Genomic DNA, 144,179 nt, shown 5'->3' on the forward strand with positions numbered 1-144,179 from the left:
ATGGAGAGAGTGGACATTGTAGCCTCATAAAGAGTTTGACAATGTTCCTCTTGTTTCTATTGTGTGGAATAGTTTTAGGAGTATTGGTATTAGTTCTTCTTTGAAAATCTCGTAGAATTCTGAGCTGAAAACATCTGGCCCTGGGCTTTTTCTGTTTGGGAGACTTTTGATGACTGTTACTATTTCTTCAGCAGTTAAAAGTCTGTATAATTTGCTTATCTGGTCTTGATTTAATTTTGGTAAGTGATATTTATCCAGAAAGTTTTCCATTTCCTTTACGTTTTTCAGTTTGTGGAGTAGAGGTTTTCAAAATATGACCTGATGATTCTCTGTATTTCCTTCATGACTGTTGTTATGTCCCCTTTTTCATTTCTGATTTTGTTAATTTGGATATTCTCTTTCATTTGGTTAGTTTGGCAAAGGTTTGTGTATTTTGTTGATTTTCTTGGAGAACCAACTCTTTTTCTCATTGATTCTTTGTATTGTTTTCTTTGTTTCTATTTTGTTGATTTCATCTCTCAATTTGGTTATTTCCTGCCGTCTAGTTCTTTTGGTTGAGTTTGCTTTTTTTGTTCTAAAGTTTTCAAATGTTCTGTTAATTCACCACTGTAGGATCTTTCCAGCTTCTTTATATAGGCATTTAGTGTTATGAATTTTCCTCTTAAAACTGTTTTTATTGTGTACCATAAATTTAGATATGATATGTGGTCATTTTCACTGAATTTTAGGAAGTCTTCAATTTCTCCCTTTATTTCTTTCTTGACCCATTGATTATGCAGGTGAGGATTGTTTAATTTTTATGTATTTGTGGGCTTTCTGGAATTAGTTGCTGTTAACTTCTAGTTTTAAACCATGGTGATCTGATAAGATACATGGAGTTATTTCAATTTTTTTTTTGTTTTTGTTGAGGTTTGTATAGCTACTGAGTATGTGGTAAATTTTGGAGAAGGTTCCGTGAGATGCTGAGAAGGTATATTCTTTTCTTTGTGGATGGAATATGCTATATATGTCTGTTAAGTCCATTTGACTCATAACACCTGTAAGTTCTCTTATTTCTCTGTTCCTTTTTTGTCTGACTGGCCTGTTCAGTGGTGAGAGGGGAGTATTGAAGTTTCCCACTATTATTGTGTGGGGTTTAATGTATGATTTAAGCTTTAGAAGTATTTCTTTTACAAATGAGGGTGCCCTTGTATTTGGGGCATAGATGTTCAGTACTGAGATTTCCTCTTGATGGATTTTTACTGTGACTAATATGAAATGTACTTCTTTGTCTCTATTGATTTTAGTTTGAAGTCTATTTTGTTATATATTAGGATAGCTACACTGACATGTTTCTTATGTCCATTTGATTGGAATATTTTTTCCGAACCCTTACTCTGAGACAATGTCTGTCTTTGAGGTCGAGGTGTGTTTCTTGTATGCAGAAGGATGGATTCTGTTTTTGTATCCAACCTGTCAGTCTCTGCCTTTTTATAGCTGAGTTGAGTCCATTTATATTAAGGGATATTAATGACTAGTGATTGCTCTCTCCTGTTAGTTTTATTGTTGGTGATGTTAATTTGTGCATTTTTCCCTTCTTTGGGATTTGCTGCTATGAGATTATCAATTGATGGTCTGTGTTTTTGTTGCTGTAGCCAACTTCCTTGGGTTAAAGTTTTCCTTCTGTTATTTTGTGTAGACCTGGGTTTGTGGCTAGGTATTGGTTAAATCTGGTTTCTTCATGGAATATCCAGTTTTGTTCTTTTATGGTGATTGAAAGTTTTGCTGGGTTTAATAGTCTGGACTGGCATCCATGGTCTTTTAGTATCTGCATAATGCTTGATCATGACCTTCTGGCTTTCATTGGCTCCAATGAGAAGTCAGGTGTAATTCTGATAGGTCTGCCTTTATATGTTACTTGGCCTTTTTCCTTTGCAGCTCATAATATTCTTACCTTACTTTGTATGTTTAGTGTTTTGATTATTATGTGGCGAGGGGACTTTTTTTTAACCCAGTCTATTTGGTATTCTGTAAGCTTCTTGTATTTTCATAGGTATATCTTTTTTTAGGTTGGGAAAGTTTTCTACTATAATTTTGTTAAAAATATTTTCTGTGCTTTTGAGTTGAACTTTTTCTCTTTCTTCTATACCACTATTTTTAGGTTTGGCCTTTTCATCATGTCCCATAGTTCTTGGATATTTTGGGTTTAGCTTTGTTAGATTTAATGTTTTCTTTGACTGATGAGTCTATTTCCTCTATTGTATGTTCAGTGCTTGAGATTCTCTCTTCACGCTTTTATATTCTGCCTGTTTGTGCTTGCATTTGTGGTTCCTGATCATTTTCTCATGATTTCTGTTTCTATAATTAACTCTGCTTGTGTTTTCTTTATTGTCTCTATTTCAGTTATCAAGTCTTGAATAGTTTCATATATTTGTTTGCTTTTTATTGGTTTTCTTTAAGGGATCTGCTGATGTCTTCCAATTTTTTGTTTGTCTTTTCCTCCATTTCTTTGAGGGAATTTCCTTATTTCCTCTTTTAAGAGTTTCAAACATTCTCCTGAAGTTAAATTCTTAGGTTATTTTTTTCTGCTTCATCTATATTTGGTTATTCAAGTCTTGTTCTCTTAGGGTCTTTAGGTTTTACTGGTGTCGTTTTGCTCTTTGTGGTGTTGCGTGTGTTCTTAACTTTTCTACTCATCTTTTCCTGTAATAAGGTGTGGTTGGGGCTGTCTGTGATTCTGTTGAATAATCTTCTAGGTGCCAGTGTATCCAAAGCTCAGGTGGTTGTTCCTTGTGGTAAAGTCAGTGCCATGGGTCTAGTTACCCTGTTGGTCACTCCATTTTCCTGAAGATCACTCATTGCTCCTGATCTTTGCTCAGCTTCCTTGGAGTTTACTGTCTTAGTCCTACTTTGGTCTAAGTTACCAGCTTTGACCTGTTTCTGTAAATCCTGGTCTGGATCCCCTCCTGCAAAGGTCTCTGGCTCTTGTCTACTCCCTTGGAGAACCCAGACTCGGATGCACCCAAATTCGTGGAGGGCCTGATTCAGGCTTTCTGCCTTGATGGTTCCAGACTCACACTCAAACCCACAGAGGTTTCTGGTTCCTGCCTATTCCCGTTGATGTCCCAGACCAATGCTTGGACCCACAGTGGTCCTGGCTTAGGCTTACTCCATCTGAGGTTCCAGACTTATGCCTGGACCCACAGAGATCTCTGGTTCCTCCCTACTCCCTCAAAGGTCCCAGATTCATACCCAAATGGGCAGAAGTTCCGGTTTAAGCCTAGTTCCTCAGAGGTCCTACACTCATATCCAGACCCACAGAGGTCTGGCTTAGGTCTATTTCTTTAAAGGTCCCAGATTCACATCTGGTCCCTCAGCAGTCTCTGGCTCTGGCTTTCTTGCTTAGCGGTTACTCCCCTGTACCTGTTCCAGTGGAGTTCGCTGTCTTAGGTCTGCTCTGGACAAGGTTGCTGGCTCAGTCCTGATCCACCAATGTCCTGGGACTGGATTAGCTCTCACTCCCATAGAGCTTGTTTTCTCAGGCCCACTACAGCCTAGGTAGCTGGTTCAGTCCCACTCCTGTGGAATTTGTTGTCTCAATCCGGCTCCAGCCCAAAGTGGAGTTCCTTGCCTCAGGCCTTGATTTATACCCTCTTAATTCTAAATGTTAGGAATCTACTGATGATCCATATGGAGCTTGATGTTTGTAGTGATATATCCTATTTTATCCACAGAGAGCAATATAGGTGAATTTCTAAAATAAACAAATAAATGGATAAAGAAGAGACTTTGAACTTTGGACTTTTAAATACTGCTGAAACTCTTTATAGACTATGAAGACTTTTGAAGTTGTACTGAATGCAGTTTTGAATTATGATATGGCTACAAGCCTTAGGGGGGCAGGGAGTGTGATGTGGTAGTTTGAATAGAAAATGGCTCCTCTAAACTCATAAGGAGTAGCATATTTGACAGGATTAAGATATGTGGCCTTGTTGGAGTAGGTGTGGCCTTATTAGAGGAAGTATGTCACTGGTGGTGGACTGTGAAATTTCAAGGGCCCAAGCCCTTGAAAAGCCTCTCTTTTTCTTCTGCTTGTCGATCCAGATGTAGCTACCTCTTCAACACCATGTCTGCCTGTGTGCCAGCATGCTTCCTGCCATGATGATAATGGACTAAATCTCTGAACCTGTAATCTGTTGCCAATTAAATGTTTTCCTTTAAAAGAGTTTCCATGATCATGTTGTCTCTGTACAACAATAGAATATTGACTAAGATAGTACCTAATGTGTAACAATCTGTGACATTTAATCATAGTATATAGAATGGTACTTCGAGGCTCCTATTCTTTCCCCCATAATGTTCTCTGTTCCTCTTCTAGTAGTCTCACTTAGACTCCTGATTAATATGAGGGTCCTTCCCACTCTAGATAATTGGTAAACACTTGTAAGAGAAGATAGTTTTTTTTCTCTAAAGCAATGCATATCCTCAGTTATGCTAGAGCCCAATTCCATTTAATATGTTAGAGAAATGAATACAGGAAATACCAGTGAATACCTAGCTAAGTAGGTAGGTACCTATAGTTCTATTTTGGAGCTAGAGAATTACTGAGAATTAAGTTGGGAACATTTATACTTTTTCCATTTATACTTCCATTCAATTCAACACTCTCCTCCTCCTTCTTCCGCTATTACTCATTTCCCCTGGAGAACTTTTTTCTGTCAAGCCTGTGATAAAGTAGAAATACTACCAAAATAAGAGAAAATGTCACAGAATTGAAACAAATTTGAGCACATGCTTGTAGCACAACTGTGCTCTCAGTAAAATCAGATAAAACTGTCCATACCTTATGGTCTGCTGCTCCCAATTCCCAGTCTTTATGGAGTGAGTTTTAAATGTTGGAAGTCACTGGAACCATGTAGAGAGCTTCTGAATGCATATTTCTTGGCCCCATTTCTAGAGTTTTTAATGCAGAAAATTTGGGCTAGTGTGGTGGTTTAAGTAAGAATGGTACCCATAAGCTCATATATGTGAATGCTTGGTCATTAAGGAATGACTCGACTTGAGATGAATTAGGAAGTATGGCCTTGTTGGAGTAGGTGTGGCTTTGTTAAAGTGGAAGTGTACCACTGAGATGGACTTTGTGTTTGTCTCTCCAGCACCTTGTCTGCTCTATGGTTCCCACTGTGACTATAATGGACTAAACCTATGAACTGTAAGCCAGGCCCAGTTAATTGTTTTCATTTATAAGAGTAGCCAGACTTTTTACAGCAATAGAACACTGACTGAGACAGCTAGATACCAAAATTTGCCTTGTCAGCATGGTTTCCTACTGATGGCTACTACTGGCTCAAGCGCTCATCTGTGAAAGCCAGGGGCTCATAGACAACAATGCATTTAATATCAAAAAATATTGACAAATTAAGAATTTTTCTTAAGTGGGTTATTCTCATTATTTTAGTGGTGTTTACAGTGAATTTTATAATCATAACAATATTATAGCATGTAATATTTTTTTAAAAACCTAGTAAAGAAAGAATTTCCCTCTTACCAGTCTGGTCTGAGAGCTTGTCTGACTAAGACCAGAAGTCTGAATGGCACTGGGCCCTAGTGCATGAACTTCAGTGTGCTGCAGGGGATACAGAGCAGAACACAGGTGCCATCTGCTTTTCTCATGCAATGCATAATGGCCCATAAATATGGCCACAATATTAATGCTAAAACACATATTGCTGCTCTTTCAATTAGATTTATTTTATGAATCATTGAAAGAATGATCATTGACATGGTTTTAAAATTTCCTGCTTTAGTTTGGTCTGGCCAAATATTTTGATAATGTGAGAATTTAGTCTACAAGTCAAGGCCTGGCAAAAATAATGTGGCTTGTGAAACCAGTCTGGGAGTTTGATCCAGTTTGGACAGATGCCAGAAGTAACTATTGAGCCTGGCATTAGAATTCTCTTGGAATAACTTTTATCGCTTAGATCAAGTCAGTTCCCAAGCTGCCTTGAGATTCTCTAGGCAGAAGCCAATAGTCTCTCTTTGTACTTTTATTTGGATCTTTACTTTCTCATGGATAAATTCTGTGCTCTTTTTCATGGACTGTACTTTGACGTAGATTGAAATGGCCACCATTAGATCATATCTCAATTCACCCAAACCTTCCCAATATGAATGTTTCTCTCTGGTTTCTTTTCATTTTTGTTAAAAATGGACAAGTCTTTCCTATTTAAAAGAAAATGTTTTCCCCTGAAATCTGAGGTTAACAATGCTTGATATTTGCTATCTTATCCTGTTTATTCTTTCCTTGATTAACATGATTATGGCAAACTTATGAATAGAACACAGTTTGTCTCTTAAGCAGCATTTTAGACTGGGAGTAATACAGGTCAGCCAGTAATGTGTTTTTCCTGCAAACATGAGGATCTGAGTTCAACTCCCAAAATGCAACTTAAGGAAAAGTTGATGTGGTTCCATGCACTGTATAAGCCCCAGACTGGGGAGGTAGACATAGGAACATCCCAGAGGCTTGCCTACCTAGCTGATACAATGAGTTTGGTGAGTTCCAGGCCAGTGCAAGGCCCTGTCTCAAAAGGTAAATGACACGTAAAACATCCGAAGTTGTCCTCTGGTCTTCATACATGCATGTGTGCACACATGTGCACACACCAGCAAAAACTACCCCAAATTTAGGTTTAAATCTTTACACACAAAATATTTGATATATTTTTGAAGAAAAATGTGTTTCTTAATACACAAAATCCCAGGAAGAACAATAATCACTTAGTATTTATCCTGTGTTTTTTAGCTACAGATGTGAATTTTTCTGAAATAAAAAGGGCAATAATCAACTGTGTGGTTGGTTCAGAAAATTTATTTTCATGCTTGCATAATAATAATTATCAATCACATAGAAAATAAAACAAAAATATAAATATGCTTATATATGAAAGTGAGTGCCACTCAGAGGTCAGAATTTGAATTCTTTTTTTATCTTGTATGCTTTTTTAAACATTAAATACCATTTGAATTTAATAACAAAAAGAATTCACTAAATACTTGATAGTACCGAATAATAAGTATTTACATTTAGTATTTGAGAGTATAAAATTAATGTTTAGAAGTAGAGTTTATGGAGTTATATTCCAACCATGTTTCTTCTAGTAATACCACTAGAATACCAATAGGATAGCATGCCTGTCCTTGACTCCAAGTTCTTTAGGTTACTGCCTTTCATTATCCTATGCCATCTCTGAATGCAGTTATCACTCCCTCTTCCTTGTGGTCATGCTTTAAAATTTCCTAGGACCCCCCTGATGCTCTCTTTTTCCATGGCCACACATACTTTTCCTGTGAGGCCAATGCTAATTTCTGAGTCTTGAGGCATCTTAACGTACAGAGCATTTCAGTTGCCATTTATTTCCATGTAGCATTTGTGCACATGTATCAGCTCCTCTATTTCTTCACTGCACACATTATTCCATGTCCTGTGTCGGAGACAGCATGTCACTGTTGCCACATTCTCTCCTCTGTCAGTGTTGTTTCCCGAGGGTTAGAGGGTTGTGAACTGGGGCTTGGGGACCCAGTAGACTCTGGTAACTGAACTGGTTTAATTATCCTCAAAATACATGTGTTTGGTTGATGTGGGATTCCGCTCTGTTTGCTGTGAATACCATTGGTTAATAAATAATCTGTGACAGGGTAGAATAGAGCTAGGTAGGGAAAACTAAACTGAATGCTGGGAGAAAGAAATACAGTGAGAAGCCATGTAGCTCCTCCAGAGACAGACACTGGAACTTCACCCAGTAAGCCACAGCCTCGTGGTAATACACAGATTAATGGACATGGGTTAATTTAAAATATGAGTTAGCCAGAAATATGTTTAAGCTATTGGCCCAACAGTATTGCAAATAATATGGTTTCTGTGTGATTATTTTGGGGATGAGCAGTCAGGAACAAACAAGCGGGTTCACACAACAGTTGGTCATTTGTGAAAAGAAAAGTGGACACATGCCTGGCCATTTATTGGTTTAATACATTTTTGTTAGTTCCTCAACCTCTCTGTAACTCATTTACCTTCTCTGAACAATTAGGGAAAAGGGTATTTATGTTGGTGAATATTCATTGAGACAATTATATAATGAGTCAGAATTAGTAGAATGCAGGTTATCTGCTGCTGTGTCAAATGGTGCGACTACACTGTTTACATGCTTGGGACCAGTTTTGAGTTGAGCTCTATTCCGTGAAGATGAAGCTATCTACGGGTCTCGGAACAGAGTTTCCTATGCTAACGCATTTTCTCTAGTTGTCACAGACAATGGTAAAAGGAAAAGGGAAAGTGAAGCCAGATTTGAATGCATCCTCTTTCCTTCCACTGCAATGGAGTCTAGAAATTGTAGTGTACTTTATGGAAACTCAGAAAGAAGATTCCATGATTAGAACAGGGTAGAAGAACTCTGATCCTCAAAGACTGGGTGTAGTCCAAAATCAACTGGGGTGAGTTTTCAAAATGAAGTTCTGTGAGATCGACTTTTTAATAACTTTCCTATGAACTTTCCAGTGTGTCTTCTATCTAATGGTGCATTGTATGTACAACCTCTTCAAATCAAGAGCTTTTTAAAGATAGTCTGTCTTATTCAGTGTTTAGGACATCCTCCACCATGTTATTTTATTCTTTCTTTTAGGTTAAATGAAAGAAGCCTCTAAAACCTTTTAACAAATATCCATTGCTTAGTGGTGACATTCTGAAATGGACAATTGAATATTAATAATGTTTGTATAAAATAGTTCTTTATCTGATGGTTGAAATCTCTTAAAGGTAGCGAATATCAGTTTTAAAATGGACTAATGTTTTTAATACTCTGTCATTAGGATATAGTTTCTGTTTCCATAATTAGGCACCACCTAAAGGGGCAAGAGAAGTTTAGGATATAACAGCTCTTTTTCATAGCCTAAAAATAGTAGCTTTTAAAAATTATTCCATGTCCTGTGTCGGAGACAGCATGTCACTGTTGCCACATTCTCTCCTCTGTCAGTGTTGTTTCCCGAGGGTTAGAGGGTTGTGAAGCACATGGAAAATGAAGCACAATATACTTTATATTTTTATTAGAGCCTTGAAGTTTTATTTTAAAACTTAAAATTTCATGTTGATTAACACCTACATTTAAACAGATTGGTTTATCAATTCAATGCCTAGTCATAACTCTTATAAGCTCTGTTAGAAAAATAAACATCTCACAACAATCTACAGTGTCAGCTTTTAATAAATACATAAAAGAGAAATTAGTAGTCAACCAGTTATGTGAAGAGATTCATAGTATAGTACGTGAAATTGTCATATTTATCAATCTTCTGTATCAATTAAGGCAATTTCACCTTTCATATAATTCAAAGCCAAAAACAATACAAAATGTGTTCATGAAGAATTTGTTTTTCTTTGATCTTTGAATTATTTTATATTCAAATATTTTGATTTAAAAATACAGTCTATATTAAATATCTTTTTACAAAGGCAGTATTTGTTAAGTGAAACAAAGTAAGATTACATTATTGATAATTTAAAAATGTCTAATCATTTTTGCAGAGATTTACAAACCTTAATAAAGTAGCTAGTACATGTAAAATAGCTTTAAATGTATGTTAAATATACACAAAATGAATTTCTATATTAATGTGCAAATTTATACTTTCTTATAATTTAGAATGAAAATAATTTTATTCAATATTTCAAAAAAAATCTATGTACCATAGTTGTCATTGTGCAGACTTGCTATAAAATCACATTTGTCAGTGTAAAGTTAGTAAAAGTTCTTTACACAAATCATATGATCCCATCCTTGATGATGCAGTGTTCTTCTCTTTTATGGCGTTGTGTTTGACAATTGTACTAAAATTGGTTGTGAAGAACAGACACCTGGTTGAAAGTGTTAGCATACAAGGATACATTTTATTCAGGAGGGTACTTCAGGTAGACACAGAGTAGTGTTGTTACTCTCACATATTTGATTAAAAGCTGCCCAGAGAGTGGAACAATTGCTTCTCATAAGTACTATATTTTAACTATACAGTTTTGTAATAGTCATCACATGGGTTGGAGAGGCAAGCTATTAGAGGCAAAGAAAGCAGAGAATGAACGGAAGGGATAAGGAAAAATAAGAAAGTTAGGAAACCTGAGAGGAAATCTTTTCCACAAGACCACTGGTTGCATCATTTATTCTCTTGCAGCTGACATCAAGCATACAATTGCCATTAAATCTAACTACGATATTTTCATATAATCTTTTTTCCAGTTAACTTATTTAAAAGTGAGATGATCATTTCAAACAATTCCTTCAAAAAAGTGGAAAGACTGAAGATCCTTACAGGAAGCTTGAGAAGCCTCTGTATTTTTATAGTTAACTTAGGTTTGCCTAGATCACTGCTATTATCATAACACATAAATGTGAGCCTAAAAGAGCTTTTGTAACTTGGAGATGCAAGGATATGAGCTGACAGCCAGTTAGGTCAGTGTTGAGTGGTATGTGGTTCAGTTGTATTGAACACTGGCTTTACATGTTATCACAAATGAATTCATAAGCATGTATAAGGAAAGGAATAACTGTGTACCCATGAATATTAAATTAAATTGAAGTAGTGTAGTGTTTATTCCTACACAACTTCAAACACTGCATTGCAGATGATAATTTCAAAAGACATCACAATTTTGGAGATTCTAAATTGAAAAAGTGTGTGTCCTAGAATCAGCAACACACACAGTAGATATGTTTAATCAGTTATCATAACTAATTTGCCATGCAGGGATTATGGATTGGGAAAAATGAAGGATTTGAGGGAATATTAATCAGTTCTATATTCTTTTGAAGATTTTTCACCACATGAAATGAAATGATGTTTTTAAGGACATAAGGATAACTGTAAACTAAGTATTAAGAGTAAACAAAGAGAATACAGTATTCATATGGTTGAAATTCCTAGTGAGTTGCTACCTTTATAAAAACGTAAATTACTAGTTGTGAAAATTTTAAATTCTTTGTTTTCATTGGGGCTGTCTTTGTTCAAATGAGTGTTTAAATTCATAGATCTTTTGAAATGGAAAACTTAGTCATATTATTAGACAGTTATTTTTTACAATTGAACATAATAGTTTGAAGCTTATGGCCAACTTCTAGAGAAGTGTGAATGGGACAAACAGGAGCCAGGAAAGTAAGGAAAATCCATTGGGTATAATTTATTCAACCAAGTACCAGAAGAAATATTCTATGGAGAAAAATATTCATAATCTAACAATATTAAATGATTTCAGTGTCTCAGGGATGTCTGTTGATATATACAAGAACATATTCAATAGAGAGTAAGGAAATATTAAAATACTTGAAATTTATTCTTTGGTAAAGTTTTGCATTTAATGTATAAACAATTTTAATTTTTTAAGTTTTGAAAGGTTTGCCTATAGAGACATGTATTTTTAGTTCTTTTTATAAACTAAAATAAATTGAACTTTGGGGACATAACTGGATTTTCAGCGAATTTTTACGTCTTTTAGAGCATTCATTCTATGGCTTAATAAATAATAGTAGAAAATGTTTAAAAATTGTATCAAATGTCTATAAATAAATGTATACTGCAGTGTAAAAATATTTCAGAAGATACAACTTGTATATGGAGTGGATGTATGGAACATTTCTGAATAATTACACACCAGGGCACAAAATGCTGCCATGCCAAAAAAAAAAAAATCATTCAAGTTACTAATTTTTCTAACAATTTAAAATTCAATTAATTGCATCACTGTCAGCAACTCTCAAAAGACTCTTGCAGTTATTTAGCATCAGAAAATAGTCTCTAAGTACATAAATTATTTAATCTAAGACTACTATTTCCCCTTCCCTATTAATTAATTCTATTTAATAAAATATTAATTCCCCTTTCACAAACTATTAAACAGAAGAACATCAATTATTCAAGTAAAATATGAGCCCTACAATCTTTAAGAATTAGCTCTTAAGTTAACACAAAAGAAGAGAAAGAGAAACCATAAGACATCCCATGTGTTAAGTACATATTATCATCTGGCACTGAATTCCCGGTAAGAAAGTTTGTGTTTCCTGTGGTAACAACCTTGCTCCATCTTAAAATTAGTGCAAACTAGTGAAGGGCTAAAAGAGTACAAATCCTTGCTTTTCATGGATTCCCGTTATGTATATACTCCTTTGCCCATTCATCGTTCACTTTTAAACACCGCTCACTTTTAAGTTGTCAGCATTTAATTAGTGGATATCTTCCATTTTTGGGGGGGGGGAGGACTGCAAAGCATCCAGTAATTTATATATTTATAAACGGATACTGTATGTCATGAGCAACATAGTATGCTTTTCACACCAGCTTTTAGTGACCACAGTTTCCTGACACACAGTCACAGTATGCAGTGTTTTGATGATGCCCATCCCCCCCTGGAGAAAGAAGAGACAGTTCAAGTTAGCAGCATCACCACTACACTTCTAAAGGACTTGTCATGTCTGCTGAAGGCTTTCCAGGCCCTAGAGTGCAATATCTAATGGAAGTTAGTCTTCATCAAAATGAAAATATCTAAAACTTTCAAGTGCTGGGAAACAGCGAATCTGGGAGAGACATTTCTTTAGATTTTTCTGTTGTCACAGGTAAAACACGTATTACAAATAGGATAGTTAGAAGTTAGAATTTAAGTACCAAGCCTCTACAAGAAGGCTTAAACTGAGCCATGAACAGGTCCAGGTTTGTTCTTTCAGCCATTGTGTGTAGGGAAGGACACCAAAGCCTTATCAGAAGGTGGCTAATGAGAAAAACAAGAAGCTGCTTCTACACAAATCTATTTCTACTTTGCTTAGAAATAGTGTCACGGAAATATACTCAGGACACCAATAAATCAAATTTTAACTCTTACCCAGGGTGTTTTGCAGATTCGAGAGGTAGTGTGCTATTGTGCAATGCTGACGTGCAATTGCAAGGCAGATCTCTAACACTGCCCCTTCATTGCTTTGTGTTTTTGTGAAATCATTTAAATTTTCCGAGCCTCAGTTTCTTGACTAACAAAAGGGGGCAGGATTAGCTTATTTCCAAAATGTCACCCACCCTTCTCCAATTTCATGCTGTTGTGGATCTCATGAGTAGGGTTGGGATGACTCAGAGAATGCCCTTAGATGGCACAGGAGGGCAGAAACAGTACAGCTTTCCATTTGTAAAATATTGATATGCAACTGGAGTGAAAATCAGAAAAGAGGGCCGTCCACTTGAGGCAGTTCTGTAGACTCCTTGTGGATTTTAGGTACTGAGATCAGTGAGAGAGTGAACCAGCACATCCAGTTTGACAGGTAAGAAAATACAAAATTCTGTGTCTTCGGACAAAGAAGCTGTGGACTTAGAAGACACTTTACAGTGATCCTTATTAACATTCAGCTTTAAAAACCAGTTCTAATAAAGTGACATTGTCATATAGATTTTTATGGCAGTAGTAACTTAGCACTTATGTAATCCAGTCATCTATGACATTATAAACTTATTCCAGAAGGAAGAAAAAAACAGAATATAAATGTAAAAAAGAGAAGACAACAGCAATGCACATGCAGCAAACCACAGTTTTACAAGCAACACCTTAGGGTTAAAGTTTTCTCTGTTCACCTCCAACTGAAGTGAAATACTGACCATTATTCAGCTGGCGGTGCACATCTACGCAATGCCAAGTGCTGTGAGTGACTGCTTTCAGTGACTCCTGGATCTTTTCCATCAGCAGATTATGTACAAGAATCACTGCACCGTGGTAGCAACATCATTCCAACCTGTTTCCCAGCACTGTGTCTGGGAAGTGCAGGAATGGCGGGAACCTGTAAAGTGTAATCAGTGCTTTCCAGATGACCTACATTCTATGCTGATCTAAATAAGTTATATATTACAGTAAAGTGCTACAACACTAGTATCCAACAGTAGTAAAACACATCGTTCTCTGAAAAGTTCAGCAGCTGGGAGAGCCGCATGGTTGGGAAGACACTTGCCAGTCTTCATAGCACACTCTTCAATAATTTGTCTCCTCCTGTGACATTTTATATTGTACTTTTTTTGGAGCAGTTGTGCGAAAAATCATCCAGTTTCCAGCAGCATTGTTTTGATTGTTACTGCTTTTTAAATCTTTTTTTAGAAGCTGCACCTGAAAGCCTCATGAGCATCAAGTTTGCTGATATCCATTTTTATTTCCTCGGGCTTTTCTCGTCGGTAGGTTACAGCTCTTGTGCAAACACTTTGCAGAATCAGTTTATCCTTGGTGGAGAAGAAATATTAGTGTTAGTGAAGAAGCTGAGTGTTAGAAGAGGAAGCGACACTCTGACAGCTATTCTCTGAATTCACCAACCTTTGTGGAAGTAGACAGCCTGTAATCTGAGGAAGACTTTATCCTGTTACTACTCCATTGCAGAACCACCTGTCTGATGATGAGGACCTTAAGCAACCCAATCAAGAATGTGACTATGAATATGATGAAAAATATTCGCAGGTAGCTTGGGCCAGGTAAACATTCTGCAAGAAAGATAACAAATTGATAGGTTAAAAAAAAGTTTAGAAAAGTAAACCAAAATTTCCTGTCAAATAAATGTTTACATTCCTATTTATTTACAAATCTGTATTTTCAAACCAGGAGGCTGGTATTAGTGCCTACTCAAAAAAGTAAACCCCTCTTGGAGAATATCTACAGTTAAAGATATATACATACATACACACACATACACATACACATATATACATATATATAAATATTTGTAGTTTGCTATGCACAAATCTCTTACCTGCATGTAAGAGACTTTGTCTCTTTACTATAGTCACAGAAAGAACTGTAGCGGTGTGTAATGCTCCACACTATGTGGAAAACATAATTAAAAAAATATTGAGCAGCCCTAAGCATTTAGCATGTGTTTCTCTTTTTATGCTTTCTCCAACTTTGTTGTTCAGCATGATGGAAAGTAAAGTAAACATCTGCAGAAGCTAGACTCAGGACGTCTCTAATAGGCAAGTAAATACTTCCTCTAAATCCTGGTATAAGATTTCAGTGCTATTACACATCATGACTCCGAGAAGTGGGAGTGTCAAATCTCGGATAAAACCCAAATATCGTGTCTCACTCTTTGCTAGTTAACTAATCTAGTCTGTTTGCTTGCACTAATTCATTAAGTGTTCCTCCAAGAACAAATAATCACTAGCTAAAGAAAGAAAAGCTGTACTAGGAGAGGGAGCATGCTCGACCTTTGTTTTAGCAAGGTCTGGCAAACTGTCCTTGGAAAAGTTGCAGGCTCTATGCTTACCCGAAGTCTACTCTCATCTCTGAGGAACATGGTTTCGCAATAATGGGTATTCCACAGAGCTCACAAACTGCCCCAGATTCATAAAATCACTTCCTGGACTGAAGCATATGTTTCTCCACCCATTCGGCAGGCTTCAGGGATGGGGTAGCAGTTGCCTCTGAAAAAGCCTCTAGGAAGAGGATGTACCAAGGCCATAAGCAGAGCAGCTAGCATGCAAGTAGTATTGATTCTGGCCCGAATGTCCAGTTATTACTTAGTATGCCTCTTGAACAAGGCAAAGATTCAGTAATGGGGACAAGAGGTCTTTTCTAACTAGGTGGACTTAATAGAGACCATTGCTTACAATTAGTGACAAAAGACCTTGAGGAGGTCAAAGACACACCCACTCCTATGCATCCGAATGGAAACAACAGAAGCCAGTGCAGCATAATGTTTCCTTGTTATCAATGTCATGGGGACAGAATACAAAATATGTGTACAAAGGTAGTGCTATTTGATCTTCTATAGCTCCCTTCAGGTTATTGACCCTCATGGCTTATGTCCTGACAGACTGATGTCCCTTAGTTGACCTAGTCTACTCTATAGGCTGAACCCATCCTCAGAGGGACACATGGCTTGATCCCTCCCACTCCTGGCTTTTTGCCTGCTGGGAGCTTAGTTGCGAGACTGAGAGGAGACCCTGTAAGTGTGATTGAGTGTGATTAAGTGTAATTGAGGTGCCTAACAAATGCCCTTTTCCTCTCCTTGCAAAATAGTTGTAAAGGGGAGGGAAGCCCTCAAATGACCCTCTGAGGGTTCAAATCTGCATGCATTTTCCCCATGTTGTTATGGATGGTCCAACATTTGCCCCTGGTTATGCTTTTCATAGCCAAGGTCAGGCTGGGCCTTTTTCTAAAGAGATTTAAGGAAATACTGTGTATAATAACCCTTAAGTCAGAGTAGTGTTACATAATTAATGACATGTAGGGCCCTTCTTTATTAGAAGGCACTAGGCTTTCTGGTGAGATTGCTGCAGCCTCAGCTGGCAGCACATGGGACTCTTTTCAAATTTACTGTGGGCTAAGATCAGCATGACAGGAATGAAATATAGGAAACTCAGATGTGCAGGATATTGCTACTCTGCTGTTCCTCTGAAGAACTGGCTTTTCATTTCTTGAAATAGTGGATGCAAAAGGTTGGTTTCTAAAGACCTGACTGCAAGTATAACTTCTATCTACACCTTGGACCTGTGCAAAAGGGACTTTGGTGATTTTTTTTTGGGGGGGGGGTACCAAAATAAACTTTTTTCAAAGCAATTTTTTTTGTTTTTCTGTTTTTTAATTGTTTTCTCATTGTTACTTTTTTATTTTTATATTATTATTACAAATTTTCACTTCCTCCCATTTTCCTCCTTCTTCCTCCCATTCCCCCTCCCCCTCCCTCTCCAGTCCAAAGAGCAGTCAGGGTTTTCTGCCCTGTAGGAAGTCCAAGGTCCTCCCCGCTCCATCCAGGTCTAGGAAGGTGAGGATCCAAACAGACTAAATTCCCACAAAGCAAGTACCTGCAGTAGGATCAAAACCCAGTGCCATTGTCCTTGGCTTCTCAGTCAGCCCTCCTTGTCAGCCACGTTCAGAGTTCGGTTTTATCACATGCTCCATCAGTCCCAGTCTAGCTGGCCTTGGTGAGTTCCCATGAGATCAGTCCCACTGTCTCAGTGGGTGGGCACTCAAAGCAGTTTATGAAAGTAACTCTTCCCCATTTATACTTCACCTTTGACTGGAGGTAACTCTTATTTTACTTTTATTATGTATATAAAATTCTACCTCCATGTATGCTTGCATACCAGAAGAAGGCATCAGATCTCACTATCAATGATTGTGAACCACTATGTGGTTGCTGGGAATTGAACTCAAGACCTCTGAAAGAACAGCCAATGCTCTTAACCTCCGAGCCATCTCTCAGTCCCTGACTTGAGATATTTCTTTGATGTTCATTGGCTTATTGTCATTTAATTTTTAAATGCTGTTCTGACCCTGTGTTTTATAGATGAGGTGTTGTCTCAGGAAGCTTTACAAATGAGCTGATGTTTTTCACTTACTATGCTTTAGGCTAAGGTCTTGAGCCTAAAACTAACACATTCTATTTTGTCAGATTTAGATCATTCACCTTGAAGTTTTATCTTTTTTTCTTTCATTTTTCTTTTTCTTTTCTTTTTAAGGTAACAGGCAGGTATCATGTGGCCTAGGCTGGCCTTGATTTCCCTATGTATCTGAGGCTGACCTTGAACTTATAATCCTCTGGACTCCACATTCCAAGTTCTGTTATGTGCCATGATGCCCAGTTTTATGTGGTACTGGGCCTTGAACATGGGGTTTTACCCATGCCAGGCAAGTGCTCTCCCAACAGACTACATGTCCAGCCTCATAACCTTTGGAAGTTAGGTATGTTACAACAGCAGATTATCACTTCCAAGAGGGTTTGACTTGAAACAGGAGAATAAAGTGTTGATAGATATGAGGAGGGTCAGCAGGGTCAGCAGCAAATGTAGGTTATAAGGAAAAATCATGGCTCCAGATCTCCTAGAGAAATTATTCTCCACGGGGCACCTATGCTTTGGCTTCTGCATGGTTGTCTGGATAATTCGCCTGCTCCTTGGTGAAGGCAGGCGGCACAGGAAGAGAGCTGTGAGGATGAGAGGTGACTCTGGCCACTCTGCTATTCCATCTATGGGAGATTAAAAAAAATGGAGCACCATCAAAGAAATAGTGTGTATACAAAGAAGTACACTTTTTAAAACGTATCTGAGGCAGAATGGTAAAAGTTGCTTTCAAAGTGTTTATAAGGGAATAGTAAGAAGTCATCGCTCCTTCCTTTAGGAAGGAAGTAGTGCTTGGCAGACCCTTCAGCCCCAGGAACCTCCCCACACTCACCTGAAGCTTGGTCCACGCGATGCTGTTCCATGACAGCACAGGAGGTTTTACATTGATCAAGTAGAGCCTGAGACAGATTGTGAGAGTGGAGACACTGCATACAGCTCCTGTGCAGGAAGGCTAAAGTGTTACTACTACAAAAAGGCAACACACTTATACTTCCTGTGAAAAATACAACAACAAAACAGCAACTAATAGACACATTTGGATTAGGTCCAATTGGAACTTATCCCAGGAGACAGGCCTGGTGGTCCAGGAATCCCAGCTACATGAAAGGCTGAGGCAGGAAGATTTATGTGTTCTAGGGCTGCTTGAGCTATAGAGTGAAACCAGCCAGGGTGAAACACTGTCTCAAAAATTAAAAAAGAAAAAAGACAGGATATGTTGCTTAGTAGAGTACTTGCCCAACATATGTAAGACCTGCATTAAATACCCAGTAGCAAATGAATAAACTCCATTATAGTAAAACATTACAGTTCTGAATGATTTAAATAAATTACTATGCTTATTTCTAAAATTCTTATTTGCATTACTGATGTGGGAAAGTACATGTTTTAAAAACTCAAACAAGCAAACCATAGACACAGTGACATTTACACAGGTTTTTTTTTTTTTTTTTTTTAGTAGGTCTCAGATTGTCATTGGAAAATATGTTCATCGCACCAAACGGTCATGTAACACAGGGCTTTCCACCTGTGCATCCTGAGTGCTTCGTAGCAACTTCAATTCTTCTTATATCTTGTAAGTGGAGACTGATCATTCATTTCCAGGGTACCCAGACCCTAAATCCCACATCAATTTTTAACCAAAGACACAGAGTTTTAACAGCTTATTGTACACCACACAGCTAAATTGCCATTAGTAGGCTAGCTGGCAGCCTCTATTTTCAGAAAACTATTTTAAAAAACCAAACAAAATATTTTATGCAAATTTGTTCTAATTTTTCCAAAGCAACTTACTAGCCAAAGATGGGAACTTCAGTATCCTAATTCTTTGAATGTCCCACACAGTTTTTTAAATCATCATCATTATTTTAGAATAACGAAGGATCCAGCAACTAAGATTTAAAAAGGCAGAACAGAGAATGAAAACAGCTTTCAGCAAGGGCTGCTTTGCTCCTGCTGGAGACAGAACATACCAGTTTTCGTTGCAGGAGAGATGGCAGGTTGGGCAGTGCTCGCAGAGGCGGCCGATGCTCCTGGGGTCACTGCACACACACCTGCCGCACACACAGGCGCCTCTTCCGCTGCACACTTGACCCTTGGAATTGACACAGTGTTGTGCTAAGGCTGATGGACACTGGCACCGATCTCCTTCCCAGCCACTGAAGCACTGGCATCTGCCACCTTCGCACTCCCCATGCCCTACAACAGAGAAACAGCAGGATCAGGGTCAGCAGGCCTACTAACTTTGTAAGCTGCCTTCATTTCCATGGGAACATTTAATAGTCCTATGAATGGAAACAGCACCAGTTTCAATTTGTTTTGATAAAGCAGTGCCAATATTTAGGAGTGTTTGTTTTCGAAGCTGTTCTATTGGAGATAATTTTCTTCTACCAATATATTATGCTAACATACATGAAGAAAGCCCCTACTTGGTGGCTGCCTAACTTCTTAAATGCCATTATGCTTTCAAATTTTAAATTAAAAGCACATAAACATAATGAAGCCATAAAAGCTGACTTAAAATCAGCAAGAAAGTATTTGGTCAGTGGATTCCAGATTCCCCTCGTCACAGATACTAGGCCCCAGGAAAGCTTTGCAGAATGACAGGGCATCCATGCTACTGCTTCTGTGGATTCAGGTGTGGTTAAAGATAGGTCTTCTGAGAAGCCGAAATCATCTCCTTTATCCTCAGAATGAATGCAGGGGATTAGCAGGACAGGCTGAATCTGTGCTATGAGCTTTTACTAGGTGATATAATGAGAAAGAAAAAAGGGGTGTGTGTGTGTGTGTGTGTGTGTCTGGAAGCATGTAGGCAGACAATTAACTTTTTGAGAAAATCTTGGCTACACATTATTAAATGGATTTTAGACTACAGAAAGTGTCCAAAATTTAATATGTTAATGTGAAATAGAAGTCTCCAAAGGTGGTATATTTTATGTTTTATATAGTATTTCTCAAGCCTATTTTACTATAAATCTATAGTAAATCTTTACTATAAGCACCCTTCCTTTTTACCCTTTTTGTCTCCTTGTCCTTCCTCTCTTTCTTCCCTCTATTCTCTGCCTTCTTTTCTCCTCTCTCTTTCCCTATCTTATTGCTAAATACCTCACAGGCTAATTGTTCCTAAAGCCTACTGCTGAACCAGCTCAATTTGCTAAGTGTGAAACAAATGAAGGCTGGGCAAACGAACACCCACTCTACCTCATTCCCTGCTATAGCTAGCATGCCAAGTCCTAGCCAGCTGACCTGTGAACATGAGTTTTCATCCCCAAGGGAATGTGGTAGGGAAAATGCATGTGAGCCTTGGAGCTTGTGCTCACACAAGCAATTCAAAGCAGATTTTCAGTTGCCTCTGTGTGTGTGAGGTGTGTGGTCACAGTGATATAGACAGGGTCAATACATTGATTTTTGAGATTATACAGCAGAACCTTAGGTTCTCATTGTATATGAAATTGCTTAGAGAGACAGTTCTGTTGACTGATGCTAGAAATTTCATTCTCTTCGTCGCTGTAAAATATTTCTTTTCCCTATAAAATATAATAGACAACTGCTGGTTTATTCTGAAGTTATCCTCCTTCCTATCCACAGTTCTAGTCACAGCTGAAGAAATGTCTAGAGTACAGAGCATTTTGTGTATATGATAGAATAAAAAGACGGCTTGTAATAGTGTGTTTCTGTACTTTACAAGATTTCTGTCTATACAAGAATAGATAATTAAATTTTATAGTTTTTTATTTTTATTTTCCAATAATTTAACACATATTTCCTTACTAACATGCTCATACAAAAGAGGGATTTTTATGATAAGTAAACTTACCTTTTCACAGAAAACCAATCAAGGAATTAAAATAACAGCTGGTTTATTTTAAAATATATTTTATTTTAATTTTCAGATGCTGCATAGGTTTTTCTGGACTTTTACCAGTAGGTGGAGTGAACTGAATTAGTCAAAAAATAATCTTGATATTTTTATCTTATCGCATTTCACTGCCAAAACTGGTCTGTGTGTGGCCAGAGGAAACTCTTGGATTACTGAACAATCAAGTGCGTTCTGAAGAGTACGTCCAGAGGAAACTCTGGATCACTGAACAATCAAGTGCGTTCTGAGGAGTACGTCCTTTGCTCGCTCTCACTCTGTCGGCGGTGCCTCTCCAAAAATCAACTGGCGAGGTGGGAGTGGCAGCAGACTTACAATATCATAGACAGTGATGCTTTAAGGATTTTCCAGTGAATGGATTTATATTTTTGTAGCTCACTTCCCCTCATCCTGACAGAAATAAAAACCCTCTGAGCAAGCAGGAGGGGTACTGCTGGTCGGAATGAGTCAGACCTTTAGAGAAGAATACCCCCCATTCTTCTAGGAAATGTGTCAGCCATCAACCGTAACTTCCTTTGCTGGCGTAAATCTTTCCAAGATCAAGGGATACATGAAATTCGCATTTAATTTGGCCGGGCCGTGGTGGCGCACGCCTTTAATCCCAGCACTCGGGAGGCAGAGGCAGGAGGATCTTTGTGAGTTCGAGACCAGCCTGGTCTACAAGAGCTAGTTCCAGGACAGGCTCCAAAACCACAGAGAAACCCTGTCTCGAAAAACCAAAAAAAAAAAAAAAAAAAAATTAGCTTTTGATTTTAAGCTTTTGATTTTAAAAAATAGTTGCTGTACTCAGACTAAAAATATAAATATGATCTTGCCTTGAACTAATTTCGTAGACTATGAGGTTTTGAACTTTAATTTAGGGTTGAGTGACAACATTTCATCACATCAGATTTAAAGATACACACGTGTATACGGCAATATAGTTGTAATTAATTCCAACTGCCTGTTTGTATCAACTCACCAGCACACACGTTTCCATGGTGATATGGACAGGAAAAGTCGTCCTTTTCACAGTATCTGCCATACACTCTTCCAAGCTTGGTTTTGTCACATAAACATTTCCCACAGACACAGACTCCTCGGCCACTACAGACAGGTTGATCCTCCTGCAACTTGCAAGTTTCAGAGGGAAGCTGATCTTCATCAAAGTGACATCTGCTGTCATGACACTGTGGACACTTGGGATCCAGGGCAGATTCAGCACACTGTCCTTCGCACCCTTTGCAGTGCTCACACTGGCAGTTGCAGCTTTTGTGTATGTGGACTGTAGTGCTTTCATTGAAACCAATAGGTTTAATAATTGCATAGTTTTTTCCTCCCGTGACATCACATATTGTCATCACAACTGTTACATTGAAAAGAACCTAAATTTCAAAGGAAAAATTCACATATATTCACATCTTTAGAACACTATATTCAGTAATAATTGAATCAACAATGAATATCTTAGAGAAACAATATTTACAAATCACACATTTAATCTCTTTCACATGTAGGTGCAGAACGAACCTTTAATTCCATTTTTACTTCACTGATCAATTAGAATTAAAGGAAGCAACGATTGCTAAATGGCCTGTAAATCACCATATGCCCGCTTGTCCTCAAGTGTCTGTGCCCCTTAGATAACTGGTTTCACAGAGAACTGTGGAACTATGGTTTATTTTCTGAATTGAAAATTTGGGGTTAGTAAACATTTGGTATTAGGAGCCAGCGAACCAAAGTAACATGTCTCTGCTCTTCTGGCTCAGAACCCTGAGGTATTCTTATGGACAATAGTATCTGTTTATATTCTATTTTCTCGAGGCCAAAGTAAAGGCCCAGAGTTGATCTTTAGCGTATACAGGTTGTCCATGAAGGAGAACGCAATACTGTCTCTGATGTGACTCAGGAGAAAGAGGCTTAGGACTTTTTCTCCAATTTCAAGATCTTAATACAGAACCACTTTGTTGTCACCCTGCAGAAGCCATTCCAGAACTAACAATGTACTGGCAAGAATTAAGAGGTTTTTTTCTCCTAGAACTACAGATGATTTTTCTGACAGTTTTCTTCCTTGTTCTCTAATTCCTTGTTTTTCCATAACATGATTGATTTAATATCTATATTTTCTTCAGGTGCTTTCGCAAATCAGAAAGTTTATACACACAGTGTATATGTGTGTATGTGTATTGAACTGACATTCATTGCAATAATTAAATTCCAAGATTAAAATAAAGTATTCTGGGCTTTTCAATTGGAAATTATGTAGCAGGAAATAAAAGGCCTACACTTCGGCTTTTCTGTGCAAGCATTTGCATTGGATTTATCAAATCAAAATCAGTGCGGTTGGTGTTGCTTTGTACTCAGGTTGTCTCTACCTCTAAGAATTTTAAGGATTCACAGATGTGTAAAATGATGTGGTCACTGCTATTATGACTAGTAGAATAAACTGCTCCTGGGAGTCAAACTGTTTCTACAACTTAGTTGAAGAGGATATATTCAAAGCAAAAAGGCCATAGAAGAAAGAAGGCAAATCACTGTTGTAAATTCAAGAGTCTTGGATTTGTTTTCAGCAGTTAACTTAGTGTTACATTGCTACAAAAAGCTTTTCTCTAGCAGAAATCAAATGTGTATTATTCAAACTAGTATATGATGTCTTTTGAACAATATCCAAGTGATAAATATAGAGGAAACTACAGAATTAGAAGCTTGGAATAATTAATTAAAGATAAATGGCTTATGGCACAGTCACACTACCCACAGCTTATAATGTTCCCAGGAGGAAAAATATATTCTGACTGAAGAGGAAAATGTGCTCTCTTTGACTTAATCTTAGATCTTTAGGACTTTGAAAAGTCCTCCTTCCCAACCAGGATGTAATTAAAGTAATAAAATTACAGAACCTTAGAGTGAGAAGTAAGAAAAATCTGAAATTTTCTCACCTAGGTCATTCCGATGCAGCAGAAGTAAATGATGCTGGAGAGCTGACACCCCAACCCCAGGACCCCACCGAGAGTACACTCTGCCTGCTGTGCCCTGCTGTGCACTTCTCATTTGCTCCTGCCTCTTGATAACGCTGGCACTGGAGTTCTCCCTTGGCTTCCCACACCCTTTCTAGTTATTGGATAAATGGTGTCATCCTTCCGATTTGACTGCTTTTAACCAATTTCTTTTATCTTATTCTTGAGGCCATCAAAAAGTGAAAGGTTTTGGAATTCTTCGCTTTTATCAACTGTCCCATTCTTTTCTATGGCAACTTTCAATCCCATACTCTGAGAATGAGCAGATTTGAAATTAAAATCACTTTGTCACTAGTATAACTACAAATACTGCTTGTTAGAAAGGATGTGATTTCCTCATTAGACCAATTGTGCCACAAAATATATTGCTACTAATATTTAATAAGTACTTAACACAATACATACTTATGTTAACTTGGACATTTGAGAGAATAGTCATTTACATTAAGAAGAAACTTTGAGAAGAGACAAGAAGGCTACTTTAAAGTTCAAACAAGACTCTTGTAGTTAGTAGCAATTTTTAAAGAGTAGATTGATCTTTTTCATGAGAAAGCACACCAAACAATTTTTCTTAAACAAGAAAAACACACAGCACATACTTCATCATTGCTTGTCACATTTCCACATCCAATTGCACCTGGCTTCCTGGTCCCATCCGGACAGATGGCAGTGATGTTAAAATAGACACCATGTACGTGGTTTTCCATTTGCACTTTTACTTCTGAAATGAGTTTCTGCAGAAACATTGGTTTTTAATTACATATAGCAGTAGTTAATAGTATAAGCAACAAACAGACTCATGCATATTATGTCATTCTAGATTTAATATTTAACCTAATCAAAGCATATCTCTGAAAAAATGAATAAAATGATGGTTCCTTTTAATAACCCAATTATATTTAAAACATGTAGGAAATCCTGAATGATCAGCTTGTTGAAATGGCTTGATTTTCCACATGTCTATGATTACACATTTTAACTACTTTAGAAATATTTCTTATCAAATGTTAAAATGATTATCTTTCAAAATCATACTGCTGATATTTAATAATGAAATTTAAAGAAACATTCTCATAAGTGAATTTTAACAATTTACAACAGGAAACATGATTTTGACAAAAAAGAAACTTGAATTTTAAGCACTTTTAATTATTATGAAAAGCTAGTGTTTTATAAATATAAAGTTGAAACATATAGTTTTGTGGGGATGGCATTTCTAAACTGTGGCTATGAACAGGAGTCCCAAGTGAAACACCGTCATACAAGGTTCTTGAAGAAGGGATTAGGGTTTTACCAAATCTCCATGTCCTTGATCCATAATGCTTTTCTCCAAGCCTTAATTCTAAAGCAGGACTTCTCAGGGGGTAAAAAAACCATGCATGCATTTACACCATCATTCATAGACTCAGTCAGCAAATGCCTACTGCATGCTGTCATGTATTGGGCATACACTAATTTCTTCCATCACAATCATTCAGTTCCAAAGGATACAGCTACTATTTAAATATATCATTTAGATGTGCATGCATGTGGTCACATAAATCTGAGCCTGGTAGATGCAAAAATGCTGATGAATATGCAGCTATGTAAGGAGAATGGGTTGTAGCATGTGAAGGAAAAAGCTTCCAATGGCTTCTAATTCTTTAGTGAAATAATTTTACTTCTTCAACAGTATCTCTGATCATGGAATTTTGATAACATATCCTTTATTTGTTTTTCTCAAGTTCATGAATATTATTTGTGTAGACAAGACTACTTCAGACACATACACACAAACATGCACAATTTTCTCCTGCCAAGATCTCCATATCCAGAGAATTCTGGTAAACCAGAAGAAGCTTTCAATGGTGTGAAACAATGCAGATATGTATTGGCTGTTGGGTCAAGACATGCCTCCCATGTCATGCTTTCTGTTCCTATAAGATCTCAAACCACTTGAGCCAATGTCTTTGAAGTATCATGTGAAGACAAATTTCTACGATGTATTTTCATCCTTGTGCTTTGGAAATCAAGGTTCTGGTGAAATGTTAAACTTCATCATTCTTGTCTAAAAGATCTTTTAGAAGCCTACAAAATGCTGTTTGACAGCTAAGAGGTGTTAGGAGAGACACTATTTATTTTCTGATTCCTAACACTTCGACGAATAGTGAATTGTTTCTCTCTTTAGCTTTAAAAACAAAGTTCTAACATATGAAGATATACGCACTTAAAACTAATAGATTTTTTTTTTTTTATTTTTCGAGACAGGGTTTCTCCATAGCTTTTGGTTCCTGTCCTCTTGTAGACCAGGCTGGCCTCAAACTCACAGAGATCCGCCTGCCTCTGCCTCCCGAGTGCTGGGATTAAAGGTGTGCGCCACCGCCACCCGGCTCAAATAATAGACTCTTAAAGAAGTCCTTGTTTTTTACTGCTGAGTAATACTCTAATATGGAATATATACACCGGGTGGCGGTGGCGCACACCTTTAACTGAGTGAGGTAAGCCAGACACAAAAAGAGGAACATGGGATGTACTCACTCATATTTGGTTTCTAGCCATAAATAAAGGACATTGAGCCTATAATTCATGTTCCTAGAGAAGCTAAATAAGGTGAATCCAAAGACAAACACATAGGCATCCTCAGGAATATTAACCTTCATCAGGCGATGAAAGGAGACAGAGACAGAGACCCACACAGGAGCACCGGACAGAAATCTCAAGGTCCAAATCAGGAGCAGAAGGAGACGGAGCACGAGCAAGGAACTCAGGACCACGAGGGGTGCACCCACACACTAAGACAATGGGGATGTTCTATTGGGATCTCACCAAGGCCAGCTGGCCTAGGTCTGAAAAAGCATGGGATAAATCCGGACTAGCTGAACATAGCGGACAATGAGGAATACTGAGAATTCAAGAACAATTGCAGTGGGTTTTTGATCCTACTGCACGTACTGGCTTTGTGGGAGCCTAGGCAGTTTGAATGCTCACCTTACAAGACCTGGATAGAGGTGGGCAGTCCTTGGGCTTCCCACAGGTCAGGGAACCCTGATTGCTCTTTGAGCAGATGAGGGAGGGGGACTTGATCGGGGGAGGGGGAGGGAAATGGGAAGCGGTTGTGGGGACGAGGCAGAAATCCTTAATAAATAAATAAATTAAAAAAAAAAAAGACTCTTAAAGAGTAGTCAAAGTCAGTTTTTGTTAAGTTCACTAATATTCTTCCACAGCAAGATTATACAGAAGCACAGCGGGATAAGGTAGTCACACATCTGCACAAGGCAAAGAATGTAAGTTCAAACAGTGCTGTCTGCTTTTACTGCTTGAGACAATGTCTCACTCCTAGTTTCCTCTCTCATTTTTCCTAAGTCTGATACAAAGGTTTAAAACAGTTAGATGTGGTAGTATGTGCTTATAACCTTGGGGACTCAGGAGGAGGCTGAGGCAGCCGGATCAGGAGCCCAAGGCTATACTGTGCTTACCAAACAAAGAAACAGAAAAGAAACCAGCTTATGTATGTTGGGATAATATAATGGAGATACACTGTAGTAACTGAGAGGACTGATTGCATAAACTCCCTTTTCATTTGGATGACTTCTTAGAAACAAACTATTCATAGGAATGATATGTTTTGCTTTTCTTAATTCAAAATTCCATGGATCTAACATTTTGAGAAATGTGTAAGAATGTTTTGCCTGCATGTATGTAAGCATGTGCAGTGCTGATGGAGGCCAGAAAGGGGTAATGATGGATATCCTGGAACTGTAGTTAGAAACTGTTGTGAGCTACCATGTGGGTGCCGGGAACCGAACCTTTATCCTTTGGAAGAGAAGCAAGTGTTCTTAACCACTAAGTCGTCTCTTCAGCTCCAAGATCTAACATTTTTTATATGATAGTGAGAAATGTAATTCAAGATATCTAAGTTCATTTCATTCTGTGCAGTTTTCAGACAGTAAAGAAATCATCTGCAAAAACGAACCTAGCAAAATTTATTTCTTTAAAGAAGAATATGTTTAAACAGTTTCTTCATTTTCTGCCCTGTGTCTGCTTTCTGCCTCCGCCTCCCTGCTTTAAACCCAAGTTGCAAGCAGGTGCTGCCTGAAGACAATTAGCAAAGCAGCCGGAGTGATTTTCACAGCTCTGTGGCTCTCTTGATACTTTAATTCTCCGTGGCAGGCAAGCAGGCAGGCAGAAAATCTGGAAAAGTAAGACTTTATAACTGGCCCATAAATCCATGGAAGAATAAACCATAGTTTTTGATACCCTGTTTAAAAAAATCAAAGAAAGATAAACAAACCATATCACACAGCTGGAAGCAGTTGAGAAAAGGAGTAACACCTGGAATTTCATCCTGTTACCTCTGTTTATTGGCTATGTGCACTATGGTTAATTTGCTTACTTCTTTGTTCCTACAAATATACAATGGGACTACAGATTGTTGCCTGATAGGTCAGGTGTGTGGATTAAGTGAAGTCATGTATAGAATGTGATGGACATGAAAAGAAAAGTTAGTGGTAGCAGTTTTATAGAGCTTTCTAATGAGAAATTATCCAGTTGGAGAGACCAGATGTTTCCTTAAAACTTCATGCATCTCTTCTTCCCAGGACTAATGACAACACACAGCTAATGACCCAGAAGGACAACTGCGAAAGGAACTCTTGCCTGTTTCAAAGAAAATGATAATTGACTGAACCCTACAATGACTGATCATGGAGACCCTTCCAGAGCCTTCTCAGTGATCTCTGTATCTTACCATTTACCCCTAAATATTGTTCTTTAAACAACAGCATGGTTTTTGTTTTATTTTGTTGCTAAATTTATGATGTAGGAAACTATCCAAATTTTTGTGACAAGCTGGTGACTCAGTGAACTTTCAATTTGGAAGGAAACTTAAATGGCTGGACCAATCTTGGTTCACCTGTCCTTGGGACAAGTGAGGCACAGAGAAAAGAACTGACTCTTCCAAGCATCAGACACCACTGCTGGTTTGTGGTCCATTTAGGGATAACCCCGGCTCTAAATTCCCAGTTTAATATTCTTTCTGTCACTCCTTGCAAGATGCAGCATTATTGCTTTGTACCTTGTCACAAAAATGGTAGTAAAAGTTGACTTGGAGAAAACTGCATGGGCAGTACATACCTTGTAGGCTTCTACTACTAAATTGTTGAGATTTGCAGCTTTGGATTCTATCTCTCCAGCAATGGCACCAGGCAAAAGGGGCAGAAGGTCCTGTCAAACATGTGAGTCACAGGTACATGATATGATAGTAGCATGGGAACAGTGAACAATCAAGACATTAAACATTTTGTAGCTCTCTGAAAGGCAAGTCGTTTTGTGAATGAAAAAAAATGACAAAAACCACAAGCAAGCTAAGAGGGTTGCCAATTCAGAGAACCTAGAAATATCAGTGTGTGTGGTCTTGTGTGTGAGTATTTGCTATATGTCCTGAATTACATGACCTCAAACCCAATTAAAGTTAGCTCAGCGTTTCCTAAACTATTTTTAACATGAACAGAGCTCTGTGGGCAAATAAGTTGATAAAGCTCTGTGGTTGCTTTCTCCACTTAGAGATTCAAAATGTACACCTGAAAATGATTTACTCTAGAACTGCAATTTGCAAATACTTTAATATTTATAATTGGTATTCCCAGTTCTCTTTTAGTTCCTAAACTCTGTTCCCATGTGACATAGGAACATATTTAATATAAATACTCTTCTGTGAAATGACACTTTGGGACAACCTGGGCCAGATGGAAGGTCATAGTTAAGGGCCGAGCTTCATGGAGCTGATGAGTAAAACTCTGGGTGTCTCTTGAGAGGATATGAGAATGAGCAACAGCTTCACAGTCTACCATGCAGAGTTATGACGAGGAAAGCAGATTATGAAGGCATCAGAGTTCACTTTTCTTATTCTTTTTTTTTTTTTTTTTTTTTTTACTTATAAGCATCACCAAGTTATGTGTGCCAGCCAGGCTTAGACAGAATGGATTTGTAATCTCAAGTCATGGGGAAATATATCACTTAGTAATTTTAATGTCCCAGCAAAGAACTCTCACTGAACACTATAATAAACTGTTCTGAGACAGTTTCAATCCTTAGGGAGCAATTTCACAAGGCACCATACACGTGACACAATGGAGATGTGCCCGGGTACTGTGAGGAAAGACACCAGCCAGCATTTCAATCTGAGGAATATTGTCATGGACCATTTCCCCGAGAAAGTGATTTTAAAGTATTGTCCAAAGGATAAGTGAGAGCTAAGCAAGGAGGGAGAATGGGTTCTATGGGATGGGAAGAGAGCAAGAACCACGCACCCAGCAAGGGCACAGCCTGATGAGAGTATGTGCACACACAGTTAAAAGCAGAAAAAATTGAAGTTAATTATAACTTTATGAAGATGATAGAGAACACTAAAAAGGAAATTAAAAATTCCCTTAAAGAAATGGAAGAAAAGACAAACAAAAAGTTGGAAGAAGTCACTGAATCTCTTAAAGAAATGCAAAAAAAAGCAATCAAACAGGTGAAACAAACAGTTCAAGACTTGAAAAATGAAATAAAGGCAATAAAAAAAACACAAACTGAGGGAATTCTGGAAATGGAAAATCTGGGTAAACAAATAGGAACTATAGAATACAAGAGATGAATAAGACAATCTCAGGCATTGAAGATACCATAGAAGAAATAGATTTGTTTGTCAAAGAATATGTTAAATCCAACAAATTATTAACACAAAACATCCAGGAAATCTGGGACACCATGGAAAGACCAAACCTAATAATAATATGAATAGAGGAAGGAGAAGAACTCCAGCTCAAAGGCACAGAAAATATATTCAACAAAATCATAGAAGAAACATTCCCAAGCTAAAGAAGGATATGCCTATGAATGAAGCTTACAGAACACCAAATAGATGGAACAAAAAAAAGTCCATTTGCCATATAATAATCAAAACACTAAATATGCAGAATAAAGAAAGAATATTAAGAGCTACAAAGGAAAAAGTCCAAGTAATACATAAAGGCAGACTTAATAAAATTATACCCAACTTCTCAATAGAAACCCTGAAATCCAGAAGTTCCTGGAGAGATTGTTGCAGACAATAAGAAACCACAGCTTCACCCTAGAGATGCAGGGATGGTTCTACATGTGAAAATCTATCCATGTAATTCACCATATAAATAAACTTAAAAAAATTATCATCTCACTGGATGCTGAAAAAGCATTTGACAAAATCCAATACCCCTTTATGATAAAAGTCTTGGAGAGATCATAGATACAGGGAACATATTTAAGCATAATAAAAGCAAGATACAGCAAACTGACATTCAACATCAAAATAAATGGAGAGAAGCTTAAAGTGATTCCACCAAAATCAGGAACAAGACAAGGCTGTCCATTCTCTTCATATCTATTCCACATAGTACTCAAAGTTCTAGCTACAGCAATAAGACTACAAAAGGAGAACAAAGGGATACAAATCAGAAAGGAAAAGTCAAATTTTGACTATTTGCAGATGATATTATGTTATACATAAGTGACCCCAAAAATTCTATCAGGGAACTTTTTACAGGGAAGATAAACACCTTCAGTAATGTGGCAGGATAAAAATTCAACTAAAAAACAATCAATAGCCCTCCTATATACATATATCATATATATATATATGATAAACTGATTGAGAAAGTAATTAGAGAACCATCACCATTAACAATAACATCAAATAACATAAAATATCTTGGGGTAATACTAGCCAAAGGAGTGAGAGACTGTAGTCGGGGCCTGTTCATTTGTTCCTGACTGCCCAGACATGAAATAATTGCACAGAAACTATATTATTTTAAACACGGTTTGGCCAATAGCTTAAGCATATTGCTAGCTAGCTCTTATACATTAAATTAACCCGTTTCCATTATTTTATATTTTACTATGAGGCTTGAGGTTTACCGATAAAGTTCCCAGGTGTCTGTTTCCTTCAGCAGTGTCTACATGGCGTCTCCCCAACTCCACCTACTCTTTCTCTACATCTCTGTAATGCATGGCTTTACTCTGCTAAGCCATTAGCTGAAAGCAACTTTATTCATTAACCGACAAAAGCAAAATATATACAGAAGGACTTCCCGTACCAAAAGACCTATATGACAAGAACTTTAAGTCTTTGAAGAAAGAAACTGAAGAAGATCATAAAATGGAAAGATCTCCCATGCTCTTGGATAGGTAGTATCAACATAATAAAATGGCAATCCTACCAAATGCAATCTGCATATTCAATACAATCCCCATCAAAATACCAGCACAATTCTTTACAGACCTCAAAATAACAATATTCAACTTCATATGGAAAAACAGAAAATCCAGGATAGCCAAAACAATCCTGTACAATAAAGGGACTTCTGGAAGCATTTCCATCCCTGAAATCAAGCTTTATAGAGCTACAGAAAACTGCTTGGTATTGACATAAGAACAGACAGGCAGACCAATGGAATCAAATAGAAGACCCGGATATTAATCCACACACCTACGAACACCTGATTTTTGACAAAGAAACTAAAATTATACAATGAAAAAAAGAAAGTATCTTCAAAAACTGATCCTGGCATAATTGGATGTCAGCATATAGAAAAATGAAAATAGATCCATATCTCTCCGCATGCACAAATCTCAAGTCCAAATGGATCAAAGACCTCAATATAAATCCAGCCACACTTAACCTCATAGAAAAAACAGTGGGAATTAGCCTTCAGTGCATAGGCACAGGAGACCACTTCCTGAAGAGAACCCCAGTAGCACAGACACTGAGAGCAATAATAAATAAATGGGACCTCTTGAAACTGAGAGGCTTCTATAAAGCAAAAGACACAGTAAACAAAACAAAACAGCAGCCTACAGAATGGGAAAAGATCTTCACTAACCCCACATCAGACAGATGACTGATCTCCAAAATACGTAATGAGCTCAAGAAACTAGACATCAAAATATAAATAATCCAATCGAAAATGGGGTACAGATATAAACAGAGAATTCTCAGCACAAGAATCTCAAATTCTTGTCAAAAAAGACACTTAAGGAAATGTACAACATCCTTAGCCATCAGGGAAATACAAATCAAAATGACTCTGGGATACCATTCTATACCAGTCACAATGGCTAAGATCAAAACCACCTAGGATAGCTTATGGTGGAGAGAGAAGATGTGGATTAAGGGGAACACTCCTCCATTGCTGGTGGGAGTGTAATCTTGTATAGCCACTTGGAAATCAGTTATGGTGGTTTCTCAGAAAATTGGGAATCAACCTACCTCAAACCCAGCAATACCACTCTTGGGCATATACCCAAATGATCCTCAATCATTCCACAAAGACATTTGCTCAGCTATGTTCATAGCAGCATTCTTCGTAAGAGCCAGAACCTGGAAACAACCTAGAACCCCTCAACCAAAAAATGAATAAAGAAAATGTAGAACATTTACACAATAGAGGACTACTCAGTGGTAAAAAACGACATCTTGACATTTACATGTAAATGGATGGAACTAGAGAAAAACATCCTGAGTGAGGTCACCCAGACCCAGAAAGGAGAACATGGTGTGTACTCACTCATAAGTGAATATTATATGTAAAGCAAAGGGTAACAAGCCTATAGTCCACAACCCCAGAGAAGCTAGGTAACAAGGACAACCCTAAGAGACACATACATCGATTCCCCCATGGGAAGGAGAAATAGACAAGATCTCCTGAGAAAATTAGAATTCTGGGGGTCGGGGGATAAAGGAGGGCAGAGGGAAAGGAGGAAGGGAGAAGAAGAGGAGGGGAGATAACTTAATGAAACAGGATGGTTGAGATGGGGGAAGGACAGAGGAAGAACAAGGAAAAAGGTAACTTGACTGAGGGAGCTATTATGGGGCTAGATGTAGGGGAAGCCCAGCCAATCACCTTGCTTGTAGGGCAGGGTCCCCTGAGGATATTATTTACTTATAAATATTGCGGGTGTGCTCCCGGCCTCCCATTCTGTTTTCCTGTTCTCCGTGGGAACCTTGGCTTTGTAAGTCCTTCCCTTATTAAAGCTGAATATTTTATTATAATTTCTGTCTGCCGTTCATTTACGATGTAACATCTAGCAAAAAACCTAGCACTAGAGAAATTCCCAGAAATCCACAAGAATGAACCCTATGCAATTATGGAGACTGTGCATGAACTGCCTTGCCCTGTAGACAGATTGATGACTACCTTAATTGTTATCATAGAAACTTCATCCAGCAACTGATGGAAGCAGATGCAGAGATCCACAGCAGAACACAGGGCTAAGCTCCCCAAGTCCACTTGAAGAAAGAGAAGAGTGATAATATGAGCAAAGGAGTCAGGACCATGATGGGAATTGCCATTGAAACAGCTTACTGGAGTTAATGGAAGCTCACCCACTCAGGCCCAACAATGGGGAAAGCAGCATAGGATCAAGCTAGTCCCTTGGAATGTGGTGACTGTTGTATGGTTGGTGTAGTCTGTGGGGCCACTGACAGTGATATCAGGATTTATTCCTACTGCTTGTACCTACTTTTTGGAACCCATTGTCCCTGGAGGGATACCTTGCTCAGCCTAGATAAAGTGTGGAGAGCCTTGGTTCTGCCTCAAAGCAATGTGTTAGACTTTGTTGACTTCCCATGAGAAGCCTTACCCCTCTCTGAGAAGTGGATGGGGGTGTGGTTCGGGGGAAGGTGTAAGGAGTGGGAGCTAGGATTGTTATGTGTTTCCTTAAAGAAGAATTAATTAAAAATGGCACCTGTCAGAATACCAACAGTAGGGGTACTTGGAATTCTGCACAGGGCTCATCGGGGTTGGAGAGCACAGTAATTCTTACTGTGCACAATTCAGTTGATCAGAAACTTGATTTTGTATCTTATCAGTCAATGGGATGTTTACAAAGAGAGGGAAACCCTGGTGTCAGTAACCAATAACACATGACGAAACAATCAACAGTAGAGATACATGAGACAAAAAAAATACAAAAGACTGCATAGAAATTAAAGGTCAGCTGTTAAAGGTTAACAGCGCAGGATTTGACTCGTTAGAAAAGCAGGCAAGTTTTTAACCTCTCTAAATGTTTGCTCTTCTTGAAATGAGCATGTTCACAATGCTGTGCTTGTTCGGTGTAGCTAAGAGAACTGCAAGAATGGCTGTCTCTACGCTCCATATCTGAAAGTTGATAGGGACTCAGCAAACAGAAGCTGTTTGTGGTTTGCACCATTCAGCTTGGGCCAAATCCAACTCTTGTGAATTTTGATTTGCTATGATGTTAAAAGGTGATTTCATGGTGTGCATATACATTTGGGGAATCAAGGTATTAAAGTCTCATCATAAATTTCAAAGAGAACTAGCAATACACATAAAGCTGCATTATCAGGCAGTGGCATGGTCATTAGGAATGAGGTTAACTAGTGAAGGGAAACACAAGCTTTGTGGAAGATGAAAATGAGTTTCAGCATTTTTTTAAAAAGTTTTTTAAAGTTTAAAGAAAATGTGGCCACTCAAAGGTTGAAAAATAAATAAATAAATAAATAAATAGGTAAATAAATAAAGGCAAAGCAAATGGGACACTGCAAGAGGTTTAGAATAGAGAACAGAAGGAAAAAGCAAAACTTGTGAAGGAGATGAAGGCTGAGTGAGGAGAGGACAACTGAGCGAGGTATAATGGTCTCATGGAAACAAGTAACAGAATGTCTTGGAAGAGCCACCCTAAGAAGACTGGGAAAGAAAAGTAGTGCTACAGGTACATCCCATTTATCTTTGGGAAGGTACGTGGCACTTCAGATTAGTATTGCTGTACAATGTTTGCTTTGCTTGTGAGTCTCACATACACCGAAGGGCTCTGGGAATCACAGAGATAATTGTTATGTACAAGCTATTGCCTAGTTTAGCCACTTCCATAGCTTCTGCTGGTTCTTTGCTTCATCATCTAGACCAAAGCTAGGTGCTGTTGAAAAATCAGTACAACTAAATACAATTCTTACACCCATGGCTCCTCTGGAAAGTCATAGAAGAAGGGACAAAGAGATTACAAGGAATGGGGACCTGGATGCCTGCTTCAATCATGCTAGGTATGACTTTGAAGCTTTACCCATGAAATCTCAACTGTCTGACTGCCTCAACAAGATCTGTATAATGATGATACCAGTCAACATAACAGCATGGATGGAAGCATTTTCACAAGGCCCCACCCTTAGATAAAAAGTTACAAGGCAATCAAAAGCTACAGAAAGAAAAATCATTTTTCTAGGGATGAATCCCTGACAGATTTTAGTAAATTATCTAATCCCACGTCAGACCTGAACACCTGTACATAAAAGTAATGCTAAAACAGAATATATATAAGTATATATTCACATACATGAATATATTTAGCAATAATAAAATACTATTAATTTGAGGAGGAGTTAGGGGCATATAGGGTGTTGAAGAGGGAAAGAAATGATATAAATACAGTGATTATGTATGAAGTTCTCCCCAAAAAAATTATAAAAAGCAGAGAGTTGGTGTCCTGTAGTAGTCTTAGCCTATTTTAAAGATGTGGCTATGAGCCATGGTACAAACAGGAATTCAGCCACGAAAGGGACAGAGTTGGAGAATGAAATACTTCTCATGTGATGGAGGTTTGCCATTATCGTTAAACTCAGTACCAGCTTAGTTGTCTGGCCATGTCCTTGTGTATTGACTATAGTTTACATACAGCTCTCAATGCCTACATGTCATGGTCCTAGAGTGTCACAGACTTAGATGTAATTTGCCCCTGAATGCTAAGATAAGATATTATAAAGTTTACTTTGAGACATTATTAAATTTACAGAGTGTATCGGAATTCCAGAACCTCCATCCCTGCTTCTGAAAACTGCCTCACTACAACCACCAACCCAAACATTTTAACTTTGATGTTATAGGCATGAACATACCTTGTACCAATGAAATTGCTTTCCTTGAACTGCAAAAATGACATTTATGTTGTTGTCTATTAACTTTTCAGAAAGTTGGCCCAGTGACGGATGTTCCTGTAATGAACAATGAAACAAGGGAGTGAAGTTCAGCAACAAAGCCTCTCATATCTCTAGACTTTTAGTACAGAGAAAGCAAGTGACTTAGAATAACAACAGCATATGTTCTTGCTTATGTCAATCAAGGAACATTTAAACTCTTTGTAAATGCAAAACCAATATTCATGAAGTCAGGGTGTCTTACAAGCAAAGCTCCATCAAAATCTACAACTTCAAAAAAGTAAAGATGGTCAAATTCACAGAATAAATTGAGAATCAGAACCTTGTTAAGTTAATGTTGAAATGAAAATGATGTAGCTGAAAGAGTACAGTACTCACAAGTAGAGACATGCAAGTGACAGTGAATTCCGAGGTGAAACTCAAAGTTTTGAAGTGCAAAACAATAAAAATATATATATTTCTTTATATAGATCCATTGTGTATGCACATATACGTGTATGCACACATTTGTGTATGTATGTGTGTGCATGCAAACATTTGATTTGACTTGTGACATAGAATATATAAACTCTTTAGATGCTGAAAACCCTGTGGCTTTCACTTGGATAACAGAAGCTCTCAGTTCTATCTGCTAACATATGCGTGATATTAGAAGATGTATTCTATAGGAATTCAAAGCACTGTAGGATTTCTACTTTTACTTCTTATGTACAATGAATATTAATGACTTTTGAATTTATTGTTATGCTTTTTTTTTGGTTGTACAATATACTAGGAGCCATTTTACCTTGGCAAATAGAATGTGGAAAGCTAAATGTAACATTTTGTGTGTGGTGGTTGTTAGAAAGCTAGGAATGCTGGGCAGGGGTGGCGCACGCCTTTAATCCCAGCATTCGGGAGGCAGAGGCAGGCAGATCTCTGTGAGTTCGAGGCCAGCCTGGTCTACAAGAGAGAGTTCTAGGACAGGCTCCAAAGCTACAGAGAAACCCTGTTTTGAAAAACCAAAAAAAAAAAAAAGAAAGAAAGAAAGGAAGGAAGGAAGAAGGAAAGAAAAGAAAGAAAGAAAGAAAGAAAGAAAGAAAGAAAGAAAAAGAAAAAAACCAGAAAGGTAGGGATGAGTTATAAAAGGAAATACAGTTTAGTGCAAGGATGAGAATGCAGTGCTGCAGTGCAGTGGTTGGGTTCTTGCCTAGAGCACAAAAGATCCTGGCTTCAATTCTCAGCAGTGCCCTCCCACCTCATCCTCCTGGTTGACAGCTACAAAAACTGCTATTCACTGTTACATAGTAAGGCACAGTGCTGGGGTTATTTCTTTCCATAAATGTTCATCTAGGAGTTAAATTGATGGTTTCAAGCAACAGAATCATAATTAAACATCCTCAGAGGGATGATGTCAGACTCTACTTGTTGTGGCTTCTGACTATTCATTGGTGCCTAATTGTAGGAGTAAAAGGGCTGTGTGACTGAGCCTACCTAGCTTCATGTTGGTCAAGATCAAGTTGTTCTATAGTTTACCAAGTGTCTTTTTTTTTTCTTGTTAATTAGCCTTTTTATTGTTTTTTTTTTTTTTTTTTTTTTTTTTTAAATTGAAGGTCCCTTACTGGTCCTGCTTTCATGAGTGGCTGAGAACAAGGGGAAGGGGAGGGCAACCAGCTGGCAAGGGAGGGTCATTTCCACATTTCATTTACACACAGAACTAAACAGACTTAATTAGGGTTTTTATTTCTGTGAAGAGACACCTTGACTACAGCAACTCTAATAAAGGAAAAACATTCAATTGGGGTGACTAACATTTTCAAAGGTGTGTGACAAGGCATCCAGGCAGACACTGGTGCTGGAGAAGTAGCTGAGTGTCCTACATCTTGACTTGCAGGCTAAAGGAAGTGGGCTGTCACACTGGGCATAGTTTGAGCATATGTGAGACCTCAAAAGGAAGTGGACTGTCACAATGGGCATAGTTTGAGCATATGTGAGACCTCAAAGCCCATTTTCATAGTGACACACTTCTTCCACCAAAACAACACCTACTACAACAAGGCAACACCTCCTAACAGTGCCATTCCTTTTGCAGGCCATTTCCTTCAAATCACCATACAAAGTTTCACCTAACAGTGTTAATCTCACTTCGTTAACTTCTCTATAATATGAAAACTATGTGAATCTAGTAATAAACCCGAGTTAATTAGTCTTATTTACAGCCAATGTTCTGCAGCCTGCATTTTAAATTTATGCATCTGGACAGATACAACCTTGTTCTTAAAAATTCTGCTAGGCAGTAGGTGTGCTCAGGGTTAGAGCATATGCATATGAGGGCCTGGGCTCAACCTGCAGGAGACAGCACAGCAAAACTTTGTCTGGTTTGTATTTATTATTTGCATTAAGTGTGATATGAGCCCAATTCATGAAAACACCTGAAAAGTATTAATACATGAGTTTGCATGTAAAACATTCTGCCCAGAGCAATTTTTAGAAATGTAATTTTGAAGTAATAAAAGACTATTCCTTAAGTATAAATTCTTCAAGCCAAATCCCAATTCTTGTTCCTTAAATAAAATACATGACCTTAAAATATATTTGTGGCAGTTTGTGTAATACCAGTTAAGTTACAGGGAGTAAGTAAGAAGTAAAGAAAACCCAGATATATTGGGAATATTATTTTAATAGCAACAGTTACTTTTAAAATATTTTTTCTTTCACAAAAATAGTAACAGCTTGCCAAGCACTCACTCTTCTTACTTTTAAAACATTTCATTTAAAATGAGAGAAAAATAGCCCATATGTTTTTAACCAGCTTATACTTAATCCACACAAAGTCAATATTTAAAGAACAGTCGAAAATATGAGCCACTTTAAAAGCCTTTGAAATTTTTCTCGTCTACAAAGAGGAAGTCATGTTAGCCAAAATTAAACAAAATTCAAGTCTAGAACATTCACTCTAGCTGGTCAGACGATCACTGAGAACTTTCATCGGACTCCTATGTTTAAAAGAACATTTTTTTTGCCTCTAGAGAGAAATCCGTTTTAAAAGAAAAATCCCAAGTACCTTGAGGCAGATTTTTTTTTAGATTATAAATTTCTAACACATGTTTAAATAAAGCACTGTTGACAAGTGGCTGTGGACTAATGGCCATTTCTGAAGCTTTCTCACCTCTCTTCCATGAAGAGAGAGCATTTTATTTTCTATGTTCATTTTCCTGCTAGCAGGAGAATGCACTCCCTCTCTAGCCAGATGCCCTGTCTTGGTGATGTCATGACTCCTCAGCTCTAGCACATATCCCTCCTCCCTTCAACTAACCCATTATTATATTGCTTCTCTAAACTCTGAAAATAATTAATGGAGATAAGATGTAGTTCAGAGGCAAAAGGGAGAAGGGAAGGAACATGCCAGGAGCACCACTAAGTGATTCAGTTTGTGGGAAGTGATTTATAAAGGTCAGGAGAGAAGAGAGGTTGATGGGAACACTTTCAGTCAAAGATTACTATTTAGGAAGTACAGTTGAATTATAAAAATATGCACATCTAGGGGGACAAAGAAACTGCTAACGAGTCTCTTCTTCTAAGTAAAATTAAGAGGTTATGATAAGTTAGAGTTTGTAGTATTTAGAACTTTAATAAGATATTGAAAACTTTATTTTTTTAGTGAGTTTATGTTTGAGAGGAATGAAGCAGAAACAGGGTGAAAGTGAAAACGTAATTGGATAAACACTTGAAAGATATGTTTGTCTGCTTCTGTCTCAACACCCTGGCTTTGAAGAACTTGGTAGATCCTAGTAATGGCCAAGGGCAGGTTGGGCAGCAGTGGGGCTGCCAACATTTGGAGCTGGATATAAGATTGTTTTTAGATTGTTATATGTGCAATATAGTCTGTACAGAGTGTCCTATGCAATAGAAGATGTGAGCATAGTGTCTGACTACCCTCTAAAAGGTGACACTCCTTTCCCCTGCCATGATAGCTAAAATGTCTTTGGCATGGAAATGTTCTCTTAAAAGTGAAATATCCCAAAAAGAATCCAGGACTGATGGTCTAGACAGAGCAATTGTACTGGGGCTACACTCCCAACTCTGTACTCAGTGTGGACCTTTAATGGACCTCAGCAGCCCACACGGTGGAAGCCTGGTCCACACATTGTGAATCTAGGAGGTGACAGTGGAACAATTGACTGGTGGGGGTTATTCGAAGTATTCATGCCACTGGGGCATGCCCTGGGAGGAGACTCTTGCCCCTTGCCTCTTTCCCTCTTTTGCTCCCTGGCCACAAGGTAAGCAGCTTTACCTCCACAGTCGCAATGCAATGGGAACAGAGCTTCAAAACAACTTTCCAAACTGTGATTCAAATCAAATCCTACCTTTTCACAAGCTGATCATCTCAGATAGATGTCATAGAGAGGGGATGGTGATTAGCACACTAGGTGACCAGGACACAATTTTATGCTATCTGGGGTCCTGTTTCTATGTGATTAAGGCATATAGAAGCACTAGTTAATATTTCTGAGAATTACATTCATACCCTTTTATATAAATGGACTACTGAAAAAGAAGGTTTTCTTCAGGATCCTGTAATTACTAAGCCCATGCCAATGTGAGAAGTCGCCTAGGTCTTGATGCCTCACTGACTGACATCTACTGCAGGATCTTCCTTGGAGTAGAGTGGGATTATGTTCAGCTTCTGACTGTGACCTTATTTACCCAAGTGAAGAAAAGCATTAGTCCTAGTTCTAGGCTTTGAGATTGTGCTCCCAAAAAGTAAAGGGTCATGTACAAAAGGACTACTTAGTAAAAGACATTTTAAATAAAAGACTGCTATCAGCCATCTGTGGGCATGCTCTCCCTGTGCTTTGGTGGGTCTGCCTCACTCACTAACCCTGTTTCTCTGGCTCCTGGGGTGCTTGAATCTGTCTCCTCTGCCCTAGATGGTGTAGACTGTAGTCACTAAGCTCTACTTGGTGAAGAAGGGCAAGCACTCACAATCTTTGTACGCTTTCCAAAGAGAATGGAAGCAGACGTGTTCATGCTTAAATGTTTTAACACAATATTTAATTTAAACAATATAGTTTGTTTCATAAAATTGTAAATGAAATTGAAATGTTCTTGAGCTGAGTTTTTATACATTAGTTGAATTCCTTTCCAGAGGTTCTACAGAAAGAGCACCAGGGGTAGGTGATTTCTGCATGTGGCATTTGCTTTCAATTAAGAGTAAGTTCCGTTAGGTATTATTTGCAGAGATTATTTCCTGAATACTTTTCTCAGAACATGTAGAACATTCTAAATAGCTTTCATCAAATAACTGCCTATGTATTCTCAGCATGCTTGCAGTTTCAAGCAAATAATATAGTCAACTGCTACCAAGTGTTTTGTTAATTAAAAAAAAAACCAAGACTCAACAATATTTGTTAAAACTACACACAGGCTCCCAGCCTTCGAGAAGTATTTAAGAGTGCTAAAGAATAAGTATTTTTATGAGTGCATCCAGGGCACAGAATGATCAGTGAAAGGATGCTTAACGCCTTCTGACATTGAAGAGCCCATTTCTTAATCCAGAGCAGAAAAAATAATTAACAAATGTCTTTACTGAAAGATTACAAGTCAGTGCTTAAATGGAATTGTCTGATGTCAATAAACATCTTTGTCAACTTTGAAACTGCTAGAGAAAATCTATTTCAATAAAAAAGAGCACTGAAGTAAATGTAGTAATTTGTTGTTGAAGGCTGTTTGTTCATTCCTGGCTGTCTTGACACGAAACAGTCACACAGAAACTGTATTAATTACAACACTGCTTGGCCAATGACTTTAGCATAATTCTAGCAAGCTCTTACATCTTAAATTAACCCACTTCTATTAATCTGTGTATCACCATGTGACTGTGACTTACTGGCAAGGTTCTGGTGAGTCTGTCTCTTCAAGCCTGGCTATATTCTGTTAAGCCACTGACAGAAGCAGCTTTTTAATTAACCAAAAGCAGTATAACATATTCACAGCATACATCACCTTCCACATCAGTAATTCATAAAATCCTGGTAACTCATGTAGCTAAGCTATGGAATTAAAATAATCAAGTATGTTCTTACCCTTGCTTTCATCAATGGCAATTATAAAACAACCTTAAATGTACTTCCTGAACAGCAGAAAGCTTCACAGATAGCAGACTAAAAGTGCAATACATGTTAAGCAAAGTTGAGTGAGAGGAAGAACAGAGAGTTGACTATACTTCCAGGAAGAGAAGCGTAAGTCTGCAGTAAACGTGAATGGCTGTCAGCAGTTCTACATCAGCCATCTTATATTCTGACCCAGTCAGCAGCTACTCTCCCGCTGTGCGTTCAACAAGAGGAATGGCTGCTGGAACCAGTGGGAAAAAGTTCCGAGGAGGCATGTGGAAGTGAAGAATCACTGGCTAGTGACAGGGCACATGAAAACTGTGCAGAGCGTGGAACCCCAAGTGTGCACAGGAGACACTAGTGAATTTATTTGCATTTGTGTGTTCAGGGCTGAAAGTTACACCAGCATCTGAACTGGGCATTGGCCAGGTTCACTCAGTGTCTCCACATATGTGCTCCTTGGTCTCCTCTCATTTTGCTGGAAGATCTTTGTATAATGCTTGGCCCTTGCAAAGGGTGGGATGATTGGGAAGGCTCTGAATGAAGTCCAGTAATTTGGAAAAGCTGGGTGGGGAAACAGAATGGACTTCTATGCCTTAAGTATTAATTATCTTTTCCATTATCAACAATGTATGAACCTCTGTCCTTTTGGAGAGAATGGCATACTTAAGTTGACATTATTGTTGGACAGATGGAAACATTAGGTTACTACTCAGGTTTTATTATGGCACTTAGTGTAAAGGGAAAAAAAACATTAGAAAGTACATTTACTTAAGAGTGTACCATCAGTGCCAACAGCCTAGAGAGAAATTACCTAAATCTTCTTTTATAATTCAGATTAAACGAAGGTATCTAGGTTTATTCTGTAGGTGAAGACCACAGTGTAAACACCAAGAAAACTATTTCCCTATTTCTTTGCTTTTTGGTTGAGATACATTGATTGAAATGTAGTGGGTGCCAGATCCACAGTCCTTTACTTTAGTAGCTTCCAGCCATGAAGACTTAACCCATTCAGATTTAATTTAGCTTTTCTAACTGGGGCATTTTTGCTAGTAAAAAGACAATAATGGTTACTATTGTCCAGACTTGTTATAATGACAAATTCCATGCTGTGTGCAAAGTGTTTGCAAAGGTTTTCAGTCAATGAATTGTTATCAAATGCACTTCTCTTTGATATACCCACTAAGTCACAGGAATGACATGTATAAAGGTCATTCCTCTACACAACTTGAATAATGGCCAGGAACACAAAAGAAGGGCATGATGCATTGCCTGTTTCCCCATATCACAACAACTTAATTGGGGCTTAAAATCCTACAAAAATTATAGCTGAAATTATAACTTATCCCTACAAGTTTTTAAAAATATAACCTAGGTCTAATATCGTGACAGCATTTTATTTTGCTCAAAGAGTCATCCTCAGCATCCTTTCAAATTTACTAATGAAGAGATGATGTCAGTTACTTGGCAAGACTTCAAAAGAATAACAGGACTTGGGAATCATACCATCCACATTTCTCCTTTAAAAAACTTCCCTCTGTCTCAAAATAGAGTAGCTCCTTCTGTCTCCTCTTCCATTTCCAAGAGCACATGAGACCTCTACCCTAGATTAAATGAGGCCAAGTAGAAAGAAAGCTAGATAAGAAATGAGTAACTAGAAGTGAATAGAGCTGCATGGGATAGGATTAGCAAAGAGAAAGACACCCAAAGCCTGAATTTCAAATGTGCTGAAGATTGAATTTATTTATTATAGTTTATTATTTCATTTTATTATATTATTTGAAACAGAGTCTGATGTGCCCAGGTTGGTCTTGAACTTGCTGTATTGGTGAGGATAATATTGAATTTCTGATCCTCTTGTCCCCACCTCATGAATGCTGGACTTTCAAGTACCATGTCTAATTTATGTGGTATTAGGCAATGAGAAATTTGCCAGTTTTGTTCAAAATATTTGAAAGTAAATAGCTGTCAACATCAGACACAAATGATACTTTGTTGTTCATTTTTTAAAATATCTACAATTAGCTAATGCCTCGGAAGATGTGGTAATGACAGTGTGTATTTAAATACATGATTCAAATATGACGGTAACCTCTAGGAAGCAATTCCGACAGGCTTCGCCTAAGGAGCAGTCCTACACAAAGATGCACTGCGGAGGGAGGATGAGGGGGGTGAGTACACCAAGCCTGCCTTGTTTACGCTTTCCCTGTGACCTTTGTTTAGCTTATTTAGTATTGTATTCTGAAGATTCCTTAGACCAATTCCGTTTTTAACACTTCTTATTCTATTTATAGATACTAACATCAAAGATCTAGCTTATTTTTACAAAACAAAGCCATGTTTTTCTTTCTTTTCAAGTCTTTGAATCACATGAAAATAACCTCTTGTATCACCTTATTTCAAAATTCTACCATTCCTGAGCAACTAGACAATGGAAATATCTTTTAGTCATCAACTTTCTTGAGCAGTAATTGTACTTTACTGCTCCATAGGTCTTGATTCCTGGTCCATCTTGGTTCTATATCTTGGTCTGTTTTGGTTCTATATCCTGGTCCGTCTTGGTTCTATATCTATATCTATATCAGGTAACTTCCTGGAACTAGAATGTCTGAATTGGAAATTTAAACTTGGATTTTAGCCCAAGGAGTCAACATAGCTAGGAAGAAGCTGTTGCTACATTACCATGGTTGTCGATTTGACGTAGACATTGTTTTTCAGATGGCAGTTTCCGTCATTTGGCACCACTATGCCTGCCAATTTGCTATCAAGAGCAAGATGTGATGTCTGGTCTGTCATCACTAGCAGCAATCTTTTAGCTTCTTTTCGCCATCCAATATGACTCTTAAAATAAACATGTAATTAGACCTTGTACAGTGACATGGATCTCACTGTGCTCTTGCCAGTTGACAAACATTAGTAAGGCTTTAAAATAGCATGCCCATGTATTTGTTTACCTTTTACTCCCTCACTAGAGGAAGAATAAACCACATAACATGATGGGAATGGGATAACAGGCTCTTTCTGGCTTTTTCTTGAGGTTTATAGAAGCAAAGAACATCTCCTGCTTGGCCCCCTCTACCCAAGCATATACCAAAATGAATCCTAATAGTGATGGGAAATGAGATTAGCTGGACTGGGACTGAAAAAGCATGGGATAAAACCGGACTCTCTGAACATGGCGAACAATGAGGGCTGATGAGAAGCCAAGGACAATGGCACTGGGTTTTGATCCTACTTCATGTTCTGGCTTTGTGGGAGCCTAGCCAGTTTGGATGTTCACCTTCCTAGACCTGGATGGAGCGGGGAGGACCTTGGACTTTCTACAGGGCAGGGAACCCTGACTGCTCTTCGGACTGGAGAGGGAGGAGGAAAGGAGTGCGGGAGAGGGGGAGAGGAGTGGGAGGAGGGGGAGGGAAATGGGAGGCTGGGAGGAGGCGGAAATTTTTTTTTCAATTAAAAAAAATGTATTTGTCCACGCTGTTTCTACTTCATGAACCAACCGGAACATAAAACTCTTACAGCTTCTGCTACATTTCAGCATGCAAAACTTCTTACCTCACAGACAGCAGCTTGAAGCATGGCATCGAAACCTCCTTCTGGAGTATCTATGTTTCCAGAGATCTTTTGTCTGTGGACTGCTTTTTCAAATTCAGTGATGTTTTCTGTCAGGGACAGCACATGGATGTATCCATGGGGAGGCATACAATCTAAATTGTAGTCACTGTGTGGGTAAAAAAGTGCAAAATCTAATTTTCTGTGCTTCCTTAAATTTTTCAAAGTGCTACTCACAGTCTGATTATGTTGCTATATAAAAGGAAGAGATTTTCTTGGAGGTGCAGAGAAATTATTACAACATAAAAAAATTTTTAAGGTTAAGGAGTTCAATATTGGTGAAACATGTTTGGGAACAGAAAATAGAATTGTAAATTTGATGTTCAAAAATAAAGAAGATTCATGTGTTTCATAATTAAAGGACAATGAAGCACTTCAGTATTCTAGTAAACCCTGAATTTTTGAAAGGAACTTAAGGATTTGTAGTAATTTCCTGTCACAATTGGCCCTGGAGCAGATGAGAAACACATCCAGGAAGATAGTTTGTGAATTCAGCTGAAATAACATTTTAATTTTTTTATTTCTAAAAAGATACCACACTAATTTTTGAAAATGATACTTGTTGTGTAATTATTAGTGAGCAGTAAAGTGTATGAGAATGACTTTGATAATCCCTCCTGTATCTCAGAAAGAGTCCCAGTTCTCAGGCAAGCTCTCCTTCAAGATTGTTTAAACTGGGCATAATGTAACCCAAGTACTCAGGAGGCAGAGGCAGTAGGATTCATGATTTCAGGGTCAGTCTGAGAAACAAAGTAACTCCTGAACTCAGAAAACCGCAATGGATGATAAATAGCAATTCGAAGATTTTTCAAAGTCTTGTAAAAGATAAACCAATCCTACATTGTGTGATTAATAGTAACTGCTTTTGTTGGAACATGTAGAGTGAAATGATTGGAACAGTTTATAGAAGCAGAGAATATCTTGAAAGAAAATGATTTATGGAACAAGAGATTTACAAAATTATTTCTCTGAAAACTTATCAGGTGACACTAAATAAAAACTTGCATGCTTAAAGTCAGTTTTCTTTCCTTAAGGAGGCAAGTGCTGTTTAGAAATAAATTCTTATTTGTTATCCCTGGTCTTTGAGGCAGTTGGTTATATCATTAACAACGTAAATATATACCATCTCAATACAGTAAGGTGTCAGTGTAGCTATGCAGTAATAATACTCTAAAATGTGTCAAATCCAAATTCAATAAATTTGGAGCAATTACAAAAGAGGCATATTGAGTTTCCAGAGGTATTTATATGCACGTCAGCCTCATTGTTGGAAATTCATCCAGGGTTACTAATAATAGGAAAGGGTTTTGTTTGTTGTTGTTGTTTGATAAAAAGTGAATAAACAATATTTGAAGGACTATAACTAAAAACCAAAGCTACAAGCAAACATTTCCATAAAGGAACAGGATCCTCCTCTAATACTTTGAACTTTTATTTAATAAGACAATATTTTGAAACATGGTTAAGTCTATAAGAATAATCAGCATGAGATTTTTATACAAAAGATTCTTTTAGTATTCTCCACAGGAAACATCAGCTACCTGCACTGATTGTGGATCCTCTCTGGGTGGATGCTAATGTAAGGTGAGACAGTTTTATCCACATAGGAGCCAAAACCAAGACGGAAGTCACGGGAGAAAAAAGCCATCTTTCTAGATAAATCATTTCCAACGGAATTCAATTTTTCTATATTATTGTGCATTGATGCTGACACATCAACCAGATAATAAAGATCCACTGGATATTTCTTCAGAGGACGAATTTTTAGCATGAAATTAGCTTCAGCTCCTAATTCAAAGAAAGAAAAACATCATATAGTCTTCATTTACACCTTAGAAGTCAGTAAGTAAGTGACATTTTCAATTGCATTTGGCATGTGAATGTATGCGTGTGTGTGTGTGTGTGTGTGTGTGTGTGTGTGTGTATGTATAGATGTGCGTGTTTGTGTGTATGTATGAGCACACTTACGACAACATATGTGTTGAGGTCAGACGATGACTTGCAGAAATCAGAATCAGTTCTGTGCTTTTCTTCTGTGGACCCCAGAGATTGAACTCTAGGATGGTCAGGTGTGACAAACCCCTGTAGCCACTGAGCCATCTTGGTGACTTGCAATGATACTTCAGTTTGCAGCACAGTTATCCTAAGTTTACACATTATCAAGTTACTTATCTTACCGCTATAATCCAGTACTGGATAGACTCAACGTAAGCAAAATAGAATTGCCTCGGCTCACAGATCAGAGGATACAGCATGGTGGTTGGGATGGCAGTAGCTTGATGACTCACTTTTTCTCATCTTTCTAGATCAGTGTTTTAAGAGATTCTTCTGTCTATGTCCTGATTTCATTGGTTGAATAAAGAAACTGCCTTTGCCTTTTGCTAGGGCAGAAATTAGGTAGGTGGAGTAGACAGAACTGAATGCTAAGAAGAAGGACAGAAAGGCAGACGCCATGAAGCTCTGGCCTGAGACTGATGCTGGTTAGAATCTTTCCCGGTAAATCACAACCTCGTGGTATTACAAAGTTTGGTAGAAATGGGTTAAATCAAGATGTGAGAGTTAGCCAATAAGAGGCTAGAGATGATGCGCCAGGCAGTAATTTAATGAATACAGTTTCTGTGTGATTATTTCAGGTGTAAACTAGCCAGGTGGCCGGGTCAAAAAAAGGGTACCGCTCCTTGTAACCAAAAGCAGGCCCTCTCTTCCTTCAACAGATCAGGAAGCAGAGTGCTACAGCAATAAACAAGGTTGTATGCAGCTCTCAAAGGCCTATCACTGTGAACAATTCCCCCAGCCATATCCTTCCCAAACAATGTCAGAAGTTGGGAACCAAGAGTTCAAACACAGGACCCATGAGGGACATTTCAGAGCTAAGCTATAACAATGCATTTCTGTTAATTCTAGAGACTATATACAAATAAAAATATAGGCCAGCTCAATACAAATGTAGGAGGAATCACTTATATAACATGAATTGTCCATCACCTCAGAGACAGAAAAGCACACTGCAAAACAATAAGTATCATTCTATCTGAAAAAAGATTCAGGTGGCTGTGTTCAGGGAATGGTCTGAGGCAAATGTGAAAGATGTCTTTTAAAAATGTTTTATTAAATATAGATGTTAATTCGCTCTTTTGATGTACGGTGCCTTGACCAATGAGATGTGAATGCCTTGGTAGTTGACAGTACATGAAGCTCTTTGAGATGATGAGTGCACATTGTAAACCAGCTACAGTACATGAAGTTCTTTGAGATGATGAGTGCACATTGTAAACCAGCTACAGTACATGAAGCTCTTTGAGATGATGAGTGCACATTGTGAATCAGCTAATGAACACCTCCCTTTTGGTTAGTGGGGGCAACAGTGGGTTAGAACAGAGAACCGTGCTGTGTTGAAGGTGTGCAGATTATTAGTTCAACACATGGAGGGGTTCAGTATATGTATAAATGTATAAAATCACAGAGGCCAGGTTTTGGCCTTGAGCAAAATAACAGTATTGGAAGAGACAGTCACCTGCATAACAAAGAGTATTCCAAAGGCCCCTTTACTGTCTACAGTTCAGGTTATTTAGTTCTTGGCCACATTATGATTTGATACAGAACTTGGGTCATTCACCTAGACCCTTCAGCTTTTAGGAGTGCATTAAGATATCCTGGGAAAAGTCACCCACTTAAAATTTGTGAATTTCTCTGTTTAAAGTAAGTCAAATGTTTCCAATTCATTAACTGTTCATTCATGGGGAATGTTTCAACTGGGAAATATTTTATAAAAATAAATTACAATTTGTATATCCACATAGTCAGTAGAATGATATACTTATTAAAATATTTACCTAATCAGTGAATTACTCCTAATTATCCTTTAAATTCTTTTACAATTCCAATGTTATTCAAGCTGAACTATCCATCCTATCAAAATGTTTTTCTGGCAGATAAGAACAAATATAGAAAAGAAAAGGTGTTCATTCATTTCTGATTTCCTGCCTGAGTAGGGAGCCCTGTGAGTAAAATGCTCTGTGTTCTGCATCCTAGAAGTTTGGAAGGAAAAGTGGAGTAAGCAATTCCCAGCCTAACCCATTCTCTGCTCCTCTTTAGGAGCTGGGCTGCCTCCAGAGAGCATTTACTCTGTTCATCTTTTGGCTCTGTACTGACAAGTATCAATAGTAATTTAAGTGGAGAATTAAATGTAGAAGAAAATAGTACACAGGGCTATATAAGAGAGAAAAAGAGCACAGTTGAAGAGTGTGCTTCATACAGAAGGGCTTGACACATGGGTCACCAGTTAAGAAATATATAAATTGTGTAGTTGGGTTTTTTCTGACAACTGACTTGGGCATATTGCTAAAGGTCCTATGCATTAGTCACAAGATGTTTTTCTCTTGGTGAATCATTGCAGTTTATGGTGACTCCATCTGACATTGAATGACTGTGTTTTTACAGATGACGCAAGATGGAGCAGTTATTTAGCAGATTGTGCAAGGAACTCAGCAAAAGTGTGGGGTGCTGACCTCAGTGAAAGACACAGTTTTTGCAGCATCTGCAAAGGTATCATTGAGGGCCTAAACTACTGAAGGCACTCCAGACAAATGTCAGCCACACAGGGGACATGTGCCAACAACACTTGTTCAGAGCCTAGCCAGCAAAATCTTTTACTGCCTCAGCAGAAGAGAGGTGATGAGAAAGCCCTGGAGTCTACTATGACAGGATCCTGGATTACCTAGATGCTGGCCTTAGCACAGGTCACGGGTGCGTCCTCAGCATGGGTTAAGACCTCAATAGCACAAGTTGTTGCTTAAAAATAAATATTTCCATACTTGGGCATTTTAGTCATTGCACAAGAGAACAGTAATAGTTATTTTTACATTTCAAGATTCCTGAATTTCCAGTGATGTTTTGCCAGTTCAGGGTAGATAGCCCTAGACAGGCTGATCCCAAATCTCACTTTGCTTGATAAGATAGAATCAAGTTTGATTTTTCATGCCTTCCTTGCCTGTGAGCTTGAGATATTATCAATAATGTACTCTCAGGTTGTCTTTGGATTAGATAATTATATGAGTGGGAAAAAAGAATTAGATATGGGTTTTGTAATATTCCATAGGTAAAGGCAGTAGAGACACTGTCTCGTGGCTATGTAAACACTGTGTTCCTCTCTAGAAGCTCCTTTTTGTTTATGTTAGAGTGTAGTCAACACAGACCAATAACCAGATGACGTTTAAAAGGGCTTGGTTAAGCTGGCTCAGAGAGAAGTATATAGAGATACATGACTTAAGACCTGGTTGTTAACATAAGCAGCAATGTCTTGATGTTAGAGGAACTATGATGATGAGCTATGATGAGATAGATATACTGCATCTTCAAAAAGTTGAGAGACCTCAGATGTCTAAAAGCTTAAAGAAAAAAAGATAACTATCCAGAAAGAATCACCAAGCAAAGAGAATATTCTCTGCAAGGTAAAATTTAACTACCTAAACCTACATCTCTCTCTACATCTCAGTATGATGATAATTATGGCTCACCTCAAAATCAAAGCTGGCTTTGGAGCTGGACAATGGCTCTGTCCTTCTCTAAATCCAAGCATGTTGTTAAAAGAAAAATTTAGAGTTTCTGTCTCATATCAGGAGCCACTTGATATGGGACAGAAGCAAGATAAAATTTAGGAACAACTATTAATCAAAACTCTGCTTTCAAATAATTTTATTTCTCCCCATAACTATTTTTGTCTCTACGGTACCTTTCATTGAATATATGTCTATACGAATATTAATATATGAACATTTAAGTTTTCCCCAATGAACAATACATTTTTCTGCAATAATCTTTGAAGTTTCCAGGAAGAAGATGAGGTCCTGCCACAATTCCACCTGGTTGATATGACATCATGATGCTGATAGCATCACTTTAAGATCAGTTTCGTGTTACAAACTGCTCTAGATAATTCCAACTTGGTTAGCTGAGATGGTTCACATTCTTACAACATTCTGGCCAGAACTTCAAATAAGAACTTCAGGAAAACCCTACCAATTACTCAGAGACTATTTGGAATTATACAAGACATGAATCTTGGAACTTAACCATCATTTTTAGTTTTTACAGCATCCTATAGAAATAACATTGCCCCCATGACAACTTGAAGTAATTCTAGAAGATGATGCCCTCTCTCCCAACAAAGTTTGTCCTCAGAGTTAAAGACATATATTAGGCATTGGTTATAAATTGTATAGGGTTGGGGTGGAAGTTAAGCAGACACAGGAATCTTTTTTGAAAAGAAAGGGGACAGGATGGAATAATATGTAGGCTAGTGTGAGCTTCTTCACACTAATAATAATAGTGATTAATAGTGAGAATACTTGTGAGCTATTATTTATAGACAGTTTACATTGGTACAGACTCTTGTATATTGATACAAAATTCAAGTTGTATTTGTTATAGTGAATATGCTCCTATTTCTGTGTACAATATTTGTGTGCACTTATTCAAAGTTATTTTCTCATATTATATGCAAGCATGTTTCTATCTCTGCTTAGGATATTTTGTATATTAATACAACTTTAGGATATATTTATCATATTACACTATATGTTTCTACCTCTGATCAAGATACTTATACATTGTTTATATTTTGAGGTCATTGTCCTCTTTTGCTGCACATTTGTTTAAAGATTGTTTAATATTTTATTGTGAAACCTTATTCTTTAAGCTATATAGGTTTTAAGAATTACAGGTCAATAATCATCCATGTTTATAATGTTTATAGTTAGATTAACAAGGTTCTTTTGACGCATAGCAACTGTATTTTTCATAGATAGATAATCTTCAGACACTTCAAAGAGCTGTAGAATATGACATTTAAATAACTTAGGGTTATGTTGAAGTGAGACACAATTGCTCCTGGCAGCACTGATCTATTCCCAAGAGACTGTTGGGCACCAAAGATACTTCACTTGGAGCTTGTTTTCTTCTTGGCAAAACAGTTCTTTAGGCAAAGAACTGCTCTGCCTTGACCACTAACAAAAATGCATGATGTTCAGAATGGACAAGCAGGATACAGGTTTAAAAAAACTTCCAAACCTTGGCAAGACAGGAGAAGATGGTTTTGAAAATTTTCCTGCTTTTGAAAAATGGTCTGTCAGTTACTCTAGGCCTTAGCCAAAGTTGGTTGTCCCAAAGCTGTAAATGAGACTTTGAGTGTTTGCCCAGGTAGCCAGTTGTCTCTGTCATTTCTTGCACCTTTTGAAAGTTGCTTGATTGCACTTCCTTTTTACTCAAGTAATATTATTTCTTTTCTCAGGTCTCCGATAGAGTTGAAGACTAGATGGTCATTGTTACTTTCCTCTCATGACTTAGCCAAGTCATTTTTAATATAAGATTTAGACACCTTAGGATAGGATAACTATTGAAACATTTAGCATATGCTTCTTCCTTGATGTTGTTCATGGTGATTGTAATTCTAACTTTTAAACTTTATATTTGTTCTTGCTGAATATAGTTTTGTATTAGGCTTAGAACTCTCTTATTTAAACAAAAGGGTGTGGTGCTCTAGGAACTTCTTCAGTTAATAGCCTGTAAATATACTGGCCCACTTTGGGTGTGGTCTCATGTACCACAAATGCAGACAAAAGGTGTGCACAGACTCCCTTTGATGCTGGATTCCGTTCCAGTTCCCTACACATGCAAAATGGCTGTGGATCACTATTCTTTCTATGAGTCTACCACCTAATAAATAAACTTCTGTTATTCTCCATTCTGGGCTAGTATGGAACTCTTGTGTATGGCAACACATTTCTAATTAGTGACAAAATAATTTGCAAGGTAATTGTATCTAAATAATATTATCCTTCCAGGGGTAGAGTGATTTGAATTAGAATAACCACCATAGCTCATATGTTTGAATATGTCTAGTCAGTAGAACTGTTTGGGAAGGATTGGCCTTGCTGGAGAAGATACATCCCTGGGGGTGGGCTTTGTAGTTAATCATAGGCACTAAAGTCACTCTGCTTTGAGTGTTGAGGATAAAGAACAATGACTGATTATGTTGCTGGTGTCTTTCTTTACCAGTCTCACAAAAAAGAAATCTTAGACAATGAGAAGTGAATTTCTGACTGTGCTCACTTTTGTTCAAGTCCCTGGGGCCATGGCATATACTTTTGCTTGTCTTCATCAGCTTCTTTTTGTGGAGGGCAGGTGAATATGAAGACTATCCTGGGGTGGGTGTTTATGTAAGTATCCTTAAAATATTGTCAGATGGAGCTCCCCTTGTGTGTGTGTGTGTGTGTGTGTGTGTGTGATTTAAATCACATTTTCTAGCTAATTTTAGATCCCATCTCCCACATTAAACAATCAAACCACTAAATAGAGTTGATAGTCAAGGTCAATTGTGGAAAATGTTTGTAACTGATTGCAATCTGGGGTTGACCATAACATTTCTCCTTGGTATTTTCTTTCCTTTATGAATCTCTCCCCTCATCTCCTGTCTTATCTCCTTTTCTACCAGCTTTTCCTTTTAACAGACAGCTCACTCTGTAGCTCAGGTTGGCCTCAAGCTCAACTCTTCCTGACTCTCCCCTCCCTTTCTTGGCTTTTGCCTGTATTTTGCTTTCTCAGGTCACTGTCCTTTGCTGTGCTGCTTCTCCATAGTCACTATACCATGAACACTCTCTTTTTTATTTCTTTTTTATTGATTTATTTTATTGATTTATTTTATTGATTTTTATTGAGCTCTACATTTTTCTCTGCTCTCTTCCCTGCCTCTCCCCTCCTCACTTCAACCCTCCCACAAGGTCCCCATGCTCCCAATTTACTCAGGAGATCTTGTCTTTTTATACTTCCCATGTAGATTAGATCTATGTATATGTCTCTCTTAGGGTTCTCATTGTTGTCTAGGTTCTCTGGGATTGTGAATTGTGGGCTGGTTTTCTTTGATTTATGTTTAAAAACCACCTATGAGTGAGTACATGTGATAATTATCTTTCTGTGTCTGGGTTACCTCACTCAAAATAGTGTTTTCTAGCTCCATCTATTTTCCTGCAAAAGTCAAGATGTCATTATTTTTTTTTCGCTGTGTAGTATTCCGTTGTGTAAATGTACCACATTTTCATTATTCAGTCTTTGGTGTAGGGGCATTTAGGTTGTTTCCAGGTTCTGGCTATGACAAACAAAGCTGTTATGAACATAGTTGAGCCCATGGCCTTGTGGCATGATTGAGCTTCCTAGAATGGCCAAGATCAAAAACACCGATGACAACTTATGCTGGAGAGGTTGTGGGGAAAAGGGAATACTTCTGCATTGCTGGTAAGAATGCAAGCTGGTACAACCCCTTTGGATGTCAGTGTGGCGATTTCTCAAAAAATTAGGAAACAACCTTCCTCAAGACCCAGTAATACCACTTTTGGGTATATATCCAAAGGAGATGCTGTCTTTTTCAAACTCAAACTGGTATATGTCACTGCCGGCTTAATGTACTCAAGTAGCTAATCAAGTGGCAGATTGAAGCGTCTCATCGTCTTCATTCCATCTGCATCTTAACGTCTAACAAGACAAAACTGCTTGCAAGTCTCTAGAAGTCCTCTGCAAACACACACTTCCATGCTCTGTTTATATTGCTTTTGCCTGCAGTAAACTAACCTCCCTTTCTTCATGTAATTATTGCTTTAAGACACTCTTCACTAAGCTACTCCTCCTTGGACCAAGCTGAGCTTCTGTGTCTTGTTTCCCTAACAACTAAATCATACCATCATTTTAATGTTTACCAAATAATTATGAGGTCTCAGACATGGCATCTTATATCTTCTTTCAATTTCTAAAAGCTACTATGAGATATCTTTACACAGAATATTTAGTTCCATATTTTGCACATAGTAAATACATATATGTTAGTAATTATCATCATTATTTTCACTGGATTCTAAATAACCTTAGGGTAAGGATTGCTTTTCTTCTCTGAAGCCTCTGGTGACTGCTTATAATTTCAGAAGACCCAAATCATTAATATAGCTTTTACAAAAGGGGAAAACTGTAATAATTGACATATATGAATTGCATGAACACATAAACAGAAAGGTACAATTTATAGGTACTTACACTGCAAATATTTCCTAAAGAGCAGGGAATATAAAGGATTTATTAATGATAAATAAGATATAAAATAGGATGACCTGCTGTAAATTAGTATTTAATTATAAAAATAGGGTCATTGCCTTATTTGCATGGAAAAGCAAATCATGCCCAATACCTAGAGTTAAGGATGGTTAGAATAGTAAGCTTACAAAAGATGTTCCAGCATGCTAGTACTGGTTGAAGAAAGGGCAAGAGCAGATAGCTCATGGACTAAACTGAAAACACTGAAGATTGGGCCAATGGCTCAACTTGTAAAGGTGTCTCCTACTGATGACCTAAGTTATATTCCTGCAATTCACTTGATGGAAAGAAAAGACTGATTCCCACAAATTGTGTCTTGTTCTCCCATCATGAGCTGCATCATGAACGCCTGTAAACACGCACACACACAAATGCAATAAAAATTTTAATAAAACCCTAAAGACATTAAAACAAATAAGACAGGAAACTTGACTCACATAAATCTAAATGAACCTCAAGTTCTTCTTATGAAGCATATGGGAATGACTACACATTAAATATTTAAACAAAACTTCTTTCTTTAACACTAAGCTACAATTTGAAACTTGTATGTTTGCAAGGGTCCCATATGTTAAATGTCTGATCCAGCCTCCAAGGCTGTTGGTAAAACATTTAAGAACATTTAAGAAAGAAGAAGAGCCTAACTGAATGAAGTTAGTCATTGGAGGTGTGCCTATGGAAAGACTTTGGGACCCCTGTTCTCTCTCTCTTTGTCCTTGACCATCATGAACTAAACAGGACTCATCTTCCTGCCATTATGGGCCGTCTCTGGGGCCCAGGGATCCTGAGTAGAAACTGATATCATGGACCAAAACAAACCCTTACTTCTCTGAGGTGTTCTGTATTGACAACAGAAAACTGAGTCACCATCAAATGAAGTTAGCAGCTTTGTTTAGAGACACTGCATTTGAACATAATTGGGCATATCTCACCTTTGCTGAATAGCTTTAATTTAACAGTGTTGATGGAGACTAATAATTGTCACAGTAACATCTTGTGTGGGAACATCTTATTCTTTTGTTTGTCTGGACACAGTGGTTCTTTGTTGATGGGGGAGAGTCTTCTGTTTTGTGTTAATTTCATTGGTTAAATAAAGAGACTGCCCTGGCCCTTTAATAGGACAGAAAATTAGGTAGGCAGAGTAAACAGAACAGAATGCTGGGAGAAAGAAGCTGAGTCAGTGAGTCGCCATGATTCTCCCACTCCAGGCAGACGCAGGTTAAGATCATTCCTGGTAAGCCAGCTCGTGGGCTACACAGATTATTAAAAATGGGTTAGGTCAATATGTAAGAGCTAGCCAATAAAAGGCTGGAACTAATGGGCCAGAAAGTGTTTAAAAGAATACAGTTTCCGTGTAATTATTTTGGGTATACAGCTAGCTGGCAACCAGGAGCTGGGGCGGCAGGGAAGCGGCCTGCTTGCTAGCCGGGTGGCGGGAAGCAGCCTGCTGCTCCTATTACAACACTTTGTAGGTGTGGTCTAATTTGAATTGCTTCAGTTTTTGTTAAGGCTTTGACAGTGAGGTGATAGGGACTCCCAGCTAAGTAGCTTGTAGGCCTGATACAAATCTTTCTAAGAGTTTATACAGCACAGGTATAATGTGTTCCTTGAAAGTCTGAATGAACAAAAAACACTTCTTACCATGTGTTTCTACCTAAATACTTAAAAAGTATTTCTTATCCAATTAACCTATTTTATTTTGTCTTCATTTCTTGATTAGATTTATTAACAATTTATTATTCTTAAAGAGCTTTACACAGAACTAATTCATACTTAAATATATATTTACATTTTCATTTTAATGCTTTAGTTTATTACTTTTATTATTTTAAATTTATTAGTTCCTTTTTATTTTATAATTGCTTGTTTTGCTATTCTTTGGTTTGGACACTCACTCTATTTTATTCATTCTTTTTCACAAAGAACAATTCAAGTTACAACCTATATATTAGATGTATTTTGTTACTGTTGCTATTAGTTTTGTAGCTAGAATTTTGATTACATCATTTGACTTAATTCCAACTTTTATGGCATTGTGCTCAAAGATCATGAAATAATTTTTGCTTTCTGTAACTTTTGTGGTTGATTTCTTAATACATTTTATGGACTTTACAAATAACACTTATTTATGAAGTGTTGTAAACTGAATTGTATTTGGAGAGGGGGCCTTGGGGTATAATAGGTTTAGATGACAACATGGGGGTGCTTCATAATAGGATTAGTGGTCCTCTAAGATACAAGAGAGCTGCCATCCATAGCATCCCCATTGCTAAGACTTCCCCCTCAGCCCTACCACAGCAGGTCTCAGCAGGAAGTGGATAGCTAGGAGACTGGAGAAACTCACTAGAAACCAGATCTGCCTAAACTTTGTTTTTGAAATTCCCTGACCTTTGACATGTTAGCCTTTCTGGAACTGGGAGAAAAGACAGTTCTGTCATTTCTGTTGTGTGACCAAATGTAAGGCATTGTGCGGCGGCAGCTAAACAGACGAAAGCGCCAGGTTTACTAAGCAAGCTCAGCTGTTCTGCTGTATTTTCCTCTCAGATACTAAAGGGGATATTCGTAGCTCTCCTCTAATGAAGAACTTGTTCAAGTTAAATGAAGTGATGATGCGGGAATCTGTAAGCTTTGAAGAGAGGTTTGGGGTAAAGGTCATGGTGACAGAATGCCTTGAAATTCAGGTGCGCTCCGGGAGTAACCCAGACACATGAGTCAGAAAGTCAAGATATAATGGAGAATCATGTGTGTTACTATTGAATGTTAACACAGAACAAACCAACCTAGCCTAGAGGCAAAGGTGGAAAAGGTGATTGGATGGGAATGCTGTCAAGATACGGAGACTGGTAAAATAAAGAAACTGGGACTATTGGTAATGGATTAGGAGAGATTACAAAACCAGAGGCCCTGAACCTGTTGTAAACTCAGGTAGAGAGAAAATTCATTAGAGGTGGTAAAACAATTACAACTTTAGAGGTGAGACACATAATTATTGGAATGTTAAGGGCAGATTTTAGTGAATACCCTGGCTTGAGTAAACAATGCCTTTTTTTTTTTAAATAGTAGATGGAAAGAACCATAATCTTTACCAACAGAATTAAAATTTTTGTACTGGCTATGCATCTCTTTCCTGCTGGTGCTTATGTACTTCCATATTGAGCTGTATCATTATTTTATATTGTGAAGAACGTAGAAGCTAAGAACATATCCAAGGAAAGAAAGACTTTGCTTTGCTAGTAGCTAATTCTAGAAAAAAGTAGTTCAGCATTTAGAGTGAGATGAGAAGTGTAGCAAGAAGTTGTTGTTGTTGTTGTTGTTGTTGTTATTATTAAAAGCAAAAACCGATGACAAGACATGCCACCCACAGTGAACAAATGAAGAATTGAAAGCAATTTATTACTTTTTTAAACCTGTCTTTGAGCTCTGTGGTACATATCTGTGAACTTCGACATTTTGTATATAGTTCACATATTGGAATTCTATGTACCTGGGGGAATGGATGTTTTCCAGAGCTACAACATGCGTCAGATTCCTGTGGAACACACTGCTATAGAAGGGGAAATATCGGAGAAATGCTTGAGGAAAAGAACACACTAATCTCAGGTGCTAGTGCAAAGCTATTAAAGGCAATTATGGTAATAATGAATGGTAGTTCTGTGTTTAGAAGTTCATAGCAAGAGTTCAAAGTACTTAACAAATCTGTATTTCCTACTAGCTAAAGAATGAATGCATCATGTAAGTACTTATGGAGAATTTACTCTCTTCCAACACTCTGAGTGGAGAAAGAAAACAAAAAAGTATGTTTCCTTTTTGGGCTTAGCAGGTATGAACAGTTGCTACTAGGCTTGACAAAAGGCCATGAAATCATTGGAACAGACATAACAGATAGAATTGATTCCTGCAAGATGCTCTCTCTGTGTGCACTGTGGCATATGTGTGCCTCTTTATCCTCTACTGGCTTAATAGCTGAATGTAACAACAAAAACAAAACAAAAAACCAGAGCACAATTACATCCCAGTGTGACTGGCCTGTACGATCAGAACAGAGTTATAATAGGTTGTAGTAAGGTTTATAGTGCAGCCCAGGCCACATAGCATAGCTACAGACATGACAGGAACTAGAACCATCGTCCCTTGATCTGAACTCACTAAGATTTCAACTACAATGCTTTCTGCTGTGACATATTAACTGTCACTAGCAGCTGTCACTGCAAATTAATGGTCATCACAGGTTCCTTTGAAAACCACCAAACCTGGGTGTAGCTGGATTGAGACTTCTCCTGGTGTCACTTGGGTATTGATTTCCTTCTCACTTGGTGTAGCCACACGCACAGCCAGGGATTCTACCGAATCAATTGGACAGCCTTTGCTTATCAAATTGGAAACAGTATCACACCGTTCATTTCTTGATCCACCTGAAACAAAGTCCTGTTTAAAGAAAGGGAAATCACTGTTTTTAGCAAATCATCACAGTAACAACTTAAGAGACCTGTACATTACAAATATTACAAGGAGACATTTCCTGTGTAGAACAAATTAGGTCACTGCATAAATTACCTGCATTCTCCTAATAAAGGTATGGGCAAATTTGTCAGAAATAAAAAGGTTCACTCTACATTTCATTTAAAAAATAAGAAAACAATTTAATAATGTGGAGAAGCTTAATCAAGCACTTTAATTGTTGTTGACTGAACACTGTAATATTACACCAGTTTCATTTTTTTCTAAACATCTGATTTTGGAAAGGCAGACCTAAGAAAGAATTCGTCAAAGGAGACAATTTATTGTTTCCACATGTCATGCCTCATGTTTCAAGGACCACAGCTGGCATGTCTCCCGTGTGTTGTGCTGTTGTGCTCAGGAGATGAGAGCAACTCCTCCAAATCACATGCCTGACAGTGCTGACAGCTCAAAGAGGAAGGAGCTGGAGATCTAGCTCTCAGATCAACGACCTCTGCAGCTTCCCATATACAAATCAGCCTGTGAAGAACTGGAGAAACCCAGGAAGATGCTTGTGGTGACACGGTGTTAGAAGACTCAAGTTCAGACTCTTCTGACTTTGTGTCTGAAACTAAACCCTTCCCATTCAGCAGAAAAAGGTGGCTAGTTGTTTAAGAGTCAACCCATATGCTTAGGATTATTGGAATATGATTAAAAGTTAATTTGTTCTGGCTAAGAGCAAAAAAAATGATACTTCTATTTTTCACATGATCAGGTATTACATTAAAAGTCTGGAAACACTTTAATATGGACAGTATTGCTGTAGATTATTTGAAATAGTTGCATGTGAGTTAAACATTTGCTCAGCAATCTTCCTGACAAGGCTATTTTGGTTCAGTATTCAGTCAATTTGCCTTTCATTCATATGATTTGGGGACTCTGGTTTCTACTTAATTAACCATTTGGTGAAAGACTGCTGAGTGCAAGATTACAGTGTTCAAAGTGTTCAGAATACAGATCAAGGCTGGAGTCTTCACTACTGAAATCTACAGATCATGGGTGAATTCAGACACTAAGCAGGAAACTATAAAAGTTATGGGAGTAAATCTTAGGGACAAGAGAATGTCTTAGGTTATGAGAAAGCAAATTCTAAAGTTTAAATGACATGCTGAGGGTGAGGTCATTTATTATGAAGAACGAGATCACCAGCATCAGGGAATGATTAGGTAGAATCAAAGTGGGCAAAAAAAAACTTTCAAAACCAATTTTGTTCTTTGTCAATTTAGAGCAAAACTTGGAAAATTAAAGTTAGTAGGACAAATGTGACATTTTGTCTGTTTTTACATGGTTTGTATATCAGTGTCCCATTTTTAGAAGATGGCAATAGAACAAGGCAAGGAGAATGTGTGGCTGCCAGCGGCAATACTTTCCTGTCTGGTCCTCACAGTGTTTATCCCCAGTTAATGTACGGCTCTGACCGGTGATCCTAACACAATGAAAAGGAAAAATGCGGGGGCTGGAGAGATGGCTCAGTGGTTAAGAGCATTGCCTGCTCTTCCAAAGGTCCTGAGTTCAATTCCCGGCAACCACATGGTGGCTCACAACCATCTGTAATGAGGTCTGGTGCCTTCTTCTGGCCTGCAGACATACATGCAGACAGAATATTGTATACATAATAAATAAACATTTAAAAAAAAAAGAAAAGGAAAAATGCAATGTGCCTTTCTTTCTAATTGAGCCTTCCAGGTGTTTGCTAAGTGGTGTCCTGGAAACAGACATTTAAAATTGCCTAGCATTTGACCTTCACTTGGATTTTAACCAGAAGTTTAAAAGTCAGAGCCTTTACTGATATCTAAATTTATCATATCAGCTGGTAACACCTACAACTATCAGCCAGATGTAGTTAATAAACTGCATGGAGATCTTCAGAAAAAGGTAGCCAGTAACTGCCATAGCATGTGTTAGTGGAGAACTCTTTCTACCATCCAGGGGACAGGGAGATTACCTGTTGCCTTCCCAGCTCACATTACATGTGAAGGGCCATATGTGTTTTCCGCATATAAAATCCACAAGATTTCAGATTATGCGATGGAAATAAAGGATAAACAGCTCTAATCTGCCGTCTCTGCCTACTAGAGTTTCTGAACTCTGCTGTACAGAATGGAAAAAAAAGGGCGGCTACTTTCCTATGAGTATACATCCAGCTATATGCTGTGTGACCTTTAAATGTCAAGTAGTTTTGCTAAAATAGCAAAATCTTCTCAATTATTTTGCAATGTCTGAATCAGAAAGGCTGTTTTAGCTGACTGTAAGCACTAAGTCAGAAAAGCATTGCCAATTGGCCAATTAGGTTTGAAAAGGGAAGAAAGGCTCTTGCCCATTGTGGCTTACTTTCCATTTGAAATAAAAGAAATTTGAATCCACACCCTTTTAATTTCTTGGCAGATTATGTCATTTTGATTTCTTCTAACCCCTATGTTTTACGTTTTCTTCAAGAAAAATACTGGGGAAATCAGACTCCACAGTTTTGTAGCTAAGATCTGTTAAGAATGAGAGTCTCAGGCTGACGTCACTGCCTCTTCTGTGCACAAGCAGAATATTCTGAGCATAGAAACAAAGTAGATTCCCTACTAATATCTGAGTCCTTTGGTCTTCCAAAACCAGCAATCTGTTCCTAAATGACAACAAGCGCCCTTCACATTCTATTCTCTGACAACTGGAGTTTTGAGTCAGGTCCACACTGTGACACTACGTTGTGTCAGCCAAGGCAGAGGACAATTGTTAAAACAATGTGGCTCTGAAGGATGTTAACTAGAAACATGAGTGTTAACTAGGTGATATTAATAAAGTCCTTTCTATCTCAATTGTTTTTCTAATAGTTTTATTAAGCATGGAAGGAAGGAGAAACAGATTATGGAATGACAGATTAAAATGCTATTTAAAAATGCAAGCATATTGAGTAGTGTCTACATTCATAGTGATGTTTGAAACAGGAGGATTTTTATTAATATTTTGACAATTTCATGCATGCATATAATACTTGCTGATTACTATTATTCCCCATTTATTTCCCTCAACCAGTAATGCCTCCTCTTCCCTATGAAGCTTTGTCTCACATTCAAGTCTGTTTTGTTTTATTTTGTCATCTACTGTTTACTCAGGGCTGTCTTTGTGAACCGGGGTTTGAATTATCTGCTAAAGCCTCTGGGGCTCACCATTCAGTTCATAATTAAAGACAATGACTACACTTTCGGGATCTTTTGGTTGCTAATATTTGGTAGAGAGGGAAGGGTCCCATCCATAACCAGTTGTTGACAAGACCAGTATTATGTAGGCCCAGTGCAGGGGGCTAGTGCTGCTGAGTTTCAGGGCGCGCTGGCTTTGCCATCCCCAGTAGGCAGCATTCCTCAGGCTTCCGTTCCAGCTCTTATATCTTTCCCTTCTGGAGTGTTCCCAGAGCCTTGCAGAAGGCGGTAACTTGACCAGGTTTGTTAAGCTATTTTTCTTCCCTTATCATGATATGGAAATACTTCTTTTCTTTCTCTTTTTCTCCATTGTTTCTCTCTGAAAAATCAGGGTCACCACCTGTATCTATGTCTACACGATGGGTGAGCTTACCTCTTGATGATATGGGGCCAGCCTATAAAGACTGCCTGTTACTTCTCTTAGTGATATGGACAATGGCAAAGACTGTACCCTCAGAGCCTGTTATTTTTTTAACTCATTATTATTTTTGTGTGTGCATGTGGAATATGCATGTGTATGCATCTTTGCTTGCCGACACGAGTACTCGTGGGCAAGATGAGGTTTAAGTGTCTTTTCCCATTACCTCTCCACCTTAGTTTTTGAGATATGGTCCTATTTACTGAATCTGGTGTCTGCCATTTCAACTAGATTATCTTGCCAGCAAGTCCTAGGAATATGCCTGTCTTCACCTTCTAGTATGGGTTCCATATGCATGGCACTACAGCTGGCTTTAATATGGGACATGAGGGTCCTAACTGAGGTCGTGTGCTTGTACAGCAAACACTTTCCCCATTGAGCCGTTTCCCCAGGCAGTCCCACCTCCATAAATACAAGGAAAGCATCCCTAGCCTATATCTCAAGCAATGTCCTATGCTGTGTTGGGGAATATTACCTTCAGGTGTGTGGCTTTTGTTTATGTTGCCATAGTTTAACTCTGTGAAGCTGTGCTACTGTGCCTGTCTAAAACACATGATGGTTCTAATGAAGAGATGAATGGCCAATAGCAAGACAGGAGCAAGGATAGGTGGGACTGGCAGGCAGAGAGGATAAACAGAAGGAGAAACAAAAAGAAAGAGGGGCAAGAGAACAAGGAAAAAGAGGGGATGTCAGAGGCCGGCTACCAGCTACACAGCAAGCCATGAAAAAAGGTATACAGATGTTTCCAAAAGTATACTGAAGTTAGGAAAGATAAAAGTCCAGAGGCAAAGGTGGAAAGGGCTGTTTTAAGAAAAACTGGCTGGCTAGCAACGAGTTAAGCTAAGGCATTAATAACTAATAATAAGCCTCCATCTGTGATTTACTTGGGAACAGGATGGCGAGCCCTCCCTCCCCCCAAAAGGCCAAAAGAGTAAAAGATCACAGAATATGTTACTTCATTATACATTGGTTAAAGTGTGGAGTGGACACAATCAGCATTGCCGTTGGAGAGGTCCGGGAGTGATTTAAAGGGATGAAGCAGCATAGTTTACTTAGTTGTTTGCACAGGGCACATAGGTTACACAGTTTAGAGTTAGAAACTGTTGGAACTAGGTTTAAATGCAACGTTGTATCTCTGCAGAGCCTGATATTTCTAATCTATACATACTACCTTACACTACAGTTTGTAGACAAGAATAACCTTGCAGATTTTCAGTATTTCCCCAAGGTCCCTGTTTGCACGTTTAACAGTTGACACGGGTTTCCTCTGTCCCTTCAGCACCTCCTCTGCAGTGACTTTCTTCCTTCTGAATTCTTATCCCGTGGCACACCCCCAAAACCCCTGCTGCTGTGACCAGACAGATGGGTATTTTCAGAGTTGCCATTTTTCTCTGCTTTTGTGCCAATCACAGCTGTGAGGAAGAGTAGTCTCTGGGACCCGATGTCACAATTGACACACTTGACAACTAGGCTTTGAAGCATATTTCTGAAAGCTTCTCACAACACCTCCAACTGAAGCTCTCAGAGCTGAAGTTGGCTAGGCACAAACAGCAAGGCCCTAGAATGGATTTCTGACTTAGGATCAGGAACACCAGGCCCCAAAAGATTCCTGAGAAAGAACCCTACAGTCAGCTCCACATTCAAGGCTGTAGAGATGAGTGAGGAAAAGATCCTTCAGAGAATGGCAAGAAGTCTGTCTAGTCTTTAGATGATAGAGCTTGAACTAAAAAAGTCTGGAATCTTTTTTGTGTCACTGTCTGAGTTGGGTTGTGACAAAGTACTTCCTTGTTAATCAGTGGCATCTGATTTTTCCCATGTCGGCCCAGAACACCCAGGAGAACATGAGACTGTCAGCAGAAAGTGTAATTTCAAATTATGGCTCCTGTACTCGAATCCTTTCTGTGCTTGTGTCCTGATTTGTTCATAGCAGAGAGAGATACATATCAGCCTTGCAACTTTTTGACTGTTTTTGTCTTCCTGCTTCATGCATGACGAAGGGGAGTAAGAAGATAGGGTAACAGTATGGGAGTTAATTGTTTAATTGTTGAGCTAAATTAGAGGAAGTAAAACTAGAGATTCATGACCATGTCAGACAGAAGACTCTGAGGGCTTGTTGCTTGCAATTCCCAGGAGTTGCCTAAGTATCTACCCGGGCAATTTCACAAAGAGATTCTAAGTTAGCAGATGACACCTTGGGAAAACAGTATACGTAGGTACCCCTGAGTTAAGATTATTGATTTTAAAAACTTCATAAAACAACTTTAGAGTGAAACAAGAAGCCATTATTATTTTTACTATGAATTTTGTTGGAATTTGTTTCTCCACACAGAATGAAAAACACTAACTTTGAACAAAACATTGAATTATTCTCCTCTCTCCAGGATTTAAATACACACAATACTTTAGGAACAGTTCCAGTGTAAGAATAAAGGCGTCACATTTTTCATAAAAAAAAAAAAAAAAACAAAAATTGCCATACAATGTTAAAAAATCTCTGAACTTCGAGTATTTCATATAAAAACAAGTAAAAAGGACCGAGCAATCATCCTGTTTTTCGATTATAAGAAAGTATTAAGAAAGCAATCAAACTTGGGTATGTAACTTTGTGCTGCGAGTTGCAGCAGGAATCCTAGATCCAAGTCTACTTACTATAAAAAGTTATATAGGTATTTGCCAACTTCTTCTACGAACAGATGGAAAACATAAAATGTTTTTCACTTCATGTCAAAATTATCACACTTTTTCTAATAAAAATGTTATGCTTGATTTTATATTCAACCAGTTACGCTGCTTTTCCACAGAAAACCGAATAAAACTTTCCTGTTGTTCAGGGTTATCTTTCTTCTTGATGTGTCCTAAAGTACAGAATATTGGGGGGATGAAGCCAGGCTAGAGAGAAAGGTAAGCATGCGAAAAACTCAAAGGTAGCAGGAACAACAAACAAACAGAAACCAACAGAAAAGGCCCACCTCTTGAACACACCATCCGCATTCTGGACCCAGCTGGAGGCACCTGGCACAGGAGACCACGTTGGAAGAGCCACATCTATTGTGTTCTGAAATTCAAGTTAAGAGCAACCATTAGGCTTCCTTTCAAGGTGAAACTGTACACAATTTGAAATGCAGTTGGAAAAGTGAAATAAGGTCATCTTTTGTTCAAAACAGATGGCATCAGATCATTTATGGTTTCTATAGGAAGCTTTAGCCTGTTCATTGGCGTTAACAGGCACCTGGATAGCTGGCATTTAATTTTCTATGGTCAGGAAAAAGGAGGGTAGAAATGTGACCTTGGTCACATCTGGGGCTAGAGCTTTATTGTAGGTTGTGTTTCACTGCCAGGAACCCTTTAAAGTTTTAGGCTACTGAAGTCATAGTTCATAATCTCTGAACCAAGCAGGTGCTTTTCCTTCTGATGGTCTTCCTGTAAAAATTAGCATATCACCATGTGAAGCCATGCTGAGTCACATAGAGGAAAATTTCTGAGAAGTAATCTTGCTGGGCCTTTAAAGTTGTTCCAGTGGAAGGTCTGATTACATTGCTATTGATTATTTTGTATAATACAGTTCTAGACACTGTGGCATGATTCAGTACTTTAGACAGAGTGGTTAAAATGAGTGAGTCCCTTTAGAAGATCTGATTATGTTGATATTGATTATTTTGTGTAATACAGTTCTAGACACTGTGGCCTGATCAGTAGACACAGAGTGGTTAAAGTGAGTGAGTCCCGTTAGCTGATTCGATGTGGTTTTTCAGACTGGATCACGTTAAGACCATTGATTCCTGTGCTGGGCCCTATCTGAATACATAGCTGTGCCTTCCTTCCTCCGTGTACTCAGTTCTTAAGGATAACAATGTTCATTATTGTAAACATAGGCACATCAATCTAATATAATAAAGACTGAGACTGTATCATTCTTTTTCTTATGTTTAGTGGGTCAGTCTTCCTATATTTTATCCTTTATTCTGAGATGGCCTCCAGGCACTGGAGATCATGTACCTCCTGCCTTTCTCATAGGCACACAGTGAACCCCGGACGTGAAGGCTACAAGTCACTAATATTCCAGGTTGGAGAGAAGATGCAGCTTGTGTAACAAACACAGGAGAGTTCACCAATTGTTTTGATGTGGTAAGCATCTCTCTACTTTGGAGAACTGGGAAGCAGCAAGTGTGGGGCTCTCTAATCATTGCTCCATAGAGACTGTGTTCTTTGGTTCTCTCTTTGTTATTGTGGTTCACTTATTTTAATCTGTAGTTCTTTCCTTAAAAGTGCATTCAGCATTAAAATGTGTGTACCAATGGACATAATCACTCATGAACATAAGAGTTTACAGGAACATGGCCCATTAAATTCTCACTGCAATATTTCTTTTCTCTCTTTTTTTTTTTTTTTTGATTTTTCGAGACAGGTTTCTCCGTAGTTTTTGGTTCCTGTCCTGGAACTGGCTCTTTCTCTTTTTCTCTTTCAAGTTTCCTAAACGTTCTGGAATCCAGGGTGAAACAATTCTGACTTGAGTGTGTCATAGCATAGGTGTTGGAGTGGGCAGAGCGAGGGTGGCAACTGCAGTAGAGAGGCACTAACTATAGCAGAATCTCAGGCTAGTATATACCCTCCCTCATACACACTTCCCTAACACTGTCTTCATGGTCTATTATTTACTCTCTGTGGTTCCTCCTACCCTTCGTCTTTGGCTTTAGAACAACTTTTAGTGTGTGTGTGTGTGTGTGTGTGTGTGTGTGTGTGTGTGTGTGTGATATTCCAAGAATTCTTTACTGATCTTCCCAGATTTAGTCTAGAATTCCAAAAACTAAAAATAACTTATGTTTTAGGCTCCCTCACTACAAGCAGCCAGCTTGGCTATCTAAATATGGAGACTCCCTGTTCCAAGTCATCCATCTGGCTTAGTCTGCAAAATGTAAAAAAAAAAAAAAAAAAAAAAAAAAAAAAAAAAAAAAAAAAAAAAAAAAAAACCTGCTTATTCTTAAAATATTCAGAAGGCAGAGTGACCTTTTCAGTTTTATTTCCAGAAAGGAAAGCAAACTGGTCTAGAAACCAGGCATCCTGGCAAACTCCTGTGGTCTGAGTATGTGCATTCATCTCCAGTACAGTGCTTATGGTGGGGCCTTGAGGACATGACCATGACTGAGGTTCCTCCCCTGGGAGTGGGAAAATAGCCCTTATAAAAGAGGTTTCTCTTTGTTGCCTCCTTTTGCCTTTTCCATCTCTGTCATGTGAAGGTAGAGGACTCTCACTGGGCATAAAATGTCTGCTCCTTTATGGTAGATTTGCCAGTCTTCATAGCTATGAGAAACAAATTTCTTATAAATTATTTAATATCAGATATACTGTTATATCAATAAGAAATAAGTAAGGTACAGACCTGACTTGACCTTTACCAGTGCTGGCTGTAACCTTACTGGAACATGGAGTGACATCTATTTCAGATTAGACTTGAAGAGACCTCTGATTCAACAGGTAGAACTTTGAATTGCCAGTCAAGATAGCAGAGTCCGGGGAGGACAGATGCAGAGCCTAGGGCTCTGATTCTTATCTCTAACATTTGTCCAATTCTAACCTAAGTTTCCCCAGGTTAAAGCTTACGTTAGGCTCTTACTTCCACAGTATATAGGAAGCACAGCAAATTTAAAAGCATTTTTTTTTCTTTCCTTTTTTGTCTTGCCTGGAACTGTATAGCCCAGACTGGCCTTAAAGTAGCAGCCATCTTCCAGCCCATGTACTAGACTATCCAAATGAGTGGCCATTAAGAGCTGCAAAAGTTTTCTTAGCATTCTCTTTTTAAAACAAAAATTTCCAGGGCCAACCTCTACTCTCCAACTTCAAAAACCTAAAGATATAGTAAAGATGGATGGGGACCTTGGTCTTGTCAATGCGTCACAGATTCCAGGGCTGACATTGCTCAGACTCTCTATAACTACAGACAATGAAAGAGCCCAGAAATGGATTTAGAGGAGATAGGACTGATGGTTCTGCAGACCTGGGAGATGGTGAGGAACTCAACTCCATGGGAATAGTGTCAGACTTTATTTCTGGATAGTGTCATGGTTACACTTCACAAATATGCTTTGACAGACTGAATTTTAAGAGAGTGTTCTTTGTTGAAAATTATACAAGATAGAAAAATGCCTAACATTTTAACAACATGTTAATTATGGCAATTCTTGTCACTGAATAGACAATTAGTGTAAAAACTTTTAGCATAACATAAATTTTCTCTCTATCTGACACACACACACACATACAGACACACACACACACACACACACACACACACACACACACACATTTTTGTGAGAGGAGAAACCCTTACAAGGCACACACATCAATGCAACAAGTGCTGTTTGTAGATTCTGGCATCTGTCATCAGCCTCTCGATCTGCTTGGCTCATTTGCTTTCTTATTCCTAATGCAAGAATGAGGTGGTTTCCTAGCAGCCCAGGGCCCTGCTCTGACACCTCATTAGAGTGTGGGCTTGAGTAGTTCTTTCGCCATCAGTGATTGCACTGTCTAACTGCTCAGTCTTTTTGTCTACTGCTGTTGCACTACACACACACTACTCTTCATATTCTAGGCTTACATTCTTAGGAAAGATAATTTATGTTGATCATAACAAGTACTCTTAGCTGGGCAGCCCTCGAGATTAAAGGCAGGCAGATCTCTGTGAGTTTGAGGTCAACCTGGTCTACAGGAGATAGTTCCAGGACAGGCTCCAAAGCTACAGAGAAACCCTATCTCAAAAAACAAAAAACAAAACAAACAAACCAAAAAACAAGTACTCTTAACTCTAAGCCAGAAAGTATGGTGACAGTGTTGTAAACCATACAATTCCAAATTCAACTTTCGTGCCTTTTTCATTGTCCTTACTCTGTGTCATTTTTCTGTGACAAAAATCAATAAAAGATTTAATTAATGGCTTATATCTTTCTAAATAATTTTATTCCCTGACCTATGAATTTTCACATTGTGTTATGAGACCAAAAGGGCAAATGTATTGGGACTGTATTGTTAAATGATTACTGGGAGAAAACACCAAATTTCCATGCAGCAGCTGGGCAGTGGTGGTGCATGCCTTTAATCCTAGCACTCAGGAGGCAAAGGCAGGCAGATCTTTGTGAGTTCAAGGCCAGCCTGGTCTACAAGAGCTAGTTCCAGGATAGCCTCCAAACTGCAGAGAAACCCTGTCTTGAAAAAAAAAAAAACAAAAAACAAAAAAAAAAGAAAAAATATTTTCATGTAGCTTCTGTTTACTAACATGTGCCTAAAATCTCTGTGACTACATTTCCTCCCTCTAATGAGTACCTAACCCATAGCCACCTGTTTCTACAATGATACTGTAAAGAAAAGCATGCACACCTGTGATGTTATAATAATTGACATTATTAATCATATGGAGATATCCATAGTGACATGATGGTGTGTGTTTAAATCTGTAGTAAATATACCTTGCTATCTATCCTTAACATGAAAGTCTCTTGAGTTAAAAGACAAAAATTCAAGCTGTAGCTAATATAGAAATATAAGTAAATAAAAAGTCAATGCACTCAGCTCAGTTGTTTGAAATGATTATGAAGAACAAGGAAGTTAAAAATCTTTAACATGTACCAATCCAGTACTGTGAGCAAAAGCCAGGCCCAACTGGGGACCAAATTACAGAAGCTCTCTGAGAACATTCACCTTTTTACTGCGGTACATGTGAGATGATGTCTGTGACTCTCCATAGATAGAATAATAAGGATCTATCAGTTACAGAGGACAGACCAGTAAATTACACATTCATGACGCTCAGCTCAGTCCTCTCTGTTTAGACACTATCACTTACTAATTATCTTGCAACTATTTAGTCAGTAGAAGTTAGGAAACTCAAACAGATGACAAGAGCCCCAAACAAAATATAATAAGCACACTACAGTACCCTTCCCAACCAAAGAAGACAAAAATGTTTTGGTGTTTAGACTTAAAGCTTTACCCAAATCAAATGATCAGGCTAAGTGAAGATGCAAAACAAGACTTCCAGTGTTCTTTTCTTGCTGTGAGAACTGTGCAGCAATATTTTGATGTGATTTACATATCTGTTATTAGCTGGCTTATAAAATAGGATTGACAGGCATTATATGTAGACCCTGATAGTTAGGAACACTTGATTCTGCTATTACTCCTAGATAGAAAGATTTGTTAGAAAGAGGATTTTTTTCCAGGCACTATCCCTTTCATTCTTTTATTTATTATACAAATTAAACTATGCTTGAATAATTGCATAAAACTATTTTCTTAAATAAAAGTAGACACTGTATTTTGATAACAGTCAAACCAGATATATATAGTCTGTGTAATTTTCCAGGGCACTTCAGAGTCTTCTTGATATTCATCTCATCCTATGTCTTATTACAATTACCCTGAAGACTCTGAACCTGATTACTGAAACTTTTTTAATACAGAGATGCAATATGTACTACTATCTGTTATACAAATAGAAACAAAAAACAGTACTGATAGTTTAGTCATTAGAATCAAAGCTACGAGTCTCTAACAGATATAGTAAATAGAATCAGCTAGCAGATTCCTCTTGTTCTCCTCTACCACATTGTTTAATTTCTTTCAAACTTGTACTAAATAAGCATTCAACTCAAAGCAACAAAAATGAGTATGTTTTTAGGGAAACCCTTTAGAGTATTGTCTAAAGAATTCATCTGCTTCTTTGGCTGGTGTGTGCATATGTAGTTGTGTGTGTGTGTGTGTGTGTCTGTGTGTGTCTGTGTGTGTGTGTGTGTTTGTAGAAAATCACATACCACAATACATTTACTGAGAGTGCAAATTGCATTCATGTTTACCTTCTTGGTTTGCTTCTTGAGGTTTGGAACTCTGGAGGGGTTTTCGAAGAAGAGAAAGTGGTATGAGAATGTTTAATTCTTAGTAGTAGTTGAAGAGAAGAAATATGGAGATTCCTATCAAATGATTTTTGTTGAGAAAGATGGTCGGGGAAGGCATAGTAGTAGACCTCAGAGCACAAATGGCATTACAATCTTGTCCCACATTGAAGAAGACCTAACTTTAAACTCAGATTAGAGAAGCAGAGGTTGTAGGCAAGCCAGTGTAGGGTACAGTTGGGTTGCAATGGCTTGATTGTGACACTGAAACATGACTCCTTGGAAAAAGATTTATTCTTCTGAAAAGAGAGCAGTTACTGAACCTTAAACAACAGAACTCAAACAGAAGCCTGATGAAGTCTATGTGGAGTGCCACCAATGTCCACAGTGATCTTCCCCAATTCGTGATAAACCGTTTGAGCACTGAGGCCAGCAGCCTGCTTCTTCCTACTTAATTACTATCCCCAGGATTTTTAAAGAATTTTGAGAGGAACTGGAATTTCCCAGTCTCTCTTGCAATGATGGTGATTGAATGAATCGTTCTGATGACAGAGAATTAGCCCAAGGTTGCTAAATGGTTCTTTTGTGAAAGACTCTCAAGAAGAAGTTTTCCATCCCTTGTCGGTCCTGCTTCTTTCTTTCGGCCACAATGATATGATGTCTCAAGTGTCCACCAACATCTTCAGACTAGAGGAGGCAACTTGTCTTAGATTAAGAGTGAAAGGGCCCATGTGTTTGTGTCTGAGTCTGTCTGTATGTGACACTCAGAGTTGCATCTGAGGATGAGAATAGATAAACCTAATTCACTGCTTTTAGGAGCCCTCTCACTACTATACTAACACAGCTAGTTTAACTAACAAATTTTTGTCTGAAAGTTTAAAAAAATTAGTAAGGGAGAGAGAAAAAACCTCAAGTACAATGTTTTTGTTTGTTTTCTATTCATGTTTTTTGTTTATTTTATTGAGTATGCAGTGGAAGAGGGCCTGTGGGTCAAGAAGAAGGGATGTGGCATGGACCACATGGTGACCATTGCTGTCTAAGAACGTTCTAGCATTTCAACATTGCAGACCACCTTCTCCAGCACCTTTTCATTTCTTTTCTAATGAGCCTCAGTATTAATGCCTTTCCCTCGGGAAAATTTTGTGGGGGTTGGCTTTTAGTAGAGGATAAAAATGTGTATAACAGTTCTCTCCCTCAACAAAATAATTAATTCTCCATCAACAAAATAATTAATTCTTTGGGGGGAAAGATTCCCCGACACCATGGGAACCAGGAAATTCACTGCGTAATTCCTCATAATTACACCAAGAACAGGAATGGTAATGATTTACTGACACTGTAGGAGCCAACCATGATAAGCTAAATAGAAACAGACCACCCAAAGGAAGTCCTTCACTTCCAACTATTATCACCTGCCAGTGTAGGACTCTGCCATCCTGAGTCTCAGTACATGTATCCCTGAAGCAATACATGGTTGCAGGAAGAACCACAAACTGAGATTACCTGAGTACCATCCAAGAACAAACCATTCATTCAAAGGAAAAGTCTAACATTCCAACCGTCGTAGATAGCACACATTCACCAGGACACCCCTAGACAAATATCAGCCAATCAGGGGTCCTGAACCTTACAAATCCCTCACCCGCATATTTACTACTATAGAAACCCAACTCTAACTGAGCTCTGGACTCTGATTATTCCAATATGTTGGACATGCGGAGAGACCGAGTTTGCAAACTTATATAAAATAAAAGCTCTTTGCTTTTACATACAGGACTCAGTCTCCTCGTTGGTTTTTGGGAGACTTCGTGGATCTGTACACACAGACACAAGGATGAAATGCCTACAATTGTGATGCAGAGACTGAGGCCATTAAAGGCAAGGGTTCAGTTAATCAATACAAAACTGTCAGAATGGCATGGTATCATGGGAAAAGAGTATGAGTCATGACCTTCTCTTTCAGGGTTCTGGGAACAGGTCCTATAGTAAGACTAAGAAACATGAGTGTAAATACTTCCCACAAGTCCTTTCCCCAAGGTCAGGCATTTAGTTAAGCAAGGGTCTCCAGTCATTCCCTCCTGAGGAACTTAGAGCCCTGCAATTAACTTTTGACTAGTGTTTATTGTCAAGGTCACTGCTAGACTCCTCAACCCTGAAGCCACACCCCAGTTCACATGCCCCTTGTCTGTCTCCAGCTTAAGTATATGGTTTAAAAAGAACTGTGACTGGCTTTAGAGTAAGAAGATGGTCAAAAAGAAAGGCATTTGGATCCTTTAGTGCCTGCACAATATACCTGTGGGCATCAACTCGAGCCTGGGAAGCATTGTCTTCTGTATAACTCCCAAGCAATTCCACCATGACCTTTGATGCAGCATCACTTTTCTTATAATCCACGAGTGCCTCATAAAGTAGTCTTAAGAGGGTGTGTTTCTTTTCAGTGGTGAGCTTCCAGTCGGAAATCTACTTTCTCACTTGATCCAGCTCAGTTACATGAACAAAATATGGCGAAAATGAGACTCCTCACTTTCATGGGGATGGCAGTGGAAAACAAAGAGATTTCTTTTGATACAATGCAGCAAGAGCTACAGATTGGAGCTGATGATGTTGAAGCATTTGTTATTGATGCTGTAAGAACTAAAATGGTCTACTGCAAAATTGATCAGACCCAGAGAAAAGTAGTTGTCAGTCACAGCACAGATCGGACATTTGGAAAACAGCAGTGGCAACAGCTGTATGACACTCTTAATGCCAGGAAACAAAACTTGAACAAAGTGAAAAATAGCCTTTTGAGTCTTTCTGATACCTGAATTTTTATGCAAATAATTGTTTTTTTCTTTGAGGGAAGAAATGTTTTAAGTCATAGTAAAATGCTTTCAATTAAAAAAAAAAACTGTGAAACCTTTCTCATCACATTGAAAAGATTTTCCCCATATTTTGTTTGCTTTCCCTTCGAGAAGATTACTAAACCCTTTAAACATATTTTGTTTCTTTTTAAAGATTAATTTATTATATTAGTATTTTGTGTTCGTGTGTGTTCTGTGTGTATGTGGCTGCACACGTCATGGTGAGCACTGAGGTGTGAGGACAATTCCATGGAGTTGGTTCTCTTTTACCTTTCCATGCTTTCCAGTGACCTGACTCAGGCTGAGGCAAGTGCCCTGACCTCTGACATCTCTGGGATGCCTATAATGTGTTTTCTTTAGATCCTTAGCATAGGAGTCCAGTACCTGGGTTACACCAGTAAATGCGTAATGAAGAAACAGAATTCTATGGTAAGCTTAATTTGGAAAGTTAATTCCTAGGGTTTATAATAGCTCTTGAATGTTTACATTTTAAAATAGCCCTCATCTCCCAAATGTATTTATTTTAAAAGCCAGCATAACTGTGTTTGCTTCTAGATCCACATCTGGATAAAGCACAAATCTCCAAATTCATGAAAACAATCATATCCTAGTGACATTATTTATTTTGAAAATACAACTTTTATTTTGAAAGCCATTTAAAATATAATTTATTTTGAAAATTAAATTTGTTTCCAAAGAACTCTGACTCTATGATGAGATGATCCAACTAAAGTTGCACTTTTTAACTTCCTCTCATCAGATGCAAAATCACTAAATCCATTTGTGTTCTTTGATCGCTGTCCCTTTCCTACGCTGGACTAATCCCTCAGAAATTAATTAGGAGTGTTTGAACAGAACTTTGGGGTGTATGTTACCTTATGTTTCAGTGGCAAGACTCAACCTCCTCATTATTTAGAAAATATTTCATGTGATAATATTAGACAAGCAACGAGGCCAAGGCCATTTCACCTCTGGGCAGGTTCCTGAAGGTTGCAGTGACATTGCGCATTCTCGCCACTGATCCTGCTCTCTCTGGGGCTGTGCAGAGTGAGGCAGTTGCATTGGGCTAGGATGGCATAAGTCTGACCGCCAGTTTACAAGAAGAGCCAGTATCTACCTACAAGTAACCTTCATTTGTGTTGAAACTGATGGTCACAAAAGGCCTGATCAGAGAGGATGATCACATAGCAGAAATTTTCGTTATAATTTATTTTTATACATAACAATCATTTTGAAATGCTCTAACTGGTACACCCATTGGGTGACTGTAACATATGCTTCATCTTCAGTCACTTTTTACACTGAACAAGGCCCTGGTATAATTAATTACAGTTACAGTTATGTCATTGCTATAATCTGGAACTTCTTAGGGAGACTGAAGGTCAAGATCAGTCTTAATTAGCAGTTTTCAACTCATGAGTCATGACTTTTGGAAAACACATATTTCTGATGATCTTAGTAACTGACACATGACTCAGTAACAAAATTATAGGTATGAAGTAGCAATAAAAATAATTTTATGGTTGGGGGTCACCACAACGTGAGGAACTGTATTAAAGGTTGTAGCATTAGTAACATTGAGGACCACTGATCTTAAATGCTGTTTCAATGGTGAGTACTCAGAAGTAACAATAACAAAACAATTAGACAGTAGTTGGAAGATGTGTGAATGTCTATTCTCCCAGCTATCAGTGATAAAAGACCCCGCCTAAATCACTTATAAAGAGGTAGTGGGGGACTGGTCCCAGGAGCAGTGGTGGTAGGATCACCCAAGGCTTCAGTGGGTCCCCTGGTGTGTAGCCTGAGGCCTAGAGGAGGGGAAGGAGACAGATATGCCATGCAGAAAGAGAGTTTGGGTATAGAGTTTATTTACTGGGTTGTGGAGGGGAAAGAAAAGGGAGAAGGGGAGAAGGGAAAAGAACGGGGAAAAGTGGGGAGAAGAGAGAGAGGAAGAAGCTACCTCTCCTGAAGAAAGGAAGACAGAGATGGGGGAGAGGGAGGGAGAGAGGTCTGGAAAGGAGATGGAAGATGGACTTGCCTTGGTGGCAGTGAGGAGGTTGGGCGTGGGCAGAGCTTGTCTCTTAAAGAAACAGGGTATCCAGGTGACAGACCAGGCCAGAAGATTACAACATTCCCCTCCCCTCATGGGCTGGCCTGGAGCGGGGATTGAAGGCCAGGTAAATGCAGAAATCAGATTAAAAGTAGATTATGTTTAGGTTACATTCCATGTACACATTGATATATATCTTTTGATGTGTGAAGCATTTGAGCACACAAAACAAATGTTTGTTTGCTTGATGATTGCTCTTCCTGTTTATCCCTAGGCAATGAAATTTCTTGAGTAGGCCAAGTTGTCACTCAACAAAAAGCAAGAGTAGCTCCAGAAAGGATCCAGTTTGGTTGTTCCTCTGGCACGTCAGTTTGTCTTCGGACACTCACCTGGTAGGAAAGTTGAGATGAACTCAGAAAAGGTGGGGTCAAAGCCACTCATCTCCTTTCCACCAAAGCCCCTGAACTTCCAAAACCATCAACAGCTCAGGACTCAAGGAAGGTTCCAGGGGCCTCTCTGAGGTAAATGCTAGTTAAGGCCGTATTTGTCTGACTTGGAAAGGCATGTGCTTTGTGTCTTGTTTTCACTGGAACCTTTCCATACATTCCAGCTATCCTGTTTATGAGGCACGCTCCCTTTCTAAAAAAGCCAGATATGCACCAACTTTCCACCCTACAAGTTTTGAACTTAACATACTGGATCAAATAAGTCCAGGGGCTCTTCCTATTTTCCTTTCCAGTTCTCGGTACACAGGAATTTCCATTCTCCTACTTAAAAATAAAACAAAACAAACAAAAACCAAAATGCCAAACATACTGTTTTTCATGCCAGAAAAATGATTTAGTTAAAGAGGCAAAAGAAAAATGCCCTCTGGTAAGAGGAATGCCTTGTCTGCATGGAATCTTGACCTGGAGTCATATTGCAGGCGTGTACATGACTAGAACCACACGGCAACACCTAAAAGGTAAGGAATTTAGTTTCTTTTCTGTAAACCTTGTGTGTTTGTCTGCCTCTGTGTATGATGACTCCTACCTGCATGGTTTTTTAAAGATCTCTTGTTCACTACAGCCAATCCTCACTGAAGCTAAATGCTAGTAAACTTGGGGGCATTTTCCTGTCTCTGCCTCCCATCTTGCCACCAGCACAGTGATTCCCATACGTGACTTTTTGTGAGTTCTGAGGATCTGAGCTCAGGTCCTCATACTTATGCAGTCGTGCCTCCCTTTCTCAGTCTAGGAATTTAGTTTTAAGTAAAATAAATGAGCACATGATTAAAAGCCTAAGTGGATGAAGCCCAGTTAGAAATTGGCCTTCTTCATACTGCATTTCATAGTTCTGGAAACTGCCACTTGAAATCTCAAATCTATATTTCATCATCAGATACAATTATGGGAAATTAAACAGTAATGACTTATCCCACAATTACCCCATGATGGGCCCTGTATAGAGTCTCACTGCTAGCGTAAAAATCCTTTGAGGGCAGCACTATTGTCCCTCTGTTTTGGATGGTAAACTCAAGTCTAGAAAAACTAAGTATCAACCCAAAGTCATGTAGCTAGTATGCCTGGGGGACAGGCATTGTGGGCAGTGGTGACTACAGAGCACTTCTTGGTGAAGACTGTCCCACATGTAGTCGAGAACAGAAAGACAATTTACCCAATGTAGCACTGAAAGCTCCTGGGTATTAAACTTATTAATGTTAGTCCTTCAGTGGTGACTCAGTAACCCCTTGTTACATACCCACAGCCATGACTTAAGTACAAGCAACTATCCCTACTTCTCCTGTCCCCTGCCCTAAGGTTGGTTCATTATCCCACTCTAACACAGCAGTGTTTAGTGTTCACAATGTCAAAGAACCCCCTAAATGTTTTAGCCCTTTGCGAGATTCATTTGCTTTCTATGCCCACGGTAACTTTGAGGTTTAGCTTGAAAGTTTTGGCCTGAGCCTCCTGCAGAGGCAGGAATCAGGTCTGCTGGCCAGTGCTCAGTGTAGGGGAGGGCAGGATCCTCTTTTCAACTCTTTCCCCAGCCTCTTGCCAGAAGATTCTCTGAGCAGCTTACTAATTAGGCCAAAGCATAAAGTGCTGTTCGCAGTGGCCTTTCACTTGCTAACTTCCAGTTCTGCCTTGGTAGCCAAATCTGGACCAGGGAAGAGAGCAGGGTTGGTCTTCTGTCACCATCCCTCCTCTGACCTTAGCTGTTACTAAACACCGCTGTGGTTCTGCTTGCCGGCAGATGAGGTTTGCTACTTCCCACGTCACAGGCTGTTGGGTTAATAGGACAGGAGCGGTGAAGACCCTGCATCTAGCTATACAGGTCTCTTAGCATATGGGGCTGTTTAAGACACAGTTTATAACAAGCACGATTTATTTGGAAAGCCAACAAAATCCTCTTGTTTTAATAATGTTGGATGAGCATTCACATTGAGTTTCCTGTTTTAATTTACTGGAAGGCAACAGCAGCCCTTGCAGATAGTGAGAGGACTCTGCATGTCGACACAGCCCTGCCTCCACAGGCCTGTCGAAATCTGTGTTCTCGCATGCTAAATGTTCTATCAATAAATTTACAGTTAACATTGTAAATTAGAATATTATTTGTCAAGAGAACAACCAGTGCAGAGTAAAAAGTATTTTTTTCCTAACAGTATATAGAAAAACATGAAATTACATGATATAGCTTATTACACGGAAACTGTATTCTTTTAAACACCGCTTGGCCCATTTCTATCTAGCCTCTTCTAGGCTAGCTCTCGCACCTGGACTAGCCCATTTCTAATAATTGGCTGTAGCCCACGAGCTGGCTTACCAGGAATGATCTTAACCTGCATCTGTCTGGAGTGGGAGAACCATGGCGACTCCCTGACTCAGCTTCTTTCTCCCAGCCTTCTGTTCTGTTTACTCCACCCACCTAAGGGTGGGCCTATCAAATGGGCCTAGCAGTTTCTTTATTGCTTAACCAATGAAATCAACAGATTGATATATGACACTCCCACATCACTTCCCCTTTTTCTGTTTAAACAAAAAAGAAAGGCTTTAATTTTAACATAGTAAAATTATATATAACAAAAAGTTATCAAGCAAGAATTACAGTTACAATATTTATATCTATTTTATCTTTTATCATAACTAAGGAAAACTATAACTATTTATTCATTCTTCAACTCCATCAAAGACTCCAGAAGGATATACTACTACCTAACAAGAAATAAGAAAACTCTAGAAATGACAGAGACATCTCGCTGCCCGGACAGTCACCCAAAGTTCTTTTGTACCGTTGGGGCATCCATCTTCAGCCTTCAGGCCCAAAGTATCCAGCAGACATTTTCATCAAGCAGGAAATTCCAAAGACAGTTTAGTCATTTTCTGCTGTATCCTGCAGAATGTCTCGCAGACTCTTTCATGAGTCAGGAACCCCGAAAGACCATCTCACCTTTACGCAAGTTCAGCAGTTCTCTCTCTGCGGGTTCTCTTTGTCCAGTTTATGCAACAGTCCAGGCAAGAACAGTTTCTTGCCCAAATGGCTATCAAACTCCATAAGGATCCTCTTCGATGCCCATCTTCTTCTTGAAGTAGATTGGTGCTGCCAGGAGCAGAGTGTCTCATTGTCATGAAAAGTCCTAAGTTATTAAAACATTTAAAATGCCATATTCTGCAGTCTTTGAAAGATATGAAGAATGCCTATCTGAAATATATCTCTATATATCTAGAAAATCTAAGTAACATGACTACAAACTTTACTATCATCGATGATTATTCATTAGCAACCTCTATTTTCTATTATACATTATATTTTAAATGAACTACACAATCACAATACCTTAATCAAGAGCAGAATTACATATACATATAACAAAATTGACCTTAAATCTCTATCAATAAAGCAAAATCTATACTAATGCAAATTATTCATATCTATATCATATCCCCCTTTAAATGTAAAAGAACATTTATAAACAATATTTTGGGAACATGGGTGCAGTTTTTTCTCTCCAAACTGCTTCCTGCTGAATGGGGGCGTCGTTAATTATGTCTTTCATGGTATAACCTCTGTGCTAGTTTCATCTCAGTTGGCAGTTGAGCGAAGCAATTTTCTGAAGATGTTCACAACAACCTTTCAGGAGGGCGTGGTCTATCATACCAAATTGGAATAGAAGAAATCCACAGGGTCTGGTCCTCTGTGAAAACAAAAGAAGACCCTCTCCAAAGCATCATATTCTTAGACCCAAATTTTGAAATCGTAATACCCTCATATCCATTCTTGTTTAGCTTGGCAGCCCATGTAATGAAATGTCTCTCTGTACTTAGCTCCTTCACAGTCAAAAATTTTAAAGAAAATACAATGTACATAATCCAGACTCTCTGTGAATTTTCCATTTTTACGTGGCTTATTTTTCTTTATTTCTTTTAATCTATAACTATCTGTACTCTGTCTCTTTAAAGACTTTACCTTTTTTTTTTAAACCATTAACTTTATTCTCTATATTCTTTTTCTTCTCTCTCTCAAGCCTATGTACATTCATCCAACAGTGTGACTCATTTAGTGGTCTGAATCTGTCCTATTGTGAATCTGCAATTTTTTACTATCCAGGAGCACTTTTGATTTGCGCCTTTAAATCACTAGGCGCTTAAGAATCTAAGCTGTGACATTCCTAGGTCAAAAACAGGTACTGCTTGCTGGCCCCGCCCAGTCCAACATGGCGGAGCAGCTCATGCCTCTGAGCTGCGGCTGAGCCATTGGCAAGGTCTCAGAGCATTCTCCTTTCGATCCCAAGCGGGAACACAAACATCGAGTCCCATAAAAGCAGTTGAAATGCTTTAAAGCCAGAGTTTGCACTGGCGGCACAATCCCAAGAAACCGCACTTTAAAATGACACAGCTTTTTTTCTGCTGCTGTTGCCGAATCAGGAAATCTCTCTACAGCACACCACCAACAAACAGCAAAAATCTGTGTTAAACTCTCTCTCCCTTATTTTTAAGCCTTCTCAGGTTTTTAAGTGGATTTAGTCCATCACGTCTGGGTGCCATCTGTTGAAATAAGGAGCGGCGGGCTGTGTCCCCAGCACCCGGCAGCCCCCACGGCTAGCTTTACCCAAAATAATTACATGGAAACTGTATTCTTTTAAACACCGCTTGGCCCATTTCTATCTAGCCTCTTCTAGGCTAGCTCTCGCACCTGGACTAGCCCATTTCTAATAATCTGCTGTAGCCCACGAGCTAGCTTACCAGGAATGATCTTAACCTGCATCTGCCTGGAGTGGGAGAATCATGGCGACTCTCTGACTCAGCTTCTTTCTCCCAGCCTTCCGTTCTGTTTACTCCACCCACCTAAGGGTGGGCCTATCAAATGGGTCTAGCAGTTTCTTTATTGCTTAACCAATGAAATCAACAGATTGATATATGACACTCCCACATCACAAAAAGCAAACTGATGGCACTTTATAAACATTTTTGCTTCATGACCCTTGGTGACCAACTCAGGGTTTTTTAAGCCTGTATGGCATTTGGTTAATTTGTATACCTTTTCAGTTCAGATTAAGAGATAAATTATTCTAATGCCCTTCAAATCAATTGAGATTGGTGAAAAAAATATAGTTTTAATGCTGAAGAGACACCATGACCAAAGAAATTTTTATAGCATTTAACTTGGAACTTGTTTACAGTTTTTAAGGGTTAATCTGTGGTCAATGTTAGGTTGGGAGCCTAGGCCCCAGTTCCTGGCATCTATCTCAGCCCAAGACCTGGTATGGACTTCAAATCCCAGCAGGCCAGTTCCTGACCCCTCCCTGGGGGTGGGGTCAGGACCACTCCCCAGGGTACTTAAGTGATCCCCCAAAAGAGAAACATGTGGCCCCCCTTTCTTCCTCCTGGGGGTTGCATTCCTGCTGCTTCCCAGTTTCCCCCTCTGGGCCACCCGAGAGCACAGATCTCCCATTAAAACTGGATATTTCTTAATTTGGCTTGTTTTGATTTGGCTTGATTGGGAATTTTTGCATCATCAGAGAGCTCGCCTTAGGAAATATTCCTAACAGTCAGCCTGGTGTGAGCTTTTGAAGCCCAAAAGTCCACCCTGAGTGACACATCTATTCCAAACTCTGTGGAGTTTGAATAGGTATGGTCCTGATAGACTCCTGTGTTTGAATGCTTGATCCATAGGGATTGGTACTATTAGGAGCTGTGGACTTGGAGTAAGTATTTCACTGTGGAAGTGGGTTGTGAGATCTCCTGTGCTCAAGCTATGCCCAGTGACACAGTTCATCTGCTTTTTCCTGTGGATCAAGATGCAACAATCTCAACTCCTCCTCCAGTATAATGTCTGCCTGCAGACCACCAGGAATATGGTGGACTAACCCTCTGAAACTGATCCAGTCCCAGTTAAATGTCTTCTTCTCCCTTCACAGCAATAGAAACCCTAAGATACATTCCACTAAGGTTATACCTCTGAATCCTTCCTAAACAGTTCCACTAACTGGGGACCAAGAATTTAAACATGTGAGCCTATAGGAACCATTCTCATTCAGATCACTACATCAGCACCTAAAGCTGTTAAGAAATAGGCAGGACATTGATATCAGCCTAAAGGTTCTTAATTAATTAATATTGTTACTACTCACAGTATACTAATGCAGTTTGAACTCCATGTTAATAATATATTTTATATTCTATTCTATATATTAAATTCTTTTCTACACTCAACACTAATGATAGTTGCAGATGTATTTGTGTCTTTTCTAAAGTTCATTTTATTTACAGGGTCATACAACAGGAAATCCTGAGTTACAATCAGATGAAGTGTATCTTGCACGATAGACATGTAGACATATACTCTTCTATAATAACTAAGTTGCCTTAAACTTTTAAAAATCAGTATTTATCCAATTTCATTGGCCACAATTTAAAATATATGCATATTACAATGGAGTTGGTATATTCAGACAAATTAATATTAATGCTGTTATGAGCTGTTGTAATTCTTTGCTTTGAAATTCTTTGAAATTTTTGCTCTGCATTCCTTACATGTCTCCTAATAATTTACTTTCCCTTCATTATAATTCAGTTTGTCCAGAGTTCATCTTCCCTGGAAAAGTTTCCCAACAGGATTTTAATATTATTCTTGCCCTCTCTGTAATCTTGCAGGATTCTGTCCCAGCACCACTTCCCAACACTTCTCCTAAGTCCTTCCTAATGAACGGTTCTGACATAGCAGACTGCACCAGGCCCCATGTTCATCATTACATACATACAAGACTGCACTAGGCCCAATTGCCATCATCATACAAGTGCTAGACTGTGCCAGGTCCCACTGGCCTCATTACAGAAATACATTCTAAATTTGACAGTATGTTCATCACTTTGCTCAAGTACTTACAGGCCTTGCCCTGCCACCATAGACAGAGCCATTAGGACCCCCTGAAGATGCTGACTGTGATAGGGTGGGAACCCTCTTAGGTTCTAAGATCACTGCCCAGTAAATATGGAATGGTCCTTAGATTCAATATTGGAATTTCCTCTTGATGGATTTTTTCTGTGACTAATATGAAATGACCTTCTTTGTCTCTTTTGACTGAATTTAGCTTGAAGTCTATTTTGTTAGATATTAAGACAGCTATACCCGCTGGTTTCTTAGGTCCATTTGATTGGTATATTTTAAAACCAAAGAGAAGTTGAATAAAGGAAACATTCAAGACAAGCCAGAAGATGGAATAGAAGGCTGCCTGCCAAGCCAAGGATGCTAAAGCATGGAGTTGAAAGTGAACAGAAGAGGCCAACACCAACATGTGAAGAATCAAGTGTGTCTGGAGCTGCTTCATAGCTACTGGTGATAGTCATAGGTTGTTAGACAGCTCTTCCACAGTACTTGCTCTTGTACCTTGCTTTTGCACCTGGCGTTTGTTCTTGACTGGTTAATTTCCATTGGGGCTTCTTTTTAAACTTGCCGTTTGTGATTCTTCTTAAACCTACACTTTTTTTCTAAGTCTTTCCACCAAGACGTGACTGTATCTTAACCTTCATATGGCAGAGAACATGGGTGTGGCTTGCCTTCCCTGCCCCCACCTTGTCTTTATTCTCTTCCTGCAGGACAAGCTCCCCCACACAAGATCACCTCCTCTTTCTGCTCAGTGAATGGTTCATTCAAAGGCAAACGGCTATTTCCTAATTACATTTAACAACTGATATTCAGTGATGTGCCTTCAACAATGAGCATTACTCTACTGCCTTTCCCCTTCTGACAACTTCTTTTTTCATGTCTGGCTATTTTCATACCTCTCAGTAGGTTCCACACCTGGAGCCTCCATGAGCTAATAAAACTTTCAGATTCCCCTCCTCAAACATGAACACAAATGTTTTTCCTTCATTTCCCATTTCTTCCCTAAGTTTCTGTTTTGGATTTCCAACATCATGCCGGACATCTATTTAGATCCCTGACACATCCTCAAAATCCACAAGTGTTCCTCTTCTCAGCCAAATGGGTTTTCATTGTTTATTCTGTTTTCTGCTACCAAAATTATAAACTCATAAGGAAAAAAATGTGTGTGCATGTATGTGTGTGCATGCATGCGTGTGTGCATGTGTGTGTGCGTGCGTGCGTGCATGAGAGAGAGAGAAAGAGAGAGAGAGAGAGAGCTTTGTATGTGTTTTTCTGTACATGTATTCCTGTGTGCAGGTGTACAGGCAAGAGATCGTCCTCCTCTGTCCATCTCCACCTTGGTACAAAATAACCTTTCACAGCCTAGACCTCACCATTTCAGCAACTGGTTGACAGATCCTTAGGATCTGCCTGTCTTTGGCCTTCCACCATTGAGCTACAGGTACATGCCACCATGCTTGGCTTTTATATTGGTGCTGGAGGACAGAATTCAGGTGCTGAAACTTGCACTGGAACACTTCATCCACTGGGCTCCATCTCTCCATTCCTTTCTGATATTGTATTTTTTTCCTTCGGTTCTCTGCCATCTCCTCGGGATTTAGAGAAAGACCAGGCAGTCTCTAAACAGTACATATTTGTAGAGTGAGTGGATAAACAGGCATCTTTTCTTCATTGATCAAAATGCCCCGCATGTTTTGCTCTCCCCCTCTCACTTCTTTGACTTGTGTTTATTCCTGTATCATTCATGTAGCTTTTCCCCATCTGCTTCCCCTTTCTCAGTCCTTTTAGGAACTCAGCATACCCATCTTGGAGGAGTTTAGCCTGTCTTGTCTGTTATGTTCTGCACTCCTTCCCAGGACACATATACTAATATTTCCCTCCAGGAACCATCCCTGAGCTTGAGCTCTTTCATATCCCTAACTAAGCCTACTCATTTGCTTAGTTAATCCTCATGTTTCCCATTTTACACACATGTTTCACAGTTCAGACACAGTGAAAGCAACTATGCTCTTGGGGTACAGCATACACAATCTGGATGCATGGTGCTCTCTGATGACTCATTTCATAATAGTCTGGCACATACATGCTGTGCACATGTGTACTGAGAAATGAAAATCCTTAATTTCTTCCATTAACCAGAGCTGCTCACTGTAACACTCAGTTAAAGGGAGGAAAACGAAAACCAAGTCTTAATATTTATAAAGACACTGAGGCTCTGTCTTCTATCAGAACACATTTGCCCTGTATCCTGTCTTCAACTGCAAGGTATCAAGAGGGAAAGGAGTCTTCTGTAAATCCACACCGTTGCCTTATGTCTTCACTTAAATATTCAAGTGCAGCCACTGTGTCTCGCTAAGTCTGCAGCAGCAGCCAGACCCATACACTTCCTGGGTAAGTGATGGTTTATGACTCAGCTTTAATTATGAGTTTGTGAATCAGATAAAATGATAACCCAAAGGCTTTCTCCTCTTAACAAAGAATATTTAAATGAGACCCTTGCCAACAGGAAAGCATATACATACATCTTAAATAGTTTAAAAAGGAGTCAGGATATTAACAACCATGGAATTGGATTAAAACACCTTTTACATGTAGCACATGGAATCAACTTACTTCCCTTTCACCTCATGAGAACTCTGCTAGTATTAGTCAAAGCTGGTTCCTTGGAATGAAGTGGCTAGGGATTTAGCTCACAGAAGACCATCATATCATTAGGGTATAGAGGGAGAGGAGTCCAGTTGAGGATTTTGGAGTAGTAATGGTGTTGATGCATTTCTTCATCTATGAATTTTCTAGTAATACCTGCTACGCGGTGTGTGTGTGGGGGGGGGGGGTATTTTAAAGCTATAGTACTTGCTGTGTAAAGTTTACGGCATCACGGCCAAACCTGACATAAAACGGAATGCTTACAAGAAGCATATCACAAAAAGCACCAGGCAGGGAGCAGTGGCATCAGATAACAGGACCCTGTCACTTCAAATGGAGACAGAGAGGGACAAAGCACACTTCCTTGAGGAAGTTCCTGGCCTCTTTTTACTGCCTGATTGCACATCTATACTGTCTGCTTTCCAACTACAAGCTGCCTGTGAAAAATCACACCCTATTGCTAGGGGTGGGCTAGGATTGATAACACAACAGAAGCAGCCTGTTCAAAGGTGTGAAATGATTCCCCATATCCAAAACCTCATATTTAATCTCTGATTGCTGAGTCCCATAGTTCCTGTTCAACTTCCTCTCAAACCTCAGGTCTTTCAGTTTTTGAACACCAACTGACATCTTTTAGGTTTCAGATCAAATGCTTCTGCTAAAGGTTCCAAACTTATTGGAACATTACAACAAACTCATGTTTGAGTGGGCAATATAGCAGTTACTTGCTCACTATGACAAGGTGATAGATTGTCTCCCCATTTATTCAGACTCATGGGGCCATGCAGATAAAACTGTTTCTTTTTTTACTTCTTTTGGTCTGGAAGACTCTGCTATATTACCAAGTAAATGACACAGAAAATGGAAACTTGGAGTTTATAAGATTCTATATTCCCCAATATAAATCCACACACCTTCAAACACCTGATTTTTGACAAAGAAGCAAAAAATATCAAATGGAAAAAAGAAAGCATATTTAACAAATGGTGCTGGCATAACTGGATATCAACACATAGAAGAATGAAAATAGACCCATAGCTATTACCATGCACAAAACTCAAGTCCAAATGGATCAAAGACCTCAACATAAAGCCAGTCACATTGAACCTTATACAAGAGAAAGTGGAAAGTATACTTGAACACATTGGCACAGGAGACCACTTTCTAAAAATAACCCCAGCAGCACAGACACTGAGGGAAATAATTAATAAATCGGACCTCCTGATACTGAAAAACTTCTGTAAAGCAAAGGACACTGATGTGGGAGTCTTCAATTTGTGTTGATTTCATTGTTTAATAAAGAAACTGCCTTGGCCCTTTGATAGGACAGAAAATTAGGTAGGCGGAGTAAACAGAACAGGATGCTGGGTAGAAGGAAGTGAGGTCAGACATGATGAAGCTCCTGCCCAAGATGGACGTACACTAGAATCTTTCCTGGTAAGACACCACCTTGTGGTGCTACCCAGATTATTAGAAATGGGTTAAGCAAGATATGAGAGTTAGCTAAGAAGAGAATAGATAGAATGGGCCAGGCAGTGTTTAAAAGAATACAGTTTGTGTTGTTATTTCAGGTATAAAGCTAGCCGGTGGCCAGGAGCTGGGAGGTGGAAAGCAGCCCACCGCTCCTTCTACAGGACACAATCAACAAGACAAAACAACAGCCTACAGAATGGGAAAAGATCTTCACTAACCCCACATCAGACAAAGGTCTGATCTCCAAAATATACAAAGAACTCAAGAAATTGGTCATCAAAAGAACAAATAATTCAATTAAAAATAAAGGTGTACAGACCTAAACAGAGAACTGTCAAAAGAATGAATCTAAAATGGCTGAAAGACACTTAAGGAAATGTTCAACATCCTTAGTCATCAGAGAAATGCAAATCAAAACAACTCTGAGATTTCATCTTACACATCTATAAGAATGGCCAAGATCAAAAACACTGATGACAACTTATGCTGGAGAGGTTGTGGGGTAAAAGGAACATTTCTGCATTGTTAGTGGGAATGCATGCTGGTACAGCCCCTTTGGACGTCAGTGTGGTGATTTCTCAGAAAATTAAGAATCGACCTTCCTCAAGAACCAGTAATACCACCTTTGGGTATATATCCAAAGGATGCTTAATCATACCACAAGGACATGTGCTCAACTATGTTTATAGCAGCATTGTTTGTCACAGCCAGAACCTGGAAACAACCTAAATGCCCCTCGACCGAAGAATGGATAAGGAAAATGTGGTACATCAACACAATGGAGTACTACACAGCAGAAAAAAATGATGACATCTTGAATTTTTCAGGGAAATAGATGAAGCTAGAAAACATCATTTTGACTAAAATAACCCAGACCCAGAAAGACAATTATCAAATATACTCACTCATAAGTGTTTTTTAAACATAAAGCAAAGAAAACCAGCCCACAGATCACAATCCCAGAGAACATAGACAACAATGAGGACCCAAAGAGAGACACATACATAGATCTAATATACATGGGTAGTAGAAAAAAACAAGATCTCCTGAGTAAATTGGGAGCATGGGGACCTTGGAAAAAAGTTGAAGGGGAGGGGAGAGGCAGGGATGGGAGCAGAGAAAAATGTAGAATTCAATAAAAATCAATTTAAAAAGATTCTATATTCCCACACTTATATTAACAATGCCTAAAGTTATTTTATCTTTTCATCATGGGCAATCAGAGACATCTTGAACTTTATGACATTTTACTTTGGTATGAAAACAATTCAGAGAGGAAATGGATAAAGGCCTCTTATGACATGAGTTTGCATATGACTGATAAATTCCTTGATTTTGGATTTCTTGACAGTCTCCCAGTTATGATGCTTCATCACCTGTGAAAGTCATTGGCAGTATCCAGGAACCTGGAATTCTATGACCGACTCATTTACACCATTCTGGATGACTTATCAGCATCGTCTAAGTGCTATGAAAGTTAGTATGCACTATCAAAGGTAAAATTATTGTTACCCAGACTCTCACTAGAACAGCCATGCAGAAGAGTGACATTTGGCTAGAGGAAGGCCTCTAAAAAATGAAATACTTCTGCATTTCTTGTGATTTTTCAGGATATTCCATTCCATGTTTGCCAATAAAAATCTTTAATAAAGACTCTCACACAGAGTGATGGTCTATAGGCTCTCTGAGATTATAGCAACTTTATATAATCTGCTGTAAATTGTTGCTAAATGTTCCTTACCGTAGCACAGGAATACCTAGTAACCACAAAAAATCAAGGATGCCTGTGTTCTGCACAGGGGAACTGTGTTGAAAAAAAAAAAGTTAAGCCTAAAAGAATTATAATTTTGTAGTATGAAAGGCAAACTGTTTGTGGCCTCTAGACAATAGTTAAGCTGTCTATCTGTGAGGAAGAATGTGAAGTCCAGGAATAGCTCAGGCCAGACAACCCACCCTGTTCAGTCAGCAGCAGCACTTATCCATTTATTCTTCAAAGCTAAACTCATCTCTGGGATGCAGAATTTCTCTCCAAAGCCCTGGTATGCGCTTTTTCCATGATGTTCATACATTACCTGTAACATAAACGGGGCCTGTTTCCATCCCTCCCGATACCCCACAGCTGGCAAGCCCCAACGAAAATCACACAGAGATCTCTATAAGTTATAAAGCTGATTGGCCCATTAACTCAGGCTACATATTAGCTCTTGTAGCTTATATTACCCATTGTTTTTATCTATGCTAGCCACATGGTTCAGTACCTTTCTCAGCAGGGCAGCTCACATCTTGCTTCTTTGGAGTCTGGGCAGGAGTGGGAGGAATCAACTTTCTCCTTTCCAGAATTCTCCTGTTCTCATTGTATCATTTTTACTTCCTGTCTGGTTTTCCCACCTATACTTCCTGTCTGGACAATCAGTGTTTATTTAAAACATTACTGACAAAATACAGACAATTCTCTCACACCAATTACCCTCTGTCTCACCAAGTCTATCACAGATAATATAATTTGGTCTCAAAGAGCAGTGGACTCTGGTATTGGTGTTGTGCTGGCCTCCAAGAGGACTACATCAGTCTTGAACTGGTACATTGTCATTTAGTAACTTAGCCAGGAAATGCTAGAATTTATCCTCCAGATACCCTACCCTGATTTCAGCAAAGCATATACAACCTTCATCTTCTCCAACAACTCTGCAGTTTCATCAGATGGCACTAAGTCCTGTGTGTTCTTAGTTCTTCACAAAACATCGTATATACAACATTCCATTAACTAATGATGATAACAATATTTAATGCTTATATTTCTATCACCAACTCAGAGGTCTGGTATTGTGACCATATAAACTAGACCTTACATCTGGACTGTCTTTAGGACTGGCTGGGATTAAAATGTCCATTGAAAGGAAACATTTGTTGTTTGTTTGGTTGACATTCTAGCGTTTTATGAGACAAGGACTCACTCTTTAGGCTTGGCCAACCTTGAGCTTGCTATATAGACCTAACTAGCCCTGAATTCATAGGCATATTCCTGCCTCTGCTTTCTGAGTGCTGGGATTAAAGATAAGCACTAACACGCCAGTGAACTGACTTTTAAAATTTAAACTCAGGACTCTTGGGGCTGAAGTCTATCTTGAGTGTTTGGTGGGCTACTTTGTTGTCTTTAGTGTTAACCTTCCAGATGTTTTCCTTGAGTGGTCATCATTTGTACACAGTTTCCGTTTTCAAATTATAATTTTGTTTTAAATTAATTACAAAAAATCAAACTAAATGTATGAAAAGATAGCAGAGAAATACTGTGGAGATATGCCTTGTACTAAAAGAGACTGGCTCCATCTTTTCTCTGCCAACTATAAAGTTTGCTACAATGATTTCTTTGTTTCTAACTAGAACAGCCAGTTCTACAACAATCCCTGCCCATCCTACTACTTTCTTCTATTCTTTGTCCTCCAGCAAACAATGAATACCTTACATGACTAGGCAAAGCCAACCTAGCTTCCTAGCTTCTCTCTAGCAAGCTCTTGGGAAAGGCACCCCTAGCTTGGCACTCTGCAAGGTACATTCGGTGGACCTTGTTTTAGAGAAACTAGAGTTTTTGTCTTTAATTACTTTCATTAAAAATCTCTAAATATTCAAAAGCACCCCCCCCCCGCTCTGTAGGATAGAGGTAATGGCTCATTCTGAAAGAAGTTCCCCTTCTCCCTAGTACTCAATACCTGCCAGAGTTACTGAAAAGTGATACTGAATATACAGTCCTCTCCAATTTCAGGCAAAATGGTCCTTCTGAAAAGATATTTGTCATTTAATTTCAAGGTAAGGACCTTGGAACTAGGCACATAAACACCAATTGGTTGACTACCTTTTGCATCAGCATATGTTGAAATACCACTGTAAATCTAAAGTGTCCGAAGTTATTCAAAACATGAAAATATTCCAGTGTACATTTTCTATACTGGTTGAACTGTGTCTAATGTCCTATCCTTCCATCTTTATTATTATCCTTTCTCCTCACACTCCCAGACTTATACCCATCTAAGACCTTTGACTTAACCTACCCTTCCCCAGCTATTTCTGCCTCATAGTTCATAATTGGGCATGGGATGTATTTGTCAACACTCTAGGCCAATCATACTGCACCAATACTTATTTAGCATGACAGCAGACTCTTTGACAAATTCAGTAATATTTCCCAAGCAAAACAAAATAATAATGAAACACCATGTAAAAAGAGGCAACATTTCTAAACTACTTACAGTAACAATGAGTTACTAAGGTCATTGCTAAGGTCAGAATGAAAGTCTACTTCTTAAAAGCTTATATTCTGTTTTAAAATGAGAAGTTTAAATACATCAAAATGTACCATTCAAAATAAAACATTGTTTAAAGTTATTTTGAGAATTACATACGAGGGGCAGGAAAGTCTGATAACCTGAGTCAATACTTGGGGCCCACATGGTGGAAGGGGAGAGTGGACTTGCTCAAGTGGTCCTCTGACCTGCACACTCACACCCAGGAATAGGTGACTGCACACATATGCATATACACCCACATTAAATAAGTGCAAAAATTCTTTAAATTCAATAAAAATGAAAAATAAACATAAGACCATTATAATTTATTTTGTAATTTTCTTTCAATGATTTTCATTTTAATTCTTAAGTTAATTGGGTGTCTTTAAAAATAACTGAGTGAGATAATTTGAGTATGTCTGTCTTTATGACAGTTTCCTAGCAAGAACTATTCTTGCTGTTGCTGAAAGGTGAATCACTTTAACGAATGTATAAAATCCCACTGGATGCCATGTTTAATTTCACTAGTTTTGTTTAGCTGTAAATTCTGCTGATGTCCTGTCTGTGCGCATCAAAATAAGGTGACATCAATGCTGATTTTTGAAGTAAAAAATAGTCCTTCTATTCCATGTTAAAAAAAAAAGTAGTATAGCATTTACTACATATTCATTTCCTTATTGATATTAACTATATGCAGCTGGATAATTTAGCTTATTCATGTGAGTGAAAAGATCTTTTTGATGTTTTAAATTAATAACAGAAAATAAAATGTAAAACTCATTTAAGAATATTCATGGCTCAGACATAGTATTTGCAAAGGGTAGAACTCAGTTCACATCTTGAAGTTTACTGAACATAGGAAAACATAAAAGCCCTTTGATGGGAAGGAGTTCTTCTGCACTTTACTCTGCTGCTATTCTCGTCCACCCCACTCTCCAGTAATAGTTAAACCATTAGCCAAGTCTGCTGTGACTTTTCAAGGCCAAGGCCAGAGTACAAATAGCAATGGGCATAATACGGCCAAGTATTTAATACTTGCAAACTAGAAGAAGAAATAATTAAATCAAAGAAGTTCATTGTGGTTTGGATTTAAAATGTTCTTTTAAGACTCACGTGTTAAAGGCTTGGTCCTTAAAGCAACAATTCAGAGGTGAGAGTCTGAGTAATGATTGGCTCATGAGGATGCTAATCTTATTAATGGGCTAATCCATTGAAGTACTTGAAGGAAGTAGGTCACATGCCCTTGCAGAAAAGTAGATCTTGTTCTTGTCCCTGTTCAAAAGCATGTCCTCTCTTCCCCTCTCACCCTGCAACATGGCAACTATGAGGTGAGCACACTCCCTGCTGTAGATTTTCACTATGATATGCATGCCTGCTATGATAGCATGCCTCAGCTGTCTAAAGAGTTGAAGACAGCCAACTCCCAATTCAAACCTCTGGAGACTTAAGGCAAATTGCATCTTTCCTCCTTGCAGTTTATTGCTCCAAGGTGTTTTATCAAAGTGATCAAAGTTGAGATGGAATTTTGTCTTCTGGTTGGAAACTTGGCAGTGTATGCAGTTCTTAAACCTCCAGTCCAGGATCCATCTTTTTCCCTCCGAGCCCTATAATCATTCTGCAATACAAAGAGGCAGCCATTTTTCTGCATGGAAACAGCAGCCTGTGTGTCTAAGTTCTGTGTGGTTCCTCTGGCAGTAGTCACACGTGTTTATGTTTGTCTTGAGCTTGGCACAGAAGAAGTTACCCACAGAAAGAAGGTCTGGAAAGCAGCTTGTGGGTATTAGGTCAAGATTTTAGAAATAATCTAGAAGTGACTGATAGACAGAAGGACACACTCCATGCCTGCTTGGAGAGTAACCAGAAGAGGATAGAATTAGGTCTCAGAAGGTCAGGGAGGAACTCTGCTACCCTGTAGATGGCAGTCTATGATGGTAATTCAGAGTGCTGAGTCAAAATCAGTTTTAAATTCTGTTTCTACAACTTATCAACTAAGAACTTCCAGACGTTATTCAGTAACTTCCCCCAGCTCAGAGAACTGAAACCTTAAGGAGATAGTACATTTTCACATCACATGCATAGGAGGCCTCCTGACCTGTAGAAATCCTTCACAAATCTTAATTATTCATACCTTTCTTTTTAAGTCAGGGTTTCTCTGTAGCTTTGGAGCCTGTCCTGGAACTAGGTCTTGTAGACCAGACTGGCCTCAGACTCAAAGAGATTTTGCCTGCCTCTGCTTCCCAAGTGCTGGGATTAAAGGCCTGCACCACTATCACCTGGCTATTCTTACCTTTAACTCTAAAGCTCAGTGTAGTGCTTAATAAAAGCCCACAGAATAGTCAAGTAGATGAGACTCCTTGTGTATTTACTACTTTTTGTACTCATCTTACCCACCATTCGAAGAGAGAAATTATTAAGGAAGAGCAAACTTAAGTAAAGAGTCAAAAACACAGAGTCTTGGCTTTTGGTATTGGTAGAGATCTGCCCCAAAGGCCCAGAGACTGCTCTCTGTGGCGGACTGGGAATGCAGAACAAGCAGCCCCACTTGTAGAAGAAACTGTTATTCTGTAGGTTTATGTAAGGGTTGGAGCTGAGTAGGAATCAGTTGTGCGGCATCCTTACTTCAAAACTACTCAGTATTCTTACATTATTCAATGTGATTTATTCCAAATGAATTACTGGACCTACTGTGTGCTGTGCCCTGGCTACAGAATCAGTAGGCACAGTGTATCTTGTCAAGGAGGTCATGGGTAGGGCTGGAGGTGGGACATAAACAAAGCAGAGGACATTGTACTTCTGGTCTTCTGAGGGAGATCTGTATGCCACCCAGCTGAGGAGCCCAAGGCAATGAAAAGCCATGGTAGATTCTGAGTAGAAGATGTCTACCAAGGTCATAAAGAACAAGACCGCTCAGAAACCCTTGTAGTGAAGACCCATCTAGGCTGGCTCTACCTACCGAGGAAGGTGGGGCCACATTTCAAAGATTATTATGGATGAAATTCTCCATGTTGAGAAATGTGGGATCTACACTGTCATTTAATAATTTTTTCAATATCAATCTTCATTTTATTTTTATCTTATCTAATATTAACCTCTTATCTTTTGCCTCATTCATTTATTCAAAATGTTTTTTTTCCAAAAAAAGTCCTATTATCATTATCAACATCCTAACATATCTTCCCTTTCACATTTTCCCCAAGAAGTTAAACTGCAGAATCTTTAGAAAAAAAAATCAAAAAAACTTAATGTTACAGAATAAGAAAAGGTTACGTATGTGTGCAGAACAGCAGTGTACTCTAGAAACATCTCTCTCTCCTCTCTCTTCTCTCTCTCCTCTCCTCTCTCTCCTCTCTCTTCTCTCTCTCCTCTCTCCTTTCTCCTCTATCTCCTCTATCTCTTCTCTCTCTTTTCTCTCTCCTTTCTCTCCTCTCTCTTCTCTATCTCTTCTCTCTCTCCTATCTCTCCTCCCTCTCTCTCGCTCTCCTCTCTCTCCTCTCTCTTCTCTCTCTCCTCTCTTTTTCTCTCTCTCTCTTCTCTCTCCTCTCTCTCTTCTCTTTCTCCTCTCTCTCTTCTCTCTCTCTCTTCTCTCTCCTCTCTCTCTCTTCTCTTTCTCCTCTCTCTCTTCTCTCTCTTCTCTCTCTCCTCTCTCTCTTCTCTCTCTCCTCTCTTTCTTCTCTCTCTCTCCTCTCTCTTCTCCTCTCTCCTCTCTCTCGCTCTCCTCTCTCTCCTCTCTCCTCTCTCTCTATCTCTTCTCTCTCCTCTTCTCTCTCTTCTCTCTCCTCTCTATCCCTGTCTCCTCTCTTCTCTCTCTTCTCTCTCTCTCTCCTCTCTCTCTCTCTCCTCTCTCCTCTGTCTCTCTCCTCTCTTCTCTCTCTCTCCTCTCTCTTTCCTCTTTCTCTCTTTCTCTCTCTCTCTTCTCTCTCTGTCCTCTCTCTCCTCTCTCTCTTTTCTCCTCTCTCTCTCTCTCTCTCTCTCTCTCTCTCTCTCTCTCTCTCTCTCTCTCATACGCATACATACTTGGAGTTTTCTTCCTCAGTTGAAAAGCAAGTCTAATGAAGCAGGCTGTTATTCTACTCTGTGTTCACAGAACAGGACCCTGGTTCTCTCAGCTTTGAAGCTGTCTGAAGAGAGTAAGCACATGTGCCTTGAGCCCCACATACACTTAAATGCCAGGCTCTAAGGGACCCATCTTGCCAGATCTGAAGAATTGATGAAAATCATTATTTTCAATGGGATGTCCAAGTTAGTGAATATGCATAGAGTAAAAAAAAATGATATGAATATACATGACATGTGACTTCAGCAGCGCTAACACATCGTCTGTGCATATACAACATGACATATGACTTTAGCAGCTCTAACACACTGTCTGTAAGCAGTGTAAAGCATGATCAAGTCTGAGTTAGTCAATAATCTGACCATGTCATAGATTTTCCCTGTAAATACTTTTGTTGGACCCGAGATGCTCATTCTTTTCCTTCCCCCAATAGCAAATCTTACACATTAACGACACCCTGGAAAGCAAAGGGACCACAAGGAAGCTGACTTTACCACAGGGTGTTCCCAACTAAGTCACCTGTTTTCTCTTCCTTAATCTCTCATACACAAGAAACCTTTCCACAGTGAGGTGTACTTGAGGCAAACTGGGAATAACTGGGAACTTCCCTAGGATGCATATTTTGAAGATACTATGATTCTAAGATCAAAGACCTCTTGCTGTGATTACTCTGCACACACAGCAGTGTCCTACCTTACCCACCAGGTGGGGCACGTGGGATAGACATGGCTGTATAACATCCTTCTTAAGAAATTGTAAAGCCATGTAAAGGAATTCAAATCCTGGTTCTCCTCATACTGGCTGTGTGTTGTGTTGTATACATTGTTCATCCCTTCCTGTGTCAATTCTCCTTTCAAAAGTAGGGATTATAAACACACTTTTCTTACACAGTGTGTTTTGAAGATAAAGTGAATGCATTGAATCACTTAGAAAAACATATGGCAGAGAATGGGAGCTCAAATGCAAGCATATATTTTTGTTTTGTTTGAGACAGGGTTTCTTTGCATAGCCTGGAACTCTGTCTGTAGCCCAGGGGCTACAGGCATTGAACTCACAGAGATCTGTCTGTCTCTGCCTCCCAAGTGTTGGAATTAAAGGTGTGCCACCACTGCCTGATGACAAACTTTAAGATATCATTTGTAAATATTTTAATTGGGTAGCCTTTAAGTTCTTTACTTAATATGTAGCTTCATACAGTCAAATAAATTATGATAAAATGTTTTTTCCAATAGTTTATTTTATGATACAGTTAGTATGTAATTCAGAGAATGTGTTATAAAACTGAAGATCCTTCTCAGAACCTCATAGCTGTCTGCTGACAACACTTGACAGGCATCAACTTGCACAACAACAAAAGCTAGAATTTTGAGAACAAGAAGGATTGGGCAAATACAGGAACATTGGGGAGAAGTTGTTCAGTTATTTCAGTGAATTCACAAAAAGATGATATCCTCAGGTCAGTTTGGCAAGGTAAGAGTTTTTATAGCAGTTATTATAGAGTTATCAGGACAGGAACAGAGAAGCTGTGCAGTGATCATAGATGCCACAGAACAGGCACAATCAGGGAAGATGGTGTGTGGGCATCTCTTCTTGGAAAGCCCAGACAAAGACTCACCAAACGCCAAAAGTTTACTGAATTGTACGAAAACTAGCTGATGTTTATAAAACTTATTTGTTAAAGTTTAAAATGCTTAGATCAAAACAAAACCTTCCACTTCAGTAGTCCATAAAAGGACACAGGGAGCTTCTCTGTGAGCCAACTGAGAAATTTAACAACAGACTGTTTATACCTAGCTATACCAGATTCAACCAGTAGAAGTCTAAAAATCTGTAAATACAAAGAACAGAGACTAGATTATCTCACATGTTGTCTTCTGCAAAGTCTTATTTAAAATAGCAGTATGTAAAAATTGGAAAGTTAATATAGTGTTTTACATTATAATATGCTGAATTCTCATAAAATGTCCAATGGAGTGGAAACTTTCATACTTATCTTGATTGCCTCTCCTAATCTTATTTGAAAGCTTTCCTTTCTTTCATGAACTGTATCTGTTGACTGTTCTTGGCTTATTTCAATGCCGACTAATTTACTTTTCAGTTTATAATGAAGATATAATTAGCTTAGAAAACATATATAGTCACACGTAAATAATGTCTTTCAAATTTGGAATACATCTAAAAATTATCAGCTGACAATGTATTCTAAAAAAATATCTGCTCCATGGTCAGTTTTCCTTACTTTTAAGATTCTCCATATGACTCTATGGGCTTTATAGTTCTCCAAAATAAGAAATCAGGCTATGGGAGTGATTCAGTTTAGTCATAGTACCCCTTCCCTAAACAGGAAATTGTATAACCTAGGACAGATTGTTTTCCCATTTTTACAAATGTTGAATAACCTTTTTCTCTGGAAGAAGGTCACTGTTTTCTATTAAATATATTAGAACTTGACATTGAAGTACGTCTATTTGTTACACAAAGAGAAATCTTGTCTTGAGATAAACAAGAACTCACTGGAGACTCAATCTAGAAGAAGCATATTTCTGCTCTACTATTTTGACTCATTTGCAGTATGTGCAGATACATGCATACATATATCCATGTGTGTGTGCATGTGTACGTGTACGTGTGTGTGTGTGTGTGTGTGTGTGTGTGTGTGTGTGTGTATGGACGATGTTTTTCAGGAAAAAAGCAAAATGCTTCCCATCATGAGCAGTAATCTAGTTGGGGGACCGGACAGAGATAAGGACAACAAACAAACTGATGCATAAATAACACAGGGTACTAAGAACTATAGAAGTAAAAGATGTAGGATGCAGGATTACACAGGGTCCATAAAAATCGCAGAAGTACTCTCTCTGATAGGGTGACGTTCACTAGACACTGAGAAGATAGGGGGTGAAAAAGTAGTAATCCTGCTCAGGCAGGAGCGTTCCAGTGACAGGGCATAGAGCAAGGGAATAGAACCATGCTTTGTGCCTCCACAAACAGTAAGAATCAGTGTTTCTTGAATCAAATCTGAGAAGAACAGATAGATGGTCAGTTCTTATAGAGTCGAAAACTAAAACCTGGCCTTTAATTCAAGACAGATAAAATCTATGTAGAGTTGCATATGATGAGTGACAGGAGCTGACTGACATGTGTCTATGCAACAGAGGTATAATGCATGTGAAGAGGAAAAGATGTGCTAGACTCCCCATGTGTGAGACAAGGAAAGGTTGTATAAACCATAGTGATGCAATAGAGTTTGTAATGGACTGGGCAAAGATCTGTTCTGTCTTGTAATGTTAAAGTCCATTACAAAAATAGACAATCAAGGATGCTACTAAGTGTTAGTCTGAACTCCCAAGAATCTGGCTCACCACTGACTGAATTAAGAGAACATGAAAAGAACAAGTTTGGAGAAAATTAGGTATTCTTTTTTTGAATATGTAAGAATCAATTTGTCTTTAGACAAATTGGATGTTGTTGCTGTCTCCTCCAGAGATCCAATAAGAAGTCAAGACTGGAAATAGACATCTGGATGGTGTCATCATAGAAACATAATATAAAATACCAGAGCTGAATCAATTCACTTGGGATCCCTGTATTGTTAAGCAAAATGAGGACAGAATTCTGGAGCCACTACTACTTTGAAGGTCTTAGAATAAGTAAGAATCAAAATTAGAGATTGAGGAATGAGATTAAGCCAGGAGATCATAGGTCTAAAAAGCCAACTTGTGGGTGGACAGCATCACCTTCTTAATTGATGATAGGCCTAGCAGGGTTAGATATCAGATTTGACAACTGAACTGCTGTGGGAAATCCTTCTGTATATGTGTTTCTTTTATTGGTTAATGAATAAAGCTGCTTTTGGCCAAAGGCTTAACAGAATATAGCCAGGCTGGAAAAGATATATATAGGGAGAGTAGACAGAGTCAGGGATATGCCATGTAGCCACCACAGGAGACAGATGCACCAGAACCTTGCTGGTAAACCAGAAGCCTCATGGTAAAATATAAAATAATAGAAGTGGGTTAATTTAAGGTGTAAGAACTTGCTAGGAATACACTAGAGTCATTGGCCAAACAGTGTTGTAATTAATAGTTTCTGCAAAAAAAAAATAATTAAGAAATATAGGTTAATAGATAGTCATCTCTAATAGTCAAGCTTCTAGTATGTTAGTTAGGCTTTCTAAATGTATAGAGATATATTTCAGATGGATAATTATTCTTCAAACCTTTCAAATACCTTCAGAATATAGCATTTAAAATGTTTTAAGAACTTAGGACTTTTCATGACAAAGACACATCTGTTCCTGGCAGCACCAATCTCCTTAGGGAGTGTGCTAGACAATTGGGCAAGACACTGCTCCTGCCTGGACTTCTTGAAGTTATGCTGTATTAACTGGACATGCAGGACCCACAGAAAAATGACTGCTGAACTTGCCTAAAAGTTAGATGATCCTTCAGGGTTCCTGCTTCATGAAAGAGTCTGCCAGACATTCTGCAGGACACAGAAGGAAGCATCTGACGGACTTTGCCTTTACAAGACAGAACAGATCTTCAAATTTCCTGCTTCATGCAAAAGTCTGCTGAATACTAGCTTCCTAAAATTTTGCTGGTAGACTACAACCTTGTGGTGATATACACATAATGGAGATGGGTTAATTTATGATATAAGAGCTAGCTAAAAATGTGGATAAGCTATTGGCCAAACAGTATTGCAAATAATATAGTTTCTGTGTGATTATTTCAGGTCTGAGTGACCAGGAACAAACAAACAACCTCCAACAACCCTGGGCAGCTCCCAGATCTTAGTTTAGCAGAGCCACAACATGATGAATACAGCCTTCCCACAAAGGCTCAATATGATGAGAGGAGGCTTTGGAGAAAACAAGCATGACAACTCTTTCAACATAAGGGAAAATTTTGAAATCCTATCAGCTACTTGTTTTCACACATAAGATAATCATAGATGACTTTTAAATAGACCCCAAAGTATCTCTGTTGCCTAAAGATAGAATTAATATGAACACATTTTATGGAAGTGAGATAAAAGACTGGACTTTTTCCAAATGAAGCCATGGTTCCCATAAATAGTTTTTTGCTCCAAATTAGTTAAAGAATTTTAGGGACTAATGGGATGAATCAGTGGTTATCAAGCTTGCACTGCAAGCTTTCAGGTCCTGAGAAGTCCACATACAAATGTCTAGTTGGTATGTTGACCTGTTTGTAATTCCAATCTCAGAAGACGGAGACAAAATCCCCAGAAACAAGCTGGCTAGCAAGACTAGCGTTTTCAGTGAATTCTTGGTTTGGTTGAGAGGTTCTGCTTCAATATCTAAGGTAAGATAGCTACTTAGGATGGTTCCAACATCAATAACTGGCTTCCATATGCATGCGCGCCCACATGCATTCATACCCACACATATGTGCACTCCACACATGCAAAAACATGGCTGTGCATCTGTGCATGTACATACACACACACACACACACAAACCTGGGGGTGGGGAAATTCCTAGGATATTTGATATGATTAATCTGTTTGGGGGAAAGTCACACTGCTGTCACAAAGCCGTGCTCATTCTTTTGGTTGATTGTAATGGAAAAGAACAAGCACTTGATAGCTCAAGAAACAGAAGATCAAATCTCATTACAATAATAGTTACTGCTTGATAAAGAAATTATGACTTTTGAAGTGTGCCATCTTTCTATTGCTATGTCATTGAGTAACAGATTATTTTTAATCTTTTAAAATCATCAAATATAGAAATAAAGTGTTGCTATGATAACTATTCAAATATTAACTAATTTTTGTATCTAGCGAAAAACCATTAGTAACCAGTTTTTTAGTGTTGGTTGATAACTCTGTCTTCAATTTTCATTAGTTTCTTTGAGGAAACATAAAAGAAACTGGAATAATATTTCCTAAGTAAGAAATTTTTGTATCTCATTCATAACATGCCCCACCTACTGTATTCAGCCACCCTCACTTCCCTCTGCTCACAATACTAAAAGTCTAAAGCATTTGTATAAATTGTACTTTAAAAATTGAAGCCAAAGTGATGGATGTGTTTCTTATGTAGCTTTCAGTCTTCTAAGTATGACTTTATTGCCCTCAACATTTTTTTGGTGTAAACTACTGGACATGGGGAAAAGATTTCTTTTGTAACTGATACTTAAATTTCTATTCTGCTTTAAGCATTCAATTTGTACAGTAGAGACCTGTAATTTAAGACTTGTAGATGTATCACAAAGTACAGATGTTTATACTGATCTCTAATTTGCTGAAAGGCACTGACTGTAATTTAAATTTTTTTCATGTTTTTAACTACTATGCAAGTCAATATATATCAGAAGCCTTTGTATATTGACAGAGACTGGGAAAACGGATGCCTTGTTTTGATTTCAAATTAGCATTCACTTTTCAGATCAGCAGGTGCAAGGCAGCCCATTCATAATACTTGCTTCAGATCAATAATAGCCACTGGATGGAAATATCTTGCTATTATATGGGAACCTGATTTATCTTTACAAGTACAATGAACTTTTTAAAACTCTATTATTAGCTAATGTTAAAGGTGAGACTTTCTTTGGAACAAAATAAATTCTGTTGGCACAAGTTTCGGTCATTTTGCTAGTGTGACTGTTTACCAACTCTAGTTAGAGAACACTTTAGTAAACTGACGTCTGATGATATTGTGATCAGTGGAAAATCTGCTGTGGCAAGCACATGTTCCACTCAATGGACACTTGATAGTGAGTGTGATTCTTTCCTTTGCATTAAGTTTCACTTATTTTGAAATCAATAACTCTCAAAATAACCACAAGATAAAAATTGACTCTAACTAACACTGTTTCAGATATCTAGGCAAATCTCACCCAAAACAAGTGTTGCTCAACTATATATGCAATATTCAAAGAAGTTATCTGAATTTTTCCATTATAAACTTTTACATATAAGCTTTACCTTTAATTAACTTCCGGCAGAATGCCAGCACATCAATTCAAAGTACAGGTATAAAATTTAGTTTTACAACAGAATTGTGCCTATTAATTAAAACTGTTTTCAGTAGTAGTAGTCTTTAGTAAAATTTAAGGGATTAGTGACAAGAAAAGTGAAAAGAAAACTTAAAGTATGGCAATGTTGGCTCCATTTTTAAAAATAAATATTTGACTTCTATGTTACTGTTTGACCTGTAGACTGGTAATTGTTATTATTGCTCATTTTGTTTCATGGCTCACTAAGACTATAAGGCCAGCAAGCTGAAGTCCCAAACTCCTTCTGATGCGGTATTTGATGAAAACTATCCTTTGTTACTTAGGAAGGCAGTTTTACAGTAAAGTTTATAGAGAGGCGACCAATCAGTATCAAAGACTGAACTTAGGGAGGCATCAATTAGCCACAAAAGATTATCAAAAACAGTGTTCTTCTCCCACCCCACCCCTTCCAGTGGCTTAAAGCATAAATAGATACTTCTCAAGGGCATTTCATTCATCCAGGCTGAATGGTTATGGTAGAAGAAACTTGTATGTTGTTGTTATTTCATAGACCAATACAAGGAAGATTCCATCTTATTATTAATCATCTTAGCCACAGCCTTGATTCAAATGTCATTAGTGAATTTTCCTCCTGCCCCCAGTGAAAAGAAGGGGAACACAGTCTATACAGTGATATTCTCAGGAAATATTGGAACCCCCAAATTGGCTTCTTTAAGTACAACCGTCTCTTTCCCAAATTTTAACTCAAAAACTACTTTTCCAACCATGGACTATTGCTGTCACTCCAGGATGGCAATGTTTGACACCTGGCTTGTCTATGGAGGACTGGGCCACACACCTGTCCTTCTTAAGACTCAGGACTGAGGAGAACCAACATCCGCCACTTACCTGTCAGGGATGTCCAGGCCAGAAGCTCTCAATGCCAGCCCAAGACGTTGGAAGAAGAGAAGAAAACAAAGCAAAATAACTTACCGCTTTGGTCCAGTCCAATAACAAGTGAAAACAGCCAGGCCGCCCGGAGAACCAAGACAGGACCTCGCTGGCAGTTGTGCAGGCAGCGCAGTGCAGCAGTCAGAAAAGCAAGGGCCGAGCCGCACATAATGCAAAGCAGCCCGCCCCGCGCCGGCTGCCTGGCCGCTTCCTGACGCGCGCTCGCGACTTGGGGGCGCACCTTAGGGCCCGCGGGCCCAGAATCCCTAGAACCTTTTCCGAAGGCCGGTCTGACCCACCCAGGGGCGCTGAGTAGTCGGTACAGGTCCGCGGGCCTGAGCAGCTCTCTGCACCTCAGGGCCCCTGCGGCCCTCCCATCTCCGCACAGCGGGCCCCGCGGGTCTCAACCAAAAGCGCCTCCTCGGACAGCCGATGGCCCGAGGCGGCGAAGCGAGTAAGGTCTCCACAGTCGGCTCCGGACAAAGAAAAGACCTTTTGTTTCTCTCCAGCGGATGGGGCTCTGCTGCATAAATCAGCTTAGCAAAGAGCCAAACACAATCAAACCCAAACAAAGCCCGAGGCTGGGGGGAAAACCACCCTAATGTAATTCACAGGGTGATGCTGCATTAGTGGGAGGGGACGGCTAGAAGGCCAAGGGGGTGGGGGGAGTTGCTGGCGCATCTGTTGGTGTGAGCTTCTTCCACAGGTGGGCAGGGAGGCCAACTCCACTTAGGCTCAGCAAGCCAAGGGCGTCAGCGTTCCGATTGGCGGGAGAGGAGGCTCGGGTGCCAGCAGCTGGGGGAATGGCTCCGCGAGTGCCCTAGAAGCCCCGGTCTGTGCCCGCAGGCACCAAGCCACTGCCTACCCGGCTGGGAGGAAAGGTTCCGCTTCGCCTTGCTCGGAGGGAGTTGTGTACCCTTGTCCTTTTGGGCTGAGACGGCTCAGGCGTCTGGCCTCCCAGAACAGCTGATGCTCTCTGGGCTGTACCCGTTGAGAATGAGAGGGAGGCGAGGCAGACTATGAGCAGGGATGGGGTGCTCTAGTTCTGTGGGTCCCCCCATGAGGGGGCCTCCAAGAATTCGGGTGACTGGGTGTGCTCAGAGCTGAGAGTTGCTAGGAAACCGCCCCCACGCTACAGTGTTCCTTGCTTTGGTAGACAGCAAGCGCCGCAGCGGCCCAGGGCAGCAGCAGCAACAGCTCCAGCTCCGTAGCGTGGGCGGGACATTGGTGAGGCATGAAGTCACTGCGGCCCACACTCGCTCTTTGTTTTGCTCACTCCAGCTTTTTTTCCCCCTCGAATCTGATAACTGCCATTCCCATCATTCTAAGGAATTCCTGGTGCGTAGGGGCGCAACAGGAATCGCACTGAGTCCTCTTTTCCTTCATTGCCCTGAATTCTTGAACCCCAACGCTAGCATAACGGTGCAGTGAGAGACTTTGCTCAGTCAGAATGGCAGCTGTGAACCCCAACATTTCATCCTCGCACTGCGTACTTCCTTGTTCAGCAGTACTCACTGGCCTGCAGCTGCTGCATACAAAGTGGAGTTCAGGAGCCCTCCCCGCATCCAGTACTCTGCTCTTGAAGTACACTGCCCACCTTCCCCTCAGCCTTAAGAGCTCGCCTTGTGTCTGATCCCAAATCTGTCAGGGGTCTCCCCACCCCCTGGAGAATTAGACAGGTCTCCCCACCCCCTGGAGAATTAGACAAGACCTACTTAGTGTCAGAGATGTTTCACAGTTCCTTTTTGTGGACCCTCGGCCCTGAAAGGGACTGCTTAGCTTTTTCCCAGGGTCATTTAGCTGTTTGGCCTTTTGGTTACATTTCACAGTGGATTATTTGACCTTAAACATCACCTTCCCAGTAAAGGGAACCAGGAAGTTACAGATGGCAGCAAAGGAATAAGTGAGAGGCTAAAAGAGGTGATAGATGGGAGGCTCTTTGTGCAGACTTGCTATTCAGGCTTTTGTGTGAAGGTAGAGCATTGCTAAATCAAGGAAGTTTTGTCAGAGATCATGCCTCCTTAACCAGAAGGAACAAGCCAAATATCTAGGTTTGGGAAAGAGCACCTTTTCCTGTTTGATACCGGCGATAGTGGCTCTCGTTGATCTTTTTAGCACAGCCTCTTACAGGCCTCAGAGCGATCCTGTCAGGTCAAGGTGAACTATAGGGGAGTTTCCCTCCTTATTTAATTGTTTCCGTCTTCCTATTTGGAGTAAAGAAAACAAGTAGGAGGCTCCTCACTTCTTGAAAATGTCTTCTTTCTGTTTTCTAATTGTTAACAGTGAATGGAAAGTACCTGGTTAATAAACCACAGCATCGAAAACTCCCATTTCTTCAGGTGTGGACTGCACGTTGGGCTGGCAATAAAGCCAGGATCCTATCTAAAAAGTGTCCTAGATCTGTTAAAGGGTCAACTTGAGAAACTAAAGGGAAATCCAAACCTCAATGACTGATGTCTGTCAACACAAATCTAAGCTACTATTGTTCTCAGCAAATAAAACACCTTTTATTTTCAAACTCTCATTTGAGTTTTAAAATTTCTTCTTAGATGATTTGAAAGGTATTTGAAGTGTCTATCTAAAAAGTGGCTGAGAGGGGGCAGAACACAAACCTAGCATGGTCAAGATATGGTTAGATACTAAACTAGGAAGTGTGTTTATTTTATTGAGATTAAGTGACAAGCCTACTCAAAGCAGCAACTCATGAGACAGTGCAAAGTTCAACAAAGAAAACGAATTTGTCCCAATCGTGTGTGTTGAATCTTCATTGTAACGTTACTGATAGATTAAAGTTTCACTCACATGCTTTTATATCTAACTGATGATACTGAATCAGTAACAGCAGTTATGTGCCAGAAGCTTATACAATAAGAGGGAATTTAAGCTTCATCTTGCTAGGTGTTGATTTACTTTACATATGAACTCAAACTAACTGTGTGGAAAAATGAAAACAATGAAACATCTGTTTGGGAAAGCTTGAAAGTCATTCAAAAGAAAACCATTTTGGCCTGTAAAATCCATGGACATAAATGCCAGGGTTTGGGGTAGAATGTACAATAGGTAAAATCCATGTCACACAATATGAGGTCCTGAGTTTGGATCCCCAGAACTCACATAAAAAGCTTGGCATGGAGCCCTTCCCGCTGCAGCCTCAGTAGGGGCCGGCAGTCAGATCCCCAGAGTTCATTGGCCATTCGTTTTAGCTGAATCAGTAAACTCCAGGTTCAATGAGAGAACTTGGTTTTCTTTCTTTCTTTCTTTCTTTCTTTCTTTCTTCCTTCCTTCCTTCCTTCCTTTCTTCCTTTCTTTCTCTTTCTTTCTTTTTTAAAGATCGTGAGAAATTAAGAAAAGCATCCAATATCAACCTCCACCCACTATCCGCAGGCAAGCACACACATATGCACACATATGCACACATATGCCAAAATACATGTACATGCACCCACACTAACAAGTTACATCCAATGTCAACCTCCATCCACTGTCCGCAGGCATGCACACACATATGCACACATATGCCAAAATACATGTACATGCACCCACACTAACAAGTTATCTCAACTCTTTTCTGTAGCTGTGATAAAAATATTCTCACAAATCCACTTAAGAAAGTGTCTCTTAAGCTCTCAATTCCAGGTGACAGTCCTTTATTTCAAGAGGACTCAAGATGGCAGACCCTTGAAGCAATCCAAGACAGGTTTAAGTACTCAGTGCACCCTGTTTTCATTCAGCCCAGGATAGCATGTGATCTGGTGCTGCCCACATCCAGGGTGAGTTTTCCCACATCAATGAACTATTAAGAAAATTCCTCATAGGGACAGCCATAGGCGCGCCCAATCTAGACAACTCCTCATTATGACTCCCATTTCAGTTGAATCTAGGTTGTGTCAAGCTGTCAATTCACAACAGCCACACAAGTATATTCATTACACAGGCACCACCGTTATACACCCAAAACTCCACAATGACAGTTTTTCCAGAGTTGCTGAATATAAGCACAGCATTTCTTGCCTCCACTTCCCAGCTGGGAAGAGGCTGTAAGTCTGGTTGCCAAAGTAGACTAAGATAATATGCTAGACATTAGACTGTGAGCCTGCAGGTTATTTGTGAGGGCATTATCTGAACATTTTTTGGTTATGAAGTTATAATTAGCTATTCCTGAAATTCTGCAGCTCATCTTTGGTTTTCTTCTAATAAAGTTAACAAGTGACTTAGGAGCAAAGTTTACTTGTATTCAATAAATGTCACACTGGCCATGCAATTTACAATCTCTTATAAAAAAATGGACTTGATATTATAAAGAAATAGAGTATTATCTCCATTGTGTTACCTGAAAAATTTTAACAGAGAAAAATGTTGAAAACGATTACTAATCCCTGTTTTCTATCATGTCCCTCAGTCTCACTTTGAAATTTCTGACAGCTATTTTTTCATCCCTTGTGGTAATGAGAGCAAATGTAATTCAGAGAGTCTAAAATAACATTCTAACTATTCATTCCAACCTTTGAATCATTAGTTAATAAGTCATAAAATTAGATGACGTAAGCTTCTACCCTACTCCTTTATCCTTAGTTTCTTGTCTATGCAGTTTATGGTGAGAAAGAATAACCTACGTGGGCAGTAGGAGTAACAGGCACACCTGAGAGGCTTTTATTGAGGATGCAAACTCAAAACTGATTTTACGCAAATGATTGACCTCTTACTTGTATCCATAGCCATATTAACACTTCAAAATTATGTCTTTGGAAGCTGAGTTAGAGCTACTTGGAAGCTTTTCAGTACGTGGTCACAAACTGTCTCTAAGCTTCCCTCATCTATAGCTCATAAGAGATGAAAAGTGACCTGAAAATTGGACCTTGTCATGATGACAATGTCTAGCTGCTTCTTCTCATGAAGCACATAAACCACTGGAAAGTACTACTCTCTAGACTATTTGGTGGACTGGAGACTGACTGGCACATAATCATCACTGAGTATTGACAAACTCTGATTCTTTCTTTGTTCCAGGAGACTTTGAATTAGTAGGTCTTGTATACAGCCCAGCAACTGCCCAAGTAAGTTCTTAGAATGGTTTTATATGCTCATGAAAACTGAAGCCCCTTGATAATGGCTTAATAAAGAGTTCTCAAAGTTTTCATCAATACTTAGAAACAAAGTCTGTAAGGTATAATAAACAAAATGAATGCATAGAATGGAACCAGTATTTCTTACAAAGGCAGATGATGGCTGACTGATGCTATGATCTGCTAATATTTTTTGAATCAGGATTCTATGATAAAGCTTGAAAAACTTTGAGTTAAAAGATAAACCCTTTCTAGAGAAATTCCTAGAAACTTGAGTAGGTCAACATGCTTTCGATTTTGAAAATCTCTTTATTCCAGAACCATCATACAGTGCATACTTCTCAGCTGTTCTTGTACAAATGTAGAAGCTGAGACCCAAACAGGCAAAGAGAACAGCTTTATTTCTTTAAGAGAACACTTGGGCATGCATAAATCAGAGCTCTAATTTTATTGGACCACTATAAATCAGGGATGGCTTTTGGCTTTAAGTAATATAATCATATTGTGAATGTTACACATTATTATTTTTTTTAATTGAGAACATTGCGAGCTCACAAAATTAGCATTAGCTTGGGAGACCAAGGGTTAGTAAGGCTACAGAACAAAGGAGACATTGGCCTAGTGTCTAGGGTTTCTATTGCTATGAAAAGCCACCTTGACTAGGGAAACTTTAATAAAGGAAAACATTTAAATAGGCTTAGTTACAGTTCATCATGGTTGGGAGCATGATGGCATGCAGTTAGACATGGTGCTGAAGAGGCAGCTGACAGTTCGACATATGGATTTCAAGGCAGCAGGAAGAAAGGGTGAGGCACTGAGCCTGGCTTGAGCATCTGAAACCTCAAAACCCACCCCCAGTGACACAATTCCTCCAACAAGGCCACAGCTCCTAATAGTGCCACTCCCTATGAGCATATGGGGCATTTTCATTTAGATCACCGCACCTCACAGTGTGTAACTCCTCCAGACCACCGCACCTCACAGTATGTAACTTCTCAGACTACTGCACCTCACAGTGTGTAACTCATCAGACCACCGCACCTCACAGTGTGTAACTCGCAGTGTGTATTCACACCATCATCTGTAAGCCACTTGTTGAAGATTCAGAATTTTTATCATATGTCATTGCCCTGGAACACTGGGAGTGAAGAAGAAAAGAGGAATTGCTTGCCATTTCTTCCTCTGTTTAAAATATAAGTTGTTTTGAAATATTTTATCTGTGCATAGTGTAATTCCAGCTTTCTCTTATTCATTTTTAGCATGCAGAAAACTGATGCTTACTTAGCCTCCAACTCATCTTTATGGGGATTCTAGAAATGTGAATTCATCTCAAAATTTTGGGAAATTCTCTATTTCCTCAAGCCTATAGCAGGTGCTATCAGGTTGGCTCTTGTCTGCTCTGGCTAACAGAATAGCTTGAATTGCCAGCGAATTGATATTGTCTTAACTGCAACTGACCAGATTAGATGCAAGGTATAAATACTCCAGTTCCCTATTCTGTAATTGGAATCTGATGTGGGAGTGTCATATATCAATCTGTTGATTTTATTGGTTAAGCAATAAAGAAACTGTTAGGCCCATTTGATAGGCCCACCCTTAGGTGGGTGGAGTAAACAGAACGGAAGGCTGGGAGAAAGAAGCTGAGTCAAGGAGTCGCCATGATTCTGCCACTCCAGGAAGATGCAGGTTAAGATCATTCCTGGTAAGCCAGCTCTTGGGCTACATAGATTATTAGAAATGGGCTAGTCCAGGTGCGAGAGTTAGCCGAGAAAAGGCTAGATATAATGGGCCAAGCGCTGTTTAAAGGAATACAGTTTCCGTGTAATTATTTCGGGTAAAACTAGCCATGCAGAGCTGGGTGGGAACGCAGCCCACCGCAGCTCCTTCAACAGAGTGGCGCCCAGACGTAATGGCCTGGCCTAAATCCACTTAAAAACCTGAGAGGGCTTTAAAAAAGGAGAGAGAGAGTTTAACACAGTTTTTTGTTTTTTTGTTTTTTTGTTTTTTTTTTTTGTGGCTTATGGGTGGTGTGCTGCAGAGAGAATTTCCTGACTCAGCAGCCACAACAGGAAAAAAGCTACAGTTTTAAACCGCCGCTTTCTGGGCTGTGCCACCATTGCGATCTCTGTCTGGCCCCTGTGGGAGACAGAGCTTTTAAATGGAACATTTGGAGCAAAGCTCTACAGCTTGCTTGATGGCAATATGGACTGCTGTGTGCGTGGCTCAGGGGCACCAAATGGCTCTGAGGCAGGATCGGCTCAGCTACGCCATGCTGAACTGTACTGGTCTCAGGCAGGAACTACCATAATTACCAAAAAAAAAAAAAAAAAAAAAAACAGCGCAGTTAAGGTTTCGACTGGGCAGGACACAGACGGTACTGTATTACCTGTACATGGTGCAACTTAAGTTTTTAAAAACTGCTTAACATTTTAAAAAATGCTCCTGGATAGTAAAAAAATGTTACAGATTCACAATAAAACAGATTCAGACATAAAAGACCACACTGTTGGATGAATGTACATAGACTTGAGAGAGAGAAGAAAAAGAATATAGAAAATAAAATTAATGGTTTAAAAAAAAAAAAAGGTAAAGTCTTTAAAGAGACAGGGGTGGCCGGGTGCCGGGGACGCAGCCTGCCACTCTTATTACTACAACAGGAATCATCTGAGACCTTGTGTTCTACAGTATTTTTGGAATAGTTTTCAAAAATAATTTTCTATCTAGCATAGGTAAATGTTAATAAAATAAGATAAATTACTGGAATAATGGAAGTCACTATAACATTAATTTGCTATATTAGTTTCTGAAAACTTTCAGTCTTTATATGTTCTTCCTGAACCAGGAAGAAAGAAGGAACACACATCACAGCAGTTTGAACAGCACTGAGTATAACACTGAGTGCATTTCCCCTAACCTTCCCCCCCCCACGAAAATAAACTGTAGTAGACTCATGCATGCCAGTAGCTGCCTCCCTCATTTCTCCACTGCTCTCTGGTATTTCCTTGTCTCAAGAGGGAACAAAAATAACTTCAGTGATGAGTCTAATTGAGACTAACCTTTGATGTCCTAAATACAAAAATTTTAATTTTATTCTTGTCTATCTATAAAACAACCACATGAAGAAATAATCACAAGAACCTTGGACTATAAAAAGTCTACTTTGTACCTGTTCTTAGCAGCTTTTAAGTCATGTGCAAGTCATTTATTTTCTCTATTCCTCATTTTATTCATTTTTGCAATGATGACATTAAAATAACTACCAGAATTGCAAATGAAAATGATACATTGTGACATTTCTATTATGGTAGCTAAAATCCCTAACACTTACAGCACCAAATTCTGGTGGGGATGGGAAGCAGCGGGGGAACTGCTACCATTCGTTGCTGTTGAGAACCCAAAGTTCCATGACTATTTCTTAAAGACAATCTGGCATTTTTTATAAACCAAATGAACCAGTAATTATATTTATTACTATTTATCCAAATAAGGTGAAAGCTTTGTCTACAAAGAACCAGTACATGGATATTTTCATCTCCTTTAATCATAATTTCCCAAACTTGGAAGCATTCAGGATTTCCTTCAAAGGCTGTGAAATGCTATCTTCTAGATATAATACAACCAGTGTAGTAATGAGCTCATAGCATATGTGGCTGCTTGCAGTATGCCTACACAAGCCTGAGCTATCAGCAATCAGTCATATATTGGGGAGGGACTCATGGGTACTACCCCTCCTTCCTGGATGATTGGCTAATGCTGGATACTTGGGGGACAGTCATTGTCTTTAGTTGTGAACCTATTAAAGATCCCACAGGACTCCAGTGGATAATTCCAAACCAACAGTCACACAGATGATGCTGGTTAAAGTAAGGGGGTCTCAAACAAAGAAAAGAAAAGAAAAAAAAAACAGATGGAAACAAACAAGACATGACTTGTTGGGAAGAGGACTAGAGGGAAACACAAGATCAGAAGGTTAGAGCAGTCAGCTCTTTACTTTCATGGAATTCTCAAACAATAAATTCAATACACTTTTAAAAAATTGTCTTCTAATCACTTAATAGATAGTAAAGTATAATATATCCTGACAATGGAATATTTATTAACACTAAAAGTATATTATTAAACCACAAAAGACATGAAGAAACTTAAGTGCGTCTGATATGTGAAAGAAATCAGTCTGCAAAAGCTCTCTGCTGTATGATTCCAACTGCATGCCATTCTGGAAAAGGAAAATCTACAGAGACAGTATGACGACTAGCAGTTGCAGAGGCCGTTTGGTATAGAAGGATGAACAGCAACAGCAAAGAGTTTATCTTTCAGTGGAAGTGTCCTCTCTATCACCTGTACAGAGGTGGATAAATGCCATGGCCCACTAGTCACAACCCACAGGATGTAGAGCGGCAAGAGTAAATCCCAGTATAAATTGTGGAAAAATGGCACTGCGGTGTGATGGTGGTAGGTGGGAAGGCAGTATACATGTGGGAGCAGGGGGTATATGGACTTCCTTCTATGTGTGAACCTAAAGCTGTTGTAAAATATAGTTCATAAACACGCAACCACACCCACATGTATTCACCCATATACCACATGTGAAGCTACACAGTAAGACAATGGTTAAAATTAAGAGCAATCATGAACAAAGAATTTATCACATATCAAACCCAGAGAGTTTTAAGAAGTTGGTAATTATAATTATTTTTAATTTCATAACATGTAAATATGTAAAAATTATTACCAGACATATTTTTGTGAAAAAAAAAGCAGTGTCAAATGCCATTGGCTAGCTGAATGCTTGACTTTTCTCTTCTGCTGTCCATTTACTTCTTCACTCAGAGTCACAGGCACAGTAAACTTTTCTTTATATAGAAACCTGTAACCCAAACATCTTTAATGACAATTTAGTTTCATGCCTTCTTTGTCAGAAAAAGTCATTCTGAAATTCTCACTCAGTCCCTGTCCAGTATGATACACAATTACAGGATGGACAGATTCACTTATATATGTTCCTGAAGGTACATGTGTTCATAACGTTACCCTTTAATTCAAATATAAGGTGTTCAAACTTGTATGCACTTAGGAAACTAAATGAATGTTTGATAAGTATTATATGCTATTGTTTCAAATGTGTAGTATTTTAAATGCCATGGCTGGGTCTTCCAACCGAGGTACTGCAGCTCCTATAAAAACAGCCTTTCACATTGACGTAGTTCACTTCCTGAGCCACTGTGGAATTTGGATGGGGTCAGCCGTCATTTCACAGATACAGGCCCTTCTGAGCTTCAAAAAGTCAATGAGCCCTGAACCACATCTTTCTCTTTGAGTATTTTCTCATGAACACATGGCCTCTGGAGAGAGAAGGCATCACAAAATTTCAATTATTCTAATTGAATTCACATGGAATGTTTAGGCTTGGCAGTTGGCCAACATCAGCCCCCTTCTCTAATTTCAATATTACTTCATGTTTCACCTTGAGGAATGTGACCTTTTAACATACTCAGGAAATTCTTGGTGAATTAGGCACAGGATATTCAATTTCACCATTCGTTTAGTGAACATATAAGTATCTATTGAACATTTACTATCTGTAAACTGATAGGCCCTATGGAAAATGGAAACATTAGTGAAAGTGAATCTTTCTTCTCAGATATGTTTAAGTCAGATTTGGGAAAAAGATGACTCAGTTGCTAAATTGGTAAATAGGATAGATGATTTTTAATCTAGATGTGAGATGAGATTTTTATGCAACAAATAAATGTCCAATGACTTCAAATTTGAGTATTGAAATTTTAAAAAATTAATGATAGAATTTTAAATTATATCTTTTTACAGTCAGTGACAGCTAATAAAATCTCCAAAATATTTGAACCACTAACCCCATATATATGGAGTGAAACTTCTAAAGATTCAAAAATATAAGGTATTCACATTTATAGATACGTGTGTTTCAGCATGAAACATACAATTACAACATGAGATGAAAACAAGTGTTTGGGTCACTAGAACCCTGTTTGCTACAGCAGCTGAAGGAATGAACAGGTTTTAGACACATCTGTGTTTTGTTTTTCCATTTTATAGGTGGATGCTGGATAACCCTATCTCTTAGTCTCTAGTCAGTTGTCGTCCTATAGTGAAGATCTTCCAGGTACCACCACCTGGTTTAAAAAGAAAGGACCCTTTTTAAAAATGTAACCATAGTTAGTGTTTCCCATTACTTAAATTAGTCAAACCAAAATCCAATAATTGCAGTAAAAAAAAATCGATAGGACTTTTGCAGTCAGATCCATTAGCCTACTTCTTGGAATTTGGGTGATAGGCCGTCCCAAACACCACTGCTCCCTTGCTTTTTAGTCTGTGCTGTCTGTCATTCCCTGAATTCATCATGAGCTTCTTGCTGTTTCCTGGGAAGCAGCCTTCTCTGCAGCCTATACCAAACTTACCACGTCCAGTGTAAGGACTCCTAAGCACCATGACTTCTCCATGGTTAAGTCTGTGCTTTTTCTGTTTTCCAAATGTCTGAGTTGCTAGAATATTGAAAGCTTGTTTAACCTAGTATTGAGCCCCTTAGACCAAGCACAGCTCTAACTTCCCAAGCTCTAACTTCATAAGTGGTGTGTAATTTATTCTTGAGCATTAGACAAAAATCTTAAGTTTGGTCTCCTTTGAGGGAAAAAATCTCTGTGAATGTAGTGTACATTAAATTGCAGGATGTTTGCTTTTATAAATTCATTAATAAATGAGTTATAATAGAATGGGATGTAGGCATTTGGTGGAAATCCTAAGGGTGTTCCATGGGAGCAGGAATCATTTAAAAACACAAACTTATCCTCAGCTGCCCAAGGAACTAACTGGAGACCTTGGCTTGGGCATCTGGGAGCCACTCTAGGTTCAAGTCTCTTGCCAACTCTAAGGTGGCTCTCTTAACTAAGAATTGTGCTTCCGTGCTCCCCTATCCAACCTTCCTTTATCCCCATCCTCCTTTTTCCCCAAGTTCCCCCCATTCTCCCCTTCTCCCTTTACTCTCCCCATCTCCCCTTACCACCATCCCACCCCACCCCCAAGATGACCCTATCCTTTAGCAATACTGACGAATATTTTGCATATCATCATAGAACCTTCATCTGGTGATGGATGGACATAGAGACAGAGACCCATAATGGAGCACTGGACTGAGCTCCCAAGGTCCCAATGAGGAGCAGATGGAGGGAGAACATGAGCAAAGAAGTCGGGACCACGAGGGGTGCACCCACCCACTGAGACAGTGGAGCTGATCTATTGGGAGCTCACCAAGGCCAGCTGGACTGTGACTGAAAAAGCATGGGATAAAACTGGACTCTCTGAGCATGGCGAACAATGAGGGCTGATGAGAAGCCAAGGACAATGGCACGGGGTTTTGAACCTACATAATGTGCTGGCTTTGTGGGAGCCTAGCCAGTTTGGATGTTCACCTTCCTAGAAATGGATGGAGAGGGGAGGACCTAGGACTTACCACAGGGCAGGGAACCCTGACTGCTCTTTGGACTGGAGAGGGATGGGGAGAGGAGTGGGGGGAGGGGAAGAAGGGTGGGAGGAGGGGGAGGGAAATGGGAGGCTGGGAGGAGGTGGAAACTTGTTTTTTTTTTCTCCTTTTCTCAATAAAAAAATGGGAAAAAAAAACCCACAAACTTCCCATGGTGCCCTTTGCAGTGACAAGGGATTCACACTAAATAAGGAATATATTGTTTCAGAGATTGGTGCCAGAGAAGACATGGTCATGAATGTCAGTAGAGAGGGCAGGAGTTCACAGAGTCTATCAAACTACCGGTGGCTCTCAGGATTAATCCTTGTACTTAGCTCTTTGCGGAAGATGATCACAACTGAATCATCTATGCTAAGTCTTGCTTGGATTCTCATTCTCCTTCATAAGGAAGATCATGGGCTATCAGAAGTATGTCTTGTTTTCTTCATCAATTTCTCTTGATTGGTTATTCCTTTAGATGCCTCCAAATATTATTAATTCATTATTAATGTAAATCATAGAGAAGTGATCTCTTTGCACTATTTTCCTACACAGTTAGAAGCATGTCCTTAGGAAGTCCCTTTAGGCAAGGTTTTGTCAGTCTTCTCTGGAACTTTCAGCCACTTCTCCACAGTGCTTAAAAGTCTTCCTTCTGAAACACAAATCTGAACCACTTATGTTCTTCTACAATTCATTTGACATCAGATTCCTGTCTCTTTCCCAGGCCATGAAAGGGACATTTAGCATCACCATTGAAACCTTGGACATTCTAGCCCCAAATCATATTCCCAATGCCCTTTTCTATGAAATTCCCCTGCTCCGTTCCCATTTCATGCACCCAGCCCTCCTCAGATGTGGATCCTGGTTTCTGCTGCTGCTTTCACTTGCCTTTTTGTAAGCATCATGCTTAGCCACACATGTTTTTCCCCTTTCTCTTTTTCGTTTCACTTGCTGGTCGAAAATTTTGTGTGTGTGTGTGTGTGTGTGTGTGTGTGTGTGTGTGTGTGTGTGATAGAGAGAGAGAGAGAGAGAGAGAGAGAGAGAGAGATGTTTTGCCACTGTACTACATCCCCAGCCATGCCTGCCTTTATTTGTAATATGATTTCTACAAAGTCTGAACTCCTATTGGAGTTATTAAGTTGTTTTGATTTAAAATAATATGTGTTGATATAGAAAGCTTAGGAGAATTATTGCATATTCATAACCTTTGTAGTAATGTTTCATTTGTATTTTAATAAATACAATACAAGCTTGCTTGAAGACCAGAACACAAAGCAGCCACACTAGTCAGCCATACAGGCCAGGCAGTAGTGGCACACACCTTTAATCCCAGCAGCCACGCTAGAGTTCACATGGTGGTGGTGCATGCCTTTATTCCCAGCACTAAAGAGAAATATAAAGCAGGATGAGACAAGAACTGGCTCTCTTCCACTTTGAAAATTTCATGGAGGTAAGAGTTCTTTAGTGACTTGGCTGCTTTGTTTTTTTGATCTTCAGGTTGAACCCCAATATCTGTCTGTGTTTTTATTATTTATGCTACAAACCTTTGCTTTACTTATGATGCTAGCTAATCTTAAACAAGCAAGTCTATAAATAACACCCCTACCTGACCTTTGCATCAACTTCTGTTTCCAGGTTCTTGCTCGTCTTGAGTTCCTGTCCTTACTTCCTTCAGTGATGGAGTATGGATATGGAAGTGTAAACCAAATAAATCCTTTCCTTCCCAATTTGATGTTGTTTACAGTGTTTAGTCATAGCCCAAACTAAGACATGTAGAAAGTGGCTTTCAGACTGTAGTCACCATTTTGGATGTAACTATGAATATCTTTTCATGCTACGTGGAAGTCTATAGAAAATAATATGTTGTTGCTCTGTATATTTAAATGTGTTCTTTAATCCCACCAGATTCATTAACAAAATGTCTATTAACTGGGTAATTTGGGGAGAATTTGCTAATAAAAGGAAAATTTACATTCAAGGGATATGATGTTCATGAGCACACCTATCCCATGGAATAGGTAGAAGTGTTGAGAGGAGGGGCACCATTCTTAGGCCTCACAGGACAAAAGAAGAACACCTTACTAGACCTCAGGAGGACTGAGTATGGAGAGACTTGGACATACTGCCTCAAGACTATAGTTTAAGAGTCATAATCAACCTGAGGTCACCTGCATGGAAGAGGCAGGAGAATTATGATGTGTACTTTATTCCTTTCCAAGTCCTCAACCTCTGAGTAAGATAGCTCACTGTGAAGCTGATTCAAAGCCAGTGGTGGCAGAGCTCCAAGCAGAGCATGAAGAGGACTGGTTTCTGGGCAGAGAGTTGTTGGGGTAAGGGGCTGCCAGGCAAACAGAAGATACCTGACATGCTCTATGATAATTTTTAGTTCTTTAGAACTTTTGACAATGGATAATGTACAATCATGCATCTTTATCTAAACTCTTAAGTATTTATGATTCTTTAAGAAAAACTACAAAGCTGAAGTCATTAGATCCAAGATAAAAGACTTTTAAGACTCCTAACAATTGGTTTGAAATAGCTTTGCTTTCCAAGAAGTCTACAGAAACTTATCCAATCAGAAAGACAGGAGTGTACTTCTTTTACTAAATCCTAAACCCAGAGGTTTAGGGAAAAATTTCTGAGAAGCACTAAGAAGAGAATCATGCCTGTGAGTGCTGGGGGAAGGTCTGAAAGATTTGACAATCTAAAGACAGAATTCAAGGCAGACTAGATGCCCCAGAGATGATAGAACTAAAGGAATCATGGGACACTTTGCCCAGTAAAGATCTTAATCTTGAAAAACAATTGTGCCTTTTGAAATAGTCTTTAAAATCAAATCTCAAGCAGGAAAGAGAAAGCAGAGTCAAACTGATATTTGAGAACTGTAGGGTAGTGTATAAGGAAAGGGACAATGATATAGTCCACTATTACCATATTGGTAATAGCGGGGAGCCTTTAGTACACATATCCACACACATAGGTGGTGTGGTGTGGTGTGGTGGTGGTGGTGGTGGTGGTGGTGGTGTGTGTGTGTGTGTGTGTGTATGTGTGATGGAAGAGGCCTTCTCAGGGAAGAAGCGGCCCATGTTGAACAGCATTGAAAGGCTGACAGAGAAGTGCCCTGACCCCAATTTTTTCCCATCCTTCAAATGCCTGATAATGTGTTCCACTGGGTCACATGCAATTAAAGCCAGAAATGAGCGAGCCCCTTTAATGTCATCTACACTGGCCACCACCCTTGGACAAATACAATAGTGAAGGTGTCTGGAAAGTAAAAATATCCCACACTTTGACTTTATAGGAGAGCAAATGACCAGGAGATTGGATTTATTCTAGATCACTGCTTCCTGAGTTTTAATCAATTCCATTTATTGATTTTTCACTCTTTCTGAAAGAATACTGGCATGTATAGTTTGGATAAATGTCACTTAGTAATATTTTGACTGGGGCTTTTCCTAGCAAATATCCCTGATGTACATTATTGACCATCAGAGTATCTATCACACATGCAATCCTATCCTTTGTCCCATTAGCTTTATGCCCTGCAAGTAAATAATACTATCGTTTTTCATGATGGATACAAGGAGAGAGGTCAAGAAGTGATGTATGCACAGCTAAACATCTTCAGGTTTATGCAGTGTTCAATAACACATTATCCCAAGTCCCTTCAGAAAACCATTGAAAATATTCTTTTTTTTTAGTATGTGTTTCTTTTTTATTTTTTTAGTTAATTTATTTATTAAAAATTTCCACCTCCTTCCCTTCTCCCATTTCCCTCCCACTCCCCATCCCCCTCCTACTCCAGTCCTAAGAGAAGTCAGGGTACCCTGCCCTGTGAGAAATCCAAGGCCCTCCCCACTCCATCCAAGTCTAGGAAGGTGAGCATCCAAACAGACTACGCTCCCAAAAAGCCAGTACATGCAGTAGAATCAAAACCGAGTGCCATTATCATTGGCTTCTCAGTTAGCACTCATTGTCAGCCACATTCAGAGAGTCCAGTCTGATCACATGCTCGTTCAGTTCCAGTCCAGCTGGCCTTGGTGAGCTTGATCAGTCACACTGTCTCAGTGGGTGGACGCACCCCTCGCAGTCCTGACTTCCTTGCTCATGTTCTCCCTCCTTCTGCTCTTCATCTAGATCTTGGGAGCTCAGTCCAGTGCTCCAATGTGGGTCTCAGTCTCTATCTCCATCCATCTCCGGATGAAGGTTCTATGGTGATATGCAAGATATTCATCAGTATGGCTATGGGATAAGGCCAGTTCAGGCACCCTCTCCTCTGCTGCCCAAGCACCTAGCTGGGCATATCCCCTTGGACACCTGGGAACCCCTCTAGACCCAAGTCTCTTGCCAACCCTAAAATGGCTCCCTTAGTTAAGATATCTTCTTCCCTGCTCCCATATCCACCCTTCCCCCATCTCAACCATCCATTTCCACAAGCTCTCCTCAATCCTCCCCTTCTCCCTTCTCTCTCCCCATCTCCCCTTCCCCCTACCCCAGAACATTAGAAATGCTAAAAATTGAAAGAGTTTGTAGTTAACTTAGATACTCTTTGCTATCAAACAATATGTCTATAGAGAAGTGAGGGCAGTGGTAACTGAAAGTGTAATTTATTCATGATCCATGTTTTAGCTTTCTCAGTAAAGTGATGTTGATAATTAGTTGCAGAGTATTAAACATATGGGAAGATCATTTAGAATGGAAACGTTCTTGTGGAGATTTCCGGACAGCAGGTGGAAATGCAGGTCTAAACCTTAAAAGAGAAATGTAAGGTTTCATGATAGACTTTAGAGTAAAAATACACTCACTTATCAAGTGTGTCTCCTGTGCTGGAGCTACCCAAACTGTGTTCTGTTTATTCTGTGGTGATTCCATAGACTCTTACTATCATCATTTCAGAAGAAGAAACTGAGTCACAAGAGATAACTGCCCAAACCATTACTGTGGATGGGAGAGTTAAGTTCAATTTAGTTGATTAAACCCCATGCCCTTAATCATGACTGACTTTTGGCAATTAGTACTAAGAGCTACTATAGATTTGCAGTGAGCATAAATGTATCATAAAAGACTTCGTGGTTTTGGCTTTAGTGGGAGAGAAAATAACAGAAAAATTGCAACTTGAAAATTACTGAGCAATTGATGAAATTGATGTTTTCCTTTGATAAATACATTTTGGAATGGAAAACATGATGTTTCTTATCATACGCATCATGTAATAACATGCTTAGAAAAGGTCATTATCATGACAAAATCACACACTGCTGAAGTAATTATTCTAATCATTTAGAATAGGCTGTTTCATATTTTCCCATTGTTCCATCCACTGATTTTTTTTCATTTTTTTTTGGGGGGGGGAGAGGGGAAAGGAGGGAAAGAGGGAGAGGGGAGGGGGAGGGAGGAAGAGAGAGAGAGAGAGAGAGAGAGAGCCCATCCACTGATTTTTAAGAGTTTCATCTGCTTAGCATTTGAGGCAAATGTTGGCATATCTGCAATGGGAGAGGGGCAGGGTATGTTTTGTTCACAGAAGAATGGATTGAACTTTAGGGTAACAATCTGTCAGTTTCCTTTGTTATCATTTCAACTATGCAAATTATTATTTGATTTTTCTTGGTACACTAGTTGTAAAACTTTCAGATAGTGGCTGATACTGTTTTGCACTTTTTATGTAGTTAATGGGCAGTGCAGTAAGGAAAACTGGCTTTATTTCTTGATGAGAGGAAGACACCAGTGTGAACACAAGCTGGAATTAGTTGTTCAGCACCTGCTGAATAGTGCTGCTTCCTGGCTCAACAATAATCAATTAGCTTGTTTGCTTACCTTCCAGATATATGCAGAGGAACAAAGCATGATCTTGGCCTCATGTCTTCTTGCCAGTGTAGAGGAGATACACAGATCACAGGAGCCAATGGCTCTCAGTGGGGGAACAGAAAAGATGCCAGCATCACACACTGGGACTCTGAAGCTAACTCTTTTAGACTTTTCTGGTGTTCTCTAGTGAAGGTGTAAGTCATAAACAATCCCACACCAGTTTGGAATTATGATTAATAGGGTGGTATTTATTTAAAGGGGAAAAAACTTACAGATCACCCTCCCAGACAACAGCCCTCTGCTCAATCAGGAAGAAGTCTAGTCACAAGAAACAGCAGGAAGCAAAGAGAATGTGAGGAGGGAAGTGGCTGCTTTTTTAAAGAGAGAGACCACGCCCCAATGGGCTATTATCTCAGCAGCTATTGGCTGGAGGAGCGGAAGGACCTCCCGCAACACTCTAGTTTAGGAGTCATTTTCCAGGTAAAAAGGACAGTCTTTTCAATAATGCTTGACTACCATTAGAACTGAATAAAGGTGTTAATGGGCAGTACTTTTAAAATATCAATCTCTAGAATTTGGGATTGATGGCTCAGATTTAAAAAAAGGTTTTTTAAGCAGTGGTCATGGTTGAGCCCCACATATTTGCATGCAGTCTCATTCTATTGCTCTTCTATAACAAAACAATAGACTGAGTAATTTGAAAAGAACAGAAATGTACTGTTCATAGTCCTGAAACCTGAGAAGTGTTGGGTTACTATACCAGCAGATTCTGTGCCTGGTAAGGAACACTTTCTCAGACAGCACCTTCTTGGTGAAAAGACACCTCCTGTTGTGGCACCTATTTTCAAATAGTTCAACCTCACTTATACGAATCATGGGGACTTATCACTACCAAATGCCCCATGCCCCAATAGCATCAAGTCAGAATTAAATGTTAACACATGCACTTCAGAGAACATAAACACCCATACTATGGTGTTGAATGGATTAGAAAGGGATATGCTTGATATTCTAAACCTCTCTTCCATACCCAGTACAAACAATTGCTTTAGATCTCAGCTGGAGAACCTAGGTGATAGTGCAGAAAATCTTGGGTAAGAACTCAAAAGCTTAGAACCATGGGCCATATCCAGGTCAGAGTTCCTCAACTTTGACACCTTTTCTGTCTCCTGAGCTAGAGACTTTGGATTATAGAATGTTTAGCAACATTCCTAGATTTCACCTCATTAAAGCCAGGGATGCCCATCTTAAATGTCCTCAGACATTGGGAATGTTTTGGCGGCTGGGGGCGGGGCAAAACTCACTCTGGGTTAAGAATGGTAGACATAGATAATTGCCAGGAGCATGAACTGTCAAATTCATTGATTCTTAAGTCCGAGCACATGAAGATTTACCTAGGTTATACATGTTTCCATATTCTCTGAAAAAGTTGGAGCACATGAAGATTTACCTAGGTTATACATGTTTCCATGTTCTCTGAAAATGTTGAAGCACATGAAGATTTACCTAGGTTATACATGTTTCCATGTTCTCTGAAAATGTTGAAGCACATGAAGATTTACCTAGGTTATACATGTTTCCATGTTCTCTGAAAAAGTTGGAGCACATGAAGATTTACCTAGGTTATACATGTTTCCATGTTCTCTGAAAAAGTTGCGGAAGTATTTGGATTTTATTTTGTTAGTTTGTTTATTGATTTTATTTACAAACCTAAAATTTGTCCCATGATAGGTAAAATAATTCATCACCATTCTACTGGGGTAACCTAATGCTGGACTTCCGAGTCATCCCAAACCACTCACACTCACATGCTGAAGAGCTGGCTGTTGGGGAGTAAAAGGGAGTTTTTTAAGAAAGGCCCACACATGGCTTTTCTATGCAGCTGCTTAGCTTTCACACTAAATGGTGACTGCATTCCCAAGGCAAGGCATCAAGAACCAAGTGGAAACAGAATTGACTAATTAGTCTTAGAAGTCATATACTGTTCACTTGTACTATAGTCTGAAGTCTGTCCAGATCCAGGCAGAAGTAACCTGCATATGTTCCAGTCTTTAATGATGTGATGGCAATGCCACTTTTAAGAACACATAGGATGGTAAACTGCATCTTGGTGCAGTCATCTTTAGAAAATAAAACCTACCTCAAGTTAGGAATCAATCCCAGAGGATTTCTTATGCTATGTCTATCATATTACTACTAAGGGGTCTTCTGAGAGACATATGTCAATCAGTTGGGGAATATGCACATTGAATGTCAATTTCTGGGTCTTTCCCTAAAACCTTTCCAGTTGGTAGGTCAACCGTGGCATCTGGAATGTGATGTTTCACTGGACTCCTGAGAAGACTATTATGCTGTTGAGAATGTTCTATTTGTACCGATGTTTTCATCAGTCACACATTTCAATTAAACATTTGCCATTTGCTCATTTTCTTTCACGAAACTAGGTACTGACACAGACATGATTCTGAGGAATGCAGCTGTGTTTTGAATGTGAAATCAGCACCTTTTACTTGTCAAAAGACACTTTGAAGGTAGTGTTTCCGATTGGGGTTTTATGGACATTTAATTTATTTGAGTTTCCATGCACTGTCAGAATGAAAAAGGAAAAAAAAACAAGATAACATTATAGGACCAGCCAAGTAGGACATTTTAAATTATTTTGATAGTCTACTTTTATAGTAAAATTTTGCATTCTTTTATGTTGCATTTGAAACGTATCCTTTAGGCATCCATTGACAAACTAGCATGTATGATGAAGTGTTGCAAGTTGTCTCAGAAAGAAGGAACCTTTGGAGAAATGCGAAATAATAGTGTATTCTCATGTGAATTTTATTTTAGGGAGCATTATGAATGTGGAAAAGAAAATGCAAATACAGGGACATTTTCCTGAGATAAATATTGCTAGTCACAGAACTACATAAACTTGAACTATATTTAAGAAATCAACATTTTAAAAGTATCAGTACAATCAAACTATAGAAAAAAAGCTCCTGCCCTTTCCTCTGAGCCTCTTATTCACTTGCACAAAGAAATGGGCTACCAGGGTGCCAGCTTATATGGCAGGGAGCACAGAGTATTCAGGTGGAAGCTGATGGTGCCAACCATAAAGAGTGAGAAGGCAAAAGAATGAGAATTTAATTATTTTAAGACATAGTTATCTTCAATTTTCACAGCCACATAAAGAACCTTGTTTTGTATGTCACCATTTTGATATCATGTCAGGTTATAGAGATAAAATCTGAGCTTTTTAAAAGTTTAATTTATTTTAAATATATTCTGTTTGAGATAAAGGATTAGTTAAATGTTTTAGGAAATATTTATCACAGTTAAAATAATCTTTGATACTTTTAATAAACTTCCACTATTTATAAAATTGTCTTTATAGACTCATTTACAGATACTAGATAATAATCATTTCTTGCTGTATAAATTGATCATTCAATTAAGATGCTGTCTCTGAAAGATTTAAATTAAAACTAAGGTGTTATATAAATGCAATATGGAAACTTAAATCTGATGTGGGGAATTAAATCATACTTTTATCATACTTACATCAGCAAGTTAACAAGCTGGGAATGAACAAGAGGATCAGTCTACTATAGAATCCTACTGAGTCCAGCACCCTAACCCATCTCAAATGTGTCTACTTCTCTTGCCAAATCTACCTTTATCACAGCTACTACCACAATTATCAGAGATCTCTCACCTGTTTCTCAAATTGTGTTTCTGGTGATCTGAATAAGAGTGGCCCCGCAGACTCATATATTTGATTGCTTAGTCAATTAGAATTACAAGGCTTAGAAGGTGAGGCCTTGTTGGAGTAGGTGTGGCCTTGTTGAAAAATATGTCCCATTGAGGGTGGGCTTTGAAGTTTCAAAAGCCCATGCTAATCCCAGTTCTCTCTCTCTCTCTCTCTCTCTCTCTCTCTCTCTCTCTCTGTGTGTGTGTGTGTGTTCTTCTCTCTATCAGTTGCCTGTTTGTCAGTATGTAGAACTCTCAGCTACTTCTCTAGTACCATGTTTGCCTGCATGCCACCATGCTCCCCATCATGACAACAATTAACTAAATTTCGGAAACTGTAAGCAAGTCCCCGATTAAATGGTTTCTTTTGTAAGAGTTGCCATGGTGTCTCTTTACAGTAGTAGAACAGTGACTATGACAGTGTTCCATCTTTCCATTTTCTTGGTGGCTTCCAGTCTTTTTTCTGTAAGCCATCTGTTCAAGTTATTTCTTTAACTGGCTACTGTGGCTTTCCATTATCTTTCAGATTAAATCCCACGTCCTTACTGTGGCTCTCGCGAACCTGCCTGATTCAGTTCTTCATACTCCCCAATTCCATCTCTTACAGTTCTTTCTGCCCACTCTGCTTCCTTCCCTCTGTCCTCTCTTAGCACTTTGGATTTTGCGTGAATGATCCCCTCTGCTTCTTTCTATACTTGTCAGAGCATGCTCCTTAGTCTTCATGTTCCAGGCAAAATATTGTCTATTTAGAAAGGTCTTTCCAGAACATAATTTTTTTTTTATCACATTACACTTGAGCACCTTTGAACCACATAATTATGTATTTTGCTTATTTATTTACATTACCTTCACATTTTCTCTCTGAACATAAAGACTCATTTTTTTTTCTTAAATTATGACAGTGGTGGATGGTAGGTACCTATTCATGGTATTCTAGAAATAAAATGAGCTAAAAGAGTAGATTGTATAATTACAAGTTTGCTTACCAACAACATATGTATACTGAGTGATTTATAGATGATATAGCTGTGTGAATTTTGAAATAAAAATTTTTAAAATTCCTATCTCACTTTCATTATAGTATTCCAGCTACCTCTAACTCTCCTCTCTAAATATTTGTAACCTTTTTAAGAATGTTAGTAGTGGGATGGAGATACTTGACAAGCCAAGTGTTTCTTGGGAGGTGAATAAAGGACATAAAAATGGGATATGGAGCAAGCAATAATATTTTAATATTTCATTTAATCTCAAGCACAATTAAGAGATTATACTTGTTACTAACACTTTGCATGAAATGGGTAGGTTTTTGATGACTATGATAAGTTTAAGTGACTTTACCTTAGGAAACTGGAAATGAGAAATATTTATTTTTGATCTGCTTTTTCTAGAGTTCTTCAGTGGTATCCAATTCATGGTGATTTTAATGTGCGGTGTGAAAAAACAAAAGCTGATTTCTATATAAGTGACTCATGCAGCGTTCTTGCTTCTAGAGACCATGACTTAAATGGCTTTCTCTTCCCAAAGAGTGTTCATGAGATGAAATGATACATGATATAATTGGGAAACTCTCAAACCACACCAATGGCTAGTTTCTATTAACTTTTAATAATGACTAAATTGAATAATATTTTATTCACTTAGTAATGAATAAAATAACTGCAGTTACTTTTGTTCTTCAATTCATAAAACTAAATAATGCACTAAAATACAGCTCTTTAACCCATACTTGTATGGAAACCTGTGATGACATCCTCAACAATTTTATGTGAAAAGGATTGCACAGTAGGTCTCATATTAAATAAAACAAAAAGAAGAAACCTTTAGGTGGCGATCAAGAGCTATGGTTATGAATCCTCTAGTTTGCTTTTATGGGAATTTATGAACTATTTGAAAGTGGCCATATTAAAAGGGCCCATTTAAACCTAATTCATTTAAGTGCAAAGCAAATATACAATTAGGCAACAGAAAAAAGTTTTTGGGAAAGAAAAGAACTGAGCAGGAGAAGGAGAATTGTGTGAATATGGTCAAATTAGATGATGTACATACAAAAACTGTCTTTATGTGTATAATGTCCTTATTATGAATCACTATGAATATACACTGGTGATTTTAAAAATATAAGTAAACAAACCCTTACATTCTTGGACAAAAGGGAAAAAATAGAATATTTTTTTAAAAAAATAGGTATTTCGATCTGACTGTGCTCCTCACCTGAGGGGGCCCAGTGGCCCAGACTAACCAGCTCAGTTACCACCCAAACCCACATCCTGAGCCTTGAGTTGACCCATCCTAACATCTACCCCATCCATGATCTATTGGATTACATGAAGGGACTGGTCCTGAAGAACAATAGCTGTAGGACGTTCATGACTCCAGGCAACAGTAGGATATCCAAGAGGAGTTTTGATGAAGTTCCAGTGATGATGGTGTGCCGGAGTCCTTGAACCAGACCAATGACTCATCACAATAAACATTTTTGGGTGGGGCTGATTGGACAAAAAAGATTATACTGTGTGACACACCACAGCTCCTGGTGCCACAAGAATGAAACAAGAAGTGTTGTAAAGATGGTGGAGTGAGGTGGTTTTTAAAGTTAATTTGGGGAGTCATTTGGGGAACCTGCTGTAGAGCTGATTAGTAGATATGCAGGGATCGGGAGGTGAGTGGGACGGGAATGCATGATGTGAAATTCCAAAAATCAATAAGGAATTATGATAAAAAAGAATAAATATTCTGAGTTTTTGGTGGCCAACACTAATACTTACCTACTTACTTGCTCTTTACATCATTATATATGCATATATATAAATGTGTGTGTGTATTATATAGCTGTTTGAAGCATCACCATTAAGTATTGTTCTATAGTCATTTTCCATTTAAGTTTTCAATCTGTAATCAGTTCTGCTTCCATTTAGACCAAGTCTCCACCCTTCTTTCCTGAACTGTCATCTCCATGTAAAATATTAGGCAACTTAGTGCAAACCAAGTTCAGGCCAGCTCACACTGAACTTTCTCCTTTTTTATGGCAATTTTTGCTATTATATCAGTATGTTTCTACTGGGTATCAGGTATGGTATATAGGGGACTGAGGCAGGATAGTGAATTTGAGGCCTGCTACAGAGAAAAACATTGTCTGGAAAAATTTACCTATTAAAATCTGTCTTTGCCACATTGGTGTCAAGCTTGGTCTCTGACAGTGGTGTGTTCCTGCTTCTAAGTCTCTATATTCAGGTTGTTCAACCAACCATCACTCTCAATCACTGTGCTGTGCTCAGGTGCATGCTCTACGAATCCATATTAGTAGCTGTGTATATTAGAAATGATTAACATTCTTTTTATTTCCAAATTAATGAAGGAAGTGAAGTAATCCAATATTTTCCCAACAACTATCAATCCATCACTAAGTTCAGCCCTGGTACCAGCAGGAGCCCACATATAACTTGACACCATCTTGTTCTCCAAGAATAGGCTCCTCATCCTTCCCAAATTTCTTAAGAATGGTGCTATTTCTCTTTGCAGTGCAATGTTCATGCTCAATAGTGTAACATTCTCAATAGGTAGTGCCAAACTCACTCTGTTGGGCCATGTTTGGCTCCTGAGGTAGCAGCCAGAGTGGCAGAGTTTGGGGAGTGTATGGGATGGCAATGTGCATGGGTTTTGATTATCCTACCAGTCTAAATTCACAAAATCAGTACCTTTTTCAAAATGGACCTGGTTTCTGAAAATGCCATGAGTTGTAATGAATTCCTTTCTCAAAGACAGACTTTAGTGTAGATGTCAGGCTTTTTTATTTATTTACACTATAGGCCTCTGAAGGCCACAAAACTTCCAGCATAGTATTTCCAACATCAGGACTGAGTTTACTGAAGTTCTGTTGTTGTGGGATTACCTTCTGTATGCTGTGAGTATATTTTATTGCCATTGGTTAGTAAAGAAACTGATTTCAGCCAGTGGCTTAACAGAGTAAAGCCAGGTAGAAAATTAAAACAGAGATGTAGAAAGAGAGTAGGCAGAGTTGAAGAAATGCCATGTGGCTACCAAAGGAGACAGACACCCCAGAAACTTGATGGTAAACCACAAGTCTCTTGGCAATGCATAGATGAAAAGAAATGGGTTAATTTAAAATGTAAGAGTTAGTTGATAAGAAGCCTAAGCAAAGCCCTGTTTTGATTAATTAGTTTCAGTGTGATTATTCAGGTCTAGGCGGCCAGGAAACAAATGAGCAGTCCCTGCCTACATTCTCTCTTTTACACTTACCTTTCAGGATGGGTGAATCTTTTATCTTGGCTGTGGAGTCGGGGTAGTAGGTGCTTAGATGTTTTGTCTAGCTGTCTCAGGTCTCTGGATTTTATAACATTTTCATTTCTGTAGTTTTAATTCCTAGTATTCTACTGTGGTCACTCACCTCAATAGAAAGCTTTCTTGTTATGGACTCTGTGAAGAGGATTGGATGAATCCTGGGAGCTTCTATGTAACCATCTTTCTGATCTGTATTTTTCATCTTAGCTTTGAAGCAATTATAACTAATTTCAAAATTTCTACTTAGATATATAACATTTATGTTCAGTTTCCTACTTATTATTGAAGAAATAATTGCCACCTAATAATTTTTGAGAATTTCATGAACACACTGTTTTGGTTATGTTTTCCTCCATTTTATCCCTCTAATTCTCCCATATTCTTATTATTCTTTCCAATTTCATATATCTCTTGTTTTGTTTTTAAACTGTTTTTATTGAGTTGTATGTTTTTCTCTACTCCCCTCCCTTCCTCTCCTCTCCCCTTCTACCCTATCCCAAAGTCCCCATGCTTCCAGTTTTCTCAGATCTTGTCTTTTTCTATTTCCCTTCTAGATTAAATTCATGTATGTCTTTCTTAGGATCCTCTTTATTGTTTATGTTCTCTGGGATTGTGAATTGAAAGATGGTTTTACTTTCTTTTGTGTCTAAAAACAACTTACAAGTGAGTACATATGGTATTTGTCTTTCTGGGTTTGGGTTGCCTCACTGAATATGATATTTTCTAGATCCATCCATTTGCCTGCAAATTTCAAGATGTAATTATTATTTTCCACTGTGTACTACTCCATTGTTTAAATGTACCATGTTTCCTTATAAATTCTTTAGCCGAGGGGCATTTAGGTTATTTCCAGGTTCTGGCTATAACAAATAATGCTGCTGTGAACATAGTTAAGTACATGTTCTTGTGGTATTATTGAGCATATTTTGGTTATATTTTCAAAAGTGGTATTACTGGGTCTTGAGGAAGGTTGTTTCCTAATTTTCTGAGAAATTGCCATACTAATATACAAAGGGGCTATACCAGCTTGCACCCCCACCAGCAATGTAGGAGTATTCCCTTTATCCCTCATCCTCTCCAGCATAAGTTGTCATCACTGTTTTTTATCTTGGTCATTCTTTTACAGGTGTGTAAGATGAAATCTCAGAGTGGTTTTGATTTGCATTTCTCTGATGATTAATGATGTTGAACATTTTCTTAAGTGTCTTTTAGCCATTTTAAATTTCTCAGGTAAAAGTTTAGGTTTGTACCTTATTTTTTAACTGAATTATTTGTTGTTTGACAACCAATTTCATGAGTTCTTCGTATAATTTGGATATCAGACTTTGTCTGATGTGGGGTTAGTGAAGATTTTTTCCATTCTGTAGGCTGCCATTTTGTTTTGTTTACTGTGTCCTTTGCTTCACAGAAGCTTCTCAGTTTTAGAAGGTCCTATTTATTAATTGTTTCTCTCAGTGTCTGTGCTACTGAGGTTATATTTAGGAAGTGATCTCCTGTGCCAATGCATTCAAGTGTACTTACCACTCTCTCTTCTCTGAGGTTCAGTGTGGTTGATTTTATGTTGATCCATTTGGCCTTGAGTTTTGTGCATGGCAATAGATATGGACCTAAATTCATTCTTCTACATGTTGATATTCAATTATGCCAGCACCATTTGTTGAATATGCTTTCTTTTTTCATTTTATACTTTTTTCTTCTTTGTCAAAATCAGGTGTTAATAGGTATGTGGATTAATATCTGGGTCTTTGATTCAGTTCCGTTAGTCCTGCTGTCGGTTTTTATGCCAATACCAAGCTGTTTTCCATACTATAGCTCTATAATAAAGTTTAAAATCAAGGATTGTGATGCTTGTAAAAGTTCTTTTATTGTATAGGATTGTTTTGGCTATCCTGTTTTTTTTTTAATTTTTCCCATATGAAGTTGAATATTGTTCTTTTGACGTCTGAAAAAAATTTTTCTGAGATTTTGATAGACATTGCATTGAATTTATAGATAGCTATTGGCAAGATTGCTATTTTTACCATGTAAATTCTATCTACCCTAAAGCATGGGAGAGCTTTGCATTTTCTTGTGTCTTCCTAAATTTCTTTCTTCAGATATTTAAAGTTCTTGTCATACAGGTCTTCTACTTCTTTAGTTAGAGTTACTCCAAGATATTTTATGTTATTTGTGGCTATTGTAAAGGGTGATGTTTTTCTGATTTCTTTCTCAGTCCATCTATTATCTGTTTAAAGGAGTTCATGCAATCAACATAAACCCGAAATCTATTTTATAAGGAACTGACATGGTTTTTATTGCTAGTGCCAAGTCAGGAAGCCATTTATTAAAGAAGCCACTCTTCTGCTCACTGCCAGCAAACAGAGACTCTATTAAAAATTGTGGCTAATAAGAAGTTCCAATTGACTCATGGTTTTTTTGGGGGGGGGGTCAAGAAGTCCCCCTATTTTTTGAAGCTTTTTTGGGCTTTATGTGAATGTGTGGTGATAAATGTTGTATGCCATTATGTTAATGGAGAATGTTTTTTCATTTTCCGGCCACCTAGACCTGAATCATCACACAAAACTATATCAATTGCAACACTGTTTCGCCAGTGGCTTAGGCATATTCCTATCTAGCTCTTAAATCTTAAGTTAACCCATTTCTATTATTTTATATTTTACCATGAGGCTCATTGTTTGTTACCTTTTGCATCTTGGCTGGCTACATGGTGTCTGCCTGGCTCTGCCATCTTTCCTTTTCTATCTCTGCTTGCTATATTCTACCATGCCATAGGCTGATATAGCTTCTTTATTAATCAATGGTAATAAAACATAGTCACAGCATATGGAGAGGAATTCTACATCAATTATAAGCATAGGGATTTACATGAAAATTGTAAGAAAGACTGCATTTAACTTCAAAATCCATTGGTTTTTATTTACTTCAAACAGAGGTGAAAAAGCTCCTCTATGTAGAGGACTTCTATACTATCAAATTATATCAATTCTCACCCAAATGACACCCATTCTGAAAACATATCATCCCTGAAAGCTGAGGCAGTTCTGTTCAAATTGTTTCTCAGCTTTAAGATTCTGATAAACAACTGTTTTCAGGCTGTGAGAAACACAAAATAAGGGTGTGGCATGTGGTTACGTTTTTAATGTGATTAGCTTTATGTGTGAGAGAGAGGAGAGAGAGAGAAAAAGAGAGGGGGAGAAAGAGAGAGAGGAAGGGAGAGAGAAAGAGGGAGGGGAGAGAAAGAGAGAGGGGGGAGAGACGGAGAGAGGGGAGAGAGAGAGAGAGAGAGAGAGAGAGAGAGAGAGAGAGAGAGAGAATAGGAGCTATAAGGAGGCTAGAAAAGGGTTTCGGTTTTCATTGAGTTGAAGAGAGTTGAGTGCAGTCTGACATGGGTAATAGGAATTGAGCTCTGGTCCTCTAGAAGAGCAGAAAATGTTCTTAAACACTGAGACATCTCTTCAGCCCGACCATTAGTTCTTTTACTAAAGCTTATGCTATTGTTTTTATTAAAAAATTTTGTTGTAGACTGCAGGCCCTCAGACCCTGAATTTTCTATGACCTCTTGTCTGCCAGAGTAAAGAACTTGTTTTCCTATGCTTGCAGTTGCTCTGGGCATGAGACCCTCATGAGTTCCTGATGGCAGGGGAGTGGTTTCTGGTGGACTTGCAGCTGAAAAATCCTGAGAGCTAGGACTGGCCATTAGTCAAACAGAGCCCTATTTAAGCTGCCCTAGAACACAATAAAAGGCGCATTCTTGTTTCAAAGATGACCTGTGTCTCTTCTGTGTATGTATGTATGTGTGTGTGTGTGTGTATCTGTGTCTGTGTGTTTGTGTGTGTTTCCATCTCCATCCCCTTGCCTGACTTGCTAACCATCCTGTGGTAGACTGGACAGGACCGTACAGAATCTGGTGTGTCATATCTGAAATTTTCTCACTAGAAGTAGTAAGCTGTGATTTCTAGCATGCATGCTATTACTATTGAGAACATAAAACTCTTCTTGGGACATGTGAGGGAATCTTTCTCTTGCTAAGGAATCGCAAATGTTTCTCCCTATGTATAAGCATTTGAAAATTAAACATAACTTTGGAATTTTTGTTGTGGAATGATTTTGGGTATATTAGGCCTGCTTGTACTCAGCACCATGCAAATGCCTAAAATCTTGTTTCAATCTGCTTCCCAACACCTTCGGAACCAGTCCTAATGCATCCAGACAAGAGCTAAGAGCTCCACCAAGCTACTAAATGGAGTTTGGAAGTAACTATTTGTTCCTGTGCTTAGTATCCAGAGTTTCTGTGGTGTGTCTGGCAAGTTGCAGTCTCTACTGCACCCATAGATGTTGTGGCTTAAAACTCACTGCTGGGTGCCAACTGTTGCAGACATCCTCTATTTTTGGTGTTACAATTAGTGTCCTAGACTAAATATTCACTTCTTTAATAGAGGGCTTGAATCTCAATTTGTGTTTGGAATTAAACTTGACATTCTGTTTTCAAGACATTGGTTGGACTTGTGCTTTCAACCTAATAGGTTCATTCTTATCTTTTTTCTGGATCCCATACCTAATACTTCCTGGAACATATAGTGCTTTTTCTTCTCCACTAGATTAGAACCCCTAAAATTATTTCTGGCTCAGAAATCCAGCTCTACTACCCTTTAATATTGTGATTCTCAATGCTGGTGCTTCACCTTATTTCAGACCCTTGGTTCTCACCTGTCACCAAAGGGACCACACATATCACAAAGCACACACACAATGGTATGAAGACAACCTCAGTATGAAAAGAACATCCATAATGTAAATGAAATCTTGAATACATCTTTTTAGTCAATTCAAACGATCATGACCACTAATTTTGTAATTAGTAATTTCTTTTAATGAAAGATAACCTTCTATATTTTCTTTAAGGAAGACACAGTATATCTTTCTTTAAGTAATTCCCATTAAGGTGCCATAATATGGTTAGCATTAGAAAGTCCCACTAGTACTTGCACTATGTATTTAACCCTGTTAGGAGCCTGATTCTTTCCATAGGCCTTTCTGTAACATCTGTATACTGTGCTCTCCTGTTTCCATGGCAATATATTTGTTCCCATGGAGAAGCAGAAATGAGTGCCTAACCGCAGTTGATCTTGAAGACATAAACTTCAATTGATGAGTAGTTTGCTCAAAGGATATTTAAGAAGAAAAATATCAGAAAACAGAAAACATATCTAGGTTTCAAGTTCTAGCTGCAAGCTATGAAGCTTTGTCTGCTATCCTTTGACTTGTTAAGCAGCAAAGCAAAGCATCTCCTTTCAATCATACTTTGTCTCCCTAAAAGCAATATTTAAAACTTACTATGATATTTAAACAAAAACCCTTTAAAGTACTTTGTTTTTGACTATTTGGTGTTTTTAGTAGTAACTTGAATTGCCATAATTCAAGGATTGAACTCATGTTCATGAGATTAAAGTTAAATAAACTCAGTCTGAAAACAAACAACAACAGAAACAAAATATCCCACCAAACTTCATAAATTATAGCAGTAAGACTATCAGTAAATAGATAAAAGATTTAATTTATTTATTTTTTACAAAACAAATGAGTTTTTTTTTTCTTTTTTCTTTGTCATCCAGAATTTCCTTACCCTACCTCTATGGTCAGCTTATGGGAATTACAACAACTTGCAAATTGCAGGTGGATGTAAACACAGCTGCTGTAGTTTACTGGAGAGGAAACTGGTAGCTTATGCTGAGGCTGAAGCCATTATGCCAGATCCTTAACAACACCACAGCAGGATTTTGGATGCCAGCTCCACTCATGTGTGCTAAACTTCCCTCACACAAAGAAACAAGCAGTCCTCAGCTTCTGTGGCTCTGCCTTGCCCATCCTCCTGTTTTCTGCTCCTTTTACCTCACTGCTTTACAATAAAGACACTTGCTTTTTCTACTTGAGAAGTCTTTGCTGACCTCTAGCCTCTTTAGCTTTCTTTTCCTTAAACCCAAGCAACTTTTCTCCCATTCAGCTCTACTGTTTTTGTTTTACATTTTCCCACCCTCCCCATAGCTTATTCCTGTGTTTTATTCTCTTCATTTTTGAATATTCATCTCTTAGACTCTTAGTCATCTCTTAGATTATTATCTTTGCCTTCAGTTTTCTTCCTTGATGTTATTTGCATTCTTGTTTTCTTTTATTCCTCTCTTTGTCCTTCTTTTAACAGTTTGTACATTTTGCATTCTGTCTCTAACTCTCCACCTTTCTCTCTCTCTCTCTCTCTCTCCATTTCTGTCTCTCTCTGCTTCTCTCTTTCTCTCTCTCTTCCTTTGCTATGTTGCTAAATGACTTCCTTCACTGATGTTTAGTGCTATTTTATCTTGATTCTTTGAATTCTAGTCCTACTGATCTTGTACAAAAGATTATAATGGGAACAAATTTAGGAATTGCTTAAGTGTGAAAATATGAGAAAATTTGCTTTGGAAAATAAGATTAGGCTGATGACGTGACCCAGCACATGACATGCTTGCCACTAAACCCAGTGACCTCAATTCAATCCCCAGAATTCACATGATGATAGGAAAAAACTGACTCCTGTAAACAAGCTGTTTTCTGACTTCTACATGTATGCTCTACACTCACACAGAAACACATAGACACAAAAGTTTTTTTAAAAAAAGGCAACTTAATGAGAAGCCTATTGTTTCCCCCACTCCTCTCCTTACAAACTTCGAACCAGAATTTTCAGGTCTTCTATTGTTTCATTGGGAATAAAATCAGTGAAGCATCTGTAAGTCTTTCTCTGTCATCCTTCAACAAATGGGCACGTTCTTTAGATTTTATTGTCATGTATTATTTCTCTTGAGCTTTAAGAGTTGAATGTTTTCTTGTGTAGATTTTTAGCTAATTTCTGTTAATTATAACAGTGGGTGAATAAAAAGATAGTGAGCTACTCAGACTTAAATGCATTGCTTGAACTACAGAAACTTAAAACTTATTACCTGATTTCTTCAGGATTACAAATTTAGCATCCTTTAGCTCAGTGGTAGAATCATGTTGCTTTTGCTATACTTAACACTGAGTTTCTCTTTAAATTATGTACACTATGCATCTAAAAGTCAGATTAGTCCATTATTTTAGAATTTCTGAATAGTAAACTTTGAATCATCTAACCGTGAATGAAAAGGGCAAAGCATAGTCCATAAACCCATAATTTTATATTTCTAAGATCTGGGCAATCTGCTCCACCTACTATAATTTAGATATTTCTCCCTCTGTTTATCTCAGTCTGTTCCTTTTGTACCTAATCTTTTAAGAATCTTATTTAAAGACTAATTTTTAAGAAGTAAGTTGGAGACTAAGTCACTATTGTTTTTGTGTTTCAGGATACACAAAACACCCATATCTTCTTTGTTTGTTAATCTACTGTACAGACAACAATACACACACACACATACATACATACACACACACATGCATGAACAAACTTGTATTTCTTGAGCTTGCTGAAGTGTTAAGACTTATGGTTCACCTACTTGTGGAAACTGGCATACACTGGGGTTCACTTTGTAATCCTCACCAAGACTTTGCCATGGGTTTACTAACTTGAAAGAAAAGAAATTCTCTTCTGACAAGTCTACTTTTATTCTCAAACTTGTACGGCATGTGACTCTTTTCTTTCATGCTTCAAAAGAGGGAGCTGACAGAAATGTCACAGTGCTATCACACATTATCAACACATGTAGTGTAAGAATTATTATTAGAGGGTCAGGCAGTGGTGGCATAAGTCTTTAATCCCAGCATTTGGGAGGCAGAGGCAGGCAGATCTCAAGGTCAACTTGGTCATAAGAGCTAGTTCCAAGACAGGCTCCAAAGCTATAAAAAAACAAAAACAAACCCATCTCAGAAACCCAATAAATAAATAAATAAATAAATAAATAATTTTTAGCAGCAGCTGTCTTGTTTTCTCTTGAGAGTATCATTTTTGTGTGGAATTGTCACAATCAAAAATATTATAATTCTTTCATCAAAATCTTATATGAGTTCCTAGAATTTTAGCCAAATTTTATTTCTAGATGGTTCTGGATTACAAATGGTAGGAGAACTAGAATGGGTTCTGGATAACTCTCTGGGTTCAGCTTTCTGTGTCATTCAGTAGTCATTGAATGTTTTTGAATGGGGGAATTTGTCACCTTTATTGACAAACACAGTGGGAAATATTTGGAAAAGAAACTGTCCCATGCAGGTCTGAAATTTAATTACCATTATATAATTTTGGAAAACTTATGAAATGGCTATAGTTTCTTGAAAGTTAAACTCTTCCCATGGGTTTATTAGGAAATCATTCAATTTTCTCTATAGAGCCACATTTTCATTGCTCAACATCATTATGTGGCTTTCCTTACTGTATTTTCATTGGTTTCTATTCCCTTGCTCTCTCTGGAGAGTCCTCAATGATGTACCAGCTTTATGTTACGCTTGTCTTTCTCCTGCTTCTTCTGTGCTACCTGGGTAACTAGTAATCAAACTAGAGACAACGGTCACAGAAGCCTCAAATTCACTGAAAAAAAGCTTTTGATTGGGAGATTCTTTTTTTAAAGTCTATACAGGAACTTTTTGTCTTGAATCTAAGGAAAGTGAGAAATTACAGAAAGTAGCAATTGAGAGTGGATTCTATAAACCATCTGGTTCTTACTGAAATCCCACCCCTCATTCTTTCACAGAGCCTGAGCAGCAGGGCTCTTATTTTTAAAGGTCATAATTTTTGAAGGACTTGAATTTGGGGGGCAGACCTTGCAAGGAGGAAGTCATCTACACCATGCTAGAGACCGGGTTAGTGCTTGTGTGCTGGATCAACAAAGTCCTCGGTAATGGCCTCCTGAAAAAGAGAGCTCAGAAAAGCCAGACTACAGTGACACTAAGGAAAGAAACAAATAAGAAACAGCCAGGTTAAACAAGAGGTGCTTGGATAATGTCCCTGACAGCTTCACATCCAGAACCTTCTGATGAAGAAGAGATAAGAACTTTCTCAGTAGACATCATGGTGAAACATGTGGTCAATTTTTAAGTCCTTTGCCTGGAATTTAGGTGGGGAGGCAGAAAATGAGATTAGAAACAATAATTGGAAGAAAGTTTTATGGGACTATCAAGTTTGGATTTTTATCAGTGTTCTCGAAGTGTGGGACTCATCTCTAGATGGCATTGTGATGTTATAATCATAGGTCAATAGGTACCAAAATTGAGAATTCAACTCTTTCTTAATTTAGTTAAGAAGAAAGTTTTAGGTTGATATCAGTCCATGTCATAAATAATATCTGCTAACTGACCTTTATTTAAACAGTGGATTTGTTCAAAAACTTAATAATATAGCTTTATTTTTACTATTTTAACACTTTTTAAAATATTACCAGTAATTTTCAATTTCAGTAAAAAATATAATGTTATCATTATATTCTTTATTTTGTGTCATTATATTATTAATTTGTGTAAGTCAAATATGCTAATTCTTTAAAAGACAAATCTGAGTCACAATGGCAGTAGGGAGGAGTCAGGTTACTGCCATGTTTATGAGTCCCTCAGGAGGCAGTAGTGTTGCCATTACCTAGGACAAAAGGTACAAAATAGTCAGCAAAGGAAAGGGCAATAAAAGCCAAGAATAAGAAATATCTTGTGTATTATTACTGGATATCCAGCAAAGTTTATTTAAATCAGGATCCCACACTTCACTTATTCTCCTATGTAGCTATGAAAGCAATCTTCATTGGTAAATCCTGCCCTGTCATTAAATGACTTCACCTAGAAGACACTCAGTAAATTATTTTTTGTTCTGTCAGACATTAACTCTAGGTTTTTCCCTTGGATCCTACCTTGGTCTAGATTGTTTTTATCCTTAAACTTCAGGGTTTTCCTCTATATTTATTTCCACTACTTTCACTTTTGTGCACATAACTAATGGCTCCCATGTCCTAATGCCTATATTCCCACAGGAAACAGCAAGCTGATCCTGTACTCTATTCTTCAAAGGAAGACCCCTTTCTTCCTGAAGGCTTATCACTAGGACGTGATGATTGCATTCTTTATATTGAATGTTTCCAGTGGACTATGTGGCAAAGACTTCAAAAGTAGGTACTAGTAGGAAGTCTTCTAGTCATTAGGAGTTGTGCTCTTGCAAAGGGTTGTAGAATCTTAATCTCCTCCTTGCTCTCATTTGCTTGCTAACTCATATGAAAATAATCTTGCCAGCATGTGCTCCTGCCTAGATGTGCTGACTTGCCTCTGACCCAAAACAAGGAGTCAGCCTGATTATGGTTGGGTCCTCTAAAACTATGAGCCAACATAGTTGTTTTTGTTTCTAACTCAGGTTGTCTTAATATATTGTTATAGTGACAGAAAACTGAAGGGCATAGCTGTATTATGTGAACCAAACTCAGGAAAACCAAAAAAATTCTTTCCTGGATATCAGCCAGACATGCCTTGCCCCACCCAGCCCTGCTTTCCAGGAGGTGTCTTACAGAAAGACTTGAGTTTCAATTTTTATTTCTTTCCACTGAAATGGAACATTTTTTTCATTTACAATTTGAGTTTATTTTGACACATATATCTGAAGCAAAGTTTCTTCTTTTGAGGTACTGTGTTTTCACATATTAAAAATAATTGCTGGGTTTGGGATACCATCTACATGAACTTGGCTTTTTTTCCTTCTGAGCGCCCATAGTGAACTCTGCCTACTGTTTAGTATGTTCACTGAACTGCCTCACCATTAGTCAGAATAGTTCAATCTTTGAGAAAAACATTAGTAAATAATAAAATTTTAAGTAATACTACTTTAAAGTATGAGTAGTTTATGGTTTTCATTTTCAATCATTTTGGAAAGTTTGTTGCATTTGGAAGAATGATATTAGGATAGGTATGTACTTTTGTGTCAGGACCCATTTCAGGCTTCTCCTTTCTCACATCTCACAGGGCCTTGAGGTGGAAATCTTGAGATAGAAAAACTTAAAGTTAACTAAGATGTTGTATACTGACCTTGGATATTCAAGCTTCAGAGGGCACCTTAGAGTGTCTTCTTTGTTTGCTGCTTATCACTAACAACAGGTGCTCTAGCCACTGACCTTGCAACTGCCCCTGCTTAGCTGCCTAGCTACCGAACCCCTCTTTTCCTTCTCACCTTCCT

General features: G+C 38.6%; 1 protein-coding gene across 2 annotated transcripts; it reads right to left on the reverse strand.

Annotated features, from left to right (window-relative positions):
• Positions 1-9,893: 9,893 nt before the first annotated feature.
• Itgb8 (integrin subunit beta 8) lies at positions 9,894-107,701 on the reverse strand. 2 transcript variants are annotated; one of them, XM_041638904.1, is made up of 14 exons: positions 106,679-107,701; positions 68,100-68,185; positions 61,281-61,455; positions 48,438-48,684; positions 46,840-47,005; positions 45,967-46,125; positions 37,154-37,249; positions 29,356-29,445; positions 24,843-24,977; positions 22,209-22,611; positions 19,344-19,569; positions 18,206-18,312; positions 14,354-14,517; positions 9,894-14,262 (listed from the first exon to the last, which is right to left on the reverse strand). In XM_041638904.1, exons 1-14 carry the CDS (start codon positions 106,803-106,805, stop codon positions 14,140-14,142), a joined length of 2,304 nt encoding a protein of 767 aa, XP_041494838.1. In that variant the 5' UTR covers positions 106,806-107,701; the 3' UTR covers positions 9,894-14,139. The 2 variants fall into 2 exon arrangements, with proteins under 2 accessions (XP_041494838.1, XP_041494839.1); XM_041638905.1 differs by lacking the exon at positions 29,356-29,445.
• Positions 107,702-144,179: the final 36,478 nt, after the last annotated feature.

This window comes from Microtus oregoni, unplaced genomic scaffold, assembly GCF_018167655.1.
Source record: "Microtus oregoni isolate MIOR12 unplaced genomic scaffold, Mior012 000056F_ref0000123, whole genome shotgun sequence".
Classification (NCBI taxonomy): domain Eukaryota; kingdom Metazoa; phylum Chordata; class Mammalia; order Rodentia; family Cricetidae; genus Microtus; species Microtus oregoni.

Coding starts and splice junctions, on each gene's coding strand:
- Itgb8 (XM_041638904.1), bottom strand. CDS start 106,805: ATGTGCGGCTCGGCCCTTGCTTTTCTGACTGCTGCACTGCGCTGCCTG. Junction 37,250..45,966: donor ACGTCAAATCGACAACCATG/GTAATGTAGCAA, acceptor TGTTCATTACAG/GAACATCCGTCACTGGGCCA. Junction 14,263..14,353: donor GGCTGTCTACTTCCACAAAG/GTTGGTGAATTC, acceptor TTCTCCACCAAG/GATAAACTGATTCTGCAAAG.